The sequence below is a fragment of the Antennarius striatus genome, chromosome 5, assembly GCF_040054535.1.
Source record: "Antennarius striatus isolate MH-2024 chromosome 5, ASM4005453v1, whole genome shotgun sequence".
Taxonomy (NCBI): Eukaryota; Metazoa; Chordata; class Actinopteri; order Lophiiformes; family Antennariidae; genus Antennarius; species Antennarius striatus.
Window position 1 is genome coordinate 18,095,945 of NC_090780.1, and position 126,034 is coordinate 18,221,978.

The 126,034-nt window shown below is 40.0% G+C and overlaps 6 protein-coding genes across 8 annotated transcripts; 2 read left to right on the forward strand and 4 right to left on the reverse strand.

Moving 5' to 3' along the window:
- Positions 1 to 53,483: 53,483 nt before the first annotated feature.
- Positions 53,484 to 58,979, reverse strand: LOC137595733 (rac GTPase-activating protein 1-like). Its single transcript, XM_068315982.1, has 17 exons — positions 58,842 to 58,979; positions 58,357 to 58,456; positions 57,698 to 57,900; positions 57,363 to 57,505; positions 57,043 to 57,112; positions 56,857 to 56,910; positions 56,598 to 56,675; positions 56,200 to 56,314; positions 55,982 to 56,124; positions 55,693 to 55,857; positions 55,416 to 55,511; positions 55,073 to 55,271; positions 54,788 to 54,893; positions 54,433 to 54,565; positions 54,178 to 54,286; positions 53,888 to 53,996; positions 53,484 to 53,593 (listed from the first exon to the last, which is right to left on the reverse strand). Exons 2-17 carry the CDS (start codon positions 58,439 to 58,441, stop codon positions 53,518 to 53,520), a joined length of 1,884 nt encoding a protein of 627 aa, XP_068172083.1. The 5' UTR covers positions 58,442 to 58,456; positions 58,842 to 58,979; the 3' UTR covers positions 53,484 to 53,517.
- Positions 58,980 to 62,490: 3,511 nt separating this feature from the next.
- On the reverse strand, positions 62,491 to 65,305 carry minar1 (membrane integral NOTCH2 associated receptor 1). The gene is made up of 3 exons (XM_068316409.1): positions 63,311 to 65,305; positions 62,801 to 63,019; positions 62,491 to 62,685 (listed from the first exon to the last, which is right to left on the reverse strand). The coding sequence occupies exons 1-3, from the start codon at positions 65,303 to 65,305 to the stop codon at positions 62,491 to 62,493; spliced, it is 2,409 nt and encodes an 802-aa protein (XP_068172510.1).
- A 1,724-nt stretch (positions 65,306 to 67,029) lies between these two features.
- Positions 67,030 to 75,957, reverse strand: LOC137595367 (evC complex member EVC). The gene is made up of 20 exons (XM_068315422.1): positions 75,543 to 75,957; positions 75,338 to 75,451; positions 75,094 to 75,180; positions 74,672 to 74,895; positions 74,494 to 74,578; positions 74,299 to 74,397; positions 73,902 to 74,027; positions 73,609 to 73,767; positions 73,270 to 73,486; positions 72,639 to 72,787; positions 71,614 to 71,712; positions 71,324 to 71,536; positions 71,054 to 71,163; positions 70,715 to 70,916; positions 70,339 to 70,563; positions 70,094 to 70,229; positions 69,879 to 69,981; positions 69,650 to 69,776; positions 69,465 to 69,561; positions 67,030 to 67,705 (listed from the first exon to the last, which is right to left on the reverse strand). The coding sequence occupies exons 1-20, from the start codon at positions 75,702 to 75,704 to the stop codon at positions 67,557 to 67,559; spliced, it is 2,883 nt and encodes a 960-aa protein (XP_068171523.1). The 5' UTR covers positions 75,705 to 75,957; the 3' UTR covers positions 67,030 to 67,556.
- A 355-nt stretch (positions 75,958 to 76,312) lies between these two features.
- On the forward strand, positions 76,313 to 87,651 carry LOC137595846 (limbin-like). Of its 3 annotated transcripts, XR_011035467.1 has the most exons (24): positions 76,313 to 76,759; positions 77,181 to 77,256; positions 77,344 to 77,525; positions 77,662 to 77,718; positions 79,153 to 79,345; positions 79,444 to 79,544; positions 79,686 to 79,751; positions 79,861 to 79,989; positions 80,177 to 80,316; positions 80,879 to 81,203; positions 81,399 to 81,635; positions 81,718 to 81,893; positions 82,140 to 82,299; positions 82,418 to 82,594; positions 82,834 to 83,144; positions 83,310 to 83,481; positions 83,870 to 84,013; positions 84,581 to 84,808; positions 84,895 to 85,121; positions 85,190 to 85,277; positions 85,378 to 85,553; positions 86,423 to 86,524; positions 86,749 to 87,178; positions 87,511 to 87,651. XR_011035467.1 is itself a non-coding variant. In XM_068316189.1 (23 exons), the coding sequence occupies exons 1-23, from the start codon at positions 76,556 to 76,558 to the stop codon at positions 87,122 to 87,124; spliced, it is 4,047 nt and encodes a 1,348-aa protein (XP_068172290.1). In that variant the 5' UTR covers positions 76,313 to 76,555; the 3' UTR covers positions 87,125 to 87,306. The 3 variants fall into 3 exon arrangements, 2 of the variants coding, with proteins under 2 accessions (XP_068172290.1, XP_068172291.1); XM_068316189.1 differs by lacking the exon at positions 87,511 to 87,651 and having other exon boundaries at positions 86,749 to 87,306; XM_068316190.1 differs by lacking the exon at positions 87,511 to 87,651 and having other exon boundaries at positions 77,383 to 77,525; positions 86,749 to 87,306.
- Positions 87,634 to 89,913, forward strand: LOC137595847 (cytokine-like protein 1). Its single transcript, XM_068316191.1, has 4 exons — positions 87,634 to 87,927; positions 88,054 to 88,098; positions 88,855 to 89,001; positions 89,090 to 89,913. Exons 1-4 carry the CDS (start codon positions 87,781 to 87,783, stop codon positions 89,189 to 89,191), a joined length of 441 nt encoding a protein of 146 aa, XP_068172292.1. The 5' UTR covers positions 87,634 to 87,780; the 3' UTR covers positions 89,192 to 89,913.
- A 6,436-nt stretch (positions 89,914 to 96,349) lies between these two features.
- msx1a (muscle segment homeobox 1a) lies at positions 96,350 to 98,439 on the reverse strand. Its single transcript, XM_068315651.1, has 2 exons — positions 97,873 to 98,439; positions 96,350 to 97,667 (listed from the first exon to the last, which is right to left on the reverse strand). Exons 1-2 carry the CDS (start codon positions 98,300 to 98,302, stop codon positions 97,252 to 97,254), a joined length of 846 nt encoding a protein of 281 aa, XP_068171752.1. The 5' UTR covers positions 98,303 to 98,439; the 3' UTR covers positions 96,350 to 97,251.
- Positions 98,440 to 126,034: the final 27,595 nt, after the last annotated feature.

Here is a 126,034-nt window from a genome sequence, read left to right on the forward strand (position 1 = left end):
TGTGTGTGTGTGTGTGTGTGTCTATAGACATCTGGAAAAGATAAAACAGACATGTTAAGGTCATGAAGAAAGGAAGGGCACCAGTGAAAACAACACATCTTTGATCTCAAGACCAGGAATGTCTGACAGTGTGTATGAACCGCTGTATGCAGTACAGAGGAGATAGATGGTAGAGTCAGCACAGTGTGCTTTATTGTGGGTTGGCATGCATAAGTGTGTATGCAATGTGCAGAAACATGTATGTATCACATGTGTACAGGAGAGAATGGATAGTTTGTTAGTCTTTTTTCAACTTGTGGATGATTTTTCCAGGTGGATGTGTTTCGAGACAATGTCTACATCGGGGGCAGAATCTGGTGCAGACAGTGTCTCATGAGGTGAAGTTGTGACGGTACAAGTTGTACAATATCTTCTCTTTCCTGGTGTTGGCACTTGCAATTAATATCTCATTTTGTTTGGCCGGGTTGACTCCATTGTGCTCATGGAACAAATTCCAGAGGAGATAGAATTTAATATTAGGACATTTATATGTGCTATTATCACATATTATCAATCAGAAACAGAGGATTGGTGCAGATAATAGAAAGCAAACAACATGACGTCTCAGGACAGTCTCTAATGAAGCATTGGATTAATTGACCAAATCTTTCTGTGAACTGTCTTGGCCCCCTCAGATTCTCTGTCACCACTTAATTGGCTTTTGTTCTGTTATTACCAGTTCTCCAGGGCAGAACCATCTGCTAGCTTCAACAGGTGAGTGGTGAGAGGCATTGTGTGTTTGCCTACATCTGTCTTCTGGTCTGTGTATATTTATCTGCATTTATCTTCTGCAGTGACACCGTTACTGCATGTCTTCGTTTTCATGGCTAGGCTTTGAAAAAATTATTTTTGCAAGAAAAAACACAGGCCGGTTAATGGTGATGTATGTGGTTCTATTTCCCTTCAGAATAATGGTGGGTGTGGGGTTTGCTGCAATGGGCAAAAAGGGAAAGGAAAAGAACAGGAAGGAGCTGCTGGAGGAGGAGGAGAGGGACCTGTATCATTCATCAGCAGTGCAATAGTGCATGAACTATGCTGGCTACTGTATTATTTTAACTCTCCTTCTCATTTACCTTATTATCTCCTTATCTATGCACATCATTACAGTGGATGTAGCCTGTGTGATGAATAGCCTTTTGGATTAAAGATGCATGGTTCCTTTTGTTTAACATATGGATCACAGACAAAGCCCGCACCACAAAGAGCTGCATGATAATAGCGCATATTTATCTCTGCCAAAGAAACAATGTTGTAGCTGGTTTGTTTGTCTGTCTGTTTTGTCTGTCTGTCATCAGAATTTATCAAAAGGACTATCCAGATTTTTGTGTAAGGAGGTGAGAGCGTTGGGCATGACAGGAAATGTTTTTTCACTTTTTAAAAAAAATTTTGCATATAAGCATATCTTGAACATTTCTGTTTATTATGCATAATAACCATAATAAACAGAATCCATAAATGGATGTTGATGATACTGAGGATAATACAATTTTTTGATATACTCATGAACTACGTTACAAACTTGTGGAAACTGGGTGATGGGTGGGCCATGGCAGAAATCAACAAATTTTAGAGCATATAAAATAAAATGATTAAAAGGAATCTATGAATTTCAGTCACCTTTTTTACTATTATGAGTATTTTTAGCCAATAGGCACACACTTCTTGAAGAGGGAGAAGTTATATATATCGCAAATCGCAAATTCACCTCATCGTGGATTTTTGGTAGGCAGTCATGTGATACTGTACACGCATTCTATTGGCTGACAGCATCCGAAAGTGCACTCCGTTCCTTGAGTCTCGGACTTACATGAGACACAAAGGTGCTTAAACAGTCAATAAGAGTGTGGGAAAAAGTAATACAGATAGAAGGTGATTTAATATCAGTACAGCAGTCAGAAGGTGAACCGGCATCTCCCACTACCACTTCACACTCCAAACTTTTAGGTCCACATGGATCTTGAACTGGCCACCCTGCAGTCCCCAGCCCAAGACTTATTTGACTGAGCTGCTGCCGCCGCGAGAACAGTGTAGTAACTGAGTGATCTCTTACCTCGGACTACACTTTTCAACATGTTTTTGTATGAATTTTTTTTAAAGATTTTGATGCTGCATCATCTCCAGGTGTATTTATTGTCTCTTGGATCTTACTTAGATGTGCATTTAGTCACATCAGCTTTGTCGTTACCTTAATCTCATTGGCTTGATTCTTAATGAAGAGTGAAATCACAGCAGATGAAAAGTCAAAGGGTATCTTAATTGGTATTTTATAACACTGAAAAATGTGATCAAAATGACACGACCGTCTGGATCCAAATAAAGAGCAAAATAATCTGTCATCGGCAGCAGTACTGCTGCCACATGTTCTGTTCTCGTCATGGAGAAATGAGCTTTAGCAAGCTGTTCAACTTCCTGCACATGCTTTGTAGTCTCTGGTGATTTTTTTCCTTTCAAGCACAGTTTAACATGTTTTCCTGAAGCATATATTCTACCACACTGATTAAAACACGTTTAAGGACTAAATTTAAAATAAAATGTTAAGACTTGGATGGAGAAGAATTAGTGCGATACTTTGATACACCTCAAACTACACCAATGATGCCAAAACTTAACATGAACTTTCAGGCTTAAGCACGCAGATAATAAATTGTAAAAAATGCAAAAGGTATGTTGCCCAGAGACCCTCCAAATATATTGCCAGAAGTATTAGTTCACCTGCCTTGACTCGCATATGAACATCAGTGACTTCCCATTCTTAATCCATGGGGTTCAATATGACGTTGGTCCACCTTTTGCAGCTGTAACATCTTCAACTCCTGTGGGAAGGCATTCCACAAGGTTTAGAAGTGCATTTGTGAGGTCACACACTGATGTTGGAAGAGGAAGCCTGGCTCTCAGTCTACGTTCTTATTCATTCTTATTCTTATTCATCCCAAAGGTGTTCTGTCAGGTTGAGGTCAGGACTCTGTGAAGGTCAATCAAGTTCATCCACACCAAGACTCTGTCATCCATGTCTTTATGAAACTTGCTTTTTGCATCTGTGCACAATCATTTTGGAAATCAATTTCATGAAGCTCTCTGCATAATGTTTTTGAGCTAATCTGAAGCCCACATGAAGTTTAGAGGTTTATAGTGATTGACTCTGCAGAAAGTTGGTGACCTCCTCACACTATGCACCTCAGCATCCGCTGACCCTGCTTCATCGGTTTACGCGGCCTACCACTTTGTGGCTGAGTTGCTGTCATGCCCACACACTGCCACTTTCTAATAATACAGCTGACAGTTCACTGTGGAATATTTAGGAGGGAGGAAATGTCACGACTGGATTTGTTGTACAGGTGGTATCCTATCACAGTTCCACACTGGAATTCATTGAGCTCCTGAGAGCGACCCATTCTATCACAATGTTTGTAAAAACAATCTGCATGCTTGATTTTATACACCTGTGGCCATGGAAGTGATTGGAACAACTGATTCTGATTATTTGGATGGGTGAGCGAATACCTTTGGCAATATATTGTCTGTTTTAGAAGGAATAGAGGTACCTTAAGGGGAGAAAGCTGGTCAACAATAACTCCTCCAACAAAAGGGGAAAATGTGATACAGGATTTAATTTGAACAAATACAACAAATCTATCATTCACAGAGAGACTGTGCATTGTTGGCTGCAAGTTAGTTTTAGTATGTTATTGCTTCCCTTGTTTTTCTTGATAAAACAGCTATTTGAGCAAGCTGTCTGAAATCCTTTTACAATATTAATGTTATTCCATTCATCTCTGACTGTTTCCCACAACTGGCCAAACTAAGTATACTATATATGTACTCCATAGAAGCAGTATAAGTTATCCAAAAGTTGGGATGTGGAAAATTCATTACTAATGCATCGCAAGATATGTGTTTTGTTCTTTTAGACAAAAATCTGTAATAAAAATGTTTTTCATTAAACATCTGTTGAAAATTTGAAAGTTTAGACTACATTAAGGCACATGATGATCATATTTACATATCGTAACAGCTATGTTGAGCTAATAGTCATTTATACAGTGAGGTCATTTTAAAAAATTGTTACCAATACAATTAATTTGCTATAATGCATCTCAATATTGGGCGGCATGGTGGTGCGTGAGTGGTTGTTTATCTTTCATGTTGGAACGTGTCCGGACTGTTAATCGTTAATCGACTATAATTGTCTCGTCGAGAAAATGGATGCATGGATGGATGGATGGGTCTCAATGTTCAGATCATCAATTAAAATGAGCAGACCAGTCCTTAGCTCATCAAAATTTACGTAATTACATAGTGTTTGAACAAATAATTTTTTTGCCGATCAAGAAGGATTGTGGAAAAAAGGCTTCAACTGAAATTGAAGTACAGTATTGAAATTGAGTATTATCAGGTGTTGCAGAAAGAGTGGAGAATTCAATTTAAAGCGTCTTTAAATTGATGAACTTGATACCGCCCCAGTAAATAAAAAAAAATCCTTATCTGATGCAACACCGACCATTAGATGTCAGTTTGAGGAGCCTGAAATAAATAAGGGGTAACAATGTCTACTTATCCAAGTGTTCGACTCGGCCTCCTCCAATCTGAGTCAGTTTGGAAATGTAATGTGCACAGTACATTTCTCTGACAGCATACAGATGATGTTTTGGACAGGAGCTCCGCTCACTATCCCGACTGTAATGAGTGCTAGCTGCTAATTAGCTTTTTGCTGGATGCCAGATATGGCTGGAGCTAAATCCCCGTCAATGGAGCAGTCAGGGAGGAGGGAGCTCTTCTAATGAGCTCTCAGTGGTGTGTTTACTGTTAACCAAAGTCATGGCTTTACTCTCGCTGTCTCCCCCTTCCATACATACACACTCTTGGATCTCTACAGCCATGCATGCACACACACACACAAAAAAATCATAAATCATGTGTGCAACACACACAGAGCCAGGCAGGCAAAAAAAGCACCTGGGTGAGTCTGTCCTTTTCTGCCAGGGATGGAGCTTAATTAATGTTCCTACGCTGCAACTCTTCATCATATCTGTAACAAGCAATCTCCGATCAGACATGATAGGCTTAATGTATGATGCACTGGGTAACTGGATGGCTACTCCACAGCAAAGCAAGAAGAAACAATGTTCTGCTTTTGGTCCAAAGAAATTCATTCCCATGTCAGTTACATTTCCTGCCCTCATTTGTCCATTTAAAAGAGTTGTGTTTCTTAACAAGGGCAGATTGACTGCTTTAAAGGACAAAGGCACAGCTTTGTTTACCTCTTTCTTTAAGAGTGATCCCCACTGGGATTGAGGGATGCCAGTCTCACCACCAGGCAGGCAATTACCTCTTCAGAGCTTGAGAGACTGTACATGTGGATCTGCTGACTGCTCTGTGGGCAAATCATCAAGCAGATTCACAAACACAGACTTAGCCATCATGCAGAGCAGGTGTGCACATGAGTCAGTGTGTGTTTGTGTATCTTGAGTCATTGGTAGCAGCAGCCAGAGGACATTTGCACAGCAGTGACTGGAGTGCAAGTGAGCGCCTGCGATGTGGTCCCCCTCTGGTTCATTAAGAATATAGAAGTGTCAGAGCAAACTCATTCAGGATGGATGAACTCAACATAAATGCTACACACGAGCATGACCCAAACACCCTCCACAACTGCAGAGCTTTTTGTATTGTGCTATTGTCCATACTCTATCCAAAGCAAAAACCAAACAGCCAGCACCCCTGAATGTCGCTGCTTAACATAACACATTATACTGTTGTATCGATAATCAGATCTATATAAATGAAGATTAAAAGAAGTTACACATGAATTATTTGGTTGGAAACAACTTGCTTTGTTCCTGTTTCTGTAAAAATAGTCCTGAAATTAGGAACACAATGGGTTCCAAGAGTCTGTTTTTGTCTTATTTATTAAAGTTCACTCTATAATTGTGGGCGGCATGGTGGCGTTCACACTATCGCTGTCACGGATCGAGTTTGTTTCTGAGCAGAGTTTGTATGTTCTCCCTGTGTCTGCGGGGGTCCCCCGGCTTCCGCCCACCTCCGAAAACATGGAGTTTAGGTGGCTTGGTCATGTCCCATAGGTGTGAGTGTGTGCGTGAATGGTTGTTTGTCTTTCGTGTGACACTACGGTGCACCGGTGACATTCCTGGAACTTCCCCCTGCTTTTCACCCTTACTCTGCCGGACTAGACTTGAGCAACACCCATGACATGCAAAAAGCAGAAGAAAATAGATGGATGGATGAATCTATAACTGTTATTTGAGGTCATTTAAGTGCTTTGACTAGTCCAAATAAGAAAGTAGTATTCCCTAAGACTTAGCAGAAAAAATTACAGGACATAAAAACAATGAATGAATGAAATACAATACTGTAATATCATAATGTAAGTTATCTTTAGAGTGAAGGAAGAGGAGGTGTTACTGTTGAGGAGAGGCAGAGCTGTCATTAGAGAAATTGTCGTGCATATGGAGTGTTGCTGCTCGGGGTGGGTTGCGGCAGAAAGGGAAACTACAGTAGTCAGCTAGGGTGGCATGTGCTTGTTTGTATCTATGAATGGCGATAAAATCGGATGTTCTTATCTTGAGGACTACCTATATTTATACTAGACCAAGTTGACAACTACTTCATATTTAGCATGTTTAGCTGTGGATGGGTGTGACTCAGGAGGAACAGTGGGTGTCCAAATAAGGTTGAAGGTTTGAGTTCTGATCATCACAGTCAATCTCTACTGTTATGTCCTTGAGAAAGACACTTCAGCCACCTTGCTCCAATGTCACTCATTCATGGTGTACGAATGTGAATGTATGGTTGATGGTGGTCAGAGATGCCGTTGATGTGGATTGGGATCCACGTTTCCATCAGTCTGCCCCAGGGCAGCTGTGGCTAAAGATGTATCACCAGTGTAACTGTGGAGTGAATGACTAATGAATTCAGTGTAAAAGTGCCGGACAAAAGGTCTATATCAGTCCAATCCATTATAATTATTATTATGATTAAAACAAGAAGAGTGCCATCAATCTACTCATCATTCATCAAACATTTTACTTTTTTATGTTAGATCCAAATGTGACTACATTATGACAGTAATTCACTTTTTTTTAACCTGGCTGTATTTCTTTTTGGGCTGACACTGATCAAATCATTTTTGCTTTTTTCTGCCATCGAAGTACAAAAAGACATTCTTGACAATGTCCAATAAGGAATTTTCAAAATAGCAGTCATTATATGTTGAATGGGGACATTAGTAAAGTGAAATGAAATCCTAGTTGCTTTGCTGCAGAGCTTGGAACATCATTTCTCATGTTTCCTAAAACCTCATTGTCTCCTGCAGCAGCTGCTTTGGCCATTTAAAGGTCAAAGAAGTTTCACCCCTGCCTCCCTAGCAGAAGTCTTTCATATTTTTGGTTGTTATTTATGGACGCTGACCTTCGCATTTGTTTCCTTCCCGCCGTGTCGCTGGCTGAGTTGGGACAGAGAGTGGTTCTCAGTTATTCATGGGGCTGTCAGACTTGGTGACTGGTGACTTCAACAGGTCAGCGTAGGACATAAAAATGGACTCAAGAAGGCAAAAACCATCAGGCCAAAGAAGAGGCAGATTTTTTTTCTGTAATATTCAAGTAAAAGCAAAACAGCATTAAGTGCAATTACTTGGTCTGTGATGATTATCTGTAGTCCTACATTACGTTATTTCTATACAGTAGAACGTAAATAATAGCAAACATCGATTTCAGTTTGCTTAAGATGATTAGCTATCAAAATAAACACCCATATTGATACCAGATAAAGAGGACAAACAGACTAAATTAGAATAGAACTTAAATCCACCTTCTAGATGGGTGAACCCATTCCTCAAATTGCTGACCTTGCTGCTCCCAAAACATTACTCTCTGAGTTGTTGAGATTTCAATGGAACCAGATGAAAGAAATGGCCGGTTACTGCAATACAAATAACTGGCTGGACATTATGGAGCATGAAGCTGCCAAGCAGATATGTTTATTTTTACATGAAAACTGCTGGGACATCATTCTGGATTGTTCCGGCCCACTATTACCCATGGCAACAGTTGTTTATTTTTACTGACATAACATTGTGATGTGTGGAGCTAATCCCACAACTGCAGGTTCAGGAGCCTCTGGTGGTGTAAGCTGTTGGGAAAGGTCAGGGGCTAAGGTGGTATTGGAGAGCTTTTGCTCCTTGCTGTTCTGTTCAATAGCTTTTTCCTGTGTGGCTCCAGGCTTGTACACAGCTGTGCTCCCCATAGCTGTATGAATGGCCGGCGCCACTATCTGCTCTAACAGTCTCCACCTGTCTGTGAGGTGAATGAGAATATGGGTATGTGTGTCCTCTACGTAACTCTGAAGGTGATGTAATGAAGCCTTGCAGCGTGAAGCTGAAAGTGTTTTTGTTTGCAGCCCTTCAGTGTCCTAGCTGTTGTGAAACCTACCAAATCTACTGGTGATCAGAAGCTCTGTCATGTGTTCCTATTTTGTATGTTTGTGTATGTGTTTATACTGCATGTGTGTATCCTGCTCTACTGCTGGCAATATGAGGCCTCCCATGCAGAAGTCCAGACTAAATTGTGTAAGTGCAAGTCAGTGTGTGTGTGTGTGTGTGTGTGTGTGTGTGTGTGTGTGTGTGTGTGTGTGTGTGTGTGTGTGTGTGTGTGTGTGTGTGTGTGTGTGTGTGTGTGTGTGTGTGTGTGTGTGTGTGTGTGTGTGTGTGTAACCCACTCTCTCGTGGGTTCCATGCTGTCACCACGGAAATCCGATTATAGGACATGCCACGGTGTCAGAAACCCCCTGCTAAAAGTTTAGGACTCAGCTTTCCATTCATCTCATTGGAGGCAACTGCAAACCAGTATCTGTTCTGCTTCCCTCTGCCATCTGGACACCAGGCCAAGTGCATATTCTTAGATTGACTTGAAATTAGACAGTTGTTGCTCTCATATTTTTTAGCCTGATTTACCCACATTTGTTGTATTTTTATTGGAATGAGAACTACAGGAAAGTATGAGAACAGGTGCAACATAGATTATCTGAAGACATCGCAAAACTGAAATCATATTTCATCACCAGAACTAGAGAGGTTCCTGTTCAAATTGTGCCTGTTCAAAATGTCTGATTGCTTGACCTCAGCTACTTGTTTACACTATTTCACACTGAGTGGATAGCCAAAAAATATGTTAATCGTAAAATTCACATTAGCTGACATCTCATCGTGTTCAACCAGGATTAACTCAACCCTTTCTGTACATGGCTCTTGGTATAAGGTCTAGAGCTGCACCTAATGATTATAAATTAAGCGAGACTCTATTAATTAATTTATTGAAAAATGACAAGTAATTTGTAGATTTTCCTAAAGATTATTTTTTTGCATGATTGATATTATAATTAATTTACTGAAACGAAATAGAAAATGTTTTATTCAAGAATCCAATCATCAGCTAATTTCCATGTTACTGCTGTGTTGTAATATTAATAACAATAATAGCTCATCATAACCCTAGCATTATATGTCAGATGGCTGATCATAAAAGTAATGGACCTCAAATTCAGAAGTGCTGCTGTGACACAGATTAATTTCATTATAATGCATCATAGCCACCCTCCCCCTGATCTTATAAATCAGTATTTTTACTTCGAAAGACCTTGTCATGAAGTTTGCAATAATTTTATGCCATGATATGCATGTATTTTGTGACTGGAGTTTCATACACCAACTAATGTAAAGCTCAAGAAAATAATGTAATCATTGTATCAACCATAATAACTAAGCAGAGACCAGTCTGAAATATGCATTCATATGAATACGCAAATGTCTGCATGCTGACAAGATACACTAAGAAGATGATGTTGAACATTATACCTGCTGAAAATCAGCATGTTAGCATCGTCGCAATGAGCATATCAGCATGCTTATATTAGAAACGCCATTGTACCCGAGTGCAGCCTCATAGAGCTGCTAGCATGATGATGATGCCTTTGTGTGGTCTCTCTCACTACAATTGACAACATGTTGGAGTTAATTCTTCTGATTAAAACAGTTTAGCAACCACTTTGAATGAGTAATGCTCCAGTCAAATAAGGTTTGGTTTTTATCTGTATCCCCCTCTGGTTTATACTATGTCCTGGTCAAACAACTACAATGATGGATTCTTGCCATCGTCTACTACTGATGAGGTTGTCACCAAATCGTTTTGACAGCGACATCAAGAGTAATTATATTGAAAGGCAGAAAGTTGAAAGAATATAAGAGGAGACGAGCAAGCTAATTGCCAGTTATGAACCGTCTCTCTTTTTCATACCGCTAATTGACCGCTTTTATTGAGTGCATTTCTATTTGACTCCTGTGCGATAGCCCAGTTTTGCACCTGTATCTGAGTCTATCAATCATTTAATGCTTTTACAATGGAGAGATGCTAAAAAATGTCAACTAAGACCAAACTGATTGAGGCGATGAACCATTTCACTGCGTTCTACAGCAACAAACAAACACTTGAGAGACAGAGATGCAGGCAAATGTGAGCACAGCACTCTCATTACCAATACAACGTAGGTCACTATTAACTGTGTTACCAGGGCCATTTGGTGGTTGAGAAATCGACCAGGCTCCCATGAGTATCCAGTCCATGCAGGGCTCTTCAGTACCCGCTAATTATTCTTCACACCTAATCTGAGAATGAGGAGAGACAGATGAGAGAAGAAGAAAAAAGAGAATGAAAGAGAAAGAACGAAGGAGGAGAGTGATGATTAGAGAGACTTGTGCATTCTTGCAGGAACAATGAATTACATGTAGCCACCACCTGTCCTGTGTTGTCCCTTCTGTTGCTCTCAGAAAAACTGACAGGAGGACAGTGTTTATACAGTATCAAGTCAGCAGTGTTGGTATTATCTAGAATGCCTTTCACTGGGCATTCGGCATTAATAACAGATTGGGTAGCCATTTGTAGAACAATGTCTGTGTTTGGTTTTTCTGTTATCTTTTTGCAGTAAATCTCCATCTATTTTTGTCATAAGCGTCTTTTCTTCATTGCAACTCCCTCTCATCTTTGTTCTGTTTGTGCTACTCTTGATTACAATGGCTATTTAGGAATAGTATAACAGTGTCACGATCAGTGGAAGGACAAATGAGGGAACCTCTGCGTGTGACTGATTGTCATTTGATGAAGATGGAGAGGTTTACGTGAGCTTGGAGGCAAAGCTGTTTTTTCTACGCAAGGGCACTCTATGCCAGTTTAAGGTGAGGAGCCGAGCAAATTATGAGTCACACAGATGATTAGTTCCACATTAATTTGTTAAAGAGAACCCAATGTTTAGAACAAGGACAAATGAGTAGGGGGAATCTTATGGATAACTATTATATCTGTGGATTCTGGTTTTCAGCAGCTGAGGCACAGGGTGAAGCTTCTCTCCATTAATTTATTCAGACCCACTGAGACTAAGAAACTCTTTTTTAGGGAGACCCAGCCAAGAATTGTCAAGAGCAAAAATACAACACAGAACACTGCACAGGTAACACACAAAGTACTGAAGGCAAACAAATAAATACAGAAAATGACTAAACTTACAGCCAAACTAAGAATAACATGTACATGTTCTGGGGTCAGTTTCATGTACTTCAAGTACTCATTTTGGATTTAAAGCGCTCAGTGAAATGAACTGTTAAGGGAGTCATTCTGCACCATAGGCCATGCTAACGATGCAGAGTGGGCAAAAGCCCCTTTGCCCAACTACTACCGTATGAAAATAAAAATAAAAATGAACAATATAGTTCACATGAACTTATTTGAGCACCATCCTTATAATTTAGTCAAATATTTTGCAATAATTTTAACTATGATATAAATGGGAGGACAGAAGAGGAGGTTTTTTCCCAGATCTATATCGATGAGATTTTGTTACAAGGATACTGGTGCATGCGGTGCAGAAATATTTGTGGATACATCCACAATATTTGTGGATACATCCACAATATTTGTGGATATTCATGGATATTTGGGGATTTATTTTTTAAAAAATGAGTATGTGGTCACAGTATACCGCGGTCAAAGTGTAACAGCGGTATACTGTTGTTGCACTTTGACCACATACACAATTTTGTATGGCCACATGTTTAGAAAGATGTCACGGTGGTGCCTCCCCTCTCATTTCTAATCAGTCTTCTTTGTTTTGCCAGTACAGCTGACACGTCTCCTTTTCCTGAAAAATATGTGAATATGTGACAATCATACAGTTAATAATTTACCACTGAAACTTCAAAGTCCCACAGGCAATCAAATAATGGAACATCTTCAACAGGTAAAAACCTCCCTTTATTTTATTGTTATTATTTTTATTATTTATCTATGTTTAGAAATAATTGGTACGATGAAGGATGATGTAGTCCATATTTTACTGGTATTTTACTGTGAAAATGCTATATATATTTTTGAGCTGCACTGTTTAACAAGCAATGAAACCAAGAATTGTAATTCTACTCAACTGTTACCTTCATCTCCACAGAGTTTTAGTGTCATTTCGGTTTTAGAGTGTGCACCTTTGTAGTTTCCTTTTTTATTTTGCATGTCAGAATATTTAAATCCCTGCTTTCAGTTTATCCTAAGCTCATTCATTTGAAGTTGTTATCAGTGGCTTCACCACCGTTGCACTGTCAAAGCAGCTGTTTTAAGTTTGGGAGAAAGAGGATCGAGACTACAAATTTACAAACCACCCAGAGGAATACATCATTGGGTGGTTGATTGGGATGTCATATTTTTGTCAGTGTTTGCGTCTGCCTCATTTACTCTCTTTTTTCTGGCAAACAGTTAGGCAGCCATGATGTCTCTCCTACTATTCCTCTGTGTCTTTGTGTCGGTGTTCACCACTTCCCTCAACCTTGGACAACATCTTCAGGCTTCAGGGAGACTTGGCCAAGGTGAAAATTCCTTTATGACATTCCCAACATCCCAGCAGCATATGGACACATGCTTATACTCCACCTCCCTCATTATTTCTCATTCTGCCTCATCTTCAATCAAAGCATGCACCCCTCCTACCTCCACCCTCTGATTCTCAAGGATTGCTCAAAGCAAGACTGTAATTACAATCAAACACGCACCCTTTGCTCTGTCACACGTTGCCCTAGCCTGTGAGCCAAAGTCCCCATGCATAGGCATCTTCATTCATTTTCTGTCTGCCTGAGATTGATCTCTTCCCACAGCACATTAAATAGTCAATGGCATGCTCACATCCACCCATGACTCATTCTACCTCCATCTAGTGGGCTCGCAGGATCGAGCAGGGATGTGATGACTTAAGGCAGCCAGGAATGACAGAGAATGAGGTTGATGGCTGAGAATGGTTGGATATATTGTCCCAGTATTAATTAAACTGGAGCAGGCTCTGTAATCTGCAGACAGCTCTGATGCTGCTGCAAGCTGCTGCTGGCTGTGTTTGCTGTATGCTAGCAGATGATGTCTGGTGCTGGCTGAACTGGAGTGGATGCTGTTGATATGACTGATAGCGTGAGATACAGCTCCATAAAAGAAGACACACAAATGTTGAAGAATATTATTGGATTCATGAAAATTTTGAACCACCTCACAAATAAAGTAAATTGATAGCAGGCTAATTCCTGAGCCCAGAGCTCAGGTATCAATCAGATATTATCTGGATTCTTAATGCAGCCAGATGGTGTGTATTTAAGTCATTACGTGCTGCCATCTGATGGTGATTTCAAGCTTGTTTGACTGTGCGTGTCTGCTGTACATCTGGGCGTGTGTGTGTGTGTTTCCTGAATTTAACAACAGAGAAAAGTGACAAATACAATAACTTTCACTTTGAAAGTCTCCACATTCTAGTATTCTGTGCCTCCTTGTGCAGAAGATTTGGTTGATACAAATATTGTGGGGCACACCGATAGAATTTTAATTCAAATGTAGAAACTACCCATTTAATACACATTGTGGATTTCTGATATACAGCAGGGTTCCTCTGCATGAAAACACAAGCCAACACTATTCACAGCACATCAGTGTAGTTCAAGCACAGAGCCATTCCTCTATCCATGAGTACAGTCAATCTGTACTTTGCACAGAACTGCTTTTTTTCACAAGGGAAGAAAAACGACATGGTTTATGTTGACCCAGGTCTGATCAGAAATGATATATAGCAGGCGCGACTAGTAGAGAGCTATAATCGCCTGCCTCAGGCTTTTAAAACTGTTTTTCCCTTTCAATTCGTGGGTCAATTACTGGCAGTTTAAAGACATCATTAAAATGGTGTTTCCTGAAGTGCCTCTTGCTCTCTGTCAAAATAACTTATGATGCATTGACAGGATTGATTTTAAATGGAGACCAGCAGTGTGCCCAGACAGCTTCAGCACAGGCAGCTACTTTCATTATGCATCATGTTGTTTCTTCAACAAATCTTTCTCCTTAGACTGAAAATTGGTGATTTGTCTTTTTCCGGGGTTTTTTCCAGGCATTTCTCAGAGTCTTATTGGTAGACTAGGCAGGAATTCAGCTGGCACATATTTTGTTGTTTAGATTTACTACCCAATTATCTGGTGGTTTTGTGTGTTTGTGCATGAGTGTGCATGTGTGCATGCGTACGTGTGTGTGTGCGTGCGTGCGTGCGTGCGAGCGTGCGCGTGTGTGTGTAAAAATTAACTAAGTCATTACCTATATGTGGGTCTGTTTGGGCAGAGGTGACAACAGATTGCACTGACAGACTGATTCATAATCTGTCCATCTCTACTGTATCATCCACATGAACTGGATGCAGAACTAAATCTTACAAAAAATCCACCGTGCAGGTGTCACATTCTCATCTCTCCTCCTCTAGTCCCATTTGTCACTTCCTACTACCAGTCTGGACTGTAGCTCCTTGGCGACCGCTCACTCCACTGAGTGAACTACATTTTTGCTGATTTGAAGCACAATGTTGCATCTTAAATTCAGTTAGTATGGTCAAATCATCATTCATAAACTGTCCACATAATCCAGCTAATGCTCTAGTCTGTCAGCCTGTTATAAGAAGAAAATAACTGCAACTGTAGCAATTTATCTCTGAATTTAAGATGAAATAATGATGCAAATAAATGCATCAAGCTAGGAGTGATAATGTTTCCACCCACAGCTGTTCAAAGAAGATATTAATTGATTAGTTGTTGCTTTTAGTGTGTAATTTATCGCATTTTGAAATGGTTTAAAGGGCCATTAGGATTAGCATTTTGGTGAGACTTCAGCACTGAAAGTAGAGTTTTCTTTTTCTTTATGCAGGACAGATGGAATCAGGCATCATTAAAAATGGCCATGCGTGGCGGCCCATGCTGGGAGCTGCTCCGATGGCGACCACTGATCCTTGACATTGGAGATATAGAATAGGGTTTAATGAATTCACAGAACAAAGTGATTGAGATTAGAGACCAAAGGAGGGAGAAACAGAGAGACCATAAGAGACAGATAAAAAAAAGTAGAGGGGGGGGAGGTTGGGCATATTTATAGGAGCAGAGAGGATGAGGCTATTAAAGTAAGGGATGAAATGGTATTGTTCCCCTTTCTCTTTTGGGAGCTTTTTTTTTTTTGCGCATCTTTGTGAAGTTATGCCAGATCATTGAGCACAAACTCTGAGCCGTGTGTGTGTGTGTGTGTGTGTGTGTGTGTGTGTGTGTGTGTGTGTGTGTGTGTGTGTGTGTGTGTGTGTGTGTGTGTGTGTGTGTGTGTGTGTGTGTGTGTGTGTGTGTGTGTGTGTGTGTGTTCACAGAGAATATAGAAGAGAAATAGAGAGACAGAAAGTCTCTGCCAAAATTGGTGATGCAGAAATGTTTCAGGGGGAAGGATTCTTCTTTGTGTGTTCGTGTCAAAGGGCCGCCTTAATTATAATTGCATAGCAGCTCAAAGCTGGAACTCGAGCCAAACCCAGGACAAGCCATGCTGAACTAGACTAACCCTGGCTTGGGCAGACTCTGCCCAACATATTTTGTGTCTTAAGCCCTAGCTAATTGGGCCAAAGGAAGGCAAAAGCCCCTTCCCAGCTGTGACGGGCACTGGACTGGTAAAAGAGAGGCCTGGAGAAATGGAAGAAGAGCACAAAGGAGAGACGATAGAGAAATATAAGTTTTTCACATCATCAATTTACATAAACCCCCATTTTTATCAATTCCAACTAGACTGCTCTCTTTCCAGAAGGTCTCTCCAGTCTGAACATAACTTTATGGTACGTTCAGCTCATGAAGCCCAGATAATACATTTGACTGGGTCTTCTCTCTCTGAGTTAAAAACCATGTCTAGAGACGATCGACAACCAGGAAATCTGGACAACTAAATAGGAGGATGGTGTGAAAAAGCCTGTGCTCGTTATTGCAGCATGTATTTCTGCCAGTCTGTCAATTTAAAGATAGGTATTGGATGTATCAAGTCCACCTCCCAGCTGCTTCTAGCAGCAGGAGTCCCTCTAGCCCTGCCACAAGGATTGTAGAGTATTGGATACGAAATAATTGCACGTCTGCCCTGCAGTATTCTGCTTTCTGTTCGCTGCAGTTCTCTTTTTTATTCTATTTTACCTCTCATTTATGATTTTGTGTGTTACGTGATATGTACTCATGCTACCATATTGTTCGTCAGACAGGAAGTTTGTTGCATCATAGCTAGCCTCTGTTGCTAACCATCATTTTTCCACATAACAGAGGACAACACTCATGTACTGAAGACAGGAGGCAGCGTTATTACAGCTGATTGCATGATCAGTGCATTTAAGAATGTTTGTGCACTGTATATTAAAATGTGTCTGTGTGTGCAGGGAGGAAGGCTGTGCCCTCGAGGCTAATCTTCAGCATGCATAAAGCTAGGTGGACACACATGCGCATTCACATATGTATTCAACACATGCCCCCTGCTTCTTTCTGGCTGAGTGACAGCATGACTACTGCATGCAGTCTCTCCATTATTCAACAGCATTAGAGGGAGAGAGGAGAGGGCACAGATGAGAGGTAACAGAAAGAGAGCGCGCGAGAGGGAAAGGAAGAGGAGAACAGCCTGTTTGTGCTCACGTATGACGCCGGATGCAAGAGGCTGTTTTGAAAATAACAGTGGAATCTAGCCTAAAATTGCTAAGGTAAATGAGAGCAGGAGCATTATAAGTGAGAACATGCCAACAGGAAATGTAAAATAAATACAATGAAGCAGCAGCGTCAAGTAACAAAGCATTCAGATATTAGGTTGAAGAAGGTCTGGTTTGAATTAAGCAATAAAGGCAGCGGCTGAACATGTAACAGAATTTGCTACAAAACTAAATCCTCTCATTATCAATCTTCATGTGTCGCTGGAGAGTTTGAGTTATCTCTGACCTCACCTCAGGATGTATCAGATATTGGAGACCTGGAGACATTGTGCATGATGAGAAAAAAGGCTCCGTATCAGCATCAACTGATATCCTGTCTCAAATGAAAGATAAGCGGGGGTGATACCTCCCCCGCTGCTGATCTGTTTGATTAAAAGGTTGTTTTTGACAAGTTGCCGTCAGATAAACCTTTGCATTTCCACCTTGGGGCAACAATGACTGTGTTTTTACCGCCGCTGCCCTAATCTTTGTTTTCTTGCTAGGAGCAGAGGAAAAAAATCGAATAGATGGAGGGGTTTGGTGGTAAAAAATTATAAGCATTTCTGTTAATATATCTTTAAAAGAGTTTCCTGTCACCCAGACCTCCTCTTTCCACCTATTATGTGTTGTCCTCCATCGTTTGTCAGGCCTTTTTGGCTATTAGCACACAAATGACAAATACTGTAACATTAGTGGAAATTTCTAGTGCCTCTACAATACTATGGACATTCTGAATTTTTATCTGCCCATGCAAGACCATAATGCTGAGCTCCCCTCCAGTTTTCAGGATGTGGAATGTTTTGGCAGGTTGGTTGTTGCTCCCCAGGTAACTGTAGGACACACCTGAGCAGCAGCACACATCGAACCAGACACTACTTTGATGGTGTAGAAACTAGATAAGGACTTCAAAACCATTTTTATCAGTGCATGCAGCATCTGCCAGTTGTCGATCATGGGATTTTAAAAGAGATCAGCAGCCAGTAAAGGTGCCAGCAGACTGGAAGCATTCTTCAAAATAAAATTATATCACTGCTTGTTCCAGCAAATTAATCAAACAACTTGAAACCACATATAAAAGAAATAAAAAACAGAAGTCTGTCTGTTAATGATGATATGGGTTTCTACATCAGTGTACTTGGATTTTTTCACAGATATTTTTTTGGATTAGAGAAGAAACTTATTATCTTTCTATTTAATCTATTAATGTCTTGGTAAATTAGTTAACAGAAAGAAACTTTATCAAAGTGCACATCAATGTTGTTATGATACATGTAATGAGATGGAAATTTGTACATATTACACTGAAGACGTCTTAAAATGGTCCCTCCATCCATTTTATTTTAAGACGAGACAATCTCAATTGTTTAATTTACAGCCGCTTCTCCACCTTGTAAATCACAGGAACTGCTGGAACTGATCTCAGCTGGCTACGGGTGAAAGGTGGGGTACACCCCAGATAAGATGCCAGCTCATCATGGGGCCACATGAAAGACAAACAACCACTCACGCACACACTCACACCTACAAACACTTTGGTGTGACCAATTCACCTAAATTACACCACAGTACTACCCACTGCTCCACATGTCATCCTTGACCTGATCAATTTTACTTTATTTTTGTGTGTTATTAAACCCCACATATACTTCTTGATTAATTTTAAAATGTGTCACCCCTGGTTAAAACAAGTGAATTTCAGGAAAAACGGGAAACATTCCTGTGCAGTTTAAGACTTTGTTCTGAGGCAGTAATTTTTTTAAAAAAAATATTTTTTCCAGATGTTAATAGCTTACTTGCTTGCTTGGCCAAACATTGCATTTTCTTAAAATAAAATTAAAAATATATAGGTCATTGCTGTACTCATGAGAAGTTTTCTTGTGGCAAGATTTTATTTCTGCTTTTCAGCCTTGTTTATCATTTCCCTTTCATTAGTCTCCCATTTAGCTCTATGAAACAACCACAAACCAGTTCTGCTGAACAATGTTAGCCTGAAATAGGCTTTTGTGTCTCTGAAAGGCCAGTCTATAATTGTGCATGATTGAGAACACTGTACACAATACATTTGTGTGATTTCATATTAGTACCCTTGAATACACAAAGCTCCAAGTATGAGTGGTTCAGATTGGATCACAACAATAAGCCCTACTCTACCGAGCTGTAATTATGCAAATGAAATGCATGTTTCAATCAAATCTTGTACATAAAGCACACTCATAATGATTTGAATTAATCACAAGGCATTTAGGAAACTTACCGCAAATGATTGAGTACACTGAAGAACAGTTAGGGAGATGTTATGAGAAATAATTTAACTAGTGTAATAAAAGAAACAAACAATGTGGCGAAATGAGTTAACAAGCAATAAATCATCTCTTCTGATTACACCTTATCCTCCACCTTATGGAAACTCAGTTGCGTTCAAGTAGAAGAGGCCAAACTTTGCGAGTATACTTCAGGAACACAACTTACTGCTTCCGCTTCTGTTTATTCTGATGAGCTACAAACTATGACAATGCTAAACTAAGATTCTATAGAGTTTTGAGTTTCTGTTGATGTGGATTCATAAAGAAAAAATCTTACAGAAAGCATTTGACATTTACACGCAAGTTGCTCTGTCAGGACTACAGACTGCCATGACTCAAAGAAGCTGCGATGGCAAACTGCGATACTGAGGCCCAGTGTGACTGAAGTTCATAGGGACCTCATCAACAAAGCTAATGCTAATGTGCATTAATATTAATTTATGTTTAAACTGTTGTAAAGCTTTTTACAGTTTCCCTGATAAAAAGTGAGAAGTCAAAGGTTTCATTAATTTTCCTACCTGTTGCATCTGCTTGCGCAGGTCACAGTGAGCTGGAACCTATCCCAGCTTGTCTTAGGGCATGAGGCAGGGAAACTCAGACACACAACTCAGACACACAAACACGCACACACACTCATTCCAATTTGGAATGAGTAAATTTCCAATTAACCTGAAGCTCATATTTTTGGATTTGGGAGGAAGCCGGAGAACCAACGCAGACACGGAGAGAACATGCAAACTCGGCACGGAGCGGGACTCAAACCCAGAACTGCCTTGCTGTGCGGCGACAGCGCTACCCACTGCACCACCGTATTGCCCAAGTCAAAGGTTCATGTTTCCTAATCAACTCCTGAAAAAATCACAGAATCAAAACATTTCAAAAGGAAAACATGTCAAGTCAGCAGAGTGCCAAATGATTTAAGATTAAAAATGCAATAATGAATTTCGTTATCTTTCTGTCTCCACGGAATGAATGCCTGTCTGTGACATTTTTTGCTATTTCAAACGTGACTCCTTCCTTCCTCAGCTGAAATGCTGGAGTGGTGTGATTGGGTGACACACAAAACTAGAGTCGCAACCCCTGATGTGTAATTTATGGGAAAAGCAGAAATCCTTTTTGCACTCAGGTGTCTGGCTGTGTGTACTAATCAAAAGATGTGCGGTGACAGAATGGAGCAGAAGAAGGCGCTTGATTTTTTGTCAGTTGGAGTGGCACTGACAGACGGAAGAGTGCTGTACGATTCATCATTTAGGTGCTTTTATCAAAGAGAAAATACTTGGTGCCCCAGAGAGAGGTAGAAACAGAGTACTGTATGTGTGTGTGTGTGTGTGTGTGTGTGTTTGTTATGTAAGGCATCTCTGAAAGATCCACGGGGAGTTAAAGTTAGGGAAGTTTTCTTTTCGAGTGTGACAGAGTGATTTACAGGTTAATGGGTGTTTCAATAGCACTAAGCAGCGATTACTGCGATGAACAGAAATGTGCGCATCAATGCCTAACAGGGTCACACCAATTTCTTCCAAAGCCTGCACTGTCATACTATCATGATTTAACAGGCATTAGTCAAATAAACAAGGTAGAGAGTGTATTCATTTTACATTTTTTACAAGACCTCCCATGTGGTCGTCTGGACCCAACCCCTAAAAACACCCCTGCAAAAAAGGCAAACCTCCAAGCCCTGAATAATTTGGAAGTAATGTGATGAAACATATTTGGCACAGAAAAAAACAAGAGCAAAACATCTCAATTCACCTGTTTGGGTGTAACGGGTCTGTTGGCGGCCTGTGCCACCCTCTGATCACACTCAACACAAGCCGCTGCTTACTTGACAGCTCCCAGACAAATGAGGGACACCTTTGCCCAAGGTAGTGTGATAACAAGTATAGCTATGTTCACTGTATTCTCATAGATGTTGTTTTTATGGCACCAAAGAGGTTGACCTCAGATAAGCCTTTTCTCCCAGTCACCATTCGGGGTTCTATATATTCCATGTGAATGTTGCCATTTCCCAGTAGACATAAACAATTCCCAGATGGAACCTGTTTCAGTTACTAACTCATCAGCTTGCTGCTCCATCACCAAAGATGATGCAGTAAGATTGCACTAAATTAGATTTCGCTAATTGCATGTAGGATTGCTTGGCTTCAACAGGGGTACTAGTTTTAATTACATGATAACATTTTATCCTGGATGCCGTGTTTCATATATAACATTAGTGTCATCCACACTGTTCAGGCTTGTATCAGGAAAGACTCCCTTCAGAATCTGACTGCAGGTAACCTAATTAACCAAAGTTACCAAAGTCTTGAGACAATCTTCCTCTGGTCTTGATAAACTTTGTGTAAATGGGGCTATGAGAATATGCCCAAACTCTAACTCTAATGCTAATGCAACCTATATTGTAAATCTTCTTGTCCATATTATAGACTTTAGGGGATAGGATTGTTAATTTTTTATTCAACCCCCTGAAGAGTATTTGTTCTTGTAGACACAAACAGATGAGCTAATAGACAAGTACTTCGTGACAAACATGGGTGTGTTTCACTAACTTTTCTTAATACCGGCTGCTATCGAATCAATGTGTTTAATAAATTGCAGCTTACAAAGCCTGACCCTGAGGTCTAAGCAGATGAGTGCATTTGTCGGAGGGAGGAGGCAGACAAAGGATAAAGCTAATCTCAACATCATCATCATCATCATCAGTGCATGGAATCAGATAGAGAGCATGAGTGAGAGAGGAAAAGACAGAAAGAGGAAATTAAGAAAGAAGAGCATGGGTATTTTGGTCATTATTGACAACAACACCAAATAAAGGAAGAGAGATGAATGCTGCTATGGTAGACTGACCAAATGTAATGCAATCTTTTCTTTTAATGCTTAATCATGTCATTGGTAATATTCTACAAATTGTGGTTTTCATTGTGAAGATAATGAAACAGAATATATCCTTAGTAAATGTTCACATGAAAATTGTCTCTCCGGCCTCTCTTAAAGACCCTCCGAGGTAACACCACAAGGTAATGTATTTGAAGAGGGGAGAAAATCAGCCAAGAGTAAGACTCTAGTATGTAGTAGGTGAATCATGTCCCCGAGGGAGCATGACAACATCATAACCTTCCAGCGGTAGCATCTCATAATTTTACATGATTGGTCACTGTTGGTTCATTTTGGCTGAACCAGATTCAGGTAGGACGCTGCTGCAATGGTTAGCACTGTTGCCTCACAACTAAAAGGTTCCGGGTTTGAAGCCATACGTGATTGCCCATAAGTATAAATTTGAGTATCAATGGGTGTCTTTCTATATGTGGCCCTGCAACAAACTGGCGAACTGTCCAGGTTGTACTCCGCCTCTGGCCTGTAGTCAGCTGAGATAAGCCCCAGTGTAACTCGTGACCCAGATTCGGATAAGCAGCTGAAGACGAGACAATGATGATTATCCCATCTTCAGGTAGATGAATTAAATTCATGAATATACCGCATTCCAAGTGAGTTTGCTGCAAACACATGAAGCCAGCGTTTGTAAGTCCAGCAGATTAAAACCTACTTCTTTAAACACACTGTGGATGCTAAGACAAAAATCAGGCCATTCTCATACTTTCTGACCCAAGGCTTGTGGTTTTCTTGAGACACATCTTGTTGAGATTACCCAGCCTGGCTTACAAACCCTAAAGTGTTGACTTAATAGCTCCTATTATTCAGTAGATCCCTAAATTCTCTGTTCCCTGTCAAGAAATAAAAACATTTTTTCAGCCAGATTTCTGAAAAGACGGATATGTACAAACCTAAAAGAAAGAATGCAGATATGGAAATGAAAAAAAGTTTATTTTATGTTTATTTTAGGTGGACCATCTTCACATTTTAAAAGCTGCTTCAATGCTTTTGTTAGCAATGGATCAAATCTTAAACATTAAACTAAGAGATTGAGGAACTGCATTAAACTCACAAGGGATAATCACGTAAGTTTGAACATTCTTTTGATTTGCTGGTTTCATCTGACATTCAAGATGCAGTAGGTGGCATCAACTATACGGTAAAGCGGCCGACTAGCACTACAAGTGGAGAGAAAAGCAAGGATAAAATGAAGGCGAAGATTTGTCAAGAGGCAACAAAATCAATGCTGATTTTGATTTGTGTGTCTACTTGTTATAGAAATAGGCAAAAGTTTGCTAAAAAGTCCACCAGAGTATACACCATATCAAATAATGGTTTTTAATCAGAGATGGACAAGACCTTGATCTCGAGCTGGAAGATTTTCTATTACTGTCCAGATCTCCCACTCTACTCCCAGATGTCTGATGATATTATGCATGTTCCTTAAAGTGAATATGAATGTTGAAAACCTGCTCATGTCTCAGCCACTACTCCAGCCTTCCTATTTTAATATCAGAGCTCAGAAAGCGACCTACCCTCAGGTTCTTTTCACACTTAGTAAGTCACCCTCACATCCTCTGAGGCTTATTCATCTACGTGAGTAATCAAGTGTTTGCACAGGAATAACTTTTGTGATTGAGATGAATTTTGAAAGATAAATCAATTTTCAAAGTTTAATATTTAAGAGAAGCAAGTACAGGCTACTGTTGAATAATGCATTTGGTAATTTAGAGTCTGGACTGGATCCAAACTGGAGGATACGAGAGTTTAGAACAGACTCCTAATAAAAAGAAGATATAATCCAATCCCCAACTTTCTTGACTTAAAAATGTGACTTGTTGCGATTAGCACACACACTCTCTTTGTTTCATCATCACACACAAATACACACACCATCAAACATTTATTTCCACTAGCCCACTCTCATTTTGAACTGCTTTTTGAGTTTGGCTTCTTATGGGAAAGGCTTTTTGAATAAACTACATACCGCTAAATCTCTTCGATTTTGACTTAATAGTATAACTAACAGCTGAGTAGAAAATCATGCTTATTTAACATGCTTACTTTTTTATGTATATCATCATATCTGTACAGTACTCACATAATTTTGTGAGTACTGTACAGATCTCATCCCCCATAATCATAAGTAATCATTTTAAATGAGAAACAAATCAAGAGTGAACGGTTACAGTTTAACTCGTGTGTAGGTGAAAATACAAATCAGTTTAACAAATGTTATCTCACACAATCAGAAAACGCCAGTTGGAAGAAAGAGTAACAAATAAAAAATTATTACAGTATAATTGTCATCTTTGCAGAGCGTCATTATGAAAATCGTGTTGTCATGAAGAGGTGGTTTGTTTCTCATAGTGATTCTCTTTTCTTTTATTTCTGTAATTTCCCTTGGCCAACCCCATTGTCTAATCAGATGTACAGTCGTTACTTTTCCTGAACATGGGCTGGAGCTGAATTTGCTAACTGTGCTCTAACAATTGCAGTTCTTCATCTGTCCTCTTATTAGCAGAAAACTATAGGTATTGCTTTAGCCACTTTTCTTCTCTTGAGAACAATTTTCATCTAATGTATCTTAATGTGCTTTTTTTTACAACATCACTTAATTTGTATAACCGAAAATCAATAATCTTATATATTTTGCACATTATTTGCTGTAGGTGTTGTCATGTGGGTCTGGAGAGGTTAACACCTGTGGAGAATCAATACAAGCCTTGGGTAATCCTGCAGGGAAAATGTTGCAGTCTTGGGACAGAAGAGTGAAAAATTGGGAAACAAGAATAAACTGACAGCCAGCTGTCAGTGCGCAGATATATAGGATGAGTTTCATGCACTTTGGATCTTTCTTTCAGAGTTGAACACACACTGGGCCTATATTTTGACCAGGAGGCACTACAAAAACGAAAAAAAAAGAATCAGGCAATTAAAGTAATATTATATTTATTGTGAACAGACATACAGTCTTTGGTGCTTAAATCCTGACAGGAAATAGATCACCAGGCATCCAATTTAGATCCTTCTGGTATGAAGGACTCCTACCCCTGAGTTACGCTCCAAAAAATGAAACTCCACGGACAGATGGGGCAGACAGACGGACCAGACGTATTAGAATGCTGACATAGAGAAAGACAAACAACTGCTGTTGCTCTTATTCAGCTCTATGGGTGATTTGATCATGAGTCCACCTATATTGTATGCGCTTGGAGGAAGTAGGAGCAGCTGCACTGAATACATGTAGATAAACAGGAAGGTCCTGGGTTTGATTCTCCCATCAGAAAGCATGACTGTACTAAGTACTGTTAAAAAATTAATTGCTTCCAACCACTGTATAGGAAATCTTACCTTCACTGTAGTCTGTATATCCAAGATACACTGTAATTTAAACACACATCATCACATATATAACAAAATGTAATAAAAGGTTTGCATACCCTGTTAGACACATGTCCACCTCGAGTTTATCTCGTCTGTGCTTTTGCATCTCACATATCACTCTGTGTTGCAGGTTGGTGCTGCAGACAGTGAGCTCACAGAGAGATTGCTGTCCTCCCAGCTTGACTGATCAGAAGCTCCCTGGTGAATGCTGTTTGATAAAGTGAAGAGGAGGATATAAGGAAGTGGGAGTCAGAATGGCTGCTGACGGATTAGCAGCCGTGTTTACATAGTAGCTTATTTAGTCTGCCGGAGCTGCCCAAGAATGATTTATCGATACTGAGGGAGATGGTGAGAGTATTAAATAGTGTGATGTAGAGGATAGAGGAAACACAGAGAGAGGGATGGTAGACTAAGGTTTATATGTGACTGACATAAAAAGAAAGATCTTGGGAATCTGCTGGAGGAGCTGGCTTGAATTCCATTCGCAATAAGAATGTGTGTATTATTATGGCACAAGGTTTTGTAAGTCTGAGGAGCAGCTTTTTTTCTTCTGCGCAGGATTGCAAAGTACATGCATTATGAGTCAGGGCAAAATGTCACAGGATTTTATTTTCTGAACTAGATAATAGTGTAACTGCAGTTGGGGAGTAGATAAGTACATGTAATTAAATTACGAACTCACGTCCACATTGTTCTCCCCTTAAAATGCACCATCACTTTATATAAATGAGGTCTGGTTTCTATGGTCATACGGTCGGTCGGTCTGTCTACCTGTCTGTCTGTCTGTCTGTCTGTCTTTGGATTTTGATGATTCACATAGTTTGTCCAAATTGGACTCAGCATAAACTGAGTTTTTTGCATTACTTTTCTGTGAGAAAACAGGTCTCCTGGGGAGGTGGGGTCAAGAACACAGATCTGTCATCAACTAAACAATACATAATTCATTCTCAGGGTGAATGGAGCTGCAGAGGGATGATGAGCAGAGAAAAAAGAAAGTGGGACACCACTCAGACCCTTACTTTCCCATTCTAAAATCTGATGACTGGCTTCACTGCACAGGCGATTGCTCTCTGAAGCCGGTCAGACAGAAAATATGACAAAATCTGTAAGAAACCAACTGTAATTGAAGGTACCAAAAGTGCAGAAACATTAACATTTCTAGATTGTCGATAAAGATGTTCATAGAAGGCTGATCTGGAAACTTTCTTCACAACAACTACAAACATCAATGATCAGAATCATAAAAGGTAGATCCAAACCATAGTAAGCCTCCATTCTTACTCTAACAACCAAGTTATCATATGGAGTTCTTCTCTTCTTCATGTATTAAATGTTTCTCATATATTATTTTAAGAAGTTCTTCTTCTTTAGTGACTATAAATTATTCATGAAAAAGATGTAGAAGTGATGGACTGACTGACTACATCACTGGAATGTGTAGAATTAACATATATATATATATATTTATGTTAACTAACACTCACACACACTCACAAACACTATTCTCTGAGGAGATCTCTTTATTATTAAAATGTCTAGCAGTACCCTCCAGGCCTTTCTCCATCACCTGGCAGCCTGTAACCTCACAATACTAAAGCTATGACAAGTCCTCATTAGCTGTTTTTAACCTCTCTCTCTCTCTCTCTCTCTCTCTCTCTCTCTCTCTCTCTCTCTCTCTCTCTCTCTCTCTCTCTCTCTCTCTCTCTCTCTCTCTCTCTCTCTCTCTCTCTCTCTCTCTCTCTCTCTCTCTCTCTCTCTCTCTCTCTCTCTCTCTCTCTCTCTCTCTCTCTCTCTCTCTCTCTCTCTCTCTCTCTCTTATGGAGTGTATAGCATTTGTGCCATTGCTGCTGTGTGTATCATGTTGATTGATATGCTAAAAATACTGCCGTCAAAAGCTCACAGGCAGAACATTAATTACCCTCCAGAGACGAGCGCCCACTTAACACCTGGTTTCTGATATCTGAGTTGTGTTTAGGTCTAACGTAGCTAGCATTAAATGTGATCTACCTCTTTTAACTGACGCACAAATTGCCTCACAAATCATGTCCTGATGAGATATTTATATACTCATAATTGCTAAATCAGGTGGCAGGGTGGTGTGGCGGTTGATGCTGTTGCCTCACAGCAAGGTTTACTCAGTCTGGCTTCACATCCATGCATACCATCCACCATCTACCGTGTTTTCATGTTTTCATTCCTTTACGGGTTCCCTCTGTGCTTTGTAACATATTTTTAATCAAACAAAATATTTCATGAGTAAATTAAACAAATTGAACTGTACAGAAATGAGAATAAGGACAGTTTGAAAACGGCTGAAGATGAATTATGGCTTGCTGACAAATAAGACGAGAACAAGAAGAGCTATTAATGTTTACATATTACTGCAGTGTCTAGTACTGATCTCACTACATGACAGTTATCATATCTAACAACTATAGCCACAGCATCTAAAATGATAGAACAACAGATCATTTGTAATCGATTTGCTCACACCAACTCTGATCTGTTCCAGTTTTTCTATAGATTAATGAAAGAGATTAATTAATCACTCTCATAAAACACAAACCCACCTGCCATGTTTCTGGTAACAGCTCATTTTAAAGGCACACAGCTTTACCCTTATTTATCATATTCAACAGCACCTGCAGCATTTTTTGTTGTTGCTGCACATTTCAGCTGGTTCCAGCGCCAACCTCCTTCTCACACCCCTTTTAGCAAATTAGACCGTTTAATTAGGAAAAGCTCATTTGTATCTAATCATTTACATGGTGCAGCCAGCCCTTGCCAAGATATTCTAATTGATTATTTTTGCCTGAGGTGCTGTTTGGCGCACGTGGATGTTCCTGTGTGTGTGTATGCATGTGTATTCTTATGAAAGACCAAATTACTTTGTCATAATGGCACAAGAAAAGAAACTTTACTAATCCGGCGCACATTGTTATTATCATGCTGTCATGTGCAAAAATATAAAGCAGCTAGATTATATTGATTTATTGATTATGTGATTGGTATGCATGATCAAAAAAAGTATTTTCATCTGTTGTGGCAAATATTTTCTGTACATAACACATGTTTCCCATCTTGTTCTTTTATTTTCAGAGGTGATTGAGCACATCTATGTTCTGAAGTACCACTTAGCACTCTCTTGTGGCGACAAACTCCATTCTGCTTCTACAAGCATCACCAACCAACAGGAAACAAAGATCACTGATGTCATAGTTTCATTTCAAAAGTCCCTTTTTTTGAACCCTAACCCTCTCTATAGTCCTTCCAAAACATTTTTGTTCAGCAAAATCCTATTAAGGAAGGAACAAGTCTGGTCCCCCATCGAGACTCTCAAATGACCCTTTGATGAGGCTGCTGTTTGACCCTTTTTACAAAGCTGAGTGAAGGAATGACAGATGTGTGCATGGGGGTTTAAAGGATATGGGATAAAGTAAGGGCGAAAAGAGACGACAGATTATTAGAATTCATCCATCAGTGCAATGAATAGCCTTTCAGCAGCAAGTTCCTCTTTCTGTTGAGCAGCTGCACAACAAAGAGACATTAAATTATAACCAAATGGTTACCATAGCACCCATATGAGTAAATGTTTCATATCACTCTTCTCTTTCTTTGCAACTCTGTGCCTTTTTAGGAGCATTGCAGTAATTACAGCCAGAGAGGAAGCAAGATGTTCAAAGGTGTCATAATAAAAGGAACACTTTTCATGCAAAAATATCATAAATGGAGTAGGAGACATTGATATGGAGAATGGGAGGTCCTGGTTGCAGGCAGTAAACCTGTAATTATCTCAAATGACACTTTTGAATTTACTAAACTGACATTTGACATTGACAGCTAACGTTGTCTGCTTTGGCAAATAAGTGTAACATCATCAGCTATTACCAAATAATAGGGATTAATTTAACATATTCATCCTTAACTTGGCCCATTAAGGTATGAGATCTTTTCTACGAGGCAGTTCTGGGCAGTGAGAAAGAATGACAAGTGTACCTCACTAAATGAATTTTTGTATCTTTTTTTGTTATCCATAAAAAGACAGGTTAAAAATATATATGTTGTGTTTGGAAATACCATGTTGGTATTGCAACAATTATAACCATATGTAGCCTTTTTTTTGCTTCAAAGTTGCAAATAAAAAAAGAAAGAGATAAAACATGTTTATTGGGTGCGTTTATAGGGCCTCAGTGTTTTTGCTAGGATAAGCTAATTGCTTCCTGGCTCCAGTCCAAAGGTAGGCCACCACAGATGGATGGTTGATACTCATCTTCTCATCCCTCTCTAAGGAGAAATAGAATACTGTATTTCCCAAAATGACATTTACATGCACTCAGCAGTTTTGCCTACTTAAAAGTTTCTTAGCAACGGCAGTGACAATTAAACCCAGGCTGTAAAATATATCAATGCTCCATTAATGACTGATGAATCAATATCATGGAAACACAGTGTGGCCCAGTGGTTCTCAAGCCAAGAACTTACACATCTGCCACCTCACAGTTTTTATTAGCCATTAGGATTGAGGAAGGAAACACCTAATAAAAAGGATCCAAGTGAAATTTAATGACAAAAAGGTCAGCACAATGAAAACATAAAACATATTCATTCAACTTACTTCATATTTTCCCCCTGGTCATCATACAGAACTATGGATGGATAGCAAGACATTCTGCTTTCCGTTAAATTCGTATACGTATGTTTAGACGAAGGGACAGATTCTTTGCTCAGGGACCAGGAATAATTCCACATCTCTCAGAGCAAATCGGCAAAATGACAACAAAAGCAATTTCAACTTGCCTCTGGATACTCCGGATTTTTACGCTGTGCCAAATAGAAAACATTTGAAAATGTATTACTGTGGTCTGAATATACATGTCATTGTGAGGGGAATTGCCCTATTAGGTGAGGCAAAAATGCCATTTCATGTCGGGGAATGGGACAACATTTTTGTAAACCAGAAAATCTTTAAACAAACTAGGAAAATATGAGAGTGTTTGCATGTGTGGGGAGGAGTGATATAGAGATCTCCTTAAGAGATGCCATGTCACATCATATGTACTAACATGATATGATTTCTGGGTTTTGGCCAAGTAGTAATTTCCCATACAGCAAGATGAAACAGGGAATGGCACTGGAAAGAAGTAAGAAGAAAAAAAAAGAAAGACAGATGACTTGATAGATAGATGTATACTTTGTTTATCCCAGAGAAGCACAGGTTAAATATGGAAAAGGATTATAGTATATTTAAGTTCTGACCTTTTTAATGAAGCATAACTCTGTCTATATTTCCAGTGCATTGCAGATGCTAGATATACAGTACACCCATTTCCTAGAATTTCTTCTTTTTTTTAGCCACACCTTTTCTAAGAAACCATGCTGCACAATTTAAGCTTTTCTGTGCACTTATGATCACATCATTTGGACTGGAGATGTACAAAACAAACAGCTTCTTTCCATCTCTGGGGTATATTTGCCTCTTGTTTTCTCAAAATGCCAGAGCCAATGTGTTGACAAATCCAATTTTTTCCCCCTCTGTGATCCAAATGCATCTGTAGTCAAATCTGTGCGAGTCGGGGGGCTGAGAGAAGAGAGAGGTGTTTGCGGTTCCTTCCTCCTTTGGTACTGAATTGGGTAGAAATGAAAGTAATGTGGACAGAGATAGAAGACAGATCAGACAAAATATGCAAACATCATATTAACAATCACACCAATAATTCTATATGTAGACTTTATCTGTTGACTGGTATTTACAAGGGAAATGAAAAAAGAAATAAAAAACATAATCAATATAAATGTTGTTTTGTCATTAAAAAAATGTCCCTTGTCTCCTTTTTCCCTGGATCTGGTGATAATGCTGTACAGCTTGCAGAACAGGCCATTTGCAACTACTATTAACAAAAGAAGAATAATGGACTGGTACCAATTATAACAGTGAAACAAATGTGGCAATATGCCAACAACAGAAACATGCTTAAATTGTTAAAAAGTCCCACATGGAAAATATATTTTAAAAATAAAGAAAAATTAGGTGCAGCACCAATTCCACCAGGTTTAGTCTGAGCTATCAGAAGTCTACCACAAAGATAGCAACCGTTCTAGAATCCAGCAGAAGAAGAACCATCCATACTTGAACAGTCAAAGTCTGCTGAAGCAGATGAAGTTAGATGTTTCTAGCTGTCGTCCTTGAGATGCCAGCCGTTGTTCTGCCATCAACTTTGTTCGAGGCGACGTCTTCCAAACTTTGTTGGAGTTTGCAGTTGCATCGTGGAAGACAATTTACCACAACACTGCAATGCTGAAAAATTGTTGTCTTGTTAAGTCTTGTTCTGGAGCGGTAATAGTCCAGGGCTCCAAAGCCATGTTAAGGTCAGCATCACCGCGTTATTTTGATTTTTTTTATTTTAGCTTTGATGCTAATCTCAGCTATATTCTGGCATTATCTCTTGTGTATTTTGCTCTGACATCAAAAGCCAATGGATGGATGGATGGTTAAAAAAACATCAGGTAGTTAATGACTTGAAATTAGCCTCATAATGTTAAGTAAGCTTCCCATTGACAAATCAGAGCAAATGGAAAGGTTAAAGTCACTAAAAGTGTAACAGAGACAAATGAGCAATCCAGGACAAAAACACTGCATTGCTGATTTCAATTTCAGCAAAGAGAAAATAAACATGAAGAGTGAGGAAACACATCTCACTTCGTTGTAAATCCAAACCCCACAGAAATACAACTTTTTTTTTTTCTCTGTGTGAAATTTAATAGTTCTTTTTTTTCCCCCTCAAGCCTCGTGGGATCGTGCGATATCATCAGGCCTATGGCTAATGTGAGCCTGTGGATTAAAACAGTAGATGTTAATTTCCCCTGGGAGAGACAAATTACAAATATTTTTTGAACTAACAAGCAGCCTCTCTCAGGAACTTGCTGCCTCCAGATTACAGTTATCAGCGGAAGGATTGCCAATACAAGATGTTTAAAGATCTTCCGGCTGACTATCTGCACACTAAAGGTTGCTGTAAGTGATGAGATGTGTTGGGAGATAAGAAGACCTAACCGGCCAGATAATCAGCACTTAGTTTTTCGCATTTCCCCCTCCCTCACTGACGTAATCAGCCTTCGGTGTTCAGTGGAGCAGATGACAGAAACTCACAGGTTGGGAGACGAGAGGAAAAAAAAGTCAATAATTCTGACTGGCTGGGATTACCAAATGAATCCAAGCAAAAAAATAAAAATGAAGACCCATGGATTATAAGAAATCTATAGTGAAATCTATGGACACACTGATGTACACTGAAACATCGCATTCAATCAATTGGTCAAATCCCAGTATTGCATGCAACAACCGTTCATGTCAGTTGTAGAATACATCCTCTTTAAATGCCAATGTGATTGGCAGAAGTATTCAAATAAAGTATCGCCAGAACAATTTCTTTCTCTATAAAACGATTTTCAGGTACAAAGAATATACTGAGCATTATTTCTTTTGTGTAAGCAGAGATGGAAAGAGAGGCAAAGAGAAAAATCCACGGGCTTCTCTGTCTCTGATACCCTTTTTCATCTAAGGCATTATTTTCAAGACGAGCCGGTTTCAAGTGCTTCTGGTTCCCGGTGGTTTGGTAGTCACTTAATGATGCAACAGGTGTGCTTTCTCACCCACTCCTTCTCTCATTCACTATCTTCGCCTTGCGTGGACCAAGGAACAGGTGATTCCTGACTCATTCAGCAGTTCGAGTGTGAAGGTCAATACTTTGAAGGCAGACTTGACAGGAACAAGCCAATCACAGAAAGGAAGTGAGACAAAAGTGTGATTGACTGGCTAGTGTGGGGGCAGGAAGTGGGTTTGCATGCCCAATGAGGAATCGAGAGATGACAGGGCCTTGTTTCTATGGCAACACACCTGCCATGGTGGAATATCAGTGTGGCTTCATTGATATGAAGGCTACGGGGTTTTAGGCCATGGCGGTTTGGTTGGTTGGAGAGTGCATCTGTGCCGGTGCGTGTGCATGTGCATGTGTGTGTCTGTTGACAGCACATTGGTTGGCTCGTCATACACTGAGGTGAAATGAATCTGTAAAAACACTACATATATCAACCTCTCTCATCACTCTTCTTAATTATATGAAACAAGCTCAGAAGCGTAAGGAGACATTTATCATTTTGTCTCATTATTTGAATCTAAAGTCTAGGTCTCCGTGTTATACAGAGGTAAAACACTCTATAGCCTGTAGGTATTTATAGTTTGTAGCTCTCCGCTATCACTATTGTGTGGGTTCTGCAGTGATGACACTAGGTTACAGTCTTTATTTAACACAAATCACTTAGGGAAATAAACATCAAGTCCAAGCACAAGCCTGCAGCTTTCTTAGTTCATACTCATAAATACAGACGATTTCCAGCCTTGGGTCAGATGTCTGACTCATGTCTACGGTCTCATCCACGCAGACTCACAGTCAGTGTTTCTTGCCAGTGTTTCACGCTGCTTTTATACTGCAATATGCGGGAGAGCAATCAGTTCAGCACAAAACAACCTGGAGTCATTAGCTCCCTCTCCTCCCGGCATCATTCCCTGAATCGCCCCTACTCCCTCCATTTCCTGTCCCAAGTTAACCAAATCCCTGCTGACTCTTTAATGCTGTTTTTAAAGGGTGGATCTAAATTATGCATAAAAATAACCTTAACTGTTAAACTTAACCCGTAATATTAAATTAATCAATAATAAATAACCTAACCATAACCAAAAGCACTAAGTCTAAGTCTGACCTGACCTTAAACAAATATAGACACCAATATTTTACTGTCTATGCAATTTCCTCCGGGATTAATAAAGTATCTATCTATCTATCTATCTAAATGTAGAGGTGTGTGAACTGCACCTGGTAAAATGCATTTTTACCTGAAATAACATTGCACTAATAAGAATTTAAAAATCACATTTCATTGATTATTTACCTGTGAATATTGTTATTCATAAATTCATTTAGAAAGTTAATTCATGTGGTAATCCATCCCCAATACGCTCCAAGGGTCATGTTACTTTAGCAACATAAAGCAACACAGAAAGCACTGATCAAAGACTTTATAATGCAGTTTATTGAACTATAGTACATCATTTACACCTGATAAAAAGAATTGATAGATTTTTCTGCTTCATCCATTTCTCAATTTTCTGGTGTGCTGGCATCACATGTACCGTATAAAAAGATAAAATCAGCTGTCATTGAAATATATTTCATGAACCGCAAGGTACTGTAGACGATAATGTTATGAATTTGTCCTGTTTATAATCGAGAAAATAGTCACATTTTGATATCAAATCTCTCCAGTGACTTTTGAATAATCTTGGTTACACAGTTTAATTGTCAGAACAATTCATTCAATTTAGTGTTGGTCCTCCAGTCTTGTCCAAACTGTCATGATCAATGGAGGGACAACTGGTAACACTTGTCTGGCCACATATGAAATACAGTAACTGTATGAGGACCAGAGAAGACTACTTTAAGACAGTGCTATTACAGTGATATTAGAAAAATATGCTGCAAGCATGACCATATGGATAATAGGCGTGGTCCTTGTCCTCCATGTCTCCTCTCTCTCTCTCTTTCATTTATTTCAATTTGTCATGCTTTACTTTCCCCTTAAGAGAACACGCTTGCTGGTGAGCAGCTCCATATCAGCCACAAAATTGTGTCTGCGCCTCGGCTGTAATGAAACATTTAGATGCAGGGGAGAATGATGGTTGCGCATTAATACAAGTGGTGGTGTAGCCAATGCATGCCTCGGCAAGCAGCAGGCTCGCCCGTCCACTCCAAACAGCATTGGGATGGGACATGTCTTGTCTCGAAAATACAATTTTTTTCCCTAATAAAATGGTTAAGGGTTTTGCAGTGGTTCATGATGGTTGAGAGAATTTATTGAGGTACGATGAGGTGTCAGTGGCAATGATGAATGATGGCCCTCTAAGAACATCAGTAAGAGGCAAAAAATGGTGATACTGACAAAAATAATAATGAGTTGCTGCTTATGCAACTCATAGTTCTTTGTTCCACAACAGCTAGTCCTATAAAACATATGCTAAACATAAATGTCAAAAAAACATATACAAAGTGTAAGGAAAAGTGTTTTCATAGCATTGATTGTCACCTGAGTTCCAGTGAAGTCATTCTTCCAAGTTCATTTCTGCAGCATACAGGTCTCTACCCCCCATTTATCTAATGTACGGTGCATGAACATGCAAGCCTTTTTAAGTACTGGATGGCTTTTCCTTTCTTTTTCTTATTTTTACTGACTTCTTGCACAAGATCTTTGAAAGTCTTTTTCAGTGTGCGGCTTTATGGCTGTTCCATTCATCTCTTACTGCTTCTAACAAATGGTCAGTGCCCCCAAAAATTTCTACCAACTAGCTTGCCCTTGATATACATCCAAACAATCTCCATGTGGGTTAAGATCTGGTGACTGGCCAGGCTAGAACATCACCAACATGATGAGAATGTTGCTCAAACCTTAACTTTTTTTTATTTTTGTTGTGGGTTGTGGCACATTATCTTGTTGAAAAATGGCCTGTTGTCTTTTAGCTCTGCTACGCAAGTTTGTCAGGCTTTGAAACAAACATTTTTGTGACATCTTTTGGTACTGCTGTTGAATTAACGGACTTTTTACATCAGACCACCAGATGGAGAAAACACCTCAATACCTTAATTCCACCTCCTCAATGTTTCACACTTGAGTAGAGTTCAGAGGTTGAATTCTACCAACAACCCTTAATTATTTATACCTGTAAATCAAAACAGATATGCAGTGATTTTATTTTTAACAACTGATAAAAAGAAACAAATATTCCACTCAGTGAATTTTGCTTACTTGAGGTTAATGAACCTGCACAAATCTGTCCTCAGACTCCCTGCACAGTCAACACTCCACCACAAGCAGCACTTACTACTATAGTGTTGAGAATGAAATTTGAAAACAATGAATAATTTCTTTGTTTTTTCAAAGGAATTAAAATTTATTTGGATGCATTAAACCCTCTATGGAGCTAGCCTTTGCCTTAGGTTGCTAGCTAAACAAAAGCAGCAGATGCGGCTTACGCTTCTACTCATGTATACTTATGAGTGCTGTGCACAGATACAACTTCATGCAAATAACTCCTTTCATCTTGTATAGATCAATTGTAACAACAGTTGTTGATATGCCAATTTAAAGGTTTTATATGTATATCTCATAAAATTATCTACACTCAACAAAAATATAAATGCAACACTTTTGTTTTTGCTCCCATGTTTAATGAAACGGACTTAAAGATCTATAATTCATTCCAGATACACAATATTACCATTTCTCTCAAACATTGTTCACAAATCTGTCTAAATGTGTGATAGTGAGCACTTCTGTTTTGCTGAGATAATCCATCCCACCTCACAGGTGTGCCACATCAAGATGCTGATCTGACATCATGATCAGTGCACAGGTGTACCTTATACTGCCCACAATAAAGGGCCACTCTGAAATGTGCAGGGGTTTGTTTTTTTTTGCTTTATTGGGGGTCTGGGGACTCAGAACCAGTCAGTATCTGGTGTGACCACCACTTGCCTCATGCAGTGCAACACATCTTCTTCGCATAGAGTTAATCAGATTGTCAATTGTGTCCTGTGGAATGTTGGTCCACTCCTCTTCAATGGCTGTGCGAAGTTGCTGGATATTAGTGGGAACTGGTACACGCTGTCATATACGCCGGTCAAGCACATCCCAAACATGCTCAATGGGTGACATGTCCGGTGAGTATGCTGGCCATGCAAGAACTGGGACATTTTCAGCTTCCAAGAATTGTGTACAGGTCCTTGCAACATGGGGCCGTGCCTTATCTTACTGAAACATGAGGTGATGTTCATGGATGTATGGCACAACAACGGGCCTCAGGATCTCATCATGGTATCTCTGTGCATTCAAAATGCCATCAATAAAATGCACCTGTGTTCTTCATCCATAACAGATGCCTGCCTATAACATAACCCCATTACCACCATGGGCCACTGGATCCACAACATTGACATCAGCAAAGCGCTCACCCACACGACGCCACACACGCTGTCTGCCATCTGCCCTGAACAATGTAAATCGAGATTCTTCCGTGAAGAGAACACCTCTCCAACATGCCAGACGCCATCGAATGTGAGCATTTGCCCACTCAAGTCTGTTACAGCGACGATCTGGAGTCAGGTTAAGACCCCGATGAGGACGACGAGCATGCAGCTGAGCTTCCCTGAGACGGTTTCTGACAGTTTGTGCAGAAATAGTGCAACAGATCTGGTTGACATTCCTGCGGCCAGCATGCCAATTGCACGCTCCCTCAATGCTTGTGGCATCTGTGGCATTTTGCTGTGAGACAAAACTGCACATTTCAGAGTGGCCTTTTAGTGTAGACAGTATAAGGTACACCTGTGCACTGATCATGTTGTCAGATCAGCATCTTGATGTGGCACACCTGTGAGGTGGGATGGATTATCTCAGCAAAGCAGAAGTGCTCACTATCACACATTTAGACAGATCTGAGAACAATGTTTGAGAGAAATGGTAATATTGTGTATCTGGAATGAATTATAGATCTTTAAGTCGATCTTCATGAAAAGTGGGAGCAAAAACAATAGTGTTGCGTTTATATTTTTGTTGAGTGTATTTGTGGACATTACATGTCCTTAATTTGTTGAGAAGCACATCCAAACTTTTAGAGACTACAGTGTACCAGTTTTCATCTTCTTTGATGACCCCAAAAAGTTATGCCAACCTTGTTTTTACCCCTAAGGCATGGAACAGCTACAAAAAGCACAGCAATTCACCATATTTACATTCAGATGCATTTGTCCAAAAATATTCATGCAGCAATCCCTGTGATAAAAAGCCTGATTTTCCACATTTCTTTTCTCCATTCAACATTTCTGAAATAAATTCAAACCAAAAGAATATCTACTGAACTTGAGTTTCCCTTTTTTCCCAGTGCTGCTTCAGGCACACACCCTCCTCATACATAGCTCCACGAGAATTTTAAAAAATCTCTTCTGCATGTGCATGAGTGTCATGGACATATGTGTTTTATTGAACATTGTTAAGAGGGTGACATTGTAAGACAGGGAGAATACACTTGTGAGACTGAGAGATCAAAGGGAAGCATGTCATTGTGAATTCTTACATTTCTTTGCCTAAGCCAGTGCTGGAGACCGACACTGTGACTTGATGAATACTGCATTCAGTTTTGTAAGAAATTGTCTGTTTTGTATGTGTGATAGAGATAATAATAATAATAATAATAATAATAATGATAATAATAAAAAATAAACAGACATCCAACAAAGAAGTCCTCCACACTAATCTACCAAAGAGCAAAAGTGTGTAAATTGTGTAAGTGCAAGTCAGTGTGTGTGTGTGTGTGTGTGTGTGTGTGTGTGTGTGTGTGTGTGTGTGTGTGTGTGTGTGTGTGTGTGTGTGTCTGTCTGTCTGTCTGTCTGTCTGTCTGTCTGTCTGTCTGTCTGTCTGTCTGTCTGTCTGTCTGTCTGTCTGTGGCCTTATTTCTAGAGCACTAACATCTAGCTAAGGGTGTGTTTAAAATGCCTTCATTGATTACCACATATCTAGCTATCAACAATTCAAAAGAAGACCAAAATTGAAAACTGTTTTGCTTGTTGTTAGTCAATGGTTTAACAGTCACCTGAAACAACTGGGAAACAACAAGCTCAGAGACTCATACATCATCAATTTGTACACAAAATATTCATGGAAATCCATATAGCGGTGATATTTCAGACTAAGGTCGCAGATTGACTAAAGCAAATAGCTCAGAGAGAACTCAAGGCAGAGAATAAGTCACGGTACACATTAACATTTTACAGCAAAAGACAGAGGCTGAAGCAGTTAAGGACAAGGCCATTTGGTGGAGGTATGAAAATGGAGGAAGGTATATTGATGAAAGGATGGCAAAAAGACTATTTAAGATATGTGCAAAAAAGAGAAATAGAGGTTAAATGATTTTTTGAGAAAAGACACCATAAATGAGGATGTGAGACATTCATTCCCTGTTGGAACAGTTTGTGATATGCTAACCATAGCGGAACCTATGCTTCAACATATAGGCTTATACAATTAAGCTCATAGATTCCCAGAACCAATCTAGAAAATGTCTCAAATCCTCACCAGTAAGTCCATTTACTGCAGCCGAGCAAGCAGCACTACAGAATTATGACACTGTCATAACGGCTAATGTAATTAGTCTGTGGTTATAAAAAAGGAAAGTGGGTAATGAATTGTTTAATTCTAGAGAGAAAAATAATCCATTTTCCTGCTTAAAAGTTCTATTATATCAGCGCAACACGGTTCATGGAGAATCTCTCCAAGTTAAGATGTCAAGCTTGTTAAATGGCGTTTGTGTGTTTCCCACAATGTGATGGACAATTTTTGTATTAACACTTGAACGCAGAACAGTATCTGCACAATTATGCACAAACACAACCTTGAAGCATCATAACTCCCTGTCCTTTTGGAATTGTCAGACTGATCTCCACTTGAGGTGATTAGGAGGTGGAGGGACTCTGGGTGGGACTGCCTCAGGTCTTTTACCGAGGGGCCCGTATAGATTCTCCTGTCTGCTGGAGGGTGAAATAAGCCCAGGTACAGCATACTGAGCAGCAGTGTAGTGAGCACAGATGGATAACTCTTCCACCTTTAGCCCTCCTGCATGTTTCCGAGCTGATAAATTGCATATCTGGTCTAGGAGTGTGGTGCGGCAAAGGTCCTCCAGTTATTCTTTTTGGTTGAGAGGTGCTCAGCTGGTAAGTGTTAGGATGGTGGTGATGCTATTGGTGGCTGCGAGGCATCATCACTACATTTACTGCTTTACTTGCAGGTGAATTTTGCTTTGCTTTCCATGAGTGGTTTGAGATCAATCAGGCATTAAAGCTCCATGCCTTAAGAGGATTACATACCATAACTCTGGGAACGCTCATAAGTAAACTGGGTAAATAGGTAAACTGTATGATTTGCAAAGGCACATGTTAAAGTGAAAGTGCGGTGTCCTCATATTGAGGCTACAGTATGACAAACTGTAATATCCAGCACTGTTTAACAACCCACAGCATCACCTCTCCCCTAGAGTAAAAAAGCCTACAACTTTCATCAGACTGATTTAGATGCAAATGGTGTGCTCACACATGGCGGAAATGACACTTGTTTCCTATTTTCTTACCCCCACCCCCCTAACCGTGCATTGCTTTGCAAATTAAGTGGAGTGTTTGTGACAGCTTGATGCTGGCAGACGCAACAGCAAGCAGTGCTTTGGATTGCAAATGTTCCCTGAGGGGGCCAGCCCTGGTTTGATATACTTAATAAACTTCAAATCCGACAGGCTGGCAGAGGCAGCACAGCGCTGCTTATTCCGCTCCCTTCCCACAGTGAGATATGGGACCCTGTGGAAATGGGAATGGGGAAAGTTTAGACACTTTTCTAGAAAGGATCAGCAAAGAAAGGTGTGTGTGTGTGTGTGTGTGTGTGTGTGTGTGTGTGTGTGTGTGTGTGTGTGTGTGTGTGTGTGTGTGTGTGTGTGTATGTGTGTGTGTGTGTGTGTGTGTGTGTGTGTGTGTGTGTGTGTGTGTGTGTGTGTGTGTGTGTGAGTGTGTGTGTGTGTGTGTGTGTGTGTGTGTGTGTGTGTGTGTGTGTGTGTGTGTGTGTGTGTGTGTGTGTGTGATTGTGTCAGCTTGTTATAGGGGACTGAACACGCTGTAGAGGTACAGGAGTGTGTATATGTCAAAGACTGGCACAGTGGCACTAGCACATAAAGAGGCATCTACAGGGGGTGGACACAATAACACTAAATCCTAGCAATGTTATGCAACCCAGTACAATAAACATGTTTTCTCTATGAATCTTATATAATTTCTATAGTTGTGTTTAATATTTTTAGACTAGTGTAAATGTTTGTTTGGATGGATGCATGGATGGATGGATTAATTTGGTATGTATTGCATGGATGTGATCTGATGTGAAAGTCTTTTGGTTCCTCATCATCCTTCTACAACATTTCCAGCTGTTATGTTATAAACATGACCCATTCCATGGAAGAGAAAAACTTACCAGCAGGAAAGTCCCAAAGTATAATCCTGCAATATCTCTAAGGAGTTTGCTTTAATCCTCCCAGAGTAAATTAAAGTGAGAAATTGAATTAAAAGCTTTTCTCATCCTATAAAACTTACAGTGAACAAAGTGTCCTCCAGAGGACAAATATGTTAGTCTCATTTGTTGTATCCTCATACATACATGCAGTGATTGATGTTGAATGGAACAGAATGCACAGAACTGAATACCGAATGCATGTAAGCCTCATTATCTAGACATGGTAAATGCTTACCACGACCTCATAATTTCTTGTCAAAATAACATTGATCTGCATTTCGAATAATGCAGGTTATTTCCAGACTTAAAAAAGAGATAAGGATGAGGGTAGGAAGAGAAAATTAGTGTGGCCATTAGAGATAAACAGAATGGATGTGGATTTCAGGATCACATTCTTGAACAAATGTAAGCTAGTTTAAGTAAATAAAATCGATTATAATGAATGGTGCTGTATGAGCATTAACTATTTTATAACAATTTTAAATACCATATGTGTTATTAAACACTTACCAAGTTGTAAATGTATGTAGCACATGAAATGTCAGGCCAATGTGACACAAGATATTGTCACATGGCGGAAGCTAACCAATCACAAGACTCCATAAATGAGGCAAGGGTTTTGTTTTGGGTTGTGTTTTTTTTTTTCACAATTAGAATTAACACTGATACAGATTAAATCAAGAGTCCAAGAACATACATGTTGATGTTATAAAGTCATGTCAGGCATTTAATTATGCCAGTTGTAATTCTTCTATATCTACTGTGTCCATAAACTGATGTACAATAAACACTTAATGCTCAGAGGTGTGTGAGAGAAATAAAGAACTGGCAACTAAAATCTGCTGCTTTATGTTTAATAAGTGCACAATGGATAATGTATAACCATTGTATATGGCTAGAATGGACTACATATTACATAAAAACAAAAAACTGGGTGGGTGTTGTATTTTCAGCATATGTGGAAAAGAATCAATATCCCGCAGTTACATCAATAATTGACCTTGTTTAGCTCTCTCTGTGACTTGAGGACCTTTATTGTACGTAGTCCTGTCAATTTTTTTTTTATAAATCTTTATTTCTCTTTGTCCATAAACCCCCTCGGAATTCCTTCCAGAAATCTGTTCTAAATATATCAATTTTCTATAAGATTTATGTCTTCTATAAATTCTGGCAATAGTTCAACCTAAAAAATTGCTGAGCGGTTGCTCTCTTTTCATATGGCTTAACGCATGACGGTCAGGAATGTGGATTACAATTCACTTTGTGATTAGACTCTTTGAAAACAGAATTTCAAACAAGCAAGTGACCTTTCTGCTTGATGCTGCAGAGCAACTGCAGTGAAAATGTGTCTGAAGTCTGGGTGACGTGAGTTTGGTAATTGTGAACCTCTCTCCCCTTTTCTCCACTGGCTGGGGAACCGGCAAGCGTGTGCTGAAGTTGTGAGAAGCTCTACCATTCCCTCTAATAAGCCCCTGTGGGACCAGCATGAACATTGCTGCAAGTACACGCAAGCTGTCTGCAAAATGAGAGCGGTAGCTACTTTTTTTGTGGGTGGGTCGGGGCTTAACAAGGCAAGTGTGAACATTCCCAGTTATAGACTAATGACCTAATATTGCTTTCCATGACAGGTTATTGCCAAACACTGCAGGGTTACAATAAGATGTCACATTCAATTATGGCAAGGTGTTCTGTCACAGGTCAAAAAGTTTCCACTGGTGTTGTGATGTGGGACGTCAGGACATTGGTGGGTAGTGGCAAAGTTCAGAACTTCCTAGCTCTCATCAGCATCTTAAATCTGCCTTGCTTTCTGTAGAGCAAGGTTTTAGATGCTGTCTGCAGTCTGCTCTTTTGAGGGGAAAATAAATATAATCAACAAATTTTCATTTTTAAATAAGATTAAGAGGAGATCTGAAGGAGCCATTTTCTCATTCCCAGAGTGAAACCTGACCCCTCCAGTGTGGTATTTCTACTTGACCCTATCTGCTGACACACAGGCCACCGCCGGTTTGTTGTGCTCTCCAGCCAAGGCACACAATGAAGGCGAATAGAATGTCATCAGGTGCTGGAGATGGTGGAGTTGGTGTAATTAATTTTCTGGGAGCCTTGGCCCCAGAGCTCCAGAGCCTTTTCCTTTCATTTTATATCAGGTTAAAGAATCTCCCCTATTGCAACTCGTGGTTCTGCTGGAGGGGGTCTCTGGCCTTATCTATAGCCCAGTCTTATCTCTGCCTTGTCCCTGCAGCCTGACTGTGGGAAGATTAGCTCTCCACCTCTTGTCTGCTCTGATTTTTCCTTCAGTGAAGACAGAAAGGAGACCAACATAAGCCAAGATTAAGCTGGTATTGTGGGTGTGCTAGCCATGTTTTTCTGGAGGACTTCTAGATCTATGGTGGCTTTGGATAAAAGTCAAACAGGTTGAGTTAGAGTTTTTATTTTTACAGTGATTATACTGGGGAAAGTATAAATAAAGTTTGCTGGGAAAAATATAGAGCCTTCTCATAGAGCCAATATTTCCATTATAAAGCCTGTGTAATTTATATTTCATATTCCTGATGGCGCCAATTAAAACACAAGACAGGAAATGTGTTGTGTCCAAAGCTTTGTTAAGACCAGTCTGGTGTAGACATGGGTCAGTTGTTTGCTCTCAGCTGTCACAGAGGAGCGCTAAAAGCAGGAAGACTGTGATGAAGGGATCTTCTAGGGGAGATCACTAGCTCAGCCAATTAGCTGCTGAAAGGCTGGCATTGACCTTTGACCCCCCTTGCTGTACTTTCATTCAGCAGAGAGATCCCATTTTGTTCATTAAGCCCAGTGTGTCATATTCTCTGCTGTCTACAGCTTACAAGCATCAGAGGAAGGGCAAGACCACAAATTGTCCAATTACAATTTCACTTCAACGTTTTGACATTTAGAAGAAAAAGAAGAGAAGGCAGTTTCTCCAGAAGACTACGGAGAAAAAAAGATTGTTCAATTCTTTTGCTGAGATAAATATCCATAGACCTTTTTGACCTTCTCATAAATGTTTCTCTTCAAGGATTCAGAGTCATAATCATATTGACATCTTATGGATTGGACTGTTCTAAGTCTCACCAGATGATGTGAGTTACTATCATTTATCTGATTGAGGATAAGTTTGTTAAAACTTTACAAAGATAAGAACAGCCACCGGTCATTACCTCCACCGAGGAGATGGTGAATCTTCTCTGCTGTTGTCCTTTATTTGTCTGTTTGTCACCAGGATTTGGATGGACTTGGAGAAGTAAGTTATAATCAGACACAATGTATTTTCAAATATACAAGTCCAAAAATTGGTAAGAATGATCCAAAAACTTCTGTAAGGCAGTTGAATTGAAATTTAAAAATAATGTTTACACTTAAGTAACTCAAGCAAGAATCATTGAATTTTTCACAATGCTAGTTTGTTTTTAAGTCATAACATGATGCATATTGACACTAAACAATATTACACTATTGCAATCATTTTTATACTTACAGTGCGCCCTCGCGCATTCACGCATCAACGCTCGCGACTTCAACTCATCGCAGAGTTTTGGTAGGCAGTCACATGATACCATACACGTATTCTATTGGCTGACGGCATCCGGAAGTGCGCTACGTTCCGTGAGTCCCGGACTTACGTGAGACACAAAAGTGCTTTAAATAGTCGATAAGAGTGTGGGAAAAGGTAATACAGACAGAAGGTGGTTTAATATCAGTATGGGGAGGGTTCATAAAGGTTTAAATTACCATAAATAATCAGATAAATAGTTTGCATCTCTGTCGCGGAATTCGTTAATCACGTATGGTTCCTGGAATACATTAACCGCAAAGAACGAGGGTGATCTGTATGACCTTTTTTGTATTTAAATGACTTCAAGATTACGGCCTTGATACACTTCCCTATGTAGAAAAGAGTCCACCTTTGTAGACGTGAGGCATCAAAAGCATAACTAGTGGAATTAAGTTATCATTCTGTAAGGATTTGTGTAAACACAAAGGAGTGTTTTTGGTGACAATTTTGCATTCCAGCATTAGTGTGTACATCTGATGAAAACTGTAGGTGGGGACCATTCAGTGGAGTTCATACCTCCACTAAGGCTCGGTAGTCTGATTAAATTAAGCAGTAATGAAAATTTCAACAAACGTGTACAATCAAATCAGCTGCCCCCGGGGTTCTGTAAAAGTAAATGGGGGCAAGGGGTTGGGGGTCATATTTTCTCTTCATATAGATATGCTAATGCAGTGGTTTCTTTATTGGCGCAAGTGCCACTCCTCCAAATTTCAACAAGTTTCATTAAAATCTCTTGCGTTTTTCTGTAAACCTGCAAACAGATTGATGGAAAAAAACAAACTGACTAATACCTTCAGAAATATTTCCTCTTTGGTAGAGGTAATAATCCATTTAACTTATTTTACCGTGAGCCAGAATTTAAGTGGAATAACCTCAAATACTATGATGATAGATAAATAAATACGGAAGTTACATGATATGAAGAATGCATTTTCTCAGCCAATACAATATTGTTAAGATAACTGATCATTTTATTTTTTGCCTGTAACTCATCAACACCTGCATGTACGTTAAAGGTTACAGGAAAGGTTGCAGATAACTTCTTCTCTCAGGGATTCTGGAGGACTGAAGTAGACTGTATGAACTTTATGATTCATGTGACTTTTTTTTTCTGTTTTAAACAGCGTCCCCTTGTTCTTCAGGTGACTGGGAGAATGGAGGTACACCATTTTGTTATTAAATTCTATATATTCTTTGTAGGCTGTTGTTGCTCCTGTGGACTAAGATGTTTCGCCCCATCCTCAGGGGGGTTAGAAGATATTGATGGAATTTTGATGTATGACAGGACAGTTCCTTTAAGTCAATGAAAGCAATCTGGCTTTATTAGCTCTATTTATCGGCTATAATTTCATTACAGTAGCTGTCCTTAAATGTGTTCATGTATCACAACAAGCTGAGCTGAAACTAGCATTGGAAATCTAACCATACATTAAATATTATCTAAATAGAATGTGTTGAGTGTTGCACCAACATACAGCCTCTACTAATTCATCTCGCATAGAATTTGTCTTCCATTTTCCAAAAGATCAGGCAATAACAGTAAAATTTGCTAGAGTGTCAGCTTCCTATTAAGAGCATCAGCATCAGCTGATCCACGCAGGGTGTGATGAAAATAGAATGCATACAGATGTCGAGCTCAGAGTTAAGATGAACGTGTGAACTGCATTTGTGATGACTCTAATTCATACCCTGGGTCGTGTTCACCTTACATGTACTGTAAGTATGAATTCCTATTTGCCTTATTTATTATTTACCCTAGTGGTGAGATTGATGTCAGTACCTGAAAAACTGAACCACTCCCGTATCCTAACAACCACAAATGAACAGTACTTGATAGTGTGGAAGAAATGGGTGATATACAGTACATGGGTGTGTTTGGCCAGAGGAGAGCTGCTTCATGGCAAGAAGTTGGATAGAGGGTCCAACAGCGCACCCCAGTGGTCAATAGGAAAATTGCAGAGAATAATTGAGAAACGTGCCCACGCTAGACTATTTTTGGGGGACTGTAATTGCCAGTTTGAGATTAATTTTGCATAGTAGCACAGCTTCAGTACTTTTTTTTAGCTTGTAATACAGATAATGGAACAGACTGGCCCAAGTCAGACCAAAGCTGCTTCATTTTAAGGCTGCATTAATAGTCCTCTTTTGTTTAATCGTTTGTTTTGGTAGGATTTACAAATAATCACTTTTTAAAATGACCATCATACCATCTTGGAGTTCTTTATATAACTCACCAATTCACTTGCAATACATGTTTTTGATGGTGTGAACTCTTGTTCTTGTTTTGGTTACCATAAATTTTGTCCAGATATTAGTGATAATTACAAATTTTGCGCATAAAATTGATATGTTGGTCACTTAATTAATACTTCTATTGCATTTGATAAACAATAGAGCTTCAATATATATATATATATATATATATATATATATATATATATATATATATATATATATATATATATATATATATATATATATATATATATATATATATATATATATATATAGGCATTACATAATGGATAAATACTGACACCAAAGGACATAACACAGACACACACTACACTAGCAGACACACGTAGCATTAACAGGACATATAATTAATTTTCACTAAAATATAAACAGTATAAAATTAAAATAAACTAAAATATCATAAATAACAATAAAATAAACATAAAGTAACATAAATAAAAAGTGCAAGTGAAAATTAGCAGGGGTCCCACATGGTGGGTAAGGTACAGCCTTCTTACAATGTAAGGCGTCACTATCTAATATCACAACATCTAATATCTATCTAATATCACAAAATCTATCTATCTAATATCACAACTATCGAATATCACAACGTCTAATATCTAATATCTATCTCAGCGTGCATTTCTGTCATTCAGTCATCTGAATCTAACTTGCAGGTGTATTTAGGGTGGATGGTCCCCATCCACCCTAAATACACCTGTAGGTTAGATCAGACAGGTTATTCTGTCTGATCATTTATTGTGTGCCCTATTCTTCCAGCCATATGTTTGCTGTCTGTGTTATAGAGCCAATATATGGGCTGCCTTTCTTTACCTATCTTTCTGTTTGTCTTTGCCTATCTGTTGTGGAAATGAATTCTGCCCAAATAAAAACTTTTATTTTTTTAACTTTTTTAACAAATGAGAACTTCCAGTTCCAAGTACAGTATTTGAAGTTACTATTTGTGTAGATTGGTTTATGATTGAGAAGTTTTGAGACATGGTTTTGAGTTATTTCCTGACATATGGTCATCGTTATTATTATTATTATTATTATTATTATTATTATTATTATTATTATTATTCACTGTTAACAATATAATTGTAATAATACACAAACAATAATAATAATAATAATAATAATAATAATAATAACAATAATATGTAGCGTGATGATTTCTTGGACATTCATGTTAAAATGCTGCTCCACAGTTTATTTAAACCAACATATAAAGTGTTTTAATTGGGATTATCGACCGGCAGCGACATCACTTTTTGCATCCTATCATCCCATTAGTGCATTAATGTCTATGATGAATATGACGGGCGTGAGAGTAAAGATTCATCTTCTGGGGAGGAAGTGAACCAGATGTGGCGTCTTGTATCTCATTAGTGGCATGCGACATACTCTTGCCCCTGTTAAAGCAAATAAGCTACATTGACTGTGTGCGTGACAGCAGGAGATGAGTACTCAGTTAAGTGGAAAAAAAATAAATCAAAGCATTTGCCATCTTTTGGTGATGAGTTATGTTGGGGGGGGGGCAGGGAGGAGAAGATATTAACAGCAAGATGGGGAGTGAGGAGATGGTCTCTGTGGTGGGGACATAGCAACTCAGAAAGAAACAGGGAGGAAGTGTGTGTTTGGACCAGCTGCACAGCAAATCTGTTTATTCTGCACAATTTGGCATCAAACACAACAGACTGCTGAGTGTTTGTGACTGCTTGTGGTGCCCCATTAAAATGAAATTTATTGCTGCCTTAAGAGAAGGATTGAATTGCACACTTCTCTCTCTATGCTACATCCTCCTGTGTGTGTGTGTGTGTGTGTGTGTGTGTGTGTGTGTGTGTGTGTGTGTGTGTGTGTGTGTGTGTGTGTGTGTGTGTGTGTGTGTGTGTGTGTGTGTGTGTGAGTGTGTGTCTCTCTCTCTCTCTCTCTCTCTCTCTCTCTCTCTCTCTCTCTCTCTCTCTCTCTCTCTCTCTCTCTCTCTCTCTCTCTCTCTCTCTCTCTCTCTCTCTCTCTCTCTCTCTCTCTCTCTCTCTAATTTGGAATTTTTGTGTTATCCAGAATGTGGTGATGGCATTGGTATGTGTGTTTTTTCCCCACTCTTACCTGCAGCTGTCAGACAAGTCATCATAACAACTCATTATAGACACAAACAGACAGGTATATGGTTGGCGGTCCCCAACTTCCTGTCAGCACATCACTGCCATCTCCACTCTCACCTGAGTGACACGCATAAGTCACATTACCTCCGTCCATGAACACGATGGCATCTCCTGCAGCTTTCATTCAGCATATCTAACATTCCACAGACGTTTAAACTGTTTTGCGTCTCATTGTCCGTCACTCCACCCTCAGCACCAAGTCATTTGGCCAAAAGGGGAGTCTTGATGACATTTTGTATTTGCAGACAGTGCTTTCCTTTAGTCTGGTACATTGTCTCTGTTTCAGCTGCATAACCGTGACAGACAGAAATAATGAAGTCCTTGTAGGTGATTTAGAACTCATAACATCACCAGCCTGGCAACCTGTTACTCATTTAATTTACACTTGTAACCAAACTTTGAACTTATGCTGGAGAGAATGTGTGAACTCAAGGCCCACATTTTGCTCTATAAATCTCCTCAGCCTATGATAAATTCATATTTAATGACCACGGCTATCGTCTGGGAAGGAGGAGCATTCTTTCATTATTGCTTCTTTCCCCTGCTGCTTGGTCGAGATAATTGATTCCTCTGTGGTAACAAGGTATCGACCATGCATGGTAGCCAGCTAAGACGGCGGTTCGATTCAAAGGAGGGGTCGAAAAGGAGCAAAGGGGAGGGGGAAAAAAGAAGGAAAGAGGGATGAAGCGGAGCAAAGAGATAGAACAAGAACGAGTGCGTTGAAAGAAACAAGCCAAGGCAATTCATTGCATTAAAAAAATAACACACTGACACTAGCTGGGTGTATAGATTGACTGATGCCTGTTTTCAGGGGTTTTATAAGCTTATTGTAGAACACTGTATGATAGTTCAGCATTTTATATTTAACTCACCAAATGGAAAGCATATTGATCGCACAGTCTGTCACATAATTAATTGAAAACAGTGTCGGGAAGAAATCTGGAAGACTGTTTTTCAAGCATAAGCCTTGCCTGCAAAAGAAGCACTGACTGGGTCCCGATGCTCATTTTTTAAATGTTTGCATCATCACAATATTGTTTAGTGAACCTGACAAACTGCTTTTTCTCTCATGCCCATTTGTATGAGATTCTAATCCATCAATATGTCTTCCAAACCAACAAGAACACAGTAATGTCCCCAAACTGGCAGAATATGTGGAACACTATTTTGGGTTATGAATGCACAAGTATTGAAACCATTTGTGTAGTGGTTAAGGCTTTTTCATTGACACATTTATCAATGATATATATTGGATGGGTGGACGTGATTGTCAGTTATTGGGCCAGCTTCTCTGAGGTGCCGACATCATTGGCCCCATCTGAAGACTACATGCGGCACAGCCAGAGCTTGACATGTGTGGACTGCATTTTCAATCAATCAATAATAGCGATAGCAGACTCGAATAACATATTGATTGAATTTTGCGTCCAGAGATGGTAATAGTTCTGCATATCCTTTGGCATCACCACCTCAACTTCACTGTATAAATAGAGGAATTAATGGTGCTGTTGCTGTTGTGTGTTTACCAGCTTATATTGTAATTTATTTAAGAGCTCTTAATTGGAAGAGTTACTCATTTGGCCCTCGCTGGTCCCACAGCAGAGTGGAGATCTATCACTGCACACTGGGGCATGCTGGAATATGGAGCTGCGGAGACACACTGTATGCAACCAGCTGTTTGATCTCTGCAGCCGTCGAGCATTTGCTGCACTGTGCACCATAAACACACTATACCCCAATGAGAGGACAGATCCACACACAAAAGATGTCGTTTCAAGCTAGTGACATATTAATGATTTGAAAATCAAACGTAAAATTTTCGGAGGGGTGGGTGAGGTCTTCTCTGCAGTCATGGTTGGATGAACCCTTTATATCCTGTTTTTTTTACCTCCTCCAAACAGCTGGTCTTAGACCTCAAAGGGCCTCATGTATTGAAGAAGCTCTGTTTAAAATGTATGTCAGTGGTTTCAGCCAGGCTTAGTGCCCTCCACAGACACTGTTAATGGAATAAATAGCAATGATCCATGCTTTTAATTCATAATAATGTTAGACCTCATCACCTGCCCACTCAGCCCAATATATTGTGGAAATAACTAATGACTACTGGAATAAGGAGCCAAAATGAATTATCACTCAGTGGTCAGCTTTGGAATACCTGGTACTGTGCGTTTGCTCTTTTACTGAACATCATGAATAGCATTGACGTCACTGAAATAACACCATGAAATTGCAGACCATTAAACGTGAGCGGAGGTATTACACAGCATGAATTGGATATTAATGACACACTTTGAGGTGATCAAAGATAATCTATTGTATATTGATTTTTTTTTTTTTACATTGAAATGCTGGTAACAAATCCTACACAGCCCATAGGGTTCCTCAGGTCATATGACTAGATCACAAATGAACACAAAAAGCCAGTCTTTTGATGTTTTAATTCAAACTCAGCAATATCTATATCCTTATGTGAGAAATAGAACGATACATGAGATAAAATATACAAGAATGCATAAATGTAGTGTTACAACATCGATCCATGCATATTTCTTCATTGTTAGACTAAATTTGGTTTTAGTAACTATATAAAGTGAATAATTCTGGAGCTGTTAAAGGCAACAGTGAGAGCAGCACAGACAACAAACATCCTTTATGTACATTACTGGTGATGTAACTGTACAAGTATGGCACTGTAGAAACAAATACAAGATCAGTTACATTCATAAATTCAAGAAGCTACAGATTTACTTTGTAATGTGATTTGTTTTTCTTATATATTTGGTTTGTGATGAAAATGGCTGAACTCTTCTAAATCACAGGATTTCCAGTAATATATTGAGTTAATAGTCGTGGCTGTCAGTAATACTGACTGGTTATGAACATAAAAATAGTGGCTCATCTTCATTGGTTTAAATCTTGTACATCAAAAGTGGTGCAACAGCAGCCTCTAGTGGTTTTGACTCCCAAGTAGAAAAGTCTTTCCTCATCTATTTATTGACGCAGTGCAAAACGCTGCAGCATTGTAATTTATCATTAGTGTTTATGTTGTAGTGTTGTTTAGGCACACTGTAATGATTGTTATACATTATAGCACAAAATAAACATGAATATAAAACCAAAATGTTATATCATGAAAACAAATATCGCCAGCATCACAATGCTGCAGCAAATAAAGCTTAAAAAAATGAATACACAAATTCTTTTATCTTTATTCTAAGCGGTCATGTATTTTATCTGTGCTTGAGCACCCCTGACACTGTAGTCATAACCACAGGTTGAAAGATGGAGCAGCACCAGTGAATGCACCGCCAATGAACATTAGAATCATGTGTTAAACATACGGAAAAAGATCGCAACACTTGGAAGGTTGCTTGGCCTTTAAAGCCTGCAAAATGGCCGTCTCCGGTTTTTGTTTAAAAAATTTTTTTTTAAAGAGATCTCAAAAAAAGAAAAAAAAATTCAGTGTGGGGATACTTTACAAAGCATTTTTGCATAATAATGAATTTCAAAAACATATAAAACTGGTACATTCTAAAATTGCACAGTAGGTTTCCCAAATGATTGTGTGTGTATATTATATTATATATATTTATGGAGAGAGAGAGAGAGAGAGAGAGAGAGAGAGAGAGAGAGAGAGAGAGAGAGAGAGAGAGAGAGAGTGTTGTGTATTGCATATATATACTGTAGTGTTATGCATTGCAGTAAAATACTTTTTCCTTCTCCTTCACTTGAGCTGTGGAGAAGCAAAGAAGTTGCCCTGGCGGTTAGAGGCAGATGATGCTTTGCTCTTGCTCCCAAATCTGCAGGTTCAGGGGTGGAGGTGGGGGTGATAGAAAGTATGGAATGAAGAATTTTAATTAGTTATTTTAGCCAAAAAAAAAATCATCTACAGATAACATTGCATCATTTGACTGTTTATGACACATTTGTAAGATGCACCTTCAAACCTCACTTTAATAGCTCTCCCTCTAATGATTTCTAATCTTTTTTAATTTACTTTAGCAGTTGCCCCTCGATGCCACTAAATCCTACACACTGTACCTGTGAGATCTGTGAGGCTATGAGAACAACTGGAAGAGTATGAATGTGCTTACATTGTGGTGCTGGAGAGGGTGTGCATCATGCGCTTGGACAGTGAGCTGGAAGATGGAGTTTTGACCATCGTCTGGTGCTCTGGAGTGGTCAGTGGTCCCAATATGCTCACTACAAATAAAAATAAAATTCTGTCAGACACTTAGTGCAAACACTTTTAATCTCTGCCAATGCATTACTTGCACTAAAACAGTAGAAATATGTCAAATTAAATACAATATGCGTTCTTGTTCACATGCTTTTTCATTTTAGTGGAACCTTTATTTTAGTACACCACCTCTCACAGACTTACCTTTGTGGTCTGGAGTGTCAGTGCTGCGATTACTGTCCATGCTGATATTATCTGGATAAGCAAACTGGCCCCAAAACTTTGCTGGAATACTGAGCAAGCGCTCTACAACCTTAAAACACAAAACATACATCCAGTATTTGTAATCAAAAGTAAGGAAAAGCGCACACACGGCCATTTAAAGTGGTTGTTAAATGTCTAGAGCTCTGGACATAATTCATAGTAGGTGGGTTTATTTTATTTATAGTTGCAGTTTACCCTTGGTTGTCTGTTTGTGTCATGCAAGATGGTCATAGGTTCTGGGTTGGGAACAGCATGGCCCACAATTGTGGGGCCAAATACCCTGGCCAGATTGTTCACGTCCATTTTTGTGTCCACACTCTGAGAGACCCTGGTGAAAGAGAACAGCGCAAAATTTGAAATACCTTAAAATACAAAATAAGCAGATCTGTATTTCAGAGATGTAGATGGTTACAAGACGCTAGCTCACACCTGCATCATACTAATACAATTTGGACAAGATCTAGATGCTTTACAGATAATAGAATACATTGAGTAAAACATAGGTTAAAAATACAGGCTTCTTAGCTGTGCTAAAATGTAATGAAATTACTTCAGCAGATGGATCATCAGACAGGCCAGCGTGTCTCGGTTGGGTCGAGGCAGCTCACTGATGGCCTGATACAACATGGCGAGACTGTTGCCATCATCTTGGATTTCTACAAAAAAGAAAACAAAGCAGTCTTGTTAATGATATATTAATCTACACACCAGTCCCTTAGACCCATTTAGCTTGTTTATTCACTAAATTCAAAATCTCGCTATTTAATTATTAAAAGCAATAATCCAGATAAGAACCAGTACAGACATAACAATCCTCTGTCTCCAAAAGTCTCACCTGCTGCTTCCATGAAGACCTTGTTGAGGTGAAAGGTCAGCAGTGGCTCTGGGAGATTTCTGAGGAAGTCTTTGAGGACTCCCGTAATGACGTTGATGTCTTCTACTTTGTTGAGTGGAGGCAGAGTCTTTCCTCTGATTAGTTTTTCCTTCAGCTCTTTGACCAGGCGCTCATGTCCAGAGAGTCTGTACAGGCCAGTCTGGGGCAAAGAGATAAAGGTAATATTGGCAATCTGTGATGCTGTACAACTGAATGACAACTCACCTACCGTCATCACTCAACAGTAATGGTGAGATCATAATATGAAGGTGACACAGTATTACATTTACGCAAAATGTCTTACCTCGTGCAAACCTCTGTGTTCAATCTCCTTAATGCAGTAGATAACCAAAGCTGGGATTTGGGGGGAAGTAACAGGAGCAAAGTCTGCAAGAGTAGCCTGCACACAAAATATGTCAATTCATACATATGCATTCATTCAGTCATCTTTTTAGGTAGCATAGAAAGGGAAAGGGAGAAAACAATTAGAATTCCTGGGGAGAATGTAACAAAAGGCAACATGAAAATCAACCAACATTATGGAGTGGAAACGTATCATGTAGCAACGAGATGTAATGTACCTCTGTGGTCTTGATGGGAGTGTTAACAGCTGAGGGATTACAAGGGAGGGGACAGCGATCACGGCACTCTGGGTGAGTCACGACCCTACAATCCTGGCAGCGAAGGCACAACTTGCCAAACTTGGTTCTTTTTCCACATGGTACACAGAACTCGGATTTTATCACCTTGGCGATAGAAGAAACACAGACAATAACAACCAGTACAACTTGGTAATTTGAATTAAAAGTACAGATTCATCCAATTGTTTTTTCCTTTAAACACACCAAGTAGTATGCAGCATAGTCTTACTGTTTTGGGGATGAAGTGGTGCTTTTTTCCTCCACCATCAACTCTGGAGTTTTGGAGTTTAACTGGGAAATGTGGTGCTGGGGTGCTGGGAGCCTCACTGGCAGTATCAGACTGGTCAGTAGTTGTGGTTGCATCAGCCCATGCTGAAACAGTCAGACTCACGTTGTTGCAAGTTTCTTCATGTAAATTAAAAAAAACAAACACTACAAAATTCTCACCACTCTTTTTGCTGCGCGTCCAGTATGGTACAGTTTCGATGGTGGAGACAGCCTCAACAGCGCCGCCATTCACTGGGACGGTGATCGTAGTTTTGGTCACTATAGATTCGTTCATCTGAATCACATGTGAATTAAAAAATACATTCAATGTTATTTTCAGCAAAACTAAAGGACCTTTCAGTCCATAATTTTACAAAAAAAACTCTGAGGCTCAATTTCTCTTCAGAGGCTTTTCATTCATCTGTCATTTAAAGAAAAAATACCAAAGTAATTTTTCCAAGAGGATCTATAAAAGTATATTTGTCTTACGTTTCTTCTTCTTTAAAGCAGATACAGGCTTGCTTTTATACTATATTATATTGTGTTTTAGTTTAGTCATCTGCAGAGGTCAGCATTACCCTGTCTGATGTGCGTCCAATGGAGCGAGGTTTTTTCAGAGCCTGTGGGGGACCCTCAGAGTGTTTTCTGGATGAACGCTGTGGATTCAAATGATAAGTTAACTTTCAAAACCACTAACTTTGTCATTTGTTGGCTGCTGTACAATAAATGAAGTTATACTGAACTATTAAAAACATTAATATTCTGCCTACCTTCTGAAATAAAATCATCAATATGGATGCTGCACCTATACAAAATGTGAGAGAAGATATTACTCACTCTTTTCTGTCGCTTCCGCAGTCTTACAGTCTTCATCACAGAGGAATCCCAGTCCTACACACAAGGATGAGGGATATTCTGGTTCAATTAATTACCAAAAAATCATAAAAATAAATGTTGTTCCCCACTTTTTTGACCCTTAAATCACAAGATTAACTAAAATATAAATTTATAGTGTTGATATACCAAAGACTCATCTGTCTGGTCATAGCTGATGTCAGATAGCAAAGAAGCCGATTCATCAATGGTGGTCAACCTGTAACAAAGATCAGCATTTAATCTTTTAGTCTGCTGTTCTTTTTTCACAGCTAAATGGAGAATGATATTTTGTTCTAGTGAATCATACGAGATTTAAAATATGGATTCATATTTCCCATATTCAAGTTTGTATGCAGATAGTGTATTCACTAACTAAATAAGACAACACAAGGTACAATGGTAAGATGAACAAAATACGTTGAATAATGATTATAATGATCATTTCAGAACCAGAAAAAAAAAGTGACCTTCGACTGGTGTTAGCATTCTGTGCTGCCTGGGAGTGAGCACTGAGGAAGGCCAGGGCGGAGCGCTGCTCATCACTAAGATGGACACTGTTGCTGTTGTTCTCAGATAATAGCAGGTCCCGGATCAACTGTAGCTGACGCTCCTATTATATACACACACCGGAGTTTTACAAGGAAAAGGACATATTTTAAAATGACAGAAAATTGCACTATTAAATAGCAAAGAGCAATCACCCAATGATTAGATCTAGATTTGTCTATTTTTTCTAATTTCCTGTGTTTTCTCCAAAACACGTAGATAAAAAAAAAAGACTTATTAGTTGTGTTGCACCAACCAGCTTCTCGTAGACTGCCTCAGACTTCTGTCGTCGTCGGATCTCCACATCCACCTGGTTACGAGCATGTTTCAATTTGACCTCCAAGGCTCCCTTCTCAGTCTCTGCCTTAGCCAGCACCTCTTTACAAGTAACAAGCTCCTCATTTGTTCGCAGCCACTTCTTACGACATTCCTCAAAGTTTGTTGCCATCTGGATGAACTCTGGATACAAAAGAACATTTCTGTGTGTTCTTTTCGATACACCACCTTACTCTGTGTGTGTGTGTGTGTGTGTGTGTGTGTGTGTGTGTGTGTGTGTGTGTGTGTGTGTGTGTGTGTGTGTGTGTGTGTGTGTGTGTGTGTGTGTATCTTAGGCCTTAAAAAGCCTGTTTTTCATGACAAAGATGCAAACTGCTTTTAGTGTTCCAATGTGGAGTGAGTAATGAATAACCATGCGCACTTATTACTTCAAAGGGAAGACAACAAACTGTTCTCCACCACCAACTGTGTCATGAGTTGCAGTAACCATAGGATGTACTGTACGTGTTTTGTTCCTGCAAACAAAGGCTCTATACTCAGCGGGTAAGAATACATTCCACCATCACACACGTACAGCCGTCCTGAATTACACTGTTATAAAGCTTGTAACTAACAGAACAATGCGTGTAAATGACTTACGTGGTTCAATGCCTTCATTCAGACAATTCAACAGGGCGCTTAGACTCTGAAACTGGTTGTACGGGTTCACCACACGCGGATCCATTGTAGTTCTGAGCAGCTGGGTTAGCCAAAAATGATATCAGCATAGATTAGCAGTGGGAAACGAGATAAATGGATGACAACGCTAGTTAACTACTCAAAGAATGTTGGACATGTTTTACGTTATTAGCGTTGAATTAGCACTGCTGTGGGCTACCAGTAGCACTGAGTGAAAATTTAGGATAGCCTTCGAAAGTTTGAAAATGAGACAAAGAAATACTACTTACTTATTGTAATGTTACCCATGCACTGTATATAAAAACATTCGCAAGCCTTTTAGCTACATTAAAGTTATACTCGGTCTACAATGGCTGTATAGATGCTATCGATATCGTTAGCTGTTTGTGTTGCTCCGACCTAGCTACCTACCTATCAAGAAGTTCTGTGAAAATTTTACATCTTACCGGCGTAATGCTTTTCCTGCAGCAGTACGAGTCCGTCTCACAGGTGATGTAATAATTCCCGCCGTTTGAATGAATGTTGAGTTTCTATCCCCACACCGACAGCAGCAAAGCCACACCTGTCTGATAAAAGTATGTATGTTCTTCAAAGTTTAAACTCAGCGCCGGTTTTCTTCTTTGCTGGCTACTGAATCGGAGAGAGGAACTCTCTACCGCCCCCACATGTCCAGAGTTGTAACTGCACAAAGTTGTGACTTTCTTTTTTGTAGGGTAAAGCTGTATGTAAGTGGTGTGGGTAAGTGCCGTGGAGTCATAATTATATGTTTAGTGTCATCACAAAATTTTAATTACATCTATTACATAGTGGGCAGGCACATCCATCATAACTCAGGATAAGACATGTCATGAAATGAAATGAAATCAACTTTATCAACTGCATCATCCCCAAGATACCCTGGCACCACCCCAGTGGATCTCTAGTTCATCACCTCCCACTATTTATCTGCAGGTCGATGACCTTCCTGACATTGATGCCCCCTGGAAGTCTGTGGTGCAGAGGGTGAAGAAAAGGGTTGGATGGTGTTAAAGGTACTTGAGAAGTCAAAAAGGAGCATCCTAACAGCACAACTGTATCAACTGTATTGAAAGATGAGCGCATTTTATATAAGGGTTTTTGAATCATATATAAAATAGATGATAAAAAATAGACAAACCAATCCCATTTTTCATTTTAACATATTTGAGATAGAAACCATTTTTCTACCGTAAATAAAAGGACCATTTTGTTTGGTGTACCAATTATCTGTGAACCCCTACTCATCACAATGTATGAAATAATGCTGTAGAGTCAATTGCAAACAATTTACATGTATGTGCCTATAATATATTAAGATTTTCACATGAAATGTGTCTGCCTGTGTGTGTTCTCAATATCACATGTCTGTTTGAGATGAGAAGAGATTAATAGAATCTGTCAGTCAGTATACACTCATCATCTTTATCAATTATTCATCTGTGCAGGTAATTGCCAGAATTCTCTTTTTACACCAGTCACTGTCTGTTACTGTTAAACTGAATGGATATTACAGCTAACTATTACCAGTGTCAACCAAGTGCATCATTTAAACGGAAATATAGCATTTGCATTTCTAGTCATCATTTTGTTTCTTAAATGTGATTATAACAGGACAAGAAATGTCAGAATTTATTGTTTGTCAGATGAGACAATGTTGTAAAAGGCACATTACCACTTTGCTGATTTTATTAAGACAGGCAGCATGAGTCAACATGCACCCATACAATCATAAAGCATTCTATACCAGTAAGTTGTACCACAAGTCCTGCATATATTTTCTTCACAAGCAGTTTTGAGACAGTGTTTGCCTGAATAACATCTTTACAGAAATGTGTCTTTCCATCTAAAAGGTGTATGGATACAACAACAAGACATTCCAAATATTATAAGTGCATCCAGGAATGAACAAGTGATCAGGATGCTCTAATGCACCCAGGTTTAAGAGGACGCAACCTGCAGATTGTGCTGACTACAAGGTTAACCCTCTTCACTGGCACCATTGGAAGGGTAATGGATCCACAAACAGCCTCATGGGGAACACTTGGCAGATGTACATCTACTTAAGAGGATGCATTGAGGCAGAACCTTGTATACATCCTGTGTGTATTTGTGCTCACAAAGCAAAGTAATGGTTAAAGGTCAGGATGCAGAAAAGGAAAATAAGAATTTGATATAGTTTCTACTAGGGTTGAGCCGAGTATTCATTTCAGACGAGTATCCGGTACGGATAAAGCATTTTTGACCAGTACGAGCAAGATACGAGTAAAACTCGTAAAAAGTCGTGCTTGTACTGAAGCAAAATCCTTACAAGCAGCGGTCCCCAACCTTTTTTGCACCACGGACCAGTTTCACCTTTGATAATATTTTCACGGACCGGTCTTCATTTGCTCGATAATCGTTCATGACGCCAGACAGCTTCAGTCTAATAATCATCCATAGTGGTTTTATGTGAAATGCAGACATCAACAGACAATGACAAGCTTTTTTTCATAAATTGATAATCAACATCTCTGTACACAAAATAATTGTAAGAAATAATTATACTAAATAAATAAACAAACAATAAATATAGCAATTTCTGATCAATCCATATCAATTTCAGACTTAATGTACCAATTTAAGCCCCACCCATTCCGAGTTCAGATACATATAATTTAGATGGTTGAACAGCTACAGATACAGATAGTGGTGTACTCGCTCATCTCTAGGTTCTGCCTATATTGGTGTGTATCCCATGAATGAAAAAGAGTGTACTGTATATCTAATATTAAAGTTATACTGTATATTGTAATGTTGACCTCTTATTTTGACCTGTCAGACATATTGTAAACTGGATTACAGCCTTAAATCAACTTTTCTGTTAACATTAAAAGTTTCACAAAAGTTTTTCTCTTTTAATTTTTTTTTTATATTATAAAAGTAAGTGAGTTTTTTGTTAAACCCATTAAAAACGTAAGTTCTGTGGCAAAATGTGATTTAAATATAATGTCTCCTCAGTTAGCAGGATGTTTTCACAAAATGAAATGTCACACCATTGGCGAAACTATATCTCACAAAAATACCAAATAAATCTGTTGGTGCTGAGTGAGTCTACAGGAATGTGGCCAAGCACTGGCCAATTGAGTATCGAGAGAGGAAAATGCACTTAGACGCACTCCAGGCATCTTGTCAATTGAATTACAAGTGGTATATTCCTCTCAGAGAGTGTTTACTGGAAAAGTTTCCCACTTTCCTTTACTGCTTCAACAACAGCAGGATTTTTATTTTGGAAACCTGACACTTGGTAAACACTCAAACTGAAACACACTTAGGAGTGGATTAAATAAATTATTTGCTCACCTTTCAAAAATGGGTGGGAAATCTATAAAAATATTCATTTTATTGATCTGTGTTTGTTTGAGCAGTGGATCATGTTGCTTAAAGGAAAACATGAAGATCAAGATGAAAGGATATAAAAGTGCTGCTCCTGTCCACACAATCCATAGTCATTGATAAACCATAACAATCTCATATAAAACTATTATCCTACACAGACAGGTAGATGAAATAAACCCTGTAGCATTCTCAAGGGAACAGCAAGATGAAGTCAGGCAGCACTCCAGGCTTATACTGATTCATAATGTAATCTAACAGTGTAGTTCCTCAGAAAAGAGCAGGAAAATGAGCACATACACTAACATTTTTGCAAAAGCACAGCTGTTTTAAAATCCTTTTGAATTTCCATTTTTAACAATTTCCTTCAACAGCCACTGTGAAATTATGTAAAAAGGAAAAAAATCACAAAAGCAACAGGAAAAAAGACTTGGCATAAGTGATTATTTACAATTTATTACACTTGCTCAGGGGAGTGATTTTGTAGGAACCCACTGTTAAATCCTCTGGCTTTTATGAGATTATAAATAATAGTTCTGCATGCAGAGGAGTGTAGGGAGCTGCCGCATGTTAAATGATCACTGGTCAAGCTTTAGGGTTTTTGTGTCACTCACTCTTCTACTAATCTCCTCCATAATGGTGTGCAAGTTGTTGGACACAAATAAAATGACAACACGCAAAAAAATTGGCATTCAGGTTGTGTCTTCATGACCCCATAGTGCAAACAGGAATGACAATGATGAGAATGATTGCCACTGCAGTGACAATGAGTGCAAGCAGTTTGCAGATCTTTGCCCGGCGGAGATCGGCCTCTTTCCGCCTCAGTAGAGCATCATAGCCTGGACTGTAGATGTCATCCATCCAGAACTCCATGTTATTAGGGTTCAGGGAATCCTGCGCCTAATCAGCATGGTTTCATTTTAGAGCAGATATAAACTCATATGCATTTAATAGAAATCCCTATCTAAATTACATATCTGTACTATAATTATAACTACTGTATATTAATTCTTACCTGTAAATCCAAAGGTGTGACCCGTGCCTCTCTGTCATCTACAGTCCAGATAGGTCTTCCTCGCCCCTCAGTTAGTCTGGGGTCCAGGACCTTCCCTGAAGTGAGACCGCTAGCCACACTACTGTCTTTGTGGCGGAACAGGGATGAGTTAAACACCTGCTCTACAAGGTTGGAGGACTTTTGAGAGATTAGGTTAGCTGTACTGCCTGACTGATCTGCCTAGAAAGAAAATTGGGGGAAAGAATCAATTTTAGATACTATAAATACATTCATCTCATATCCTTCAAAAAATCTCATCAAGGCAAAGTTGGCAATATTATTGTAAATGCCACCACTGAATATGTATTTGATTTTGACTGCAGAGGACCAAACTATTACCCAACAAAGTGACTCTGCCGTTGCTACAGGGTCAGCTGCAGACCAAGGTTAAAGGACCTGTAGCTGATGTTTGTACACTCAGCTGTATGATACTATAATATAGAAAAAAGGCATACATTCGAAATTCTTTACCTGTCCATGCGAAGCTTTACCATCTTTACTTTTTGTAAAAGACACTGTCCAGTCTCTTGCAGAGTTAGAGACATTCAGCAGTTTAGCATCAGAAACATTTTTCTCTTCTGTCTGGGCTTTCGATGCACGACGAGACGATGCATCCTTCTTTACCTCCTTTTTCCCCTTTGAATCAGCCTGACTTTTGCTGCTCTCTGTCTTCTCTCCGGGAGTATTCCATCGACTCCAGTCCAAGCTACTGGTGCTGGTCCCTGGGAACAAACGTCCAGATGCGGACAGAGGCTGTGGTTCTGATGACTCAGATGGAGTTAAAGGGTGGCTCATAAAGGAGGAGACACCACTGAGAGGTTCCAACCATCGCCCGCTCATAACTTGTCCACCACTACTGATAGGCTGCTGGATCTTTTCATCAAGTCGCTGGAGAGCAGACAGAACCTGTGAAATCTCAGCCTTCACATCATTCAGTGATTCCAACTGTCTTTCTATCTGGCTCATACGAAGCAGCAACTTACAGACGCTGGCTTTAAGCCCATCATCGCTGCTTTCCAGAGAGTGAAAAAGTCTTTGGAGTTGGCCTAGTCGACCACGTCTGGCCTCTGGGGTGTCCTGGTTAATGGCCCCTGATCCATCACCAGAGTGCAGGACTCCAGTAGAGCCACACATGCTTATGTCATCTAAGAAACGAAAGATGGCACTGATATCATCCTCACAAAACTCTGGATCATCTAATGAGGTCATAAAGGAGAAGCGATCAGCATGGACTAGGCTACGGAGGCGCCGGGGGTCTGGTGGGTCTGTCTGGGTTCCCTGAGCCCTGAATAAATCACCTCCACTTGGCAAACCACTATCTCCACTCTCACCTCCCGGGGACTCAGCCAAATTGCTGATAGCAGGGGTTGACCTTCTTGGAAGTTGTCCCTGTTGTGGCTCAATCCCCAATCCAATCCTGCCCTGGTTTATCCGGTCCTCGAGACTGTGACTCTTTTTATTCCAGATGGGATTATTGGTCCTGGGAGGCTTAAGATGTTTGGGGGACCATTCTGGAACCGCCCCAGGTCCAAAATAAGTTGAGTCCTGAAGGTCATCAAGGCTTTCATGTTTAGTCCGCTGTTCTGGCGATTGTTGGATTGTTGGTGACGGGTACGGATTTGGGATTGCTTCAAAGCTTCGATTGTCAAAACCTTTCTTCCCGCTGGAAGGACTGGGTGATTCACTGTTAACAGTCACCTGGGGTATCAGAGGAGGCTGATTATGGAAGTCCTTCCTAAACACATTTCTTTTTTGGTCAACAGCTGATCCCTCTTCAGGTTCAAACACTTCCATAGGCGCTGAATCTCCACTTGACTCGCTGTCCGTCTCCAAAGGCAAGTAAATATTCTTCATGTCTTCGTTGTGGATTTGACCACTAGGGTACAAAAGTGTTGTGTGAGGCAAGTCAAAAGACACAGCCCTCGCCCTGATTGGTGGAGAAGACACAAGTGAGATTGGATCCGGGGGGAGACTTGCTCGCTTGCGGGCTGAGTAACTTGATGCCGGTAAATACAAGTGCTGGTCGATAGGCCTACCAGCGGAGTCAGAGTGTGCACGTGCCCTTTCTCCAGCATTAATATTTGGCTGGTGGATTTCAAGTAGACTGGAGGCTGGGGACTGGTCCACCGGGAGGACAATCTGGGCTCTCATTGGCTGGCTGTCTTCAGTGGCCCCACCCGTCATCTGAATCAGATTAAATATAGTCACAATGTCAGCAGCGACACCTATGGGTGAGAGCCCCTGGCCTCGGGTATTAACCCTGTCTCTGAAGAGAGTAGCTGGAAAACAGGGGTCCCGGCTGGCAGCAGCAAACAGTAAACTTCTCAGCTCGATGAGGTGCTCCAAGTCAAAACGGGTGCTGACCACACGACAAAGGTCCTGAAAGGTTAGTATTTGGCGCATATTAGCCAGTTCCTCCAGGATCCCCAGAAGTACATCAGGGTACTCCTGGGGCAGGTTAGCCATGTTGCTCACCTGAGAAGGGAAATAAGTTATTCAGTATGGCACCTTCACAGTAAAGTAATTCAAGCTGTCAAAAGACAGTCATAAAATATAATAATAATAATAATAATAATGATAATATAATCATAATAATATAATCATAATAATACAGGATGACACATGTCTGGAAGACAGTATAATGTAGCATTGGATATATAATAATAAAGCTGGGGAACAAGATATTTTCATTTACCACTGTACTACTACTGTATTAATATATTATTCTGTATTTGTTACTTGTATGACGTATTTTCACTTTAAGTGTAATAATTTGGAAAGTGATGATTGCTATTCTATTGTTATTGATATAATTGCATATATATATGTATATACATATATATATATATATATATATATATATATATATATATATATATACTGTATAATTATGAATATCATTATTATTAAAAGTTCCCCTAGATACAACATCAAAGTAAGAGTGAATGTGAAAAGCGACCTTATTTTTGGCCCTAAAATAACCCATCATCTGCACTGATGACGGCGTCCTGCTGCGCATATCTTCACATCTCTACCACACATTTCCTGCCGTACTTCTATTGACAGCTGACGGACAAATGTCGGAATATTTCGATTACTATAGTAAAATGCTTTTGGTAACTTTGACCTTTAAAAACGGAGGGCAGGACAGGAATTTGGCCTGAGAACAGTTGCAACAATCTGTCTTGCAAATGTTGATTGTCGTACCTGCCGGGACGTCATCAGCCGCTGCTGGAAACACGTTACGTTTGGTTACGATTCTACTGAAGGAGTAGTTTCAGCGGAGAATTTCCACTTACCTCCATCAACTGAACGAACACTACAGGCGTGTCTACATCCGTTAAATATTACAAACGAGGTTTAGCGTCGGGACGACCTACGAGGCCATTCTCCAAATAGATCCAGGCCAGCTCTGAATGGAACCCGCTTTCATGCGCTTCTGCTTGGAGCTGCGACTCGTCGTGAGCAAAGGCAAGAGAAGAGAAATCAGGTCATCTTCCCACAAGTCCCTGCTGTCCCCCGGGGATCTTAAAATACGTCCAAACGGTTTCCCTCTCCACAAATCAAACACCGCAGATTGAAGTTAACAGCGTGCTGTTATTCCTAATTGATGGGTCCGACAACAGACGCACACTCCTGGCAGGGTGCTCCGGTGTGGAGCGGGTCAGGTCCAGGAGCGCATTTTCACGGGGTGCCATTGCATTGATTTGTTATGTGCGCAAGTTGAGCGTACAAATAAAGGGCATATTAAAAATTTATATTCACTAATTGATACCGGTGAGGCTCCAAATTGACAGCAAACTATAAGGTCTGGGGTAAATTGCCTGCTAGATTGCTGTCTACACACTGAATAGTCTTCCAGACTTCAGTGCTCCCAGACTTTTGACCATTACTCTGCATTATCATCCGTAAAGGGTAGTACTTAAACCCCCATTAGAGCAAGAAAGGGGCATGGCTTTCATCGCTGAGTAGTAGGCACTCTGCAACAATCACGAGTGGACATCTCTAATTCAGCAGCACATCCATCGCCCTGTGTACTCAAGAATCACTGGGGATCAATGCAGTGAATGAACCCCTCCATCAAAAGAAATATGGGTGCAGTTTTGAGGCATGAATGCATTACTATTAAACCTGAAGATGGCACTTTTTGATACAAAATAAAACAGACTACAAACTTTTTTGCAACATTGTTCTGCATTGTCTTTACAACAAAAATATTCTTCAGCATTTCAGCAAAGTCTAAAATAGGAACATTTAAAATCAGAGTAAATGGACTACGTACAAAAATCTGAAATGCAGACCCTTCTAGCTTATGGCAATTAAAGCTACAGAACTTTGCTGTAAACAAAACTGGCATCATTTGTAAGACATCCATTCATTTTCTTGAAGATGAGATGACTGTAATTGTCTCGTTTTCAGACACTTTTTCCACCTGGTGGGTCACGGGTGTTGCTGGAGCCTACATGTGACGGGAGGGCTACATCTCGGATGCGTCGTCAGGACATCACAGGGCCACATGAAAGACAGACATCCTATGAACCAGTTGGAGTCACCAATCCACCTAAATTGCATGTTTCTGGAGGTAGAGGAAGTGGGGTGACAGGACTACCCACTGTGCTACTGTGCTGCCTTTGTAAGACAGTGAATGTAAAAAAAAAAAAAAAACCCTCTACAGAACTTTCTCCTATGAAGATGAAAACACTGCTGTGTTAAGACTTCAGTCAAGATGGGATTCTCCTTCTCTTTTCTTTGTGGGTTTTGGTTTCACCACTGGAGTTACAATGGTTGGAGTCAGAGACGGATTCAAGGCTGGATCTAACGCTGGGTTCAGTGATAGCAGGTCCTTTATATTTGTATTTTCATTACCTGTGGAAATATGATATCATGAAGGACAAAGAGACAGAGAAGCAAATACAGGTATTCCTCAACATACGAACATAATTTGTTCAAAGAGGTTGTTCATAAGTCAGATTGTATGGAAGTCATTATTTATTAAATTTCAATCTATACCGGTAATCGCTATTTGAGGTCATTTAAATGTCATTATAAATAAAAACATGGAAGTACTATTCCCTAATACTTACCAGAAACAACAACATAAAAACAACACAAATAATGAAATACTGCAGTATTGTAATGTAACGTTTACATCTCTACCTCTGCTGAATGACTGCTGATCCTCTGGGGTGTAGAGGCTAAGCTACGTTATAAGCCACTGAGGTATTCCACCACACTTACGTGAAAGATGCCCTGATGCACTGTAAACTAAATCAGTGGATTACTTTGAATTTAGGTTAGTCTAGAGTAGTGGTTCTTAACCTTGTTGGCGGTACCGAACCCCGCCAGTTTCATATGCTCACTCATCGAACCCTTCTGTAGTAAAAAAATGTTTTTCTCTTTCAAATTTAAGACATACTGTAAGTAATGTATATGTTTCGGTGCATTTAATGAACTGTGCATTAATGTCACCTTTTTCAAAGAACAAAACCAAGACAATCCATGAACTCACATGAAATTATATACTGTACCTGCAAACCAGTGTGACTTTTGCTGTTGCTTTTGAGAGACCAGTTCTGATACGCGTGGCTTCACCTTGATAAGTGCTACTCTTATGTCATTTTCACAGCAAAGTCTGTTTCTTTTGTTTTCCATGCTGCTTAAGGAAGTGTTCCTTTATTTTTGCCGGTGCGAGACTAGAATTGCTTAACTTGACATTGCAAATAACGCAGATAGGACGCTGACTCCCATCACATTCCGTTATACATGTAAATCCATGTTGCACATATCCATTGACCACTTTATTTTTTTGCTCGACATAGTTACTATGGATTCAAATATTAAGAAAGAAATCAGAAGATGTACCACCACGACAGGCATAAATCAACTACTGAGCGTGCAAAATCCCATGTAGCACAGGTAGGCTAATCGATGTAGTGTGATTACCTGCAACCAGTGATGGTCCTGTATGTTCGGCGGAGGTCAAGACAAAACACCCGACACAATGTGTTGATGATGTATTGGGTGTTTTGTCTTGACCTCCGTCTCCGCCGAACCTCTGAGACCGACTCGCCGAACCCCCAGGGTTCAATCAAACCCAGGTTAAGAACCACTGGTCTAGAGTAAGATTTTGCTCCTTATAATTGAATCCTTGAGAAAAACAAAAAGAAAATTCAAGGAGCTCACAACAAGTTTTTAAGCACACCCGACAACAGCCAGAGTCAGCTGTTGATTTTACTGTAGCAAGTAGCTCAGAGCTTAACTTTTGGAGTGAAGGAAGAGGAGGAGGCGAAAGAGGGAATTATTGTCTGTCAGAGGCAAAGTTGTCATCAATGAGATTGTTACCATTACCACTATTTTCACTAGCCTTGGCTTTATCATCCATGATAAACAGTGCAGTATCCAAGGTACAAAACCTGACATGCTCAGATGCTCACAGAGACAACAACAAACCAGAACAAGAGAGAGAGTTGAGTGTTGGAGATGCACTGTGAGGGTTGTGGAAGAAAGTAGAATTGCAGTACAATATTCGGACATGACAGCGCGTTAGTTCATATCTCTGAATATTCACAAGTTGAGGACTACCTGTACACATATGTACTGTACTGTCTGAGACAAAGGGGTGTACCTCTGTTGTCCTCTTCAGCACTAGAACCAGAATCTGGAATGTGGAGAGAAACTCGGGCCAAGGCTGCCAGCTCAGTGATAAAGCTTTCTTCTGCCTCCTGATGGGCACAGAAAAACACTACTGCAGAATCTGAACAGAAACATATGATTGAGTAGAAAAGCATAGGAAACAGAAAACATACTAACCAGCAGCTGTGATTTGATATTTTCTACCATTTGATCCTGAGCTACTTTCTTCTGTCTCAGGTTCTCAGATATAATGTCAGTTTCCAGGTCACATTGCTCCAATACCTTCCTTTTGAGAAGTTCAACCCTGACGTACAATTAAACAAACAACCTCAATTATATTTATTTACTGTATTTATTCAATAAGGAAGGAAGTGCATGTTTGAGCGATGCAGTGTAGTTCATGAACCTCTGTTGAAACTCATCAGACGTGGGCTTCTTGCCCCAGTTTGTCAGCTCCCTCAGCAAGGATCTGTTCAGCTGACTGATGACGTCACGTTTTTCAATCTCCTCTGAGGGGAAGAAAGAAAAAAATTGAAGTCCAAGTACTGATTGAGCCATGCTAATTCATCTAAAAAGCTTTATCCAGATGTGGAAATGTGAGTGTCGTCATTATCATCTCACCCAGGTTCATATCTGATTGATGGTGTTGTAACTTTCCTATAATGTCTTGCAGTTGAGAATAGTAGCTTTGGACCAGCGTGGTGAGAGAATCTTTGGTCAAGTACACACTTTCTGAGGCAGCCTCTGTCAGGTGGCACTAATTACAAAACAGTTGGCGTAAAGAACCAAAAAATCATACTGAAAGTAGCAAAAAGGGATTAGACATTAATAAAATCCACCTGAAACAGAAATTACCTAAACCCTACCTTCAGGCCGTTGCCTTTTTTGGGAGTGACTTTTGAGTCAGTTTGTAGGGTTTCCATCTTCTGCTGGATGGCCTGGCTGAGGACATTACCCAGCACCACCTGAGCATGGCTCTGAAGAAGCTCTACCCCTGTTTCAAGTTCAGACAGGAACTCCTGCTGGAAGCTGTGGCCCACCAGCTGGCTTTCTGGTCCTAGATGCATCTCTGCAAGGCTGACATTGCTATTCTGTGATTGGCATGGGACGACAAAAGTGTTCAATCTGCGGTGAAATTCAGCAACTTCAATTGTGATTATGATGAGAACCATTTTACAGTAGTTTGCAAATGTTGTGAGGTGCTTAAAGGAAGGCACTAATAAAAGAGTGCCTCTTTCCAACCTTGAGAGTTGCATTGACACATGGTGGGCTTTTACCGGGATCTTCAATGAGCAAGGCCCTGAAATCCGTTTGAGAGAGAGTCTTCAGCTTTGACAGCCTCATCTCTTTCAGCATGTGCAGACAGAAACGTCTGACCACAAAGTGCCGCTGCACCGCTGCCATAACATGCTCGTGCTTTTTCTGTATCAGCCTCCCCACTTGGCTGAAAAGAAGACCGCGCTGCATTACTTCTGAATAACTAATTCAAATCAATGATTATGCAGAAGTGAATATGCTGTGGTTGTGTTGTTTCCTTTCATACACAACGTGCCATAGCAGCCAGAAATCTTCCAGACTCACCTGCTAAGTGTGTAATTCTGTCTGGCCACCATGGTGTGGAGGATCTTCATCTGTTGTTCACACAGATGCTTGAGGCAGGCTTGCACCAGAGCCATCTCCTCACTGCAAGACTACAGAAAGAAGAAACTAATTATAAACAACAACCAACAAGCTGTCGTTAGTATAATGAAAGTGATTCATGTAAATCATGATCTTAGACAAATATTAAATAAAACAAGGGTTGAAAATGAAGATGAAGCAGCTACTGATGAACCACAAGATGGTTTCTACCATTCCATCTTGATGTAGTTGAATCTTCATGTCCTCCAGCTGCAGCTTAGCAGTACACTCGGCCTGTTGTAGCTGTGTGATCAGCTTCTGCTCCAAATCCAACCACAGTTCCTCACAGCATTGAGCTGAGAGTGTTGACACAGCAGGGACGGCAGTGAGAAAGATGTCTTTGGATAAGTCTCCTAGCTTCTTTGACCAGTAGGTACGGAGTTTCTGAGGATAAATACATGTATGAAAAATTGTGATGAAGCAGCCCCATACATAAAAATAGTAATAATGCCATCATTTACCTTCCAGTGGTCACAAAGGGCTTCAGCTACTCTGCTGTCCTGCTGCAGCTCAAAATCAGAATTCTGCCGTGCATGCTTTAGCAGCAGCTCCTGGTAGACCTGGTGAAAAGATGTAAGAGCAGACTTACATTTACAGTTTCCTAATATTTAGGGGGGGATGGCTTACATGAGTGTTTAATGCTCAAAATGAGCATATAGCCTTTACCACCACTGCATGAATGTTGGCATGAATGAGCAAATGCTAGTTAGCGTTTTAATGTGTTTTTTCCTATAGAGTGCGCGCATCAACGCTCGCGACTTCACCTCATCGCGGATTTTTGGTAGGCAGTCACGTGATACCGTACGCACATTCTATTGGCTGACGGCATCCGGAAGTGCGCTACGTTCCGTGAGTCTCGGACTTCCGCGAGACACAAAAGTGCTTTAAACAGTCGATAAGAGTGTGGGAAAAGGTAATACAGATAGGTGGTTTAATATCAGTATGGGGAGGGTTTATAAACGTTTAATTTACTGCAAATAATAAGATAAACAGTTTGTCGCTATATCACTGAATTCGTTATTCGCGTGTGGTTCCTGGAATGCATTAACCGCGAGTAAAGATTGCGTGCTGTAATGTGTAATCAAACAGTAAAGCTAACATAAGAGACCTAAAAACCAATCTTGGCAATTATTAATCAGGAATACTTGGACTATGTCTGCGTGGGTTCTCTCCGGGTTCTCCGGCTTCCTCCCACCTCCAAAAGCATGCTCTTCAGGTTGATTGGCCGTTCCAAATTGCCCATAGGAATGAGTGTGTGTGTGCATGGTTGTATGTCTTTGTGTGTGGCTCCGCGGTGCACTGGCATCATGCCCGGAGTGTCCCCCGCCTCACGCCCTATGCTGCCGAGATAGGCTCCGGCTCCCCGTGACCCGCTGCAGCGGATATAGCGGTGGTAATCTGAAGATGACTGACTTGACTTGGACTATTAATCACTTAACAATCCCTTTCCAACATATTGAACTGAGGGAAAGCAACATGTGAAAACCTTGGTCAGCTGCTGCAGGTCACTGAACGTCTGTCTGGGCTCCAAGGCATGGTTTCTTTCTTTGGTCTGGCTTCTCAAAAGCTTCTTCCTCTTGGACCCCATTCTGCTACACTTGTCATTTATCAGCTCCTTCGTCTTCCTCCTGCACTCTGGAACAAGATCAAGGACCTACTGGATAAATTACTCTGAATGACATCTACGTATATGGCATTAATAGAAATGGTTCTTTTAATAAATTACTATGTGTGACAATATATTCAGAATAAACAGTACACTATCGCAGTGAATATAATGAGCATGATATTCTGAGCTGTCCTGGAAGAACCTGACCTTGTTTAATGAACCAAAAGACGATTCAGAGAAAATGGCCTATTTTGAGAGGGTACATCATTTAAGTCTGAAAAGTAGGGTAGCTATTGTCCACTGCTACCTGCCACCTGAAACGAATTAAATGTGATAGCAGAAAATGGCACACACATTCGAGCAACTGTGCTTTGACATACATTTTTTGTTTCATCTCATCAATCACCTAGCTTACATCAAAACAATAGTTATGAGAAGACATAATATCTACGTATATACAGTCTATTGTATTTCACCTTACAGATCATTCCCTTTTTACATGTCTTACCCTCAGTGCATTGCTGAAGGCCTTCTGTCAGAGAAGCCTGAACATCTGAGAGTATCTTCTCCATGTGGCCGAAGGTCAAGACATCGTCGCTAGTCAGCTGCTCCAGGGTTGTTGCCACCAAGGCTTGCCGCAGAGACAATTCCTGCTTCAGTAAAGCAGGCTGTGACTGAAGAAGGCCAGTCAGCTCCTCCCACCACAACAACTTCTGCTGGATCCTCTGAAAGAAGAAGAAAATGATTAACACATTCAACCTTTTTTTTCAGTAATTAAATCCTATGTGATATGAGGGATGTTACGTTCAATGAATAGCATCACAATAGACAATTACTAGCACTTTACCTTCAAATAAGCTTCTTGTGTGTTCATCAGGTGATTCTCGACTGATAGAAGAGCCTGTATTAGGGAGGATATCATATCCTGGGCATCTTCTGGAGAGAAAAAGCTGGTCTTCATCAATTGTTGACAAAAGTCCTCCACCTGTTTGCCAAAAAGCCTAGACTGCAAAGAAACATGCACATCGGTTTTCCTTTAAGAATGAGTAGGATATATACATAAAAGTGTTGTGATTGATGAATTAAAATTTTATAAAAGTTAAACAGTATGATCTTTCATTATTTGAAATTTGATTTTACCACTTGAAGGCCACGTTCAAGAAGATCTTTCTGAGCTCTCTCTACCTCCTCCAAAGAGCAAGAATCATCATTTTTCTCACTTGCAGTCTGGAGTGGTGGTAATTGTTTTTTCAGTTCATTCACTTCCTGAAATGTTTCCATGTAAAACACAAAGAAAACCCAAAGATATTATGCATATCTGTACAAAAAATACCTTCAAAAGTCAAGCTTATCACAAGCTGTTGTACATTTTTGTGCTACCTCAACTCTTGTACTGCTATGTTAACTGAATTTCCCCCACAGAGTGCAATATGGACATCCTACCTGATCCTATATCATAATTTTAAAAAAAAAATAAATAAATAAAATGTGACAACAACAAAATAAAGTGATTTGTAAATGAGACATCCGGTATTACCTTTTCTTGCATATGAAGAATATTCTTGGAGTAGTCAGCATCATTTTTGTCTTTTGGAAAACGGCTGTTGAATATTATTTTCACCATTTTAAGAAATAACTGTTAAGAAAACAGGAATGAGGGACGATTAAACAACCATTTAAACTTCACACACTTCAAGAAATATACTTGACAACCCTTTTAATGAAAACTAACCAGGCTTTTTTCTTCCTGGAGCTGGGAGGAATGTAGTTGTATCTCCTGCAGAGCCAAACAGTGAAGGCTGATCCTGCCTTCAAACCTGTAGTAATAGCAAGGGTAATGTTACTTTCAGCAAGGTCATGTTTGTACCTTCTTATTGTGTGTTTAATGTTTGTAGACCACTGCCTCCTACCCTGGCTGTGTCAGCGTGAGAGGGTAGTGAGAGACTCTGATAAAGCTCTGGTTCTGCAAGCTCTTAGGGACCAGCGAGGAGGAGATAAACTGACTGCTGTCATCATTGTCCTGCTCTTGGCTCAGAGACTCTCCATCGGTTGGGGAGGACGATTCGTCATTAGGCACTGCTGGCAGCTTGGAGTGCTCGTGTAGTGATGGATTGGATGCTCCATCTGCTAAAGGCTGATAGATATAGGAAAAGGTACCATTAATATCAAAAACCACTGTGTGTATCATAAATGCTGTATGTAAACATAAATACCGCCATGCTCAAAGTATTCATGCTGTTATCAGTAGTTCTGTAAAATCCATTACATTGCAAATTTTGTAGAATTTTTTTCATTATGATGTTGTCATATTGTACATTTATGACAGACTTACTCTGTATTTTTGGTTGATGGGGTAAACCACCTTTGCTCTAGATGCAAATGCAGCTACATCACTGTTCATGGGTGGCTGCTTTTTCTCCTAAGGGTGAACACACTGAATGGGTTAGCAGGAAGTCAAGCAAAACGCATGGAAAAAAGGACTGATCCTGAAAAGAGAATCAGTTTAGTATGGATGTCAATGTATTTGTCGTGTGTGGATTTTGTGTAAGTGTGTGTGGAGCTTAAGAGAATAATACTTTATCGTTATTTGTTCCACTTGTAGGCTCTCTTCTGTTGTTGCTGGTGCAGTCACTTTGGTTGTTGTGTGGTTCCCCATGATCAGGTTCCAGCAGCCGCCTTGAATTGTAACTCTTCAGGGATGATACAGGAGAATATACATTAATGTGGAAGAAAGATCTGCATGAAATGAGATTACAGCACTGAGTCGATTTAAATACTCACTTGTCTCGTCAACAACAAAGGTTTCAGACAGAAGACGTACAAAAGAGCACCGGCTAATATTCCCGAAAGCCCTCCACACACCGTGGCCACAGTTAACAGTCCAGTGTTGACGTGCAGCGACTCGGCGAAAGTTACCAACACGTCGGTGCCGCAGTCCGACATCAGTTCCTGCTCAGTCGTTTCTCATCGAAGTGTAGGTGAACTTTAGAGTTAGCTTTAGAGATGTTTGCATTTTGTGGTGTTAGCGAACTTTAAGAAAACCTATCCCCTTGAAGACAGTAACTTCTGGCGGCTGTCGCTTGTTTGTTTCCTCCTTAAATTCTTTTTACTTTTTTCAAACATTAGCAATCAATGATATCTTTCTCTTGACAGTGCTGTTTGTTACAATTCCACAAACTGCGCTCATTTATACTTAGCCAATGGCGATCTGATTTTACTAGGACCAGAGCGCCGTCATGCAGTTGTGTTAGCTAGAATTAGACCGGAAACCAGTGTTAATCACCTTCAATGTTAAAGCACACAAAGATTATGTCGCCGTGTTAATTGACTTTTTTCTCGGTAAATACAGTTTGGGAAGAATTCATAATAATATGCGACATATTTTAACCGTTTAGAATGATTGTGTTTATGTCGTTAGCACTTATAATCCTACTAAATCCGGTATACTGTTTTATTTTGGAAAGTTAAACCGGAGATAGGTATGGGTACTGCGTATTCTTAATGAATTACCCGTCCCATCCAAAATTTGTTTCCAAAGTTGTACAGCAATGGTGACTGTGGACTTTGTGTTCCTTAAAAGAGCTTTGAAAAGACATCCAGACTTTTCTCCTAATATATCGGAATACCAGTTAGATGTTCTTGTACGTCAGAAAAGTGGGTGCAATGTATATTTATCTCGAAAAATGTGTAGAGAAACTTTTTATCACTGGTTTTAACGGTGACACAACCGAGGGGCAATGCAGATACTTAGCTAGCGGCTTTTCTCGGTAGGTGAGTGGCACGCTAGCTTACGGATGCTTGTGGTACCCTTATTCACGAGGACGGTCACGATATGGTCATTTTTCCTACGTTTTTTGACTTCGGTGCCATCTTTATTGTATTTCCCTTGTCGCAATATAACAAATGAGACTCGTCCTACCGGCGAAGTGGAATCCAGTCATGGTCATCACTGTGATGACGGGACCCCTCAGGATTCATCATTCTGTACGAACCCACAGGTAGGAGATCTAACTAGTATCAATTCACCCATTCAGCATTGGTGTAACTTAAATCACTGATCAATTTGAATTGACTTGATTTTTACTTTATGTTCTAATTAAAAATTTTTGATTTTTAATTAGATTTTAATTAATTTGATTTTAAACTTCTTCTTTTTTTTTGCTCTCTTCTTGATTTACCTTGATCAGAGAACCTACCCAGAGGTGATAAATCCCTGATCTCTCTTAAGGGAAGGTTTAGCACCTTATTCACATCTAAATGATATTCGATGTAAATTTCTTTATCCCTTAATGTTATTTAAGGAGCCAATATATTTGATTTATAGGTCTGGACCTTCTTTAGATCGCCTGTGTAAAGGCAGATTATTTTGATAAACTTAAGTACAATATCTGAAATTGGGGGATCTTATTTCATTTTCAGAACCTCTCCAGTATCTCTCTGATCCAACAGAACCATGGCAGAAAATTAGCAGAGTTGAAAAGACTTCAGATGGATGGTTTGTTCTTTATTTTCTACATAAATAGTTCAGTGAATATGACAGTGCTTTTTTCATGTCTTTAAAACGCTATATACAAACTGACAGGGATAATAGGAATCAAGGAGCCCATGTTGTTGTCTGCAGAGGGCCTGTTCTCGTCCTCAGCGGCTCCTGGGCTCTGGGGACATTCCCTTCACTCGTCTTTTACTTACATGACGAACATCTTGCACCTCCGGAGCCACAGAAGCACGCTGACCAGATACAACCAGGGTCACTCTCTGCCTCAGGTGTGTATCTTGTGGCGTCTTACGCTGTTGTAAGCATTTAGTACATTTTAGATTTTTTTTTCATGCATTATCAACTGGATTCATGGAATGTCATGTAAAAAAAAACGTGTTTCACTTTTTCTGAATAATTCTGCAGGTTCAGAGTGTGGCACCTCTGTCTGCTTTTGGAGTCAAGTTTCACAAGTGTGCACAGGTACCTCAACAGGAATACAGTCATTTTTGTTTGTGCAGTAGGACAGTCACACTATTAGATTCTCAGTACAGTATATAGTTTGTGTGGCCAAGCTAATTGACGATTACATTATCAATATTTACAGAAAATGTAAAAGGCTTTGCTATTATTAGGACATTAAATTGATTGTTTCTTTCATGCAAGTCTTTAGTCAAATAAGTCCAACATTTTGCTGTAGCGATAGAGCGTCTGTCACAGTTAGTGTACGAGACTGGGCTTGCACTAGGAGGTAGTATGACTAAGCCACTGTGGCTCAGTGTAAAAGAATTGAGTAAGCCACAAAAAGACATGTTCTGTGTCCAAGACACATTCTAATTTTTTAGAAAATGGGGCTGTTTTCCTGCATTCTGATGCATTCTACCTACAAAAATACACTAAAGTCAACAGTTCAAGCGTAACTATCTTTATTTCTATCCTACTTTATGCAGGTATAAATGTGAGATTCAATAATTGAAATCTTGCATTCACTATGTGAAGATACAGTCATATAAAATATTACTCAATGTTTACTTGTAAGTTTTACTTGGACTAGAAGACATCTTAACTTTGACTTAGACACATTTACATGCATACACATTTACATGCATAGCTGGTTATTCCTGCTGGTCATAGGGATCAAAAGTCTAAGACTACAAAAAAGTATTGATGATATCTTTCATGTAACTTCTGATCAGTCTGTCACCACTCCTACCCCCTCTCATCATTCAGCATTTGTTGTTCAATTAGAATTTTAACACAAAATCTACTATAAAACACTCTATTCTCATTTTCTTTTGATCGATCGTCCTCGCCTTGTTGTACACCAATTCGTTAGCTTGTAAAAATAGAATCCTTTTTTTTTCATTGGACAAGAGGAGGTCATGACCCAAGGCATATTTAGTGATTGGGAGTGTTCGGGTCACTTTGGCTATTTGTCGGCATGCGCGCCGCCTAGCAAGAGAAAAGTTTGTTTTCTTATGCTTGGAGATTTTCGCGAGTCCAAAAAAGTGGCAAGTTTGAGCCTTTTTTCCCTAAAAATAAGAACGCCACTGTGGCTACACAGGCTAAAAACCTTGTAGCCACTCTGGAATTTACTTCACCCATGGAGTAGTGGCGTTGGCTAGCGCAAGCCCAGGAAAGACAAATGTAATGAATAATGATGAGATGACCATGCCTTAGCATCTGTAATGAAATATTAATACAATATCATCATATGCAGTGTTAAGTATTGTCATGATATCACTATTTTATTATTTTTCTTTCTTTTGTATTTATCATCATTATGAATATAACACTACTGCTATGCACATTTACCAGTAATTCTAACATATTTTGCCACACCGGTTTTTAAATTGCGTGTGAGTATTTATGTGATCAAACAGACGTTACATTCTCTTTTCAACAATATGCTTGCAGGTGAAGTTTGACACTAATCCTCCCGAACTGACATTCATCCTGTTCATTCACAATGTGGGCCCAGTGGGTGGTCGTGGCACAAACCTGTCCCAGGTGGCAATCCGGGACTCCATCTCTGGAATGGTTCCACTAAAAACTGAAGGCAGGGTGGTGGAAACAGGCTTCCAGACTTTTACTATTGATTCACTCTCTGGTAAGTATGGGAGTCAAAATATTTGAAGTGATTCTGTGTCAGGGTTTCCACATGCCAAATCCACAACAGATAACACAATATTGACTTTACTATTTTAGCTGGATCTCAGGTTGTTGTCAATTATACCGCTCACATAAAGAGTCATAAGAGTGAAGTCCTGGACCTTCCAGCCTTTCTCACCTTCTCTAATGCCTCACAGGTATTTTTGTTTTTACTGCTACCTCATTTTTAAGCTTTCTGACTTGCAAAATAGCAACTGTGAGAACCTAAAAGGTATCATTAATATCACTGTGTCAGCATTTGCAGTAAAATAAGCTTGAGTATTGTTTGGACCCCACAGAATGATGTCAGCATGTTTGGTCCATTAACAGCTAATTTAACCCTGAGGGTGAATTCCACCGATAAGGTATGCAGCGAACATTTCCTTAAGTGAAAACACACCAACAGCCTCTTGCCTTGCAAATTTGTTTTTGTGCTGTTTTCCAGAAGTCTGATGTTCTTGCTCACTGTTTTAGATTTATCCTAACCATGGGGTCCATTTTGCTGGATTTATTGTGGGGTTCCTCGTCACGCTGCTGCTGCTGTCACAGGGCTTTTTGGCCATGAACCTAATCGGCCCCAGAACCAGCCTTCTTCAGCAAAGGGTATCACAAATCTTAATAATCTATGACTTTTGCTCTCAGTAAATACGCAGAAACAAATACTATTAGAAACTAACTCTTCTGTTAATTCTGCCTGGTATAAAAATGTGTACATGTTATGACATTGTTGTTTTTTCTAAGAAGAATTTGTTTCATGTTGTTACACCATGCTTATATTTCCTTGCCTTAGAGAAAGAGAGGTGAATCGGACCCAGAGTATGCAGACTGCATACTCAATGAGACGGTAAAAGATGAGGCAACATTTGAGGACAAGATGGTGGACACCATGGTGCTGGAGGATCCCCAGAACATGTACCAGGCCTTGGAGAAGTGAGTACACGAGTCAGCGAGAATTAAATATCCCTCCGAAAGGCTTGACATCCTTGAATAAGAAAAAAAATGTATTATAGGAACAAATGATCAACTTATACTTTCTACTCATGAAAAAATATATCAGTAATGTATATAATCATGATATATAAATGTAATATGTTAAACAGTTGTTAGCAGTCTTCTTCTTCTCCATTGGCTTCCACATTCAGTTTTACTGGTTGATGCGATGTGTAATATTGTTTACCACTGAGTTATGGTTTCTCACAAATCAGTAGTTATGATGCCTAATTCCATGAGAGTAGTGATTTTTTTTTTACTAGGACAGAGAATTTATTTTCATATTTATATGTTGAGTCTGCCGCATAAGGACGAGTAGAAAGAAATAAAGAAAATCAAGCACACTCAATTGTGATTTTTGTGGTGGTCCAATGCAAGACTTTCATCAGGCAGTTAAAAGACAGTTTTGATCGATTAAGGTCTGTCATATCCCCAGAGACACTAGGATTTTTAGCCTTTTTGCAGATATCTCAACAAAAACTCTATATTTTACCCACGTAAGCCTTGAAATGTCTACGCTGCTGCGTGCTACCAACAACTTGGAGGCCACCCGGATTCAGATCTACAAGGACTTGATGTCCTTACTGCTGGGAGGTTTGCAGAACCAGGGCCAGACCAGCACCCAGGCCCAGCAGAGGCTGCTCAGCGTGCTCCATGGACAGCTGCTGGGCATGGAGGGTCGGTTGAAAGAGGAGCGAGGAGCCCGCATGGCTGCTCTCGCTGGCCGATGTAATATGGAAACCCGGGAAGAAATGGAAGCAGAGCACCGCAGTGAAGCTGCTGAGAAGGCCCAGGCAGAGATTCTGTGTCAGCATTCAGACCAACAGGTAATAATACATTTATCTTTTTTTTAAAAACTTTTTTCCTTACAAAAACAGCAAGATATAACCTTTTTAAAGCAAGGATAAAAATATGCATTTACTTTTAAAATAAAATGTTAATTTAGAGATAATTAACCTTCTTGAGAAATAACATTGAGATCTGACTTGACTCTAAACATCATTTTGTAATGTTACCCGGAGCTCCTCCACTGCAGTGTCCTCCTGGAGAAGTTGCACAAGCTGAGTCAGAGTAATCTCCAGCGCATCTTGTTGGTGCGACACGAAGAAGCCTCAGCAAAGGTCCAGAGGCAGATCATCGAGTGGCGCCGGGTGGAATTACACAAAATTTTCTCTGAAGAACTGGAGGAGGCCGTCAGGATGGGCGAGCTTGAGACGAGAACAGCCAAGAGTCTTCAGCATGATTACTTTTCCTCTCAAGTGAGCTGCTGAAATTTCATTGTTTTGTTTTTTGTCTTTTTATTTGTGATAATTGCTACATGAAACAATCCTTTCCGTCCAGGATCAACTGGAGGAAGTGCTGGATGTTGTCCTTGCCAATCAGCGCTATGTGCTAGCTGAACGCCATGCACAGAGAAAGTTCTTGGTCCACAGCCTTCACAGCCTCAACAGCTTGATTTCTGACACATTCTCCAGTGCGTCAAACAATTTGGACAGTTGGTTCTCTGACATCAGGAGGTTGGTACCTGTTGTAGCCACCTGTCACCTGTCTGACAAGCTTCTATAGAAAGTAGAAAGGAAATATAGATTTGCAATACCTTAAAATGCACAAATATAAATATAAAATGTCATTTTTTACAAAGAAATCAAATGTAAAAATAAGCTGTCATTTTACGAAGAGCATCAAATAAACTTCAGTTTAGTTACTGATTTAACCATGAAGGGCACTTTAAACAAACCATAATGCTTTCCTGTCTCCACCAGAGGGTGCCTTGTGCCTGCGGAGCAGATGGACCAGCTCCAGGAGACGGCCCAGAAGGAGCTGGTGATGGTGAGGCAGAGACTGGATGAGGCATTGAGCCAAGAGAAGAGAGCCATGCGCTGTGGACTGATTAAGAAGAGACGGGAACTCATCTCTGACATGGTGAAATGATGTGCATGTTTAGACTTTTATTTAAATTACTGTCACCTCATATCCAATTTTGATTAATAGCACAAAATATATATTAACTAATTTTAATCCTGTCACCTACCTTCTCCAGCTCCAGGTCCACAAACAAAGGCAGAAGGATCTGTCAGGCGTGTGTAAGGGTCTAGAGGGAAGGGTAGATGTAGCTCGGCATTTGCACTGCTGGCAAAATTTACTGACGTCTCACAGCTTGGAGCTGGCAGAGCTCATCAACAATCTGGATGAGGAGGCTGCTGCCGACATCCGCAAGGTGCCACTCTAACAACACACGTCAGGCACCTTAATGGCCGAATCATTGTTGCTATTTATATTATTTATTTATTGTTGCTTTTTGGTAATGTTCTTCATCTGGTTGTCTTTCTTATGCTGTCTTTTCCATCAGTCTTTTTTTATAGGGAATGCTTTGTACTGACGTGGATTGGGTCGGACGCTCACTTCAAATTTTCTACGATGCGCAACAACAAATTACATGTTGGATCTGTTCTATAGGTGACCATGCGTGTGATCCAGGGTGCTGTAACAGAGGTGAAAGCCATTCAGCCATCTGTGACTCAGGCTTTGCTGACCTTCTTGCCTCCTGGGGCACAACAGCCTCTGCTGCCATTAGAACTAGAGACGACACCCGGACAAGCCAAGGAGCAAGGAATAAGCGCTCTACTGCAAGGTCAGGAAAAGTTGCACCAAGAAGGCAAGGCAGCCTTACGTACCCTCAGCTGCACCAGGGAAGCTCTGCGGGAAGCCATGGAGGTGGAGCTGCATGAGCAGAGGGTCGTCAGGGCACACTGCAGAGCTTTCTTCAGGTCAGTGACGTAATGATTGAACATTTGTCATTTCTTTTCATAGGTTTTAAATACAAGAAAGTTCTACTTGATAGATGAAGAAGAGCGAGAATGAAGAAAAAAAGCATTTTGCAGATATTTTATCGCAATTATTCTGCATTATGTCCTTTTCTCTTTCCGTCCCAGTTTTCTGTGTTCATCCCAGCTGATCCTGTGTGAAGACGACCTGCTCAGGATGAAACTGGAGTTTCAGAAGTGTTTCTCTGTGATGGATCGCTGCCTGGTGCTTCCCCATGCAGTCTCCAGAACTAAACTCTACAGTGCTCTGGCATCATGGAGAAAGGACAGCGAGCAACAGGTGGTGAACCCATAGTCATACCTCAGTTAAACCTCTGTATGCAGGATTTCATTTCTACTAAGGAGACAGGACAGCATGTTGCTCATTCTTTACCTCGGTTACTTACATCAAATGAGGTTTTCCCAGCATCAGTTTTAGTTTAAAGTCTTCTCAGTATTTGTTTTTAGAGATCCAAAAGGAAGAACCTTTTTTTTTTACTACAACAGGAGATGATGTTGCATTTGACATTTAGTTAAATACATAAAAAATACTTAGCAGTCGGCCTCAGGGGAACATTATTACTCAGAAATTATTAAAGGGTCCATGGTGTGGTTTTATTTCTTAATATTTTAACAACATGCTTTGGGTCTTTAACCCAACCACCTTATTGGTTTTGTGGTTTTTGCAGATGAATATAAAATCCAAGGGGAAAACCAATGAGGCCAGACAGAAAACTGAGACATCTGACCTGCTGCTTTTCCAGAAAAGCCTGAAGGATAAAATCCAACTGTTTCAGAAGGAGAAGGAAATGGAGAATGGTCTCATGATCAAAGTAAAGCTGCTTAACTCATTCGCTGCCAGCGCTTTGTAGCAATTGATCTCCTTTGGCGGACTTTGTCCGACACTCCTTACATTTATCTGTTTTTTTTTATTTTTGTTCTTGACCGATGGCAAGATGCTTCACCCAGAGCGTCACCGTGTTCGCTCGTGGGTGAGCTGTCACATGAGCAAACTTTGTTGCATTGTAAGCTGCTGCTTCCTCTGATTCACTATCTTCGGTTCTGTAACTGGATCAGTCATCATTATACTAAATTCCATGATTAGAAACCTGCTTTTCACTGACAAGCTCTTCCTGACTGTCCCTCAGCCTCCCTGTTAAAAATTATAATTGATGTCTATAGATGTCAGTGGCACCCAGCGAGTTGATTGGTGATATATTTCCTTTAATAAAGTCAGTTTTAAGTGATGGACTTGTTAGAAGTTATTGTATGTGTTAAGATCCTGACGCCATTGTCTTACTTCCAATGTGAATATTATTCAGAAATTGTTACATATTATAGATATACAAAGTTCGTTTGAGTACGTACAAATGAAGTGAAACACAATCTGATGTTGACAGGTGAGGGAAGAGATGCACGTGGAAAGAGAGAATGATTTGCGCTCCCAGGCCGACAGTCTGGCGATGCAGATGGCGACCATTCACTACCAGAAGGCTGAGAGGAGGACCAAAGTCCTGGAGACCTCCAGAACAATGCTCATACTGCACAGCCTTCTCATCCAGCAGCTAAAGGAGAGGAAGAGTCTGGAAAGAGAAAACATGACTCAGAATATAAAGAGGCACTCCTCAGTAAGCCATGCACATCTCCCAACGTAATCCATGCATGGCTTTGGGTTCCCATGACAGTATATGTATTAATCTGACTCTCACTGCAGGGAATTGAGGAAGCAGAACAGCAGCTTCAGAAGGAGAGGACAGAGTTGACCAGTTTGCAAAAGTCTAGAGTCAAGACAAATGTGGTGCAGCGAGAGAGCTCTGATATGGGAGAGGGTGATACCCAGTGGGAGAGATTATTTCAGGTTCAGAACGATTGTAGGATGGTTTCCATCCTGCAGGAGGCGCTCTACCGGCGTGAGGAGGCTGAGACGCTCCTCGCTGAGAGGTGAGACTTAATGTCAGGAGGTAATGAGAAGCAGTGTGGAATAACATGCATTAAATGCGTTCATGCAGGTTGCAAGAGATCATTACCAACAGCCAAGCCATTGAAGACCTGAAAGAACAAATGGAGCTCAAGAGGCTTTACACAAACTGTGACCAGGTTGGAATCAAGCAGAACTTTTTCTAATGTCCTTTTCAACACAAACAGGAAAACAGAAACACGTGTGTTTAATGTGGCTTTGTCCTGTTTTTCATCTCAGGATCTGGAGTTTGCAACTCGACTGGTGAAGCAGAGCCAGGTGTCTCCTGAGGTCCTGCTGGAGGCAATGCGTCTTCTCCTCCCCACTCTGCCTGAAAGTGAACTCCTTTCCATCACCGACGCCCTCTGCCCCAAACAACGCCCTGGTTCGTCATCTGTTGAGCAGGAGCACTCTGGGTAAAGACCAGACTCATCATCGCTCTGCTGGCTGATGTTCTTTAGTTTTACGCAGTCTGACATCACATGAGGGTGTTAATTACCCACCAAAGGAAAATTTAGGGTAAAATTGTCCATCTTTGCGTCCATGCATCCTGCACCCCCTCAAAAACTTATGGACAGAACTCAGTTAAATGGGGACCCTGAAGTTGTGCTTCTTGTAGCCACTGTCTTCAATTTACTTTATATTTTTTAGACATGTGTTTTTTAAACATGATGTGAGTTTGCTCTCAGTCAGGGTTTTTCCGGTAGAGGGGTCACCAGTGTCCTTGAACATAGATGTTGTATTATCATATATCATGTAGTATTTGTTCTGTTCTGGTCTTGTTCCATTACACGTTTGTTAAGCCCTCTGTTGCATTGCTTTAAATGGAAAAGAGACTATTTGGAAACAGACTCACTGGGCGATTCTTGTTTTGAAATTCCATAGAGTCCTACTGATCTCGCTCTACTTGGGGGGGGGGGTAGTCGACTAATAAAAACCAGGTACCATGAAGATCCCTGGCCAGTTACTCTCTTCTGTGTTATAACAGGATTTCTCTCATTTCTATCAAAGGCAATTCTTCAGGTTTCTTTATTTTCTCATAATCTTTCACATCTTTGCTGTGAGGAACAAACTTTTTAAGTGTGTGTCAGTATTTATTCATTTTGTGGGCCAGATTCTATATGTTCCTATAATGTATTTTTTGGAATGCAGATCTCTGCAACACATCCAGTACCTGGATATGCATTTATATGAACACTTTCCACCATCACAAACCATTGCTGTCTCTGGTCATCTTTTATTGTTTACTGTGAGCTTGAAAAGATATTTTTAACTCTTGAACCAGGTGTGCTGGAGAGTCGACCCAACTTCTTTCTTCCAAACTGAGAGAAGACATGGTGCATAAAAACACTGTCCACATGCCAATCGGCCCCGAGGAAAGAGAGAGGTGAGTACCAGTCTGTTAGCTGCTGTGCAACAACTTGAAGTTAAGCATCATCACAACTCATTTGTAGTTCAGTTGTTACCAACACTATAGATGATACTTTTCTGGATGTGTAGTACGCCTTTCTGCAAATGCATGGCCTGGCTGCAGTGACCATATGCATGAGTTAAGCACTTTAACACTCCAGTCCGTCTAACAACAGCTCCTTTGTCCTCCAAATCTCTCAGACTCCAGGAAAGGAGGCAAGGCCTGATGGAAAAACTGCTCCCCAGATCCAATCTCTCCGTTCAGACAGATCTTGTGCCGCTGCTTGTTGGAGAGAAAGGAAATGAGGACAGTTTTCCAATTAATAACCCAAGATCAGTCACACAGCAGCCCAACGACGCTGCAAAAGAAAGCCTTGTGGACACAGTGAATAAAATGTCACACGGCACCACAGAAGAATGCACACCACAGGCTTTTGTTCCTGCTACCGGAGAGAGGTTGTTTGTGTTTCGAGATCCACCTGAGTCATGTGACCGCATGGACGTTCCTGGAAGAAAGAGAAAAAAGAACTTCCTCAATCTAAAAAAAGGCTCAGTGGCTCCAGCGAGCCGACCTTGAGACTCACAGACGTGATGATGCAGTTTATTTGCTGATGTCGTGATACGAAAATCTGTAAGCTAAAAGTTTTACCCTATAGCAAGAAATAAGCTTTACTCTCTAGATTTATATAATATTTCTGTTTTATGACTGTTATAAATAAAGGCAGCTCACTTTTTTCCCAGTGTTGTCAAATATTGTGTAGTCTGTCATGTCTGAACATTAGTGTCATATACTTTTATTCATGTTCACACCTCCAAATATGGAGTTATTTTGTTGGATACACATAAAATTTGGTCAACATGTCAAAGTCATTTAGTAAAATAAACATTTAAATGCTGTAAACTCTTCCCATGATGAGCCTCAGTACCCCACTGTTAAATCTGTCACTTATGTTCTGTTTTCAGGATTTTACAGACAACAAAACTAGATGGGAAGCATTAACATTGTTTATCTGCGTGAAGCAGAAGAAACTCAGTTTTTCCTGCAACGTGAAACCAGCATGAACACAACACAGTCCAAATGTTTTCCTCCTGCGCCTCCACGTCATCGTCCATCGTTTTTTTTCTTCTTCTCCTTACCACTCCATCCTAAAACTGCTGCAAGTCCTCCTCTTTACTATTTGAAAGTGTTCCAGTCGCTGGAAGCAGTCCGTCCTGCCCGGTCACACCGCCGACATGAGGCCGGGATTTGCGTCTCTCTTGTGTTTTTTCAGCTTTGTGAGTCTGTCGGATTGCGCGCCTCCGACCTGCTACTCCAGATCTCTGGGCCTGAGCAAAGAAGTCATGACTCTGCTGGACAAGATCCACACCTACCACCGCACGGTGAGCGCTTGAACCGGGACTGCACGTCACCATCTGCAGAGAGGCATGCATTCACTATTCGGACCCATGCTGCGTAACCTAATGATGATTTTATTTATTTTATTTTATTTTTTTTTTGCTTTGTAGAAAATGTGTGCTCTAGATCTCCCGACGATCTTCCTTGATGTGCACGTAAGTTTCACGCAATGTGGCCATGCATTCGATGTTGTTAAAAAACTTTCTCCCTGCTTGACAAAACCAATCTAAGAAGCTGAAATCCGAACGATCGGAAGATCACAAACTGTCCCTCTATAAATGTTTTTATTTAAATACTAATAAAGAAATAAAAGGCATCAATATAATTATTTGAATGAGTGAAAACTTATGTCTGAGATATAAGATTATATTGCAGGCACATGTTTGGTGTAGAAGAGGGTTTGATTCTATAATCACGTTTAAAACTTGACTGCCAGAGGTTTAAAATAACAAGATAATTCTTTTTAAAAATCTGTCTTGGTTATAAATTCGGCCATAAATATCATTGTAACATGAAAGATGTGACGTCTGCAACATCATCACACAGTTCAGTGAGGTTTGTTATGTGACGCACACAAATTATAGTCATCAGGAGCTCCAGGCCCAGTGATGACAACAGGACTTTATCTAAATAGTGCACAGATGATGAACGTGGAGTTCATAAAATTATCCAATTTTAGCCATAATTTTTTACAAACAATAAATCGTAATTAGATTTAAATCCAACCGCCTTGAGGGACGATGGAGATCCTGCTGGCGTTAAGGGGTCAGGAAGAAACATTTTGATTGGCCCCGTCTTAGCTGATTATGAGGGTGTATGTGTGTCCAAGATTTAAATCAAACGAGTTAACATATCCTGTGACATTATATAATATTTTTAAAAAAACCAAACATATAATCTTATCTTTCCAGAACGCATGCGTCACATCCAAACTCCGTGACTTTCTCTACGTGGTGCTGAACCATCCCAGCCAGTACTGCAGAGAGCGTCCCAGAATGGTGCTGCTGAAACGGAAAATCCAGAACCTGTACACCATCATCACCACAATTTGTTATCGGGTAAGAACATAAAATTATTCTGCTCAGTATTTGTGACCTAAACATCTTATTTTAAGACTCGAGTGATGGATGACTGTGTGCTTGGCAGGACTTGGTGTTTTTCACGGATGACTGTGAGGCCATTGATACCGGCCGTAGTAGTCCCTACTATGCCGAGGACCGGCTCCAGCTGCTGCAGGAGGACAGATGAAACAACGCGCAGAGATGATCGCAGATACACGTTCATTACGTTCACACACACACACACACACACACGCAGAATGGTGAAGTACGCGCGTCGCGCTGCGCTGCATTACATACATCAAACGCAACCCACAGCGCTGTTTCTCGTCGTACCTTGTGTTCGCTGCAGACTCATGTCGGTGGACATGTGTGGATACATTCCAGCCTTGAGAGCAAAATTTTTCCACAGGAAATTTGCTGAATGCCAACCATGCCGAAGAAAACCTCAAAATAATAAACCAATAAGAGATGCTTTGTGAGCCGAGCTGCACCGATGCTGACTTGACGGAGCTGATCAAAGCTCCGTGTGTCATTAAAGAGAAATATGTCATGTTGTTATAACCCTTGGACTGACTTGCGTGTACTAAAGGAGCACTGTGCAGCATTTTGTAAAACATGGCTAAAAAAGTTTCATAGGAAATTATATCACAAGTACTCCTTTTTTTTTTCTTTCTTTTTTTTTTTTGGTTGCTTTCGGTTGTATATTGTGCTTCTTTTCCAGATTTTTATACCAAAGTTAGGACAGTGCTGCTTGTGCTTAAATTGAGCAAAATATTTTCATGGCTCTAATCGGAATGAATATAAAATAGTAGATCCACAGCTGTTGTACACGTTGGAAAGGCGACTATATAGTCACGCATAAACCTCCTATCAATCCCATATGTAATTAAATATATGTTTATGAAACAACTTGTGCTGTGTGATGTTCTTTCCAAAGATGTGAGATCGTTCCGCTTCATAAACTAAAAAATAAATGAAATGCTGTCAATCAGAAATGTATTTATTTTATGTTAAACCCCTTGAGATGAATCATCTCGTTTTTGTCGTGCGCATGTGCCACTGTGGAATTAAAATAATCTCTAATATTTAGGTTGAATAACTAAATTATGCAGTCCTTTTAAAGGAAAATAAATTTGTTAATAATCGATTTGTTTTATCTTGAAAAGAAAAAAGTTTATAAACGGAAAGAAAAGCAAAGTGGTTTTGACACAAACCAGTTTCTGTTTGCGTTAGACTAAATTTTATGAAGTAATAAATTAAATATTGCTTTACAAAATTGGCTGTTTTTCTTCTAATTTTCTGCATCATTTGTTGCCTCAACAAGTAATACTGCGGTTGACGTTATTTTGAGCCACGGATTGGCGGAATGACGCGTCCTCCAGGTTAATATGTGGCCTCTGCTGCCCTCTCGTGGAAACACTCTGATCTACATATAGAAAAGTTCCGAACACGTAGGGGATTTGGGGGAAATCTTTTACCTCACATATGTAATAAAGGTTGTTTACCTTCCAGTGTTTTTCCTCTGTGATTACAATGAGCTAAATATTTCAATCCTACTTGATTCATGCAACATCTTTCTCAGTCCTGGATGTGATTACAATCTCTTTTTTTATACTGTTTATAATAGATGAAATTGAATGACTTATGTGCAGAACAGTTCATCCATTCATTTGTTTTCTGTAGCCACTCATCATTTATAGCTGGAGTCCATCCTGTAGGATAGTTCGTTTAACTTAATCTGGTACGATAAAAGCTAAACTCTGGTTTGGGCTTGGTGGTCAGAGGCTTTAGACGACACACATTCACATCTCAGTATGTCTTGATGTGATGTGATGATTATAATTTCTGAATCAAACACTCACGAATCCCACTGTGCACATTCATTGAAGCATATGTCCCACTGGCAGCAATGGTCTCTGTTTGTGCTTTGCTGGTTGTTACGTGCTTGGAGCTGGTACTGCTGATGTCATTGACATTCTGCATTATAGAAATACATTCACCTGGGATACACGATGTTTCTCAGTTATGAGATCTGCTATCTTTGACTTTATGAATGACAGAGGTGTTTGGAGTGCAGTGCTCTATATCTAAACCATGTGTTGGGCCTGCAACCTGCTGCTCTGGATGGTGACATCGTCTGTCAGGTTTGTACACACAGTGCAGAAGCTGAAGAATGTCTATGAAGTGGCGAGTTATATTGACAATGGTTCACTAAGAGGTGGAGGTCACAGTAAACCATTTATGAGAGTAATACTGATAGTAAATGTTGTTTTTCAACATAAAGAGTTTAAACTGATTTGTCACAGACAGGTTCCCAGCTATACCACATCAAGATGCTTTAATTTTGTAAACTGAAAGTAAAGCTGCAACCATTAAAAGATCCCAATTTGTGTTTAACTGGCAGTAAATAGTAATCATTTAGATATGAATACATTATAATTTGTTTAGAATGCTGCAAACTGTTTCCTGCAAGGATAAAAGTTGATGCAAAACATACCACAATCATAACACAATACTTATTGTTGTTAGTGTTTAGTTCATCTTCCAACACACAGCCAGCAATTTAACAACCATTTGGAAAACTGCAATTGGGCCCGTATTTCAACATGCATTTTTTTTTGTTTTTGTCACAAGAATCTTAGCAGTGAACCATCCGGTCTGCACCTCTTTAGCTAATGAACCAACCAACTCTACAAAAACGAAAATGTTAGTCAGCAGCATGTGGCTTGTTAAGAAATCAGACCGCACTGTGGTTATAAATCTTAATTGCTGTGCCTGTTGATGATCATTAGAGGACCTTATAATCCCCTTTATTTTTCTTTCACTAAGAACAGAACATTTTGACAGCAGGAGGCCAGGTAATTTAACAGTTTTAATGTTCTGTGACTCCACACCAAAAATGCCAAATGCTGCACAATAAAAAGTACAACTTAGCCCAAGGGTGATAGTTATCATTCTCTTTTGTTATGAAAAAAAAAAAACCTTGTAAAGGACAGATCAGAACCTTATTCCACATTAAAGGCTCGGAGATGCAGCTTGTGATTCAGTTTGGTTTATGAGGTTTTCAGGCAATTTTCCATCACATTTAGCGCTTTAATTGCCTCATAAAAGAAATGTTGCCTCATTAGTACACATAAGAAAATGTTTCCCCCGAATTCCGAATATATGATTGCACATGATTGTAATTAGGCTGGATGGAGGTGTGCTGTAGTGAGATTCAAAACTCTCACCTTTAAGACCTAAGCTTTTCCTCCTGTTAGGAGCAGCTTGTGTGTGACTTATCAATGCACAATTGTTCCATTGATTTACGTGCTGAAGGGTCACCTGAGGACTTATTTGACTAAATAGCTGTTGACCGAGTTAAAAACATTTAAACAGACATTTAAAGTTGTAGTTGGTTCAGAGGTTTGTGTGTTTCTCACACAACTTCATCCAGAAGTGTCAAAAAAGTCCGAAAGCACACACTGGATCTAAACGGTCCACCGCCCTCTAGCGGCCGCTGGGGGTCCTGAACCCAATCTGACCGTATTGAAAACCAAAGCGCTTTATATTATTTCATTTTCGTTTCGTTTTTACTTCATCTGCTGGGCAGTAACAATTTATTAATAACCCAAGATGATAAAATATGAATTTGCAGTGAAATATTAGACATTACACTGGTTAATTAACATGTGACTACAGAAGAAGGCCCCGTTATTGATTGGAATACATTGTGTACAGTATTGTGATATTAACTGAGGTATCGTGGGCATCGTGGACAGACGAGGGAAGGGAGAAATCAAATTTAAAAATAAAATAGATAAGCCCGCTCAGTCATTAGACCTGGACGTCCTGACCTGCATTGCTAAAGCCATAGTCAGTGTGAATCCATTTTTGCTACGTCTTAAAGGGTAGTAACATTATTTTCGTAGAAGCATATTCGTAGCATTTTTTTAAACATATTTTTTATCTTCATTATTATAATTTTTTAGCATTTTTCAGCGGTTGTTGTAACTGCGGCTCCATCGGTGGAGGATTGAGCAGCAGGTTTGTTCAATTGAATTCAGGATATTCACTTAAAATTAGCAGTCATTTACTGTCAAAACTCATTATTAATAATAAAACAACAACGACCTATAAATGTACTTCTGATAATGCACTGCAATTCAAAACTACAATAAGAAATATTTTTAAAAATGATCAATCATTTCCAGTGAATTACAATGGAAGCTTTTCCATGGTTTCCACGGCCCGGTGGATCCACGCTGCTGTGGGACCACAGAGCTCACCTCACAACATCACACTGTATATTTGCTAGTGACATTTATATGACAGCTCAGATCTGACTTCTTAAATACATCCCAGCGCTGACATTCCTGCGAGAACATCTGCTTTCCTGCAGGACAATGATTTTTGGGATATTTTTCGGACCTATAGGCAGCCGGTGGTGATGTCTGCGTCAGCTGCAAGTGAACACTGATTTATGAGCTCCCCGCTCCTCTATGATTACCGCAGAATTTACAGCATGTGGCTCTGATTGACTGCAACGCTTAAGAGCGGCGCGTTTGTTCTGCCACGATTAACTTATGTCTTCAGGACTGTTTGCGTTTTAAACGGCATTTGGAGTATTTGCCAGCATTTATTTAACCGAGGTCTTCTCCCATACCTCGGAGGATTCACAATTTGCATTCTGCGAAAAACATATTTAAAATAGGACGAGTGTTTCATCAACGGCTGCTCAGTAATTATACTATATTTTAATAACACCTTAGTGGGATAAATGTGGAAAATATCTGACAACCCTTACAGGAGGTATAGAATCACAGCATCTTGAATGGACTCAGGACGGTTTTAATTTATCCTGATATTTTGAAGTTATAATCGCCGTTTTATTCACTCATAGTTTTCGCTTAAACATTGAAAAATGTATATTTTACCAGCTGTATTTAAGATGTATAATATTATACACTATGTGGAAGAAGAAGATGTGGTATAATATTATAGAGTCTTGTGGTTTATGGTGGACGGTCCTGGTGTAAAACTCGACAGTCCCTCTAAATGCTTATTTAACAGGTGATTGTTGAACTTTAAATCTAAAATCTTTCAGTTCAATAAAAAGGTTTTACATTTTAATGTGACTCCTCGTCCGGACAGAAGGTGGTGGTGTGGTGACAGAAGGGACTCGAACCTGGGCCTGTTTTTGGTTTGAACCCCCATGGTGAAGCATTCTCCCCCACGTTCGGCAGTTCATTCGCGTATATATATATATATATATTTTTTTTTTCTATGTGATAAAAATAAATTGTTATTCTGCCAACATAATATTTGTAAAGTGTCAATAAGATTTAGAATCAGCAACGGCCGTGCGAATAAAGAAAAACGCACAAACATTTATTTATGCAATTTCTTCAAATGCTAATCCGAATTACCTTAAAAAAACGTTGAAATATTATAATTATTCTAATCAAGTCAGGTCGTTGTGTTGAATTAATTGCAACGATCGGCTGTCGCTCAGTTTGAAAACATATTTTTCAGGTAATTTCGAGTCAAACAGAACACTGCAGCATTCATGAGAAAAAAAGAGCCTGTAAATTGTCAATAATTACAAAAGCGCGTAATTGTTGGTGTGTGTGATCCACAAAGACGCGCCTTCACCATCATGATCGAACATTTTCATAACTATAGGATCAGGATTAAAAACGGAGTGACGTGATTGGTGGCGAGAACGATTTTAAATGACCGAGGAATTTCATAAAAGGTCATAATGCGCGTCAGAGGAACAAACAAACAAACAAACAAACAAATAAATAAAAAGGCTAAAGGTCTATTAAACATCCATTTATCCGGGCTGTATGAGGGACTTCTAATAACCCAGTTTCCTTTCTTTGGGGATCAAGGGGATTTTGCCACGGAGTCAAACAGCCTCCTGTGATCTTTTGGATGATATAAACTAGTGAGTTGTGTTTTCTCTGTGGCTCCTGGCAAGATGCAGAGCCCGGGACAAAAGAATGAATGAGCTGAAAAAAATGCACGGATCCCCTTCGGCTCTTTTGTGTCAAGTTTCTCTTCTTTTCAAACAGAGCGTTCATCCGTGTGATTTAGATTTAGCCTATTGTCAGGGAATCTGGATTAATTCATGTCTCCATAGATGAAACGCAGAGACAGGAGTTTGTCGGAAGAAAACTCCAGATTGGCCAAAGTTTCTTTAAAAAAAACCAACAAAAAAAAAACTCTGCCTTTCAACCCCTGTTGAAATGTACTACATTTATATGACAATAAGCTGTTTGTATTATTACAAAGTGGATGACAAATTTCTGAGAATCATGACTTTCCTTAAGACAGCAGCTTGTCAGCGCCGAGGAGGAAATCACAGAGCAGAGAAGTGTTGCCCGTCCCAGTCCCTCGTTGACATTTTAGGAATGATAAAAGTTCCGCCTTGCCTGGAGCTACAGCCTCGCTGGAGCCGGCCTCTGTCTGCCGCAAATTGCCTTTGCTCATTACAGCAATTATTTTACTCCAGCTTAACCCCTGCCAATGGCAGACAAGCCAGGAGAAAGCCTTTAAAAACTCCATGTGGAATGGCCTGTAATTCCCCCACCACCCCAACTGTTCCCTGTTTTGTCATTTAAGTCACTGATGGCAGAAAATGACAGCTTTCATCAGAAGGATAGAACATTATCTTTGTGTGCTGAGAGTAAGGTAAAACAAAAAAACAAAAAAAAAAAACCGTGGAGTGGCTCAGGGGTTCTCACACCCTGTCCTCTCCATAGCAGGGTGTCGCCTGGCTCATTTTACACCCTAAACGCTCCATAATGACACCCTGGTGGATTGTTTACAAGCAGTTTAGCCCAGGAGAACCAATCACCATTATTTAACAGTGTGTTTTGAAGTCAACAGAACCCAAAAGAAAACTACCCCCACTAAACTTTTCTGGCGCCAACAATCTATAGGTTAGCTGTTTCAAAGCAATGGACAACAGCTGTAGCAATACATTCCAGCAAACAAGTTTAAATTCACAGAGCGCAGTAGCACTGAAAGGCTGAAATACCTGAGCAGACGCACAGTGTGAACATTTTAAATGTAATTTGAAGTGGATTGTCAGTTTGTGCAGTAGTGGCCCTCACAAAACCTTTAGTTCTCTATCCTATGATATTTATCACTTGTTGAGATGGATATCAGGATTCCTGTTTTTAAAGCAGAATGTAAAAATTATGAGTAACAACTATTTTCTTTCACCCAGCTGGAATAATGATAATTATTCATATGGATAAGGTGTCATCTCTGCTTTTATAAAATAAGGTATGATGAAGTTGTGAAATATCGGCCCTAGAGGCACCAGAAAGTTGTCAATCACAATGGAAACTGCTTAATGAAAAAGAATAAACAATTTATTGTTAAGTTATGCCACAAATATATTCATAATATAAATGAGGATATTCTTCAAATATACATTATTTTACAGTACGCATATCCCTTCCGAAGGGAATCATTCCAACAACAGACAGTGCTGTCATAAAAGAAATCCTGTGGTTCTCCAAATTCACAAAGAGCATTTATTGACACTGGATTTGGTAACCCACTAAAGTTACGCGTTGATATGAATGCAAAATAGTATGGTTTTTGCAGCGTGTCAGCGGCCCACATATGTGTTGGAAGCTAAGTTTGCTGGTGCAAAATGTCCAGCTGCACAACGGTCTTTGCACTGGTTTAATAGACGTTTCACTTGGCTGTAAGCAGCCATGAAGGTAGTGGGAGTGGGTCATCTGTGACACACTGTGGCACAGCCCAGTGTCCATACTTGACTGTCCAGTTTTCAAATATCTAAAAGCATACAGGCACTAAATTATTTTCCATCTCTGCACCGCAAAAATGTCCATCTTAAAGTCATTTAATCTCAACCCTACTTTACATCCTCTTGTTTTATATTTTAGGATCAATACCTGATGATTTATTATTTCTAAAGTCCTCTGACACAACAGGCAAAGAATCAAGATTAAATGACCAATGAAGCTGGATTATTTTCGCAGTGTGTGAACTTACTGGCGAGGTCAAGAGAAGTGGATAAACTTCAAGGTCCTCAGAAGGGGGTCTGTTTGCAGCTCTGTTGCCCCTGAGAAGATGTGACAATGAGCTAAAAACCAAGATGCTTCTTTATCTAGTATAGTGCCAACTTGTCTATCCAAAGGGCCCCTTGTGGCTTATGGCCCTCAGAAAATAGTCTGAACCCTCTTGTGTCCCACTGTGCGTGCCCCTTGTCCTCCGTCCCTGTCAAGCCAGGTGGTACATACTGTATCCGACATGAGCTGCGTACAGTCCCACGGGGGAAACCGGCAGCGAATGCCTCTGGAACGGGTGAGACGCGTAGGACGAGGGGACGTGCGCACCAAGAGGAAAGGAAATCCCGAATGCCGGAGGCAGCATGGGCTTCGCTGCCATTTTCAGTTTCTCAAGTTCTGCCTCCTGGAGCCGCTTGGCTTTGGCTCTCCTGTTCTGAAACCAGATTTTGACCTGGGTTTCCGTCAAGTTTAGAGAACTGGAGAACTCTGCGCGCTCGGCGATGGAAAGGTATTGCTTCTGGCGGAACTTCCTCTCCAAGGCCAACAGCTGGGAAGTCGTGAAGGGGGTTCGGGGCTTTCTGTTAGTCTTATGCTTTCGCAGTGGACAGGCAGGAGGACTCAACCTTCCTATATGAGGATGAAATAGTTTGGTTTAAAAACTTGGGATGAAAATGGTCAAAATGCACAAATCCGTAAGACAAGCGCATTGAGTGAAAGTAGAAGAAAGTCGAGGCCTGTATACTAATATAGACATTCAACAAAAATATTTATCGCAGATATTATTTAATGTGTTTTCATTGTATGACAGTCTTTGTAATGACGCCAAACTTACGTGGAGGTGTTGGGGAGAAACGGGGGCTCTGTATCCAGGTTGCTCTCTCACTGTCCGGGCTCTCGGGTTTAATCAACACGTCCTCCGGCATGTTCATTATGTCTCCCACGGTAAACGAAGAGCTCAAGGCTAAACCGGGAGCTGAACTATCAAGACTACCGAAAGCACCCATCCTGGCGCCTTTCCCCAGCACCTGGGACGTCCCGGGAACGGACGTGGCATCCGGGGATACCGCCTCTCTGCTGGGTTTCCGATCAGCCATCAGAGCCTCGACGCTGAAGGGCAAAATCGCGACTTTGGGCTTTCCACTTTCCTCTGCGGGACTCAGACTGGTCTGCATGTCGCCTCTGCTGACTAGAACCGAGCGGGGAGGAAGGTCTTCGGTCTTCAAACCAGCAGTTAAAGCTGACATGGCGATCGATGGGGCCATACAGGTCCGACGGGCACGGAGGAGGAGACGCGCTGACACTCGTGGCTGAAGTGAAAACTGTGGAACAAAGTCAAAGTTACGGCGGGCTGCCCTAAGCTGATGTTATCCTCATGTTGGTGTGACCGAATGAGAGCGCACTGGTATTATAAGGCTTGCGTAAATAGACAGGCGACCAATCAGTGATGAGCTGGGCCGGTCCCGTGGAGACCGAGGAGCGGAGACGGAGGACATGGTGGGGGGGGGGGGAGGGGGGTTAACAGTCGTTTCTTCTTTTTAACAATAAATTTCATACAAACACAAACACAACAAACTCTTAATGGAGCATGGTTTCGTGAAGACTAAATCCCACAAAATGATGTTTTATCCTAAAGTGGACCCTATAATTAAGCCCGCAATTAAGTTATTGCGATTTTATAGCCGAGGCTAAAAGCGTTATGTATATTGTTACTCAGCCTGTTTATATAAAGTTTGATAATATTTCTGCTCCGAGTGTTTTGGCATGCTTCATCCAGATGGACCTCTATAGGACGACTGACTCATGCGCGTCTTGAACGTTGCACAACATTTCCCTGGCCGCTCCTAACGCAATGAACCTCTCACAGCGCGCTGTTTATTGATGGCTGCGGGGCTCTAATCAGATTGAAACACACAGGCCTTCGCAGTCATTTAGGGGTAATTATCGGGCTTGGGGGAGGGATCACAAGGATTCCCCCCCCCCCTCCCTTTGACTACATCCATTAAAGTCAAAAATTATGGGTAGTCGGGAGGGGGGGAGGCAGGGGAGGGGATGTGGGCAGCGTGGAGCCAGGGAGATTTAACCCAGGACTGTCATTGATTTACCTGGTATACATTTGTGCGCCTTCTCATGATCTGTGGTTTATAAAACAAGGGAATTTTCCTCCTATAATCGCTAAGAGTAAAACGATCAATAAATCTACCCATGTAGCCATGTGGAGTGGGTGAGTGCATTTAGACTGTAAAGGTTCTGATGTGTTTTTAAAGTTATCTTTGGAAACTTTCGAGCGTGGAACTCTTGAAAATAGAACGTTTAGTGTGTAGTCAGCGCTCGGGAACGCGTTTGCGTCGCTAATTGCCAAGCATAAACAATCTGTCACGATTTGTCAGTCTACCTAATGGGCAGACAAGTTATGTTGTCTTTAGGCGCCAGCAGCGCACGGATCAAAGCGCACGATTTTAGGGAGACTATTGAAAAAAGTTGAACCCGCCTCCTCTACCCGCCCTAGCCCAGGGACACTGAGCCATTCAGCCTGAACATTTTTCATTTTCTCAAGCGATCGCACGCCAGTTCCATCTATTCAGATGAGCGCCATAGTCTGGTGTAATAGTGGGCTCCTCAGAAGAAAAGGTCAGCGCCCACTGGCGACTTTCAGAGTCCCCTGGCTGAGAAAGGATTCCTCCGTGCGACTGTTTTCCGAGATGGATCCCAGATCCCTGTCTGTTACAACACGTTTAATGCAGCTGGGATCACAAGATCCTAAACCGATAATACACGTCATCACTCACCGTGCCATCAGGGGAACTGAGATGACCCTCTCCGAGTCCCCAAAGCCCCCTTTTAACTTTGCTGTGGCGAAGTCGTCACGGTTGAGAAACTAAATTGTTTCCTTCTATGGAGAGACGCAATTAACAGTCAAGGTGACAGCAATTTAGCAGGAACTTGTTCAGCATGTATGAGCTATAAAGACACGATCAGGTCAGAGATTGGTGATGCTGGCCAGAGATAATGTTCCGTTGGGGCTTTACGATGGCAGCCTGCGTTACAAAGAAACGAAACCTAAAAAAAAAAAAAAAAAAAAGGTTCTAGTGTCTATAATTAAAATAATAAAAATGGAAAGTGATTCATTTGAAATATTTCAGACATGACAGATAGACCTGGGATTAATGAGATTTAATATTTGAACTGAAGCCACAGGTGTTCCTTTGCCTAATTGTTGTCTTGCGTTTTTATAACAGAAAATCTGGTTCCAGTTGCTCCATAAAAACTTAACACACAAGGCTTAATTTATCATTTCCTAGCCAGGACTTCCTGTGTGCGTGTGCGCGTGCCTGTGTGCGTGCGTGCGTGTGTGTGTGTGTGTGTGTGTGTGTGTGTGTGTGTGTGTGTCTGCAGGTAGCAGCGTGTTTGGAAACACTTAAAGCTCCCGTCTTCAGATCGGGAGGCATTGCTCCGAAATCTTTGAAGTCAGCGGAGTCTCCGGGCTCCCACGGCCGTCTGGGGTCCCCCTCTGCTCGGGGCTCAAACACTTCACTCGTCCTCCAACTTCAACTCGTTAAACGGGTCTAGGTGAACGCAAGCGGCGCACATGAGACATTTAAATGCGCTGAAGTCACTTGTTGCAACAGCTCATACTCTTATTTATTTACTCGGTGTGGTTAAAGTGTCTCAACACACCAGCCCGGGGATTTGGTGATTTTTGCAGATGAGTTTTCCATATTTTTCCACTCCCCCCCCCCCCAACCTATTAAAGCAAATCTAATAGAAAAAAGATGAAATTGCGAGGTGGTTTTTTTAAAAAAAAACAAAAATTACAACAACAAAAAAAAACAATTACCCTATTATCTGTGCGCTTCAAGCGTAAACATGTTCTCAGTTGTTATTAAAGCTTGATGATTCACATGAACTCTGCAGCGGAACGCTGTGTTTAAAGAGCTCCTTTTGACCGTGGGGCTTTAATTGTTGTAATGTCCTTGTCGTGAGTTTATTCCTCTTGTACTACTGCTGGTAATTTGCATCCGGAACCCAGACCTTTCAGACCCAAGTGCCACGGAGAAGACGATTACCGTGTCGAGGTACAAAACAACGCCGAGGCTCATCGGGCCCTTATTTAACTATTTTGATTCCCAGTCAGAAGGCAGGGACTCCATACAAAGGCAATTGTTGTCCGTCCCCCCTTTTCATAACCCTTTTCATCCAAAGTCTGTCAATTTAGACTGTAAAGGCATAAAAGGGAGAGTCGACGTCAAAAGGCGTTTTTACGCAAAGGACGATGGCACCCGTCCTGGATGGAGACGTGCGAGCAGCTGAAATGGTCATAGATTTAGACCTCAGAAGTATCTGATGAAGTTAACCATGAGCCTGAAAAAAGAAAAAAAAAACTCAGAGGGGATCAATACGTTGAACTAACTTTAGGCGTTTAGGGTTTTAGTTCATTTGACTTTCTAATGCACCCCATGAAAGCGACCTGCCGGCGGGTCCAGCCCCGTTTCTCCATAATAATAAGCATCCCATTTCAAAGCAATTAGCGCAATCGGGAGGATTGGAGGACTTTGCTTCCATCGATTTAAACATGCCTCAGGGTCATTTCCTTCTTCAACTTGTTCACCTGCGGCGTTTCAGTGAGTTTTCAGCAGGTGCGACTTAAAGTCATCTCAGGTTCTAAAGTCAAGCTACGGTATTGAATAAACAAATAAGAATAAATAAATAAATAAATGGATAGATAGATGGATAGATAGAGAGAGAGATAGATAGATAGATAGATAGATAGATAGATAGATAGATAGATAGATAGATAGATAGATAGATAGATAGATAGATAGATACATACATACATACATACATACATACATACATACATACATACATACATACATAACTAAACAAATAAATAAATAAACAGTGTTGGTGACATGTTGGTTTATTTTTAAAAATACAGCTTAGAATAATATGTTATCAATATGTAGCCTTGATTTCAACTCACACGTTACTGTGGTAATACAAAATCCCAATAATTAAAACAAAATGATGTTCAACTTCAGCTGGTCTTAAATTTAATTTCTGTCTCCTGGTGTTTCGGGGAGAGACGGTTCAACTGGAAAATCAAGAGCCTCGATGACCAGGAGGAAAACAGGCGGAGAGAGAAGGAGACTCCAAATGAAGGCGCGTCGGATGACCAGGACAAACGCAGGCCTATCTGAACTTTCAGCGATTCTTCAAGCTGACTGGAGGAAGAGGACTGGACGTTTATCCCGAGCATCTTGCGCGCAGTGATTTTACGCATTCAGTTCCCTCACCTTTTCCCCGGGATGGATGTCTTCCTGGTGATGATAAAACCCTGCCTTTGATAAGAAAATATATACTGTAGTTGTCTAGGCCACATCCAGACACATCAAATTTTTAAAACAATTCCCATGTTTGGCTGTGATTGGTTATTTAATTACAGCGCCACTTAAGAACACGCCCTTGACCGCGTCACTCTTTATTCCGATATTAATACGAATTGAAATCCAGCACTTAAATGTCACTGACCTTCTTGGACGAGCTCCTTCAGACTGCTCATCGGAAGAACATCTCTCGATGGATAACTTATGGGTTCACGTTTAGAGAACACATACAGTAAAGTGAATGTGGCAAGTGGATGGGCCTATAGATTTTCCTACATATTGTCATTTCACCAAATATGTCGTAAATTTTATCACAACAAACTGAAATCTTATTCCCACCCATGAGATCCGTTCTGTGTTAATCAGGTTTACTGTATTTTCTCCATTTGATAAAATTGGAAATGCATTTGTATGATATTGTCTATTATTATTATTATTATTATTATTATTATTATTATTATTAGTAGTAGTAGTAGTAGTAGTAGTAGTAGTAGTAGTAGTAGTAGTAGTAGTAGTAGTAGTAGTAGTAGTAGTAGTAGTGGTAGTATAATGAACTGTAGTCCTAAGTGTGTAATACAGAATAAATATTGTCATGGAAGAATTTTAAAGAAATATGTCACATGAGGAAATAAAAAAAATGAAAGTAACATCATGAATTCGGTCTGGGGAGGTTTTTGTTTAATGAAAAGTAGTTTCCAAAAGAATAGCTTTTTTTACTCCTTGAAACAGACACACACACACACACACACATACACACACATATACGCACACGCGCACGCGCGCACGCACGCACACACACACACACACACACACACACACACCCTGACCTCTGCATGACTGAAAAAATCAAAATAATTGTTATCATGTGAGCAGCAGTATCAGTTTTTATGTCCGCCGTTCACTCCCCTGTAAAACTTAGATAAAACTGCGCCTTTTAAATTGACAACATTCCATCGTTCAATCAAAGACATCTCAATTACCCGAGGTATTGGTGTGAAATTGAATTATCGCTCCTTTATTTCCCTCACACCATTAAACAGGAAGCGTACTAAAATCATTTGAAAATCACTGGCCTGGGTAATATGATATACTTTAGTTCCTATAAATGAACTGATTAACTCCTGACACATCAGGGGATTTATTTTGATAAGTCCACCATTTGAGCTTTTCAAACGGCAAGCGCTCTTGTTGATTAGGGACTAAATGAAATGCTTAATAAGCGCATAACAAGCAATAGTCTTAACAGCAAATGATTGTGATAATTGGCTATGCGGGAATTAAAAGATGCTTAATGATGAGGTAAATGATGTGTAGCATCAGAACGCTGTCAGCCGTATTTCCTTGCACTGAAAACAAATTGCAGGAATAAAGAAAACATGTTCAGAGTTAGTTTAGAGTCGATAGACTGCTTTAAATACTGTTTTCACTACTGCTACACCAATAAAATATGATTATGATTGTTAATACAATATTATTATTAATACCAAAACACAACGTTGTTAAAGAAAATATTGTGCTGTTAAATAAAGCATTCTTTGCTGAAATTCTGCATTTACAAAAGTGTTAGTCATAGTGTTTATAACAGTAAGGGTATACATTAAACCTTCTTTAATAAAATCCACTAAAGCAAGAAGTTTATTGTTGCAATAGAAATTAAAAAAATAACCTGACCACACTGCTAAAATCTGTGGGTTCCCCTTCTTTATTTAACACCCTAGAACATCACAAAAAAACACCTTTTTTTTTTGCAAACAAACACTATTTCGTTTAGAGATAGTATTATTAATTTATATTTCAACTAAATCATTTTAATTGGAGAAACTATAATCAATTCCTATTTTCAACAAGATTGGCAAGGATATTTAATTGTGTTGGAAATTAATTCAGTGGAAATGGTTATCAGATTTAAAAAAAAAAAAACAGGGTTTGAAATGTAATCATAAGGATTTATACAGTGGTGTGGTTCAGCCATTTCATATCACCGCAGAATTGCTGCCTTGCCCTTCCTGTGACACCATGTACATAAACCAACCTTCATACAAACCATAAGCCCATCATTTTGGGCTGCTCCCTCCCCCTTTAGATCTGGCCGAAGAAAAGCAAAGAGGGGCCGAAACAGGGGTTTGTCTGGGAAGCCGTCCTATCGACGGCGAGCTGCTGCTTACCCTGTCCTTTAGATCACAGCATAGCAGACTTGGCTCCATCCTAATCTCGTAAGTCTCAACAGTCTGTAACTCAAATTTATCCAGAGGGGGTTTTGACTCTCCGAGCCCCCATCACCATCCCACTTAACCTGGTCCCTTCCTGCTCCTGCCTCCACCTAGAGGAACATTCTGTCAGTAACTGTTTTCTGACTGCCTGTCTAATCCTTTAAATGTGGGCAAAGCTTGAAATGATGAGGACTTGCTCTTTTTTTTATAAGGGTGATGCCCTTCGCTTCTTCATATTTCCGTGTAGCCGACAGGATCATCTAGAAGACGCAGGAGATCCTCTGGTTGTAATAAGGCCAAGCAGGAAACCTTCATCGATTTCTGCATCAGGAATGTAAGATTTGTGCCACATTCAGATGTGCAGAGTCACCACTGAGGAGGATACCCCACTGACTTGTGAAGAAATCTGTAGTCTAGTTTACAATGTGGAGAAGCTCCAGGGGGTCCCCACCAGAATGGGGAATGAGTTATTTTTCTTACAATTCTATCCACAAGTACCACAATGAGAGAATGTGCAACTGTTTAGGAGATGGGTTTCCTACATTTTATGTAATAAAACATCTAAAAGCAAGATTCATCTGTTTGAGACCCTGGAAGAAATTTTTACCAAGGGGGTCCAATTTGTTTTAAATAAAGGGGCACATGATGTGAAAAATAATTGGGGATGACTGATCTAGAGTCTTTCTGCGGACTATAAGATGCACATAGAGTCACATGAAAACAAAGTTATAATTGATAAATAGATTTGATAGTTATTAAAACAGCATAATTCCCTTCATTTGTATCTTTCTAGACTATTTTTTAATCTCTTCAAAATCAATGATTCATATTTCGCCAGAGAAGATTACGGTGTTTTGACTTTTCTGTCTGCATAGCAAATGCCCAAAGAGATGAGCACCCAGAGAATGAAGCTCCACTAAAGTGCTATCTTGGTATCATTGCTGTCACATGACTAAATTCATACAGATTTCAGTCATATATATGAGTTCAAAGGCACAATTTACATTAAATTTCCCCTAGTGAGGTAAAACTATATCCAGAGCCAGGCTGGTAACAGAGCTTGTTAATCAATGCTGTTTGAATTTTGAGGTCAGGGGGGGATATGGCTAAAATAACACATTGGCTACTGTCTTTTTTAATACTGCCATCACGTGTCTTTTTGATGTAAAGTCACCAGCCGGCTCAGGGTGTCAGCTCAGATCCACACAAACCAAAGATGCCCCGACAGTGACTGTTCCCTCAACACTGAGCTCAACCCAGAGGCAACACTTATACCCACCTCCTTTCACAAGCCCACCCCTACCCAAAGGGAGACATATTTAATTTAATTAAGGCCTGTCAGCGCTATTGATTTTGGCACTTTCAATTATGGTCCAGCCGTTTATGGGCTCCATGGGCTGTGGATCAACTGATCTGTGATGAGGGGGGCCCTATCTGTGTGAGACCACATGGCTGAGGAGCCTCTCTGTCTTCCTTATGGCCCTCTGCTGTCTGCAGGAGACACTGATGTATGGTTGCTGCCTCACTCCCACTCCCCTCCTGCTTCCCATAATTAATCCCTCATTAGACAGGTCTTTATTGTTTAATTTGTGCCATTCGTAATCAAATTGGGCAGATTAATTGCTACAGAATTTAGAAAGGGGGTGAAAAATAACCTTTTTTAATTGCCTTTGGGTTTTATGATGCCTAAAGCTCTTTAGTGAGCAATCAGCGGACACGATGAAATTTCTCATACCCTCAAGAATATTCCTGACATCAGTTTTTGGGTGATGAACCATTATTGGAAGCTCTTTTTTTTTTTTTTAGAAAGCACAACTGCTCAGCAAAAACTCATTAAAATGTGTATTCAAGAAATATTTTCTCTTGCAGGCCTAATTGCAAAAGTCAACGTTACACATTATTGTTATTTACGATCGTGGCCTTTTGCTTGTGATCTGTTTGTCAGGAGAGTCAGTGTGTCAGTGTTTGTGTAGGAGAGGCGGGTCTTGGAAACTTTTAAGGAGATGTGTCTGTGTGCAGAGGAGAAATAAAGAGTATGTGGAACTATACAATATGCAATACGAGTACAAATATAAGAGCGTTCTTTTTGGAGTCTGGATGGTACTTAGTATGATGAAATTTAAAGTTGAAGTGTAAGATTGTGTTTTTGTATAAAAATGAATGTAGCACTGTTTTTTGTTTCTCAGAGTATTTTCTGTACAAAAGAGAAAAGTGACTTGGATGAATGGTATTAGGTGTGAAAATAAAAATGTAACAACATATTTGCTTGACACATTTTTACTGCTTATATTTAAGTGGTGACTAAAACACCAGTAGTAACACTTAATAAAAGAATATATTTGTACACTTTGCACAGGTGCCTTGTAAAGGCAGTTCTAAGCCAGATTTAAGTGAAAACAGAAATGAATATTAGACTACGGCTGCTCTGTGTGGGTTAAGGTTCACAGAGTTAGCTGAGGAGGTAAAGGTAGACCTTTATTCTATGTGTGTTTTGACTATTGAAGAGTTTTATGCACAATTTAAAGCTGTAATGGATTTAAAAATTATTTCTGGTTTTTAAAAAAAATTATGCCGTTACCTGTCTTTGATCACAGCGTTCCAACATTTTAGGTAAAGTTTCATCATTCTTTTTTATCTCAAAGAGAGCCACAAAATAAAGTACTCATATGTAAAAAATTGGTGAATAACGGGCTTTAAACTGAACTTTTCAATTATCAACTCTTTGATATGAATAAAAATAAAAATATTAAATCACAGAAGTTTAACTTTAGTTTGAATAGAAAAATCTAAATATAAGTGTAGCTAAAACGTTAGGATAAAATACCTTATACAGTAACTTAAAATAAATTATAGTTATGTCAGCAGGGAAATATAGAACTACTGTAGTAACAGTAGTGTGTAATATTTGTATTTATATAATGAGCACACATTATAGGTGGAAAAGTATGTGTGTTGTTTGTGGATGCAAACACATCAATATGTAAGAAGAAACCGATCAGATAATAGGCTAATAATAATAATATAATATATAATATATATATGTGGTTCACATGCACGTGTGTGTGTGTGTGTGTGTGTGTGTGTGTGATTGCGCGCGCACATCGTGTTGTGTTTCAATGACATCATTTAATGAGAGCATTGATGCCAAAGGTAAGGTAATTGCGTTGGCTGTCATGTCACCATACACCTTGGCAATTACAGCGTCACTCAACGATTATGGTTCATTATCTCTCTGAGAGGCCGACAGTCCAAACAATGGAATCGCACAAAACTATATACTAATTGCTAGCAGACACAAGTAGACATGTGGAGCCAGCCGAAGTGGGACACATTTAGCTTCCGTTGAATGTACCAGAATTATGAGGCTGAGTTACACAAATGTGATTAAATTTCACCTGATGGACAGATGATCATAGTGACAAGTACAAGTGTGCTCTTTAGTGGTGGATCTAACTGGTAACTACAGCACGGACGGACAGCTATTGGATGGCTGGCTGGAAAATTTCGAGAGCCTGTAGAATGGTGGAATAAAGGGTAATTCAGACAAGGATAATGACTCCATTGCTGATGCTCTTTTCAAAAAGAAAAACTGAAGAAAAGTTGGCTTTTGCTTGAATCATTAAATCCAAAACTGGCCTGCACTGGAATCAGTTTCTGATGTGTTATTAATTATAAAAGCTCTCTTATTTCCACATTAAGTTTACCCATGAATGAGTTGGTGCTGTCCGCCATCTTGTGCCCTCACTAACCTCTTTGCCCTCTCTGCACAACTTGAGACCTTATAAGGCAGTTTGGATTCCTCTGGCTTGCATGCTTCATTTTATCTTCACATCCCCCCTTATTCAATATCTCTGATGATTATCTCTGTTGAAGTTGAGGGCCATGACCAGGAGCCTCAAACCTTTTATGCACAACTGGATTTCGTTTTATATTTTCTGTGTCATAGTGTAACAATTGTGTAATTGGTTTAGTTTCCTGCAGATGGTTGCTCATTGTTAACAAAATTTAAAGTGATCGTTTGGAGACATGAAGGAATGCTTTTAGAGTTACAACTGCAGCAACCAGGTGATGACAATCAAACTCATCACTGGATAACTTTTATATAACCAAACGTAATTTGATCTGTTGTCGTGCCTTGAAGATGCTCACGATTGTTTTTGCGTACCAAGTGGAACAGTACTAGTGAATGTCAGGCATGCTTTATACGTTGTTTGACCTGCTGATTAAAACACATTACATCGTTTTTCTTCAGTAAACCACAATAAGCTGCTATGTCTCATGAGATATACTGTAGATCTTTAGTTATTCCACTCTATCAGCTCATTTTATACTGTAAAAGACCAAAGTCACATTGTTTTATTAAAAAAGTTAATCCATAACTAGCCTTCATCTCCCAGCATGTGATGCAGACCAATATAGAGTCCTTGTCAATCTGTAAACTAACTGCTTCATGCTGCCATATCACTCAAAACCATTCAATATTTATTATTAAACTTGACCAACACATTGACCAGAGAGAATTAATTTTCTGATATTTGCAAACTTCACTGTACAGCATTTCACTGTAAAGTCGCAGGAAACAACTGACAACAACTTCACCTGCAAATTATTATTTTCTGCCTTTCTTACTATATTTTATGATTACACTACATCACCTGAATAAAAAGATCATTACATTATGCTTTTAACAACACAATACTGGTCAAAGTTCTGTCTGTAAATGTCGGGTACACTGTATAATTACAATGTGAATCTCTATTTTAGTCTACATTACCCATCCTGTATTTATCATAGGAGTAAGTGGACACTCCTGAACTTATAATGCTAACACTAATACTACTACTATTACTATATTACTACTACAACTACTGCTACTACTACTACTAATAATAATAATGATAATAATACTAGTACTACTATTACTACTACTACTACTAGTACTAGTACTACTAATACTACTACCAGTACCAGTAGTACTAGAACCACTAGTACAACTAGTGCTACTGCTACTTCTCCTCCTCCTTCTCCTCCCACTATTACTACTATTACTGTTTCTACTAGTAGTACTAGTAGTACTACTGCTACTACTATTACTACAGCTAATACTATTATCATTACTACTAGTGTGACTATTACTACTAAACAAAGAACCAAACAGCATCACATGACCTCTCAATATTGGTGGTAAACAATGAGTCAACTGATCAAAGCTATGTTTTCACTTTGTGAAAGGTGTCATGATATCAGCTGAATTTCCATTCCAACAAAAAATAACACACATGACCAAATGTGTGTAGAAAGTAATTATGAAGCAGTGGTTCCACGCCAGGTATAGTAACGCTGGGCTTTGATGGGGAGGGCGCTGCGGTGGAGCCACAGAGGCTGCACAAACATCTCTTCAGAGGCCCCGCTCCTTATTTAATGAAACATAGCAGGGGCCCCGCAAACGCACACAGAGAGGCACAGCACAACCTGACAGATAGTGTCACAAGGGCCATGCCAATTATGTTTTCAGCAAAGGCCCACCAACCCTCTCTCCTTCCTTCATCAGTACCCCCCCATCTCCCACGTCCTCCCCCCAGCCAGACATAGAATAACAGGACAGAGATATGATTACTAATCTGCCTCCAAAAACCAAACACTAAAAATGCTGGGATTTGTTTGTTCAGTCATCACACAGTGTTTCAAACACTTGTGTGGGTCTAGAGGGGTGATGGCGTAATGAGAGTTTGCAGTTTCAGATGTTTGTTTTTGTTCTGATTGGATTGCTTGAGCCTTGATCTGTCTGAGAGCTCACGGGTCTCATTATGGGTGCAGCCATCTACTTTTAATTGCAGCCATTTGTTGATACAGGTCATACTCATGAACTGTGTGCAGCATCACAAGGACGATGTTATTCGTGGAGAATCTAATACTAATATAAGAATCCTAATTTTTGGCTTGGAGTAATGGTGACGTAAGTCACGTCTGCTGTTTGGAAGAAACCCCTCCAGGAACATCTGAACATCCTTCTTCCACCTATTGTCTATTCACATGCTTTTTCCTTTCTACTCTCCATTGTGCCTCTACTCAGGTGCTCCTGCTGCTCTTCACACATCAGCAAGGATGTGATTCAGGACTCGTCTTATCGATTCAGTCAGGGTGTCGGCCCATGGATTACATGCACCTGACGAGAAATGGTGAATACTCCATTTGTCATATTCTGTACTTGAATAGCGGTGACAATGTTCTATATGATAGAACAAATGTGCAACAGACAAGGGAATAGAAGACAAAGCAGGTACAGAGGGAGACATGAAGGTGATTCATCCTCCAGAAGAATGCAAATGTGATAATAGGAAAAGGTAACGTGGGTCATTGTTTGTGTGAAAAATACTGCAGCACCACGGATTGTCAGTCCAGCATACTGGACTGCTACTGGCAGTCGCAATAAAAATGATAAAGTCAAAGTAGATTTTTTTTAAAAAATTTTGTTGTATTGATATATAACTATCCCTGCTATTCAAATATTTTAAAACGTACTATATGAAACAAAATTTAAGCGAAAGTGTATCAAGCAGTATTTTTCATACAGTGATTATTAGCGATATTCCTTTGAGAACATTTTTAAACCTCTTGATGTTAAATTGTAATGCCATCAATTCAACTTTTTTATTTTCTTGTGAGGAGCCACTCGACCAACAATAGTGGACACACCAAAATGTATTCAAAGGCAAAGAGGCCTGTAAATGAACAGCGGGAAAAGTGGGAGTGGGAGACACGGTCAAAGCTTTACTTTTGCAAAACAGGATTAGCAAGCTGCTGAAAGGGGACAGCAGACAAAGTGACAAAGATTACAGTCAGTGTCACTTTACAGTTCTAAGTGTTCCTCCTTTGGCGTTCCAGGCTGCACCTGGAGACAAGATCGCCTGATTCGCTCACACACCCTTCATGTGTGGCTTTTCATCGGACTATTTGAGACTGACATGTGGGCCTCTTCCATTCCTCCACCCCCTGCAGCACACAGCTCATTGGGCATAAGAAACACTATTAAATTCAGCTAAAGCACGACCACCGACTGTTCAGCTTCGGCCTAATAGGCTTAAGAGGGGAAAATAAATCTAATTGCGTGTTATTGGTCTGAAGTTAATCCCCCATGGCTTGACTCTGGACTGAAATTTGGTGAGTGTGCGAGGCATGCCCTGTGGTAATGGAGCAGCTCAGCGCTGAGTCAATGAAAGGAGTTTTGGTGGCAACAAAACCAAAGGGTTGCACTTGACTCCTGACAGGGGCTGAAAACCACGAAGTTTTTCAAGTGGTCTTTAAACCTTATCAAGTGCACCCTCTTATATGAAGACAGCACCCTCCAAACACCGATGAAATTATGATGTCAGGACCACAGAGTAGAGCGATATTAGGTTTCAGTTTCTTGTGCATTTTTTTGGGGGGGGGGTGAGAGGATTATGGAAGCTTAACAGTGTTCCAATAACTGCAGGCATGAGAGGTAAGCGGTGGTGCTATGTATTAATTGCTTCATTACACAGTGCTGAGACACATTAGATGGGATTAATATTCAATTACTCCATCTTCCATTGACACCTGATCTGATTTCTGAGGCCCAAGTTCAACGGACCAAAGCAATAAAAAACACTTAACATGCTATTTGGTTTCTAAAATGGTTTCCAGTCCAGAAGCAGCCGTGTGAACAGATTGCTTTTTCTCCAGCCTTTCTGTAATTGTAGCCTCACTTTTGCCTTTTTGTACATACTATTAAGTTGTTAAAACTATCAAGTCAGTTGTTGGGCATTCAACCACATAGCCACACGTAGCGTTAATCCTTTCTCTGTTATTTCAACTCCGCAAAATTTGGCCTCTCTCAAGGTTTTTCCTCTAAGTGCACAATACCTTTCAGCTGTGTGTATGGTCATGGATGTGCTGGTGCAAGATGGTTAAATAACTTGTGGTGTAAATGGGACCCAGACGAGCTCCAAAGTGAATGGAAACAGTTTTCTAAATTATTTACTTTGGAACAATCAAGAAAACCGCCTATTTATTCCAACCCCTTCTTCTTCTGAGGATGTAAGTCTGTCTTTAATTTACTGAGCACTTCAACAGCTAACTTTTCACAATGACTACTAATAGATCCCCTTTGAAAGGCGGCCCTGCGCATCGTGAGAGCCACAGCTTTGTGACGGCCTCAATCGTTGCTATAGCAAACAAGCCTGTTCCCCTCAGACAACACTGGATTTTGCTCATGAAGAGGAGGTCTCAGCTTGTTCCAAACCCCCAGATAGAATCAACGACCGACGAAACTCTGACCAGGTCAAACCAAACAGTGACGTCTCAACTAAACATGGATGTTGGCAAAATTCACTAAAAGCAGGGAAAATTCTAATTGGAGCACAAAGAAAACAAATTAATAAGAAGTTTCCTTTTCACATTGCAAATACTAACATGTATGCAGAAATGACGAGGCTGAGGATTAAAAGCTTCTTTATACAGATTGATTATTCATCACCGCTAAAACATCAAGAGATAGCAACGTTCACAAAATTTCAGTGGCCATCCTGACTGATTCAATTTTTATCTCAACAACTGATGGAGTCCATGTGACTTTTTACTTAATTTTCAGGTCGTATGCGCCTTGTGACAGAAGTTTACCTGTCAGTATTACTCAATATTAATACAACCTTTTAAGTAGATATTAAGAAATTGAAACCTTATTAGATAAATGTGGATCAGGATAAGGGGAAAAACAGTTTAACCATAAACTTTAGTGCATTGTGATCCTATTCTTGGTGTTTATTTGGAACCGTACTGCCCTTGTGGTTTCTACTGATTTTGTTTATCCTGGGACCAGAATGATTATCGAAACATTATCGTGTGAACCAAGACTTTTTTTGTTATTTTCTTAAAGGAAAATTATTTTGTTAAATACTCCTTAAATAGCAAACATTTTATTTATTGTCAAAATATACTCATGTTATACTTACAATCAAAATTTCAATGCTCTTAAAATGGTCTCAAAAAAGGAAGATTTCACATTCTGACTCTTTCACAATAAGAGTCTCAGCTAACAAGTAGGCCAAATGTGATGAAGCTTAAACTCTCCTCGCTGACATTACAAACACTTAACAGATAGGCCTTATCTTGTTGAATGGCAGTTGGCACTGGATAATTAGCACAATCAGTCATTTTGTTTTAAAGGAAAGAATCTTCTTGGAAGCAAAGGCGAGTCTTTGATCACAGCCTGATCACCTGTCTGCTTATCTGGGCTGTTTTACCTCTGTTCAGTGTTCAGATTGTGTCTTTGCTGGCCGAGTGGCCTCATCCCTCGTGCGTCCGTGGAGCGGACGAGCCCTGAAGAGATAGTGGCTGGACTTCTGTGGCAAACGTCCTGAACATCAATGAATCCTGACAAGCGCAGAAGGATTTTTGCTAACACTGATAAAAACAGATTTACTGCTTTGAGAATTCCCCCCCCCCTCCTCCTATCAAACCTCAGCTCCTGATAATATGGTTTGTTAAATTTCCATCTCAAACCACAGGAGATTGAAATGGACTTATTTCACTTATTGGGTGTGTGTGGAATAGTTTAAAAAAAAAAATTATTCCTCCTAAAAATAAAAACAATCCCGACTATTTAAAATTAGGTTTGGGTTTTTTTTTTAAATTATTATTATTATGCTCTCATTGCTGTATGGGCTTCAAAAAGAGAAGTGTTCTCATGGATACATCAAGACCAAATTCTGCAAGCTGAGGGGTTTACTGTATGTGTGAACATTGGATTATCTGGTTGTTAAACAGCTCCTTTCTGCTCTCGTGAGCGTAGAAGAAAAGTCCTTCCACACAATTTCACACAAAGTTCAGATCCATACGCATCACACCAATTATATCAATATCAAGTTTTATAGCTTTCAAATTGATAAGCGTAATATCAAAACTATGGAATGAGTTTTATTCTTATTTACTCACCTCATGGATTTTTATTGGAACAATTTAAATAAATTATGTGTGTGTGTGTGTGTGTGTGTGTGTGTGTGTGTGTGTGTGTGTGTGTGTGTGTGTGTGTGTGTGTGCGTGCCTGCGTGCGTTCGTGTCTGTGTGTGAACTAGACGGAGGGCAAGAGAGCAGGAACGTCCGTCCTCTGGTATCTAAATGATTACAATGACTCCCTTTCAAGCCGTAGCGCCATTGCTGTGACTTGATATGATTTTTTTATCAGATGCTGAAATGCTACATTACCAAGTGGGCAGTAAATTACGTCGAAACCAATTACAGAGGGACCCTGTGCGGCCCAATGGCCACAGAGGCCCAAGTGGGAGAGGATGAAGGAAGATGAAGATAGGGAAGGGGGCTGGAATGAAAGACGGACGTGATAGGGCTGGTTTAAGGGGGTGGAGGCAATTGCTGGAGTTTGTCTTGATTAGTGGAGTCAGGGGGCACATGAGAGTCTGGTGATAAGGCCACATGCAGAGTGTGTGGATGAGAGAGAACTGCTGAAGAAATGCACAAAAACAAAGGTTATCATCTTTGTATAGATTTCCTTGCATGTGTGTGGCTAGGCATGGATTTATGTGTACATAGAGAAAGTGTGTGTCTGTCACAGGTCAGATGAATCAGAGTGGACCGTCATAGAAAATGTTGACCTTTTCCCAAATTTTAGCAGTTGTGGCTATGGATATTTTGTTTTTTCCTACAATCTAATTTCATAAAGATGAATTTAAAGGATGGTTGTCTTCTTAATAGTGTGCATTTAAAATAATATATACTATACGAAAGGACTAGAGGCTGTCTAATGATGACAGGATAGGTCCGTATCATATTTGGAGTACTCGTGTTTTAATTTCATGGAAAAACAGCATATAAGGAGAGGTTTTCTGTCACACGAGAAAAAAATTTAGTCAAAAAACAAGATTTTTCTTGTATTTTTATGTCTGCTATGAAACAGTAGCTTCACCTTCATGTCAAGTTTGTCCTAGGGATGTGAATATTTGTGTCTTACCGACAATGCAGAGATAATTTGACTTGCGCAATACTTATGGGGACACTTGTGTTGAATAAACTATTTCAAGGGTTTAGTGAGCCAAGTAAGTTCTACCTGAGTGAAGATTCACTTTCCTGAAACTACCGGTACTATAAAAGAAATTCAGCAAGACAAGCCAGAGAAACATGATAAAACTATTCATGACAGTTAAACTCTTTTTCCCACAGTGAACAGACTTCATTTATAAGACAATAATTTGTATTGTCTGTTGTGACTGAAAGCAAGCCAACAAAAGATTATATGACATAACGCCTCAGGATCCATCCTGCTTGACATTTTCATCAAGTAAAGTCAGACGTACATAATTGGTATTGTCCCTGCAGCAACAGCAAGTTCTATGTGATGTCACAATCACATGGAAGATGTGTTTGTATGTGTAGTAGTTTTATTTCCGACCATAGCAGGAAGCGCTGCCACACTACTTGATAAATAAAATAAATTATGTCACTGAAGTTATTAAATATGAAAAACTGAGACTACTGAAATATGTTATGGCACTGCCATGACTGCTGAAGAATGGACTGCGTTAATAAGGTCACCTGTAGCTGTGGCAAACTCCTCATTAAGAGTTGAAGCATTAACACGTCCACAAATATGTCCAAAAACAATTGTGTTTTTTTTTAAAACCTTAAAATTTGCATTTCAATAGCCACAGCAATATCACTATGCAGTTGTTATAGATTATATTTCCTTATACAAAAGTAAAAAACAGTCAAACTTCAGTGTGACCTTTTTCTAAACTTTGAGTTTTGTGTATGTGTAGGTGTGCCAGTATGTGTGTGTGTGTGTGTGTGTGTGTGTGTGTATGTATGTGTGTGTGTGTGTGTGTGTGTTATCATGTTTGTTAGTTTATTCCCATCCTTTACACAAACACCATTAAAGGACAAATAGGTGACCATAAACTGGAATGGCTCTATCTCCCATTCACTTTGGACAGTTAAGATTAAGTGTGAAGATTGAGCTGAACATCTTTGTTGGCTGCGCAGACGACTGGAATACCTCTCCCTTGTCTTTATTGTGCAGCTGAACTGTGCAGCTTGGATCACTAAATGTCTATTGTGCTGTCACATTTTCTGTGGATGATGCAGTACAATTTTCAATTTGCACAAAAGTGATCACTTGAAATCATTCCACAACTGCCATTTGCCTCATTGTGAATTTTTCTGGTCCACTTTCATAGCCAAAAAAAAGGGTTTTAAAACTGAAACGAAATTCCCCTGTCTTCATAATGTTTATTCTGCTTTTCCTCTATCCGCTCCCATTATGTTTGTGGCCTCCCACCCCTATTTGCAATATTCCCTGATACTACAGATGAAAGGGACGACAGAAGAGGGAAGATGGTAATGAAGCAGAAGAAAGAGACAAGAGGTCCCTGCAGGGACTCGGACCACCTCACGGGACTTGTTTCTCCGTCAGACCATGTTGACCCCAAGTCCACAGCTCCCTGTGGAGGAGATGTGTCAGAGGATGTTCTGGGTCAACCATGGGAAGAGACCATGAGCAGATAAAAGCTTTCTGCCAAATTACCACTGATGCTTTTGATGTCGTGGACTGTAAAGAAAAAGAGAGCCAGTTTGAAGGACAAGGAATTTCTCTGAAATGCTTTTGAGTTGCTCCAATAGTTCCTGCATGTAGTTGACAGAATCTATATATATATACATGCGTAGATACAAAAACATGCAGCATTTGCACATGCAGATGGTTGATTTACTAAATGGTTTAACAATGGAATATATCCATCAAGCATTTTTAAATACTGCCAGCCTGACAGCTTCTGAGAGTGGCAGGCGGCACCATGCTACATCGGTCTGTGTGCAGCTCTGCTTTTGCTCAACAATTTACCACTTTAAAAGGCCCAGTGGCCAATCTGCAGACAATCGTCCCCTGTAACACTATCTGGGCCCTGCTGATAAAATGCAGATGTGGCTCCTCTCAATGTGAATTTGTGACCCATTAAGAAGAGCCCCTCCTCTTTCCTCACCACTCCATCCCTTGCCTTGGCAGAGACTCCAGACCACCTTTTCACATGCATTCCCCAAAAGCAGGTATGTGGATAGTATCAGGCTAACAAGTCACAATGGTGAATTTGTTCAACAAGGAGAACTGCGTTACTTAAATCCAAGTGTGGCTCTCCCTCTCTTTGAGATCTGCGGACTAGATTGGTGCGGTCTCCCCTGTGTCTCGTTTTGGGTGGGACAAAAGGTGAATTCAGGCTCTTCCTTTGAGGTTTACTAGACCTGATTCAACTGTATTGATGTCAAGTCTCCAACATGTCTCCTGAAATACCTGCATTGGTGAAGAACTATTGCCACTGCATCCTGGACAGTTGTAACAACAGTAAAAACGTGAATCATTTGGATAGAATAACTCAAAACCACTGGTGTCATGTTCAACAGACTTAGCATGTGCTAGCTCTTCTTCATTGCCTTCATTACTTCTTACTGATCTCACTCATGACTAAATTCTGCTTTGGTTTGAAAAGGTGTTAAAAATGAAGTGCATTGTACCATCGTGTGATAGTAGCCATGCCAACCTTTATTGCTCCTTTGCACTCTTCTTTTTACAATCATAATCAATTTTTACTTTTACAAGTTTATTTTTAATGAGACACCAAAATGTGAAAGCTGATCAGACTTCAGGAGATAACACATAAAGAAGAACTTGTCATTCCCTGAAAAATTATTATAATATGAAATGATCTGCAGGTAAACAATAGAATTTAAACTTTAGCCTTCATTAAACTCCAGCATTCTACCTTTGCATGATCAGCACTTTCTCCTTCAAAGTCATCACACACACCCTTTGGCCTTTTGTCATCTGCGGGTGACGCAAAAGTTTTACAGCCACAAACTCTTTCCAGGTCATGAAATGGTACTTTTGGTCAGTTTACACAAAAGCTATGTGGTTGGTGTAGGGAAACATGAGGATGTGTTTATGCTTCACATGGGATGCAAACTTTGCTCTCTTGAGTCAACTTCAGCCTCAACATCTCTTGAGACTTGCTTCGTAAATATGTTGCCTCTTTACTGTCTCATACTGACGCAAATGTTTCCAGAGGAGGTACATTAAAAGCCAGATCATCTCTTCTGTATCTGAAAGAAACACTGGTGAAGCTTTTATTGACTGAAACAAGTGGAATAGTGATGTTATTTGTCACATATGGCAACAATGTATAACACCCTTTTCACACTATGGAAAAAAGCACTAGCCTTGCAATTTTGTTATTTCAAATATCTCTTCAGTACGTTTTGTTTGTTTATTATCACCTCTGCTTGACTGTGATGTAAAGCTGCTACTTAGCTGGACATTCAGGGTGCATTTTGTAAAAAAAGAAAAGAAAAAATAAGCAATCAACAGGCTTGATTCTTCTTTTAGGATACTGGTAGGCCCAATCAGCCTAAATTCCCAACAGTTGAACATTCATATCAGTACAAATTTAAGAAGTCAAACATTTCATTTTCTGTGCCAGTCACGCTGTGTAGGATGAAGCTGATGAACATTGTGTGATTAGACTCCAAGACCATGGATAAGAGCTGGTCACGCGAACATGGCAAGAGGATTTAGCCTAATGCGAACAGTCAGTAAAATGTAAAATTAACATCCCATAGATTAAGATTTCACATGTCATGTCAAAATAACTCAGCAAAGTGAACAGTTTGCTCTGGTGTCTGACTTCATGTGGCCTTTTCAGTTTTCCGGTTGGCACATCATCTGCAGCCTTTCGTCCTTTTATTCAGCTCTGTGAACTCCTGAACAGTGAACGAACACACAATGTATTTATTTACATGGGGACGTTCATGAACATCAGGACTTACGACAATTCAGGTCAGGTTGAAAGCTAGTTCCAGCAATGTAGACTATACAGACTCCTTCACAGTCTGTATTTTATTTTGTATTTTTTATAGTTATTGACGGAGTTGTCCCCCAGTAGGGAGGAGCCAAATGGTGCATCGGGTCTCCTGGGGATAATTGGTGCTCAAATATAACTAGGAACCAATGTTGGCCGGGTTAGGTTTCTGCCTGGAAGTATTAACAGTTTTCTGAATGCTGAACTCTGAATGTTTTCATATTTGATGTTGACTATTGGTTGAGTTAACTCAGAAGCTTAATGGAAATAAAACAGAGTAATCAAGCCTAAAGTGGCGTGTTGGACTTTTGATTTCCAGGAAGCCCAACAGTGCATCATTCACAAAAGTGTCGTGGAATAACTCAGTGTCTTAAAGCTTGGCTTAGCCTCTACACCCCCGGGAATAAAATTCATTCAGCATAGGTAGAGAAAAGCCAGAAGGGGGATGATCCCCCCCACCTCCCAACAAATCGCACCCTGATGCTGAATGCTCGTTCCATTTCTTACTTGATATCACACAGAAATTAAAGATGTCACGATATACTGTAAATACCTTTCCAGTCATCAAGTGGTTCGAGAATATTCAGAGCTCAGTTTGAAAAGAAGTAAAAAGGCAACCATAGTAATCCCCTCAACCTCCATGTTTGTAACTCGAGGTGAATTTATTGTATCAAACGTGACAGACCAGAGGGGAAAAAACTGATTTCAACCACAGTACGTTACACCAAAACATCCAAAGAAGCTTATCATTATTATTCATTTTGCTTTGCCTTTTGAGTTTAATTCTCACCCAAATGCTTCATTTTGTGAGATAACATTGGCACAAACCTGACCCCATAGAGCAGGGGTGTCAAACTCTTTTTTCACCGAGGGCCACATCAGCATAATGGCTGTCCTAAAAGGGCCAAATGTAACTTATAGATGTAATTACATGTAACTCAATGTAATGTAAAATAAATATAACTACTCCTTAATTTTAAATAACTCTTATTTTATTACTTATTACAACATTATAGTTGCTAAAATATGTTGGCTTGTTGCTCTGTTATTAAACCCACAGAACTCCATCATTCAAGGATCAAACTATCCAAGTGAACGAATAAAAATAACATCAAACACAAGTTAGGACATTAACTTTGTTCAAAATGTTTTAGTCAATGTTAAAATGGGTTTAATTACTGCATTGTGGGAAATGTAGATTTTGGTCAATGCACACTTTTGACCTATTTATTTTTAGATACTCTGGTCTTTTATGCTCTCACGGGCCACATAAAATGATGTGGCGGGCTACATTTGGCCCCCGGGCCTTGTGTTTGAAACATGCGCTGTGTAGGTTTAATACTGACTGCCACCACTGTCTGTCCTGCTTATTTGCGCTTAGCAATGAAATTTATCGAACTAAAACAAAATTCCAAATGAACACTTAGTGTTACTACAGATTTCAGTTCTATTTCGTGTGACTCTAGTTTTCTATTTCTTTTCATGACTTCCAATAATTGAAGTGATTTTTTTTTAAAAATTTTTTACCGCCGCTTGATTTGAAAGCAGCCAGATAACAGTGCCTCAAAGTTTTTATAGTGACCTCATTGTTCAATTTGTAAAGATGCCCCTCATTTGTGGCTCGGCCTGGCACTGCCCCAGGCTGTGCTTTTACATGCTCTGTGATCTAGCTCACTGCATTACTTCACTGTGAATGGGGAGAGTTTAAGTCAACCCTGGGATAACAGAGAAGAGCATTATAGATGAGCAGCCTGTGAAAAAGGCCCATTGAAAAAAGGCCTTTGACAGCTTAATTGGTCGAATTAGTCACGATATTCAAACGCCTCTGTTGATCAGCCAATGACTGAAGCGTGTACTACTGCAGGCCGGGCCAACCAAGAAACTCTGTCCAGAGAAACGAACTTTAGACATTCCCTTCCTGCCAGTAATCACCAAGTCGTCCTGTTGCACAGCCAGTGCAGCTATTGAAAAATTTACATTGCTATTTTCTGGTTGTACATAAAACATTGAAACTCCTTTATAATATCTGTCAGCTCCCCCATCCTCCAACATAAACAGGTGTTCCACCCAAGCCGGAGTATTTACTTATGTCAAGGGCATTGCTTACATTTACTGACACTCACCACACTTTTAACATTCTCCTCAATGCTACAGTCGAGTAGCACTTGGCATCGGTGTCTGCGGCCGGCTACACTGTTTCAAGAAGACAAATTAAAGCCATATAATTTGCCTGCTGAAAGGCTTGCTCTGTATCACAGGTGTCACGGCCCAGAGTCGGCGTTAATTCCCTTCAGCCCCCAAACACACACATCAACACGTATGAGGTCCATGCTCACACTAGCATGTATGTAATACAGCTACAAAAAATACCTCAAGCAGTCACTTAAGCCCTATAGCTTGGTTAACATTGCTGTAAAACATGCTGGTCTGCACAGGGCTCCAGCTTGTAATAACTGGTGATGACAGTAATATGAGTTTGTGTGTGTGTGTGTGTGTGTGTGTGTGTGTGTGTGTGTGTGTGTGTGTGTGTGTGTGTGTGTGTGTGTGTGTGTGTGTGTGTGTGTGTGTTATGTGTGTGTGTGCGTGTGCGTGTGCGTGTGTGTGTGTGTTTGATTGAGAAAAATTACATAAACATTTCAGTGCAAAGTGAAAGATGAGACCTGCTTTAAGGGATTAATCCATTTGCTTTCCTGATTTAACGCTGTAAATAAACTTTTGAAATACTCATACTCAGAAATACTCTACTCAATTTTTTTAATTTATCACTTTTGTGTGTGTGTGTGTGTGTGTGTGTGTGTGTGTGTGTGTGTGTGTGTGTGTTGGGGGGGGTATGATAGTCACATGCTGCAAATAGAAAGCAAATCTGCAGCAATATTTGCATTTGTATGTAGTTTTTTTTACTTTCTGAAAAATTTTGGTGTATTATTTATTTATTTTAAATCTGTTTTATACTTTTTACTCAAACAGTGAAGAAATAGTTGGTTCTTTAGCTCCGAAATGCTCCACTCTGTTCACCAGATCCTTGCTGATTGTCTGATATTTCATGCTAGGTGGGTTCATCTAAGGATGCTGAAACAATACAATGACAGTGGAAACAGTGGACAAAGACTTAAGTAACAATGGTAATTTGAGGTTTCAGGGAAAGATATATACTGTAAATATTACTTGAATATAACACATTGTGTGCACAAAGTTTCCAAAACCCAGACCCTACACAGAAGAATCCTAAAATAAAAAAAGTTCTGCATATCAACCATATCAAACAACTCACACCATAGAGACTCAGAAAAACTATGGTGTTTGGATTGTTTGTCAAGTGTCAGTTCCAACACATTTTTACATTCTTACTTGCTTGCACTTCACTTTCTGAGGAATTTACTGAATGAATAAAGAGCTTTAGAGTTGAGAGCCACCTTTTGTCTTCATGTCTGAGGTTGACTCAACATACATTAATTCAACCACATGATGAAGACTAGACCCCAGCAGTTCCAACAGTAAAAAAAATTGATATGGAATGGTCCAATTTTAAGTCTCTATTCATAAAATATATAATACATAAAAAATATTTGTGTGAATGTGTTGTTTGTCTATGTGCATGTATTATCTATGAATGTGTATGGATTTTGTATTATTAGCAACATTATAGCTATCATTAGTTGTCAGCAGTGCAGGTTGTAAATGTGACTTTTATTCATTCTTTACCCGAGCTCATGCTATTCTTAGTAAATAGAGCACTGTATTCCTGTAAAGCCACAAGGCCAAGTTCCAGGTTGGTCCAAAATATACCGTCAACTATTAAGAATGCCTTTGCCATATCTATATGTCCACTCTTTCCATCCACTCATTCTCATTGTGAACCACTGTTTCACACTGAAATAGCACAAACAGTGCACCTGTTACAGTTTGAATGTGTCTAAACTTGCCAAGAGAACACCTGTTATTTTATTGCATGTCACACAGTGATGCTACCAGGCCTCTGATAAGTTTAAGGGACACAATAAGGGTGTGACACTTTAACAGCTATTTGCAATCTGGTGCTAAAACAGTAGCATTCTGTTGTGTTTTTTGCAAAGTGCTACATGATGAAAAACTAGGTTGCAACACTGCTATGTTCTGCTGCATGTCAGGCGTGTTTGTTTGCATAATGCTGGCAAGCTATTTGAAATCACACACCACAATGGTTTTTACTCTGCTGTTGGTTTGTTCAGCATAAATATACAATGTTTCATAGCAAAGGGACTTAGTTGTGATGGTATTGCAAAATCTCTGTGGAAAACAGTTGTAAGGAGCTTGTGTGTATTGCTGAAAAACATTGTGTGACTCTAACTCTGTAAGTGGGATACAAAGTGACCAACAGAAGCAATGCAGCACTTGTGTTGACCTATGTCATGGTTGATGACAGGAGCAAATGGCTGGCGTTGTGGCTGGATTTTGGTCACATTACTAGTGTGAGTAATACAAGCAAACTCAAGTGAACCCATGATGACATCTGCAAGTAAATTAAAATGAGCAGGGCAATGTGAAAATGTGTGTCACATTTGATGTTAATGTAGCGTTAGGGAAGATGGAGATAGAGAGGAATTGTAAATCTAACAAATATGAATTAATATATAATAATACTGTGATAGAAAAAATTATAAAGAAATAATCAGAGGAGCTAAAATCTACTTGAAAAATCGGTAGCATGACTGTAGCTATGTGTCGCTAATACATTGTTGAGTCATTTGAAATTACTTGCTGTTAGACGCTAAACTAAATATCCAGTTTGCTAAGATGCGTGTTGTGATGTTAGCTACAGGAATTCTTTACTAGAAAACCACCAAACCCACTCTGCCTCTAGCTACGAAAGTGCACACTATCTTTAAAACGTACTGCATATAATGACTAAATAAATCTGTCAAGGAGCTGACTAATGTTTATGTAAGTATCATATGGGGCTTCAGAGTATCAGGTGAGCTGCAATCCCAACTGGGGCCACAGCAACAAAAACATTCACAGTGTATACCGTTCAAATAAGATTCTACCTACGCTGTACTAAAAGTTGGTATTCTCATCTCCCTCCTAGAAAAAGAAGGGTAAAGGAAAGCTGAGAGAAAAAGTGGATCCAGCTGTGAGCGAAGAGAAGATGGTGAAGAAGAGAATAGGATAAAATCGACGGAGAGCTGAAATGCCTATAGCAATAATCTTTATGGGGCACAAAGACGTGCGATCCCTGGTGTTTGTATATGTGATTAATGCCGTTTGGCCTTCAGCCACTTCTAACAGTTGAAGAAAACATTTGAGAGGAGAACAGAGGCTGTCCCTTCCATTTACCTCCCTACACCTCCCTCTCTGACTCTCCATATAAATGCTTGGCAGTTTTACGCATGGCTGGGAGCAATTTCCCACAATGTGTAAATTAGTCAATCTCCCAAGTCAGTAAAGTGGCCTTTGATGGGGAAGACATTAATGAAGTGTACCATTAGGCCTCACATTTGTATTCTTAGGGGCTCTCCAATCTTTTGATGTTGCAGGGCCCCATGGCTGATTATCCACATGCCAGCACTGCATGCCTCTGTTACTTAGACGAGGGGGGGGGGAGCAAAAATGCTGGACGCTTAATGTTTTCTCTTTTCTTTTGCTGCCCTGCCGGACTGTCTACGCTGTCCTGCTGGCCCGTTTGAAATTGGCAAGCATAAGAAAGAGAAGAAGGGAAGGGGAGAAGAGAGGATGAGCGGTCCAAGATGCGCAGCCGAGGAGCCGGACTTCTCCCCGACACTTCAAAGCGCTGTCTGGAGTAAATTGCTGTGGACTGCTTCATTCAGAGGAGAAGGGCCGTCCCTTTTGCATATGACAGTTGCATAGTGACAAAGTTCAATTGGCACTGGTAGGAGTGGAGTGGTGGCGGTTGTGGCGGTGGTGAGGGGGGGTCAGATCAAAGTGGGACTATTGTAATGGTTTTGTCCCATGGAAAATCTCTTTTTGTTCCTGGCCTTTTCAAGCCAACTCCTGGCTCCAGTCAGGGTAAATGGGATTTTTTAACTCCCTTGTGTGGGTGGAAGGGCAGAGGGAGGAGAGATTCTTTGCCTCAGGGTAAGGAACTCAAGCCCCCCCCCCCCCGCTTCTTCTCTTCCTCCTCCTTTAACCCCCCCACTAGCGCTCCCAGCCCTTTTCTCCACCCTCTGACAATGCAAGGCCAACTATGTTGATCTTATGGGCCTTTCATCAGAACTAGCAGAGCAATTGTGCAGTTATATTCATTGTAATTATCTGAATGGGACAATGACTTATGTAGTAAAAATAATCTTTTCTTCTCTCATCACCGACTCACTCAGTCACAATCAATAGTCCTATTTCTTTATGTCTTCGGTACTTTCTGTCTGGCTTACAAAGTTAATTTGTTGTTTAGCAGGGGATGAAGCAGTGGAAGTTGACCAATTATGGACAAATAAACTATCGTCTATCTCTGGGATTTAATCCTCTCCTCCCATGCTCTTAAAACAGGAGATGTGAAGCTTGTCTTCTCAGTTTGCACAAAAGGATGAATC

Bases quoted from the DNA above. Each gene is read 5' to 3' on its own strand.
- LOC137595733 (XM_068315982.1), bottom strand. From the start codon at position 58,441: ATGGATCCGCGTGTGGTGAACCCGTACAACCAGTTTCAGAGTCTAAGC. The intron at 55,858-55,981 runs GTAAGACTATGC...TCTATCGCCAAG, and splicing joins ACCACTTCATCCCCAAAACA to GTGATAAAATCCGAGTTCTG. The intron at 54,894-55,072 runs GTGAGACTTTTG...TCTTTTTTGTAG, and splicing joins GGTCTTCATGGAAGCAGCAG to AAATCCAAGATGATGGCAAC.
- minar1 (XM_068316409.1), bottom strand. From the start codon at position 65,305: ATGGCTAACCTGCCCCAGGAGTACCCTGATGTACTTCTGGGGATCCTG. The intron at 63,020-63,310 runs GTAAAGAATTTC...TTTTCTTTCTAG, and splicing joins GTAAAGCTTCGCATGGACAG to GCAGATCAGTCAGGCAGTAC. The intron at 62,686-62,800 runs GTAAGAATTAAT...CATGCTGATTAG, and splicing joins TCACACCTTTGGATTTACAG to GCGCAGGATTCCCTGAACCC.
- LOC137595367 (XM_068315422.1), bottom strand. From the start codon at position 75,704: ATGTCGGACTGCGGCACCGACGTGTTGGTAACTTTCGCCGAGTCGCTG. The intron at 74,896-75,093 runs GTAAGTCTGTCA...TATATCTATCAG, and splicing joins CCATCAACCAAAAATACAGA to CCTTTAGCAGATGGAGCATC. The intron at 71,713-72,638 runs GTTTTCACATGT...TCTTTTCACCAG, and splicing joins ACCTGCAGCAGCTGACCAAG to GTCTACCAGGAGCTGCTGCT.
- LOC137595846 (XM_068316189.1), top strand. From the start codon at position 76,556: ATGCTTGTGGTACCCTTATTCACGAGGACGGTCACGATATGGTCATTT. The intron at 82,595-82,833 runs GTGCCACTCTAA...TCTGTTCTATAG, and splicing joins CTGCTGCCGACATCCGCAAG to GTGACCATGCGTGTGATCCA. The intron at 84,014-84,580 runs GTAAAGCTGCTT...TGATGTTGACAG, and splicing joins AGAATGGTCTCATGATCAAA to GTGAGGGAAGAGATGCACGT.
- LOC137595847 (XM_068316191.1), top strand. From the start codon at position 87,781: ATGAGGCCGGGATTTGCGTCTCTCTTGTGTTTTTTCAGCTTTGTGAGT. The intron at 87,928-88,053 runs GTGAGCGCTTGA...TTTGCTTTGTAG, and splicing joins TCCACACCTACCACCGCACG to AAAATGTGTGCTCTAGATCT. The intron at 88,099-88,854 runs GTAAGTTTCACG...TTATCTTTCCAG, and splicing joins CGATCTTCCTTGATGTGCAC to AACGCATGCGTCACATCCAA.
- msx1a (XM_068315651.1), bottom strand. From the start codon at position 98,302: ATGGCCCCATCGATCGCCATGTCAGCTTTAACTGCTGGTTTGAAGACC. The intron at 97,668-97,872 runs GTAAGTTTGGCG...ATCCTCATATAG, and splicing joins TTTCTCCCCAACACCTCCAC to GAAGGTTGAGTCCTCCTGCC.